Consider the following 144,179-nt stretch of genomic DNA (forward strand, 5'->3'; position numbering starts at 1 on the left):
AAAGTCTTGCTTACTTACATTTATTTCCAGACTCAACTTTTCCTCTGGTTTGAGTCAGAAGATGATTAATTTTAAAGAGCCATTTGCTTGGTTTTGAGTTGCTGCGAGGGTCCTTCTTTTCCTCTTGTTCGCTGTTTGTCTCCTGGAATTTTGCACAGAAACGTGACCATGCATGGAAATGACCGCGTGTCACGGAGCCTGAGACGCAGCACTCTTGCCTGTACGCGGTCAGCTTAAAACCTTGCCGCCCCTCCTTGCAGCTCCTTTGCTGAGCTGCATCTGCCCCTCAAGTTTCCCAAATACACTAAGCAAGCCTGGTGTTTCAGGCTTCTGTGTCCCCCTGGAAAGCTGACACTGGAGGGGAGATGAGATTTCTGGACACATTTCCTTTGCCATATTCAGCTTCCAGTGCACCAGGAACTCATCCCAATAAAGTGGGATCTGGATCCCAAGAAAGACTTAGAACAGGTGTGAAAAGAATCCGTAACACGCAGGGCACCCAAGTGCCTCCCCAGCAGACTAAGAATCGCCCAGTGCAGTGTTCCCTGACAAGATGCCCGCAGCTTGAACAGCTCTTAGCGCTTTAGCATGGTAGCTCTCTCAGAACTCAGCACTTGCCCAATTCAGTGTTAGAGGGTTTTAGTAAAACAATGGTGCTTTTGCATCACAGAAATATCCCTAAGACTTAGAAATGAAAGTCACAGGCAAAAAGCTGCCACCTTCCACCACACCACAGAAATTCTGGTGGCTGGGTAAATTCAGAAGTCAGTGAAGGATACTCTGAAAATTCACAAAGGCTCGCAAACACAGAAAAGAGGAAGGGCAACAGTGTGCCCCGAGCTAGGAGGCAGGCAGGCTGCTGGGGAAGGGGGGTGAGCGCTCCGTGCAGACCTGTGAGAGGAGGGCGGGGGCGTGGGTGGGAGGAGAGGAGGGCCACCTGGCAATGACCGAGTACACTGGCTAAGAAATTGCTCTAATTTTTGAAAAACACAGTTTTCCTCTTCACCTCGGTTATTCAAAAGTCCTAAGACATCACAGGATATCTTCTAAGATTAGCTACCCAATATTAAATACCTTGGAGGATGTAATTATTACCACTCACTGTATTCATTTTTCTATTGTGAAGTTAAGTTTATGAATTGTTTTGTTTTTGCCTCCTGGGGGATTTCAAAGAACTGTTGAATCACCAATTTTCTAAATTTGCTTGCTTTTATGCTGCTCTGTAAATCCAATTTTTCCCCTTAGAAGATCCTACATAATGAAAGGCTGCACGTTAGACGCGATCCATTCAACGCCCCTGCCCGTCCCCAGGGTTTGGCTGCCACCACATGTAACACACTGTGAGAAGGACAGGCTGCCCTGTGACCGGCCTGGAAAGCACGGCGCGCAGAAGGCCCCTGCCGTCTGCCGAGAGCAGAACTTGTCCCTGGGGACATATACAGATTTCAAAGAAATTACTAGTTAAAAGACAAATATTTTAATCTAGTTTTCCCATTTTATACTAAATCATTAATACAGGTCAGAAATTGCATTTATTTTCAGACATCTAGAAAACAATCAAAATTGTATATATCTCTCTATACAGATCTTATTAATAAATTTCATTTGGACAAGAGAACTTGTGCCACAACAGTTTCAACAGCATGATTAAAGACTGCGACACTCTCGGGAGTGGTCACAGCTATGTACAGTATGTGAAGAAAAAGTTGCACCTCAGAGCTGATCATGATCAAGTTAAAAACACCCGACACACAGTATACGTGCTAATAAATTTCATTCAGGTCATGACCAGCATGAAAAAAATTCAGGACATAGATACTCAGCAAACGTTCTGTAAATGTGTACAGCAATATGCTGCATTGAAGAGTTAAAATCAGACTCTACTTTAGTGTTATCATCAAGCCCTTAGGAGAAATCCAAAAAAATCTCCTTTCCCATTAACACGTCAAAAACTATTCACACTTAGGGCTGGACTGGGCAACTGGCCACAACCGCACAGGCCCTTGCCTGCGTGGAAACAGTGAGGCCTAATACTGAAGGTCTCTCTCACATCCTGGCTCGCAGCCAACTTCTGGCTATAATTCCATCTATCAGTCATTAAATAAAACCAGGAGAAAGCAACGCAGATCTCTGGGAATGTCATCCCTTCCAAGAGGAAAATGCTCTGCCAATTCAAGTTTCACTCGGTCAGGAAGACAGAAGGATTTAAGGCTTCGGTGTCATTATAATCCTCTGAGAATTATTTTCCCTTAAAGTCAAGATAAGATAATAGTGTTTACTGTACTTTCTCTTGACTCTTAAAATCCCTGGTGTCGGTGTAGGCAACTTGCACCTGCGATTACATCTGCAGAGAGGAGGTCTCCCCTCCCCACGGCTGTCCCAGCTCACACGTGTGCAGCACGTGTCGAACCTCGGCTTCCTAGGAAGCAGGAAAGACACCAAGGTCTAAGCTCTCTAGTAGGTCGAGGAAGCGGTGCTCATGGCATCTTCAGAGACTCTGGTACTGGCAGGGTGGCTACTTGCAAAGTACTTGACGTCACTGTCACAATCCATCTGAAGAGCCATGACCGTTTGTTCTACAGCTTCCTGATGACAGCTGGCAGATGTTAAGAAATATTCTGGAAAAGAGAAGCGCAGTTACAAATGATTACTCTAACATTTCAGTTTTGTCAAGTGCAGCATACAAAGTTTGAAGTCATAAAACATGATTTTTCTACAAGTATAAATACAAGCTATGTTGAATTATAAATAGTAATCCAAACTGATTTGTTATATGAAAAAGATTCCCCAAACATAAGAGAATTATCAGATTTATCTTGACTTTTTTATAACAGACCAAATCTCACGATGTTCAATAGCAGCAAAGCCGTTAACTTGTAGCTATTAATTAACTCCATAAAAGGAAACACTTTCAAATACCAACCACACACTAAAAACCAGTCTTTTCTAGCTATTTTATTGTAATTGTTATTAAAAAAATTAAATGAATTTAAATGGAGAAAAAAGAAGCGATATATATTTACTCATATTCTTTGAAGTCTATTATATAAACTCCTGTGTTTCATTCATGAGTTCATATATTCAAATGGTATTAGGCATTTTGAGGGGATTACAATAAATAAAACAACCTGAATCTCAAAGAGCTTGTAATTTGCATCAAAGCAAATAACATGGGGCATTTGTCTTTTGCCTAATAAATGTAAGGGAGGAGGAAACACAAACATGCCTCCTGGCCCTCAAACAACATAACAGATGTGAAGGGGAGTGTACCAAAGGCAGTGATTTTTCACAGTCATAAGTGAATGTCCAATCTTTCAAACTACTTTTTAAATTATAAAAAGAAATTCAACTAGAACAGAAGGGCAATAATTAAAAGTCCCTTTCCTGACCCTTTAATCTGTGTTCCTCTCAAAGAGGGAACCACTACTAACAATTTACAATATATTCTTCTATCGGATTATTTCTGTGAACATATTCTATTTCAGTTTAGATACTTATCTATTCATGTAGGCTATGAACCTCCTCCCCACCACAGACACTTTTCCTAAGAGTCACCCACCTACCTTTTTCTAGTAGAGTTTGCCTTAATGTCTTTGCAAGTAGCACTCTAACATTTGGAACCCTATCATTTGCTAAGGTCAACAAATGTGGCATCAGATGCGCAGCAAACTGCTCCATGGGAAGGCAATCATCTTCAATGACAGTCTGTGGAAAAGAAGTAACTGCTTTAGATTCGCCAGTTTACTCTATCCAACCCATACTATCTAACAGTTCTTTAGTAATAATGTCACTGCTACAGATTTTAGTTACTGCTTTTTAAACCAATATTCTAGTAACCTGGGAACTCAAAACCAAAAATGATATAATTAAGTCCCCACTGAGACAGTTTTTAAAATGCTCCAGAGACCTGGAGTACTCACCGTCATATTCATTTTCACACCTGTGCTATGGGCCTCAGATCCTGAGCGCCCTCTAGGGACCACTGTGAACGTGCCAGCTTTATAAAGAGCTCAGTGGACTTGGGAGAGAAAGGGTGAGCCTGACAGATACCCAACTGAGGAACAGGGGATCCTATAAACAGCCAGGTGGCAAAGTTCTGTTCCTTAAGGATAAGAAAGAGGGTGTTGAGAGAGGCAAGGAATAAAGAATAAAAACAGTTCTAGATGGGAAAATGTGTCACAAATGGGTAAGTTCTCACTTACCTGGCAGACAAAGACAAAAGCTTGCCGACCAGACCATTTGGGACATCTACCAAAATTTTCTACAAGCTCCTGGATGAGGTCCACTCCAAATGTTGGTGGTGTTGCCGTGTGCAGCTTCTTCACCATCTCACTGACCTAGGAAGGCAAACACAGAGAAGTAAAAGAATATCTTATTTTATGATCGTATTGAATACTCTGCTGATCTAAAATTGTAAAAATTTTAACACATACCAACTTGTAGGAAATCCAACGAACAGAAGAAACTTTATCTGCACATAGATTCAGAGCAATGGGGCGTAAATAGTCATAAACATCTCTGGGACTATATAATTCTAGAAGTAAAATCAGTTGTCTACAAAAATGAATTACAAAAATATAATTAAAATTTTAAAATAAGACAAAATGAAAGGTTAATCATCTGAATAATTTGTAATGCTGGATACTATTTGTAAGATGAACACTTGCAAAAACTAGTGATTAACCTGGCCTCTCAGAGAATTACCTCGTCTCTGTATATCTGGAAATGCATTTAAACACTATTCAAGTTCAGTAAGTATCTCTTCCCTTTAGAATGTAAAGAAAACAAATCCTGTGGAATGCTGTGTCCACAGGGACCGAGACAGAGCAAAACATTTCCTACTTATGTTCAATAGGAACATGGAACACATTTTCCCCCCATAATTAACTGTTTAGAATGTGCTGAGAAACCTCCATCTACAAATCAGTTATCTAAATAAGCAAGTTCTAGCAGTTTAGAGTAGCCTGATGTGTATTTGTCAAGGCTCTACGCTGCTTCTAAGGGAATGATACATTCACTAGGGAGAACATAGTAAGTGGTCCTCGACCAACTGTTCCTATTATGTCTGACGAGAACTGAAGACTCACAGCAGCCAGCAGGCTAATCTGAGTAGATGCAACAATGTTCATGGAGAAATACCTTGAATATGAATGAGACTTTGGCCTGTCAGACTTTATGTTCAAGATTATTTACATTTGTAATCAACAGGAAGTGAACTGTGGCAGTCTCCCTTTATCCACAGTTTCCATGGTTTCCATTACCAGTGTTCAACCACAGTCCAAAAATATTAAATGGAAATTCCGGAAATAAACAATAAGTTTTAAATTGCACGCTATTCTGAGCAGTGTGGTGAGATCTCGAGGCATCCTGTTCCTTCCTGCCTGGGACATGAATCATCCCCCTGTCCAGCAGCTCCACACGGTACATGCTCCCTGCTCATTAGTCACTCAGTAGCTGGTTGTAAGATTGACTGTCATGGTATCACAGTGCTTGTGTCCAAGTAACACTTATTTTCCTTAATAATGGCTCCAAAGTGCAAGAGTAGTGATGCTGGCAATTTGGATATGCCAAAGAGAAGCTGTACAGTGCTTCCTTTAAGTGAAAAGGTGGAAGTTCTTGACTTAACAAGGAAAGAAAAAAAGTCGTATGCTAAGGTTGCTAAGATCTACAGTAAGAATAAATCATCTATGAAACTGCTTAATTTATAAATTAAACTTTATCACAGGTATGTATATAGAGAAAAAAAAACAGTACAGATAGGATTTGGTACTATCTGCGGTTTCAGGCATCCACTGGGGGTCTAGAATGTATCCGTTGTAGATAAGGCGGAACTTCGGTATAACCATAAATACAGACAATGTAGTGATGACATGCACCTATATATATATATATATACACATAAACACAAATCCTCAAAGAGAAATGTGCACTTTTTGACTATTTTCTGACACTGCAAACTTTCTCACTGGCCTCCTCTTAGTGTGCAAGAGAAAGGGGTCAGGAAATGAAACAAGAAAGTAACTGACAGATGTTGGGGGACAGGTGTGAAACCCCATGTACTCCCCTGGGCCCTTTTCTCACACAAAAGCAAAAGCCTTAAGCTACAGACATACTGAAGTGGCAGAGAGGGAAAAACTCTCTATCCCAGGGAGAGGGGCACCAAATCTTCTTGAGCTAAGACTGTATACTGATACCAAGCTTTGCCTGCTGAGGAGGGGCAGGAAATCTCTGCCCAAGACTGCCTACAGATTATAAGGCAGAGACTGGATGCCACAGGGAGGGGACAGAGATTCTGAGCAAGTCCAGGCACCCAGAGCCTCCCAGAGACTGAAGCGGAAGCAAAACAACAGAGATTCTGCCCCTTTCCCAGCACAAGTCTACCACCTTGTAACAGTAGTCTACAGTTAGGGGAGGGGCAAGAGACCCACCTGTTTCCAAAAGGTGCAGGAGCAGCTGAAAGCTGAGGTCGGAATATTATCACATGAAAAGGTCCACCAGCACTCCAGCTCCCAACCTCAGCAAGAGGCAACACCGCCCACAGATATAATTAAAGCTTTTGGTGCACTGAAGGTAATCACAGCAACAAATAAACCCAAACCCAGCCTTTCCTGGCTACCTGGATTCAACCCTCCACACTAATGGCAGAAGGGTGTGCTCATTTCCAGTCAGAAGCCAGGCAAACTAGAACTCAATGGAATGACATTTTTAATGTACTGAAAGAAAAACAGTCAACCCCAAATTCTACAGCCAGCAAAAGTATCTTTTAAAAATGCAGGAGAGGTCTAAAATTCAGACTATATAAAGAATCCTTACAACTCAACATCCCAATTTAAGACAAACAACCCAATTTAAAAAAGGTCAATAGACATTTCTCCCGAGAATACGTACGAATGGTCAACAAGCACATAAACAGGTGCTAAAGATCACTTTAGGCATTAAGGAAATGCAAATAAAGACCAAAATGAGATGACACTTTATACCCACTATAATAATGGCTGCAATTTTTAAAAAGGAAAATAGCAAGTGTTAGAGAAGATGGGGAGAAACTGGAACCCCCGTGCATTGCTGGTGGGAACGGGAAATGGTACAGCCACTACGAAAAAGTCTGGTGGTTCCACAAATTCAACAAAGAATTACCAATGACCCAGTTAATACACCCCAAACAAACTGAAGAGGTGTTCAAATGCCAATTTGTACATGAATATTCAGAGCACCATACTCACATCAGCTAAAAGGTAGAAACACCCAAATGCCCATTGGCAGATGAATGGATTTTAAAAAGTGGTATATTCATACAATGGAGTATTATACAATCACAGAAAGTAACAAAGTTCTGATACATACTACAACATGAATAAATCTTGAAAACATTATGCTAAGTGAAGAAGACAGACACAAAAAGCCGCATGTTATGTAATTCCATTTATATAAAATGTTCAGAAGAGGCAAATCCAGACACAAAAAGTAGACTGAAGACGCCAGGGATGGGAGCAGGAAGGGATGTGGAACGACTGCTTACAGGGCCTGGGGCCTCCTTCTGAGATGATGAAATGTTCTACAACTAGACAGTGGCAATGGTTGTATAATACTGTGAACGTGTACCAAATGTAACCAACGGTATCTTTGGTTATGTGTATCATTCCACTTTTTTTTTTTAAAGGAGAAATAGATTCTTAAAAAGCTGAGAAAATTGACTGCTGACAAGACCTCTATCACAAGGAATGTTATAGGAACAGGACACCAGACAGAAACTTGGATTTATACAAAGTAATGGACAAATCCAGAAAAGAAAGATGAAGTAAATATATACCCATCCAAAACATAGTCTAAAAAATTGTTAGAACTTACTCAGCCAGTTCAGCTCGAAAGCGCCAATTTCTACTATTATCTGTCACCAAAAACTCCTGAAGTTGATAAAGATATTCTCTTCTTTTGTCAATATGAAGAAGCTGACATAACAAAATAAAAATATTCACTAAGACAAGGTATAGACATTACTTCTTTTACTAGACTGCTTAAAAAAGACTATAAATAATATGGTTAATGCTTCTGAAGGAGTACACATGTAGTAGGTACATTTAATTATTTTCAAAATTGGTGTTAAGTTCATTTTCCCTGATAATGCCATTAGCCTTTAAGAGTCATTATCCTCTTTCGAAAGATTTGTTTCTTGAGCCAGTGAGTGACCTGCACTGAACTCTATAGTACTTCAGCATAGCTTTATTATAACACTCCTCCACTTCATTCATATGACACCCTCAAACCACGAATTCTTCGAATACAGTAACTGTGCTTTTTCATGTATGTGAGCCCAGCAGGTGGCACTATGATGGCACATAGAAGGTGCTCAATAAATATTTGTTGCATGAAAAAAAAAGGAAATTTATCCCAATATGTGCTCTACAAATATTTAAAAGTAGGTTTATAATAAACATAAGAAAAAACCCTAAAATTTGATATAAACAGAAACAAATCAACATAATCACACATCAAATAGATAAGAATCACACAGAAAAAAAAGTCTAAGTTTGAACTTAGTACTCTGATCATACACATCTTCATGGGATATGTTCTAAGGACAGAAAGTGCTGAAGGAAATCTTGAACATTTCTTAGTTGATTCGATGTTGAAATAATAATTGGTAGTATAATCCCAAAACTATTTCATGTATGTAGTAGAGTTGAACAAGTGACTAAATGTATTAATGTTGTTAACAGTTTTTACTATGAGAGAAAAGAAAAAATTAGAAGTGAATAAAAGTATTGGATTGGAAGAAGAGGTATGAATACGAATTCAATAATTAAAAAAAACACACCCCTAAACAAAAATTCCCTCCTAGCCCCTCTGCCCTGAAAAGGCCTAAAAGAAATGCCACCCTTGGGGCAATGTGTACAGCTAATGCTGGATCTTGGCTTCTAAATAACACTCTTTCCTCAAAAACACCAGGGCTCATTGGGGAAAAAGCTGACTCCAGGCTGAGGCAGAGAAAGAAGGTAGGTCTGAAAGTAATGATGTTTAAAAATGAGAAAAAAATACAAAAAACACAGGAGGTAGCTTTTAGGTTTCTATTAGCCAAATTGGATGCTTAAAACAAATGATAAAAATGGATTACATTACAATGAATAAAAAAATAATTCTAGAGACCACACTGATATTAAAAAAATTTCCAAAAAGGGGGAGGGAGAAAAAGGGAAACGTTATCTTTACATGAGAAAGGCAACTAATAAATGTAGAAGGAATTACAAAAACAGAAAATCAGTGCTTTACAACCAGCACAACATAGTAACAACTGATTCAGGGAAGAACTGCAGTGGATGCATGGATGAAAAAGCACTGGGTAAAGACTTGGGGGGAAAAGATGTTCACAGAGTTTCAAAGCATCACCCCACCAGTAAAATGAATCACACAGGAGAAAGGTCATTTGAGCCCAAACCACCATAACCAAGTGACCAGCATCACCAGTGATCATAAGAGCCAAAATCACATTAGCCCTAATGGGATACCTTTAGAAAACACCTGGCGACCTATATAGATTGGTAATATTCCTGAAAAAACAAAATAAACAACAACAAAAAAATACCTGTTTAACCTGAATCTAATTGTGTAACAGCACTCAGAAAATTTCAAATTGAAGGGCATTCTGTAAAACAACTGGCTTGGCTTCTTCAAAACTGTCAACAACATTAAAGACAAAAAGTCCCAGAAATGGTTCTAGGTTTAAGAGGACTAAAGATACATTTAGTATCTTTAAATTCAACATGTAGTTCCGGACTGCATTCTGAACTGAGGAAAGAAAAGGCTATAAAGGACATTGGGACAATCAGAGAAATTTCAGAATGATCTGTATAAAATATAACAACATGGTATCAATGTTTTATAAAAGTAGGATTACAAGGTAATCCTTTTGAGGTACTTCTGTACCTCATACCTTAGAACGACAAGAGAGCCAATATCAAGGCAGAACACTAAAGGCGTGAGGACTAAGGTTAAATTCTTAAGACTACTGAAACACCACATAAAACCTCTAAATTTAATGTTCATGAAATTTCTTTATATTTAATTCAATTCTGGAAAAAGTACAAATATTTGTAAACATTTCTAACATCATTTAAAAATGAGATTTAATATAATTATTTTTAAATTAAAAATTTAAATGACACCAGCAAAACTGATCAGAATAGGACTATTTTTTTTTTACGTCACAGCTCACCATCAACTTGTGGCTACATTTTCTTACACAGAACGTACAGAACCAATCTTGGTAGTAGCAGAAAACCAAAATTTTAGATCTACAGTGGTATTTTAGTATGTTTTTATGCAAAAGGATTTAATAAATTACCTTCAGAAAATCATGCAAGTGTTTAAGAACACCTATCCTGACTTCATCGAGGTCTTTTAAAAATCCATTAAAAATTGGAACCAGATCTGCAGCTGTCAACTGATCGCCAAGAATAACAGCAAGCTCATGGATGGAAAAAGCTAAAGTTCTTCGAACTTTCCACTGCAGAAATGAAAACTGCATTAGTAAGTTAAACACAAAGTACTTAAGACTTCAACTTTTAGACAATATATTAGGTTGATGCAAAAGTAATCACAGTTTTTGCAATTACTTCTAAACTTTTAAACCACAGTTACTTTTGCACCAACATAATAGTAGTTCCTCCTTATTTGCAGTTTCGTTTTCTGAGGTCTGAGTTCCTCCAGTGAACCACGGTCCAAAAATATTAAGTGGAAAATCCCAGAAATAAATGATACATAAGTATTGAGTACCATTCTGAGTAGCATGATGAAATCTCACGCCGTCCCGCTCCATCCCACCTTGGACATGAATCATCCCTTTGTCCAGTGTCCCCACTGTAGATGCTCCCCATCAATTAGTCACTCAGCCTTCTTCGTTATCATATTGATGACTATCAGGGTATCATAGTGCTTGTGTTCAAATAACCTTTATTGTACTTAATAATAGCACCGAAGCACAAGAGAAGTGACGCTGGAAATTCAGATATGCCAAAGAGCTTCCTTTAGTGAAAACATGAAAGTTCTTGACTTAATAAGGACAGCAAAAAAAAAATCATATGCCGAGGTTGCTAAAAATCTATGGTAACGATGAAGAAAGAAATCTGTGCTGGTTTGTTCAGAGAAACCACATTCACATAACTTTTATTACAGTATACTTAAAATTGTTCTATTTTATTATTAGTTATTACTGTTTATAAATTAAACTTAATCCTAGATATGTTTGTATAAGAAGAAACAGTATATATAGGTTTCGGCACCATCAGCACTTTTGGCATCCAATGGAAGTCTTGGAATGTAGCCTCCAAAGATAAAGGGGGACGAATTACTGTATATCAAGGCTAATTTACATCTGAATGTTATTAATCACAAAAAATTAAATCAGAATAAAATAGTAATAATAAATACTGTTTTAAGTGCCTACTATGTATCAAAAACTGGAAGAAAAAATTGAAATCCCTGCACAGCATGTATTCTCTCTCATTTATGAAGAAAAAAATTGTTTGGAAATTATTAATGGCATAGTTTTTGTAGTTTTCTGAACACTGGATGCCCAACTTACTGATGTCCCACATTGACCAAAAGGCTGGCTAGGATCATCCTTGCTTTACTGCTCCCCTTCTGATTCCTCTACAGCCTATTTTTGATTAAAACAAAACAAAACTAGCTTTTAATGACTTGGCAATTAAAGTAATACAAAAATATTAAAGTATTTTGTGAACAGCCCTGGAAAAGAACTCCTATTAAAAAATGCCTTGCGTGAGGGGATTAGAAAACAGTCGGTAACCACAAAATGGCCTCAGAGTTTTTGAAAAATAATTTGGAGAACGTAATCAATAATGTTGTAAAGATTTTGTAGGGTATCTGATGGACACAGGTCCCATCTGGGAGACCACCTCAGGGAAGATGTAGATGCTTGATCAATGTACTGTACACCTGAAGCTGAACAATAATGAATGCCAACTCTAATTTTATATACATAATGTGATGGCTCGGTGCGATGTCGGAGGGATAGTGGAAGGGGGGATGGGGGAGGGGGGTCCACAGTGTGAGGGATATAAATGATGAACGTCTAAGTATTACCTTGTCTTGTGCACCTGAAACTAAAAAAAAAAAAAAAAAGAAAAGAAAAATGCATTTTGAACAGATGGTGATACGTAGGTCTGTCTTAGAATGCCTAAATAAAATGTATTGAATTCTGTAAATATAAAAAAATAAAAAATAAAATAAAATAAAATAAAAATACTATAAAAAAAATGCCTTGCATTTACAGGAAACTTTACATTAAAAGCATCTTTTTCTTCATGCTGTCTTAATTTTAAAATTTTTACTGTTAGTTTAGAACTTTACCTGCTAAGAAAATATTTAGAGCAAAGGTTTTTATCCCCATCGCAAACATTAGAACAGATCTTGAAATAAAATTTTACACCCATGTTCCATGTTCATCATAGCAAACAGATGAAGGCAGAGATGTTTTGATGGGGGGAGGGGACAAGAGGCATGAAGCCCTGCCCATCCACAGCCTTCCTAGTCATGAGGAGTCCTGGGGTACCTGTCCCACAGGAACCCGTAGAGTTCTGCGAGATGAGATGGAAAACCACTAACATAGATGAAGCATGCTGTGGGAACTGGGCCTTTTGTCCCACACCCAGCTTCACCACTGAAGTGTGTGAATTCACTCTGCCCAGACTCTGGTTTCCTAACCTCACAGGTCAGAGGAGAAATGTAAACTATGGTTTTTCAAGATTACTTTCAACATTTAATTTGCTGAGTTGATTGCACTGATTCCTTGAAAAATGCAATAATTATTAAGGCACGTTAAAGGAAAATCATTCATACCCCAGTATAAATTAGTCTAACCAGGATGATTTCTTAAAAACTGATATTAATTTCACTGAAGAAATACGTTTCGTGGAAGGCAGGCAAAATTTTGGTGTGTGGAAATCAGAACTAACAGCAGGGGAAGTTAAAGGTAAGTCAACAAAGCCTAAGAAAAAAGCCACAAAAAAGTCAGATACCCAGAAAAAAGACCTATGGTCAATGTCCTACATATTGTGCTCTCTCAGAGGGCGTGGTGGTGGTGTGTGGTACAGGGGAGCGCGCGCGCATGCGCGCGCACACACACACACACACACACACACACACCTGCCCCCATTAGCCTTCTGCCACCTGCACAGCAACACTCACTGCACTCTGGGCCCAGAACTCAGCAGTACTAATATTACTACAATTCTATTAAGGTTTTAAAATATTGAGTAGCATTTATAGCACAGTTTCTAGGGAGAAAACTAAATCCTATATTCTTAAGAATTAATCTATACATAAACTTTAGACAACACATTAGTAAATTAGGAACTGAGACATATCAGATGTGATAATTTGTAATACTTTAGATTTAAAAAAAAGCCACCAAACCGTGGTACATGGACCATGCAAAAAGCAAGCTCTTTCGTATTACTTTCAAGCTCTTCTGCATATAATTTTCTGTAATGCCAAGAGCTTGTTAGAACATGAATAGAAATTCTATTAGGTTTTGAAAGGCAAAACATTGTGCCTTCCATGAGCATGTTCTGTTAATTCCCTGGCTGCTTTACTCACCTGCATGTCTGATGCCAGAGTCTCATAAGTCTCTCTTAGGCAGTGCCAGTTCTGCCTGCCGAGTGTCAGGGCCACACCTGGAAGGCTATATGCACAGTGCTTAGCAATTTCAGTGTCGACCGTCTGTGCACGAGAGGGATCAGTCATAGATAAATACTGATCTAACAGAGCCTGAGGCACAACATCCTAATGAAGAGAGAGAGACAACAGTGATGCACTTTGGGCAGTTTAGCTATAAAATCAGATAAACTTATTTTATTTTATTTTTTTTAAAGATTTTATTGGGGAAGGGGAACAGGACTTTATTGGTGTACAGTGTGTACTTCCAGGACGTTTTTTTCCAAGTCAAGTTGTTGTCTTTTCAATCTTAGTTGTGGAGGGCGCAGCTCAGCTCCAGGTCCAGTTGCCGTTGTTAGTTGCAGGGGGCACAGCCCCCATCCCTTGCGGGAGTCGAACCTGCAACCTTGTGGTTGAGAGAACACTCTCCAACCGAGCCATCTGGGAGGCAGCTCAGCTCAAGGTGCCGTGTTCAATCTTAGTTGCAGGGGGCGCTGCCCACCATCCCTTGTGGGACTCGAGGAATTGAACTGGCAACCTTGTGGCTGAGAGCCCACTGGCCCATGTGGGAATCGAACCGGCAGCCTTCGGAGTTAGGAGCACGGAGCTCCAACCACCTGAGCTACTGGGCCGGCCCAGGTAAACTTATTTTTAAATGTATGAATTTAATATAGCTTCTCAAATAGCAGAGAAACACCAATCTCAAAATTTCACTTATCTAATAACTGAAAAGAGGTAAGAAAAACACTCTAAGAGGAATGCATATGAGTGTATTAAATAAAATCAACTCCAGGAGAAAAACAATAAAATCTTAAAACAGAAAGCCGCTTAAAGGACAATTAGAACTGATTATTAAATTTAAAAGACACATTAAAAATAAAGCCAGCACCTTTCAATGTTGGCAAAGATCATAAAAGTTTGATGTAACCTAGTTAATCAGGCACTTTGAAAAATTCTAACCAATATGTATTTTAAGAAAAACAACACTACCATACACCTTCATATGGAAATTCAGCAATTACCTATAAAAATTTAAAGTGTATATACACCTAACCGTTTGTATAAATATGAGAAAAAGAATGTATATAATCTTGGTTATGCGTGTATAGCTTTGGAAGATATACAAAAGAAAGGTAAAATTGATTGCTCTGGGGGAAGCAAACAGAGGTAGAGGAGAAAAATTGAGTAGGAAATATCACTAAATGCCTTTGCACTTTTTGAATTTTGAACTATGTGTACTTATCTATTTTTTAAAATAAATTAAAATTGAAATAAATTCCTTAAAAGAACGAGACAATCCATACTCGTCAATCCATTGACTTGAAAATATATCTACAATGTAAATGGTGAAAGCATGTTTTAAAACAATATAAATACTGACTCCATTTTTAATAAATAGAACAAAAATAAAGAACATACACCGTTTCACGTCAGAAATCTACTTATAATAATATATATATAGTTCTAGAAGAAACAACATACATAATTATGATGAACATAACACTGCTTGTAATATGGTAACAAACTAAACCTGGAGCATATAAGGAACTACTACAGTTATTACACCTTCTTCTAATGGGCATGACACCAGGCTGTTCGCATGCTGTGCTGCTGTGGGGAGGAGGGAGTCCTATGTGCTCATATGCAAAGATCTCCAAGACACAATTTTTTTAAAGAAAGAGAAAAAAGGCAAAGCACAAAGCATCATATTCCGATTACATGAACATATTTTCCCACATTAAAATCCCTAAAATAGGGCAGCCCAGTGGCTCAGATGGTTGGAGCGCTGTTCTCCTAACACAGAGGTCACTGGTTCGACTCTCACATGGGTTAGTGAACTGCGCCCTCTACAGCTAGATTAGTGAACAATGGCTCCACCTGGAGCTGGGCCACAGTGAGCTGCCCAGAGCTGCCCTGAGGGGCCGGCAGCTGGTGTGAGCGGCGGGCAGCTGGTGTGAGGCCGGCGACCAACCAATTGGCTCAGCCAGGTAGAGCGCAATGCTCGTACTACCAACATGGGCCAAGAGAGCTGCATTCTCCACAACTAGACTGAAGACAACAATGGCTTGACTCAAGAGTTGGGGGGAAAAGGGGAAGGTGAAAAAAAAACCCTCTAAAATTGGAGTGCAACTTGTCACTGAAGGCACTTTATAATGGCTTTGAGCCATTTCTTTTTTCATGTTTTTATCTCTGAAATCGAGCTGCATCTTAGAGTTCTTGGCAACTTAGGTATTTTGCATAACTTGGTATGATGGTATGATTCTATTTGTCTTTGAAAGACAAAAAGGGGTACATACATGTTTATATACTCACAATAAATTTATGAAGAAGTACAGAAGGAACTGTGATCTGTGGTAACTCTAAATGAAAAATGGGATTACAGGTGGGAAGAGGAAGGTTTTTACTTATATTTTACTCCATTATTTGAATTTTTGTATTGAAAGTGTGACATGTGCTGCTGTGTGCTGCCGTGGGCTGCTGTGGGCTACCATGTGCTTCCATGAGTGGCCGGTGGCCAGCGTGAGTGGCCAGCAGCCATTGTAAACAGCCGGCAGCCGGCGAGAGCTGCCGTGAGCTGCTGTGAGCGGCCGACCAGCGACTGGCGACCGACTGCCTCAGCCCGGAGGAGCGCAAGGCTCGTAATACCAGCACGGGCCAGGGAGCTGTGTCCTACACAAACAGACTGAGAAACAACAGCTTGAACCGGAGTGGGAGGTGGGGGGAAGTGGAAAAAGGGGGGAAAAAAGAAAGGGTAAAAAAAAAAGAAAGGGTGACACTAAATTATTTTTTAAAATATCATAAAATAGAACAAATTCAGTGAGAAATGAGTTTAAAACAGGAATTAATTAACACCCACACCAAATAAAAGCATTTTTTGTCACTTACTTGTACTTTAGATCTCCTTTCCTCATCAGGGCTAAAACTACTATTGGTGCTCAAGTCTGAATCATTATGAATATAGCGAAGAGTCGAGTCCATATTCTGTTAGGAAAAAAATATTTACTTAAAGAACTGTCCTGTCTTGTAAGTTTCCTTTATTTAAGCGATCTCACTAAGTTACTTACCTTTCAAGACTGCCAAAGACAGACATTCTTCATGCTTTTAAAAGTTTATAAACATACATAAGGCCTCATAAGAACTTCACCTACCTTAAATCACGCTTGCTAAATATATGAAAATGAATTTTTGAATGAAATTAAAAATTTAGAAGTTTGAAATTACCCAAATATCTAAAATTAGCTTATTTATAAAAATAGTATTTAAAGGGTTCTTTCAGTCAACTGTTTTAGAAGCCTTGGGATGTCATATGTAGTTTTTCTTCTACTATTTCTATTCTTGCCTATTTTTAATCTCACAAATGTACGTTTTTTAACAGCTACATCCCCAAACAAAATACCTTCCCACATAAAGAGATATCACAGTTTTCAAATCTCCAAATAAGTGGTCAGGGTTTCATTCTCAACCACTGATATTATTATACAAGATTTCTAACTATTCTAGGTATCATTGAACAAAAAACAAAAACAGAAAGGTCTGTGAACCTTTAAGACCCACTAAAGGTCTGAGAAACCTCTTGCTCTCCCCAGTGTATGTATGTAGGCACTCTTTCCTGAGCTTTTCATTCAAGCCACTGTGATTAATAACCATTTCATTCTGGCATTCAGTGGCATATTCCTTTTCCCTGTTTATATAAACAAGGGATCAGAAATACTGAGACTAGGGGCCGGCCCAGTGGCGCAGGCGGTTAGAGCTCCATGCTCCTAACTCCGAAGGCTGCCGGTTCGATTCCCACATGGGCCAGTGGGCTCTCAACAACCAAAAAAAAAAAAAAAAAAAAAGAAATACTGAGACTAAACGATGCTGGCTTGGTGGGATGTAGCAGGAAACTAAGGAAGGATCACAGAGAACAGCTCCAAGGACACCGCGAAGATGAGGCTAGTAACAGTACCCACCCTCACACTGCACAGTCCAGATAATGTCACTGGCCCTCCGCAACATGGCCTCAAGTCCCGATCTTCTGCTCAGAATACTGTGTTGCTTGCTGCAGTGAAATGGTCCGATCAGAAACAAAGCACCTCTCCAAAAAGAAAATGAAGAGTTAATTATTCTTGATAAAGGGCTTTGTTTCCAGTAAGACTATTTCACTGCAGTGAGCCACATTAACATTGAGGCTACTAAAATGACCATGTAGACAGCACCTTTTACCAAGCATTGAACATGACACTAATGTCACAAAGACAGGATGTGGTGACAGTTACTTTCATCACTATGCAAATGGCAGAGCTGAGAAAATCAACACCAGAATATACTAACCAGAAAGTGATTAGTTACAACTATTTCCCAATGAAACAAATCTAATTCAAACTGCTCTCACTTGATAAACACTTTATGAGTTTGTTACCTCAACAGCATTGCTGATTAAAGGCACGGAGGCATCATGATTTATTTTACAGTTTGGTAGCTCACTGACACCCAGCTCATCTTGCACATCACTTTTCTTCCCTGCATCGCTGGCTTCTTCGCGAGCGTCCAGACTGGAAGCACGCAGCGCTGCGGACAGTACGTCCACTTGCGCTATAGGCAGAACAGGGAAAGGCAAATAAGCAGAATTACAATATGCTTGCAAGTTTTTTCCTCCATTTGTATTATATGTTAACAATGAAATGTATACTTTTTTGACACTGCCACCAAAAAGCTGAAAAAAACCTCTACCATGGTAAATCATTAGTCCTCCAAGAGAAAAAGTAGAACACTAATATGCTTTCATGGGATTAAAAATGTTTATCCACTACTGAACATTATTCTGCGTTAGTATGAAAAGAGAAAGGCTATCTAGTTTTGGAGGTACCTCCAGTTTATTAAAAGGAGTCAATTTCAGTGTAAGTTAACTACATTTTGGTAGTGCATGAATCAAACTTACAAGGCTTACTTACTAAGCTATTTTAGCAGAAGAGCAGTCACACAAACCCTGCCAACATAAAACAATGGTAATTACAAAGATTTTTGTTGCAGTTACATTTAAGCATCTCATATCTTATTCCAGTTTATTTTATTATTCTCTATTTTTGAAAATGAAATCAGTGCCTTGTCCCAAACACAGGGATCCCAAATGAGCACTGTCTTATTTGCAGCAAATCAAAATGACTTACCAAAAAGTGGTTCTTAAATCTGGCAAATAGCACTGCCTATGTTTGAGTTAAACCTTCTTTATAAAAGTGTTTCAGAAGAGAGAGAAAAAAATGGCGGCGTGAGGTGAGCCTCTGTAACGCTCCCCTGGAATTTACAACGAATCGGACAACAATAACTCCACAAAGGACTCCTTGCACAGCAGACAGGCAAGACGAAGAGGCCGACTACTGAATTCACCTCCAGGTGGGTGAATCGCGCGAGCGGGGGAGGAGGGAGAGGAGAAGTGCGGAGACGGAGCCGCGCGGGCGCAGGACACAGACCTAGCTCAGTGCTCTGAGCTCGCTGCTCCCGGAACTACCGCCGTTGCGGGAGAGGGAAGGACTCGGACTGCTAGGGCTCCGCTTACGGCCCGCAGGGCTGAGGGGGCAGCATATAACACGGCTGAACCCAACGCTCGCTCACGGCAGACCTCGGAGCAAAGACTGAGGGAAGAGGGCTGAAATCAGTGGTTTAAGCCCTCACTGTCGAGCGGAGAACGGAAGCCCTAGGCACGGAGACTAGCCGCCCCCTCCCTACCCTCCCAGAGCTCGCCCCGCCCCCACCTGCCCGGTGCTAGAAGCGATAAAGTAGCAGTGTCGGATCAAAGGACAGAATATTTGCTGCTCTGAGAACTGTGGACCGCAGACACAGATTCGCAGCTCAACTAGTTCCGGCAAAGGGGAGGGAGCTGTGGAAGCAGGACTGGCTGTGGTGGTGGTCGCCGCCATTGCTCTGGGCCACCTCTCACAACTCACCCCGCCCCTGGCCCCACCTATCTGGGCGGATCCCTGCAGGAGTAAACAGAACTGCTGAAACAAACGGGCTCTGAATCTGGTGCAGAAAGAGCTTTGGAACTCCAAAAGCTCTTCGCATACCTATCAACCTGTTGCAGAAGACACTCCTGTAGATGTCTAGGAAGAGAAATAGTAAATCAGTGATTGCCATGAATAACCAAGGCAACAAGATAGCTCAGAAAGAAAGTGAAAAGTCTCCAGAAAAGGAACTTAGAGATATGGACCTTTGTGATTTAAATGACAGAGAATTCAAGATCGCAATTCTGAAAAAACTGAACGAGATGCAAGAAAACACAGAAAGGCAGTTTAATGAACTCAGAAACACAATCAAAGAACACCATGAGCATTTTACAAAAGAGATTGAAATCTTGAAAAAGAACCAAATAGAATTTCTGGAGATTAAGAACTCAATAGAAGAAATTAACAATAAAATATCCAGCTTAGGTAGTAGAGTTGACCAGATGGAGGAAAGAATCAGTGACATCGAAGATAGGAACCTGGAATTTACACAGAGGGAAGAAGAAAGAGACTTGAGACTTAAAAGAAATGAAAGAACTCTACAAGAACTTTCTGACTCCATCAGAAAGAGCAATATAAGAATAATGGGCATACCAGAAGGAGAAGAAAGAGGGAAGGGAACAGAGAATATATTCAAACAAATCGTCGATGAGAACTTCCCAAACTTGTGGACAGAACTGGATCCTCGAATCCAAGAAGCAAATAGAACACCTAATTACCTCAATCCCAACAGGCCTTCACCAAGGCACATTGTATTGAAGCTGTCTAAAATCAATGATAAAGAAAGAATCCTCAAGGCAGCCAGGGAAAAGAAGACGGTAACTTACAAAGGAAAGCCCATTAGATTATCATCAGATTTTTCAGCAGAAACTCTACAAGCTAGGAGGGAATGGAACCAAATATTCAAACTATTGAAAGAGAGAAATCATGAGCCAAGAATAATATATCCAGCAAAGATCTCCTTTAGATATGAAGGAGGAATAAAGACCTTTCCAGACATCCAGAAGCTGAGGGAATTTTCTAATACACGACCTGCACTACAAGAAATACTAAAGGAGGCTATTAGACCACCATCAACAGGGACAACTTGTGGCAACCAAAACATAAAAAGGGGGAGCGTAAAGGCCTGAACTGGAATATGGGAATAGAGAAAGTAAGCGGACTGAAGAAACTGGAATACTCTAAATATCAAACTTTCTTTTACATAAACTCAAGGGTAACCACTCAAAAAACATCCAAATCTGAAATATATACTGTAATAAAAGAAGAAACAGAGGGAAACATCATAGAATACTACCACACAGAAATAACAGACAACAACAAAAAGGCAAAGAAACAATGGAGACACAGCCTTACCAGAAAACTAAAGACAGAATGACAGGAAATCCTCACATATCAATAATCACCCTAAATGTAAATGGACTGAACTCACCAATAAAGAGACACAGAGTAGCAGATTGGATCAAAAAACTAAACCCAACCATATGCTGCCTACAAGAGACACATCTCAGCTACAAGGACAAGCATAGACTCAAAGTGAAAGGGTGGAAATTGACACTTCAAGCAAATGGTACCCAGAAAAAATCAGGTGTAGCCATAATGATTTCCGATGAAACAGACTTCAGGGTGAAAAAGATAACAAGAGACAAAGATGGACATTTCATAATGGTAAAGGGGACTATACAACAAGAAGACATAACAGTCATCAATATTTATGCCCCCAATCAGGGAGCACCGAAATATACCAAGCAACTACTAACAGAATTAAAGGGAGAAATTGACCAAAACACAATTATACTAGGGGACTTAAATACATCATTGACAGCTATGGATAGATCATCCAAACAGAAGATAAATAACGAAATCGCAGCCCTAAATGACACATTAGATGAATTGGACATAATTGACATATATAGAGCACTTCATCCTAAAACATCAGACTATACATTCTTTTCTAGTGTACATGGAACATTCTCAAGGATAGACCATATATTGGGACACAAAATCAGCCTCAGCAAATTTAAGAAGATTGAAATCATACCAAGCATATTCTCTGATCACAAAGCTTTGAAATTGGATATCAACTGCAAAAAGAAAGCAGGAAAAAACACAAATACATGGAGATTAAACAACATACTTTTAAAGAAGGACTGGGTCAAAGAAGAAATTAGAGGAGAGCTCAAAAGATACATAGAAACAAATGACAATGAAAATACATCCTACCAAAATTTTTGGGATGCCGCGAAAGCAGTTTTAAGAGGGAAATTTATATCATTACAGGCCTATCTCAAGAAACAAGAAAAATCCCAAATAAATAACCTCATGTTACACCTTAAAAAACTAGAAAAAGAAGAACAAGCGAAACCCAAGGTCACAGAAGAAAGGAAATAACAAAAATCAGAGCAGAACTAAATGAAATAGAGAACAAAAAGACAATAGAAAAAATTAATGTGACAAAAAGCTGGTTCTTTGAAAAGATTAACAAAATCGACAAACCCTTGGCTAGACTCACTAAGATAAAAAGAGAGAAGACACTAATTAACAAAATCAGAAATGAAAAAGGGGAAGTTATCACGGACACCACAGAAATACAAAGGATTATCCAAGAATACTATGAAGGACTATATGCCACCAAATTTAATAACTTAGAAGAAATGGACAAGTTCTTAGAAACATATAGCCTTCCAAGGCTGAATCATGAAGAACTGGAAAATCTTAACAGGCCGATCACCAGTAACGAAATTGAATCAGTCATCAAAAACCTTCCCAAAATCAAAAGTCCTGGACCAGATGGCTTCACCAGTGAATTCTACCAAACCTTCAAAGAGGATCTAATACCAATCCTGCTCAAACTCTTCCAAAAAATTGAAGAAGAGTCAGTACTCCCTAACTCATTTTATGAGGCCAACATTACCCTGATACCAAAACCTGGTAAGGACAACACAAAAAAAGAAAACTACAGACCTATATCTCTGATGAATACAGATGCTAAAATCCTAAACAAAATTCTAGCAAATCGAATACAACAATGCATTAAAAAGATTATTCATCACGACCAAGTGGGGTTCATCCCCGGGGCACAAGGATGGTTCAACATTCGCAAATCCATCAATGTGATACATCACATAAACAAAATAAAGGACAAAAACCATATGATTCTATCAATTGATGCAGAAAAAGCATTTGATAAGATACAACATCCATTTATGATTAAAACACTTACTAAAATTGGTATAGAAGGAAAATACCTCAACATAATAAAGGCCATATACGACAAGCCCTCAGCTAACCTCATAATTAATGGTGAAAAGCTGAAGCCCTTTGCTCTACGTTCAGGAACACAACAAGGTTGTCCCCTATCACCTCTGCTTTTCAACATAGTGTTGGAAGTCCTCGCCAGAGCTATCAGGCAAGAGAAAGAAATAAAAGGCATCCAAATTGGGAATGAAGAAGTTAAATTGTCACTCTTTGCAGATGACATGATGCTATACATAGAAAACCCTAAAGACTCCACCAAAAAGCTATTAGAAACAATCAATGAATATAGTAAAGTTGCTGGCTACAAAATCAACGTACAAAAGTCCATTGCTTTCCTATATACCAACAATGAAATCTCAGAAAAAGAGATAGAAAAAACAATTCCTTTTGCAATTGCAGCAAAAAGAATAAAATACCTAGGAATAAACTTAACCAAGGATGTGAAGGATTTATATGCTGAAAACTATAAGACATTTTTGAAAGAAATTGAAGAAGACACAAAGAAATGGAAAGACATTCCTTGCTCATGGATTGGAAGAATCAACATCGTTAAAATGGCCATATTACCCAAAGCCATATACAGATTTAATGCAATCCCCATTAAAATCCCAATGGCATTTTTTAAAGAAATAGAACAAAAAATCATCAGATTTGTTTGGAACCACAAAAGACCCCGAATAGCCAAAGCAATATTAAAAAAAAAGAACAATACTGGAGGTATCACACTCCCTGATTTTTCCTTGTACTACAGGGCTACAATAATCAAAACAGCTTGGTATTGGCGGAAAAACAGACTCATAGACCAATGGAATAGAATTGAGAACCCAGAAATAAAACCACATAAATATGGACAGATAATTTTTGACAAAGAAGCTAAAAACATACAATGGAGAAAAGACAGCCTCTTCAATAAATGGTGCTGGCAGAATTGGATAGCCACGTGCAAAAGAATGAAACTGGACTGCTATCTGTCACCATGTACCAAAATTAATTCAAAATGGATCAAAGACTTAAGCATAAGACCTGACACAATAAACTGCATTGAAGAAAACATAGGTACTAAACTTATGGACCTTGGGTTCAAAGAGCATTTTATGAATTTGACTCCAAAGGCAATGGAAGTAAAAACTAAAATAAATAAATGGGATTATATGAAACTGAAAAGCTTCTGCACAGCAAAAGAAACTATTGACAAAATAATGAGGCAACCAACTGAATGGGAGAAGATTTTCACAAACAGTTCCTCTGATAAGGGGCTAATATCCAAAATATACAAGGAACTCATGAAACTCAACAACAAAAATACAAACAACCCAATTGAAAAATGGACAGAGGACCTGAAGAGACATTTCTCCAAAGAGGATATACAAATGGCAAATAGACATATGAAAAAATGCTCAACATCGCTAATCATCAGAGAAATGCAAATGAAAACCACAATGAGATATCACCTCACCCCAGTCAGAATGGCTTTCATCAACAAAACAAATAGTAACAAGTGTTGGAGAGGCTGTGGAGAAAAAGGAACTCTCATACACTGTTGGTGGGAATGCAGACTGGTGCAGCCGCTATGGAAGGCAGTGTGGAGGTTCCTCAAGAAATTACGAATAGAATTACCATATGACCCAGCAATCGCTCTCCTGGGTATCTACCCCAAAAATATAAAAGCATTTCTCTACAGAGACACGTGTACTCCAATGTTCATTGCAGCTTTGTTTACGGTGGCCAAGACATGGAAACAACCAAAATGTCCTTCGATAGATGAATGGATAAAGAAGTTGTGGTACATATACACAATGGAATACTATTCGGCGTTAAGGAAAGATGATATAGGAGCATTTGTGACAACATGGATGGATCTCGAGAGAATAATGCTAAGTGAAATAAGTCAGACAGAAAAAGCAGAGAACCCTATGATTTCACTGATATGTGGTATATAAACCAAAAAGAACAAGACAAACAAATGAGAAACAAAAACTCATAGACACAGACAATAATTTAGTGGTTACCAGAGGGTAAGGGGGTGGAGGGTGGGTGATGAGGGTAAAGGGGATCAAATATATGGTGATGGAAGGAGAACTGACTCTGGGTGGTGAACACACAATGGGATTTATAGACGATGTAATACAGAATTGTACACCTGAAATCTATGTAAATTTACTAACAATTGTCACCCCAATAAAATTAATTAAAAAAAAATAAATAAAAAAAAAAAAATAAATAAAAGTGTTTCAAACTCAAATAAGGCATTCTTCCTTCCCCCAAAATGAGAACTTTAGCAAAAAGTATTGTTTAATATTACTTCAAGTAACAATCTACCTGAATGCTCAAAAATATAAAAATTTATAAAATTTTAACTTCAAATTTATTTAGTACAAAACTGACAAGGTGTGCACCTACTTAAAGATTGTAAGAAAAGCAATCAGATAACGATTTTATTAAGATAACCTACTACTATACTGACACATTTATAAAATTCTAGTCTAAGTATATCAGGTACCTGGCAATAGAGATACAGTAAACATACAGAATGAGGTTTCTATTCTATAATATTAGGTCATTATTTGCTAAATTAAGTAAATTGAAGGTATTTAATCATGGAAAGTTACTCATGAAAAGTATCCTCATTCTTTTGAGCATTTCAACTGCAATGTGTACTAACCCTTTTAATCACTTTGGCTGTTTAATCACTTAGAATCTTTTAAGTTTCCAAAGTGAAATCAAAATAGTACTAAAGGAGACCACACAATACATAAAAGTTAAAATGTTTTGTCCTGCATAAAACGCATGGATGTGTTGGGGGAGTGATCCCTAATGCATCTCAATTCTGTTCCCTGGGAAGTAATTAAGAAATCAGAGCCATTCACAGAAAATGCTTTACAGAGAACATTTGTCTCTAAATGGACTACATACTTCTATTTGTCTATGTTAATTTTCATCTTTAGGTTTGTATGTTCATGAAAGTTTAAATAAGCTACACTTTGAATTTAGTTTCGTCAAAAAATTGATATAAAAGATCATTAAGGTAGAGACTAACGCTTCCTCAGGAAACCTGATGCTTCTATTCCCCATCAGAGAATGCGGTGATATCTATTTAATGCTTAGCTAATGAGTAAATTTTGGTAGGATATACCACTGTGACGAATTTAAGAAAACTTAACACATAGCTCTTTATTAAGATCTCCATTTTCTTACAATCTTGACTGAAATCTCAGGAACCAGCGATAATTTAACCACAGATTTCTGAAGAAAGTCTATAGTGGTTTATGTTCAGAAACAGGGACCACCTGGAAACTTTTAATTTTACTCCTTCCCTGAAGAAGCTGGTACAGCTGAGTTACACACCTTTATAATCCCTAACTCTTCCACAAATTATATCGGTGATTAGTCATAAATTCCTAACAATTTATTGCTTTCAGTCAGTGACAATATGATTTTTCTGACTGCCAAAAGGTCCCAATTCTTCCACTGGGCCCAAATTGGAAAGAAATGTGTATATTGTGAGCGTAGGCAGTTTTTTTTTTTGTAGTCCATGAACCTAGCTACGGTAAATCAATAATTCTACTCGGTCACTGTTCAAATTCAATCCTGAATCAGTTTGGCAATCCCAAATGTCAGGGATGTGAAACTGTCCTGAACAAAGACAGAAAAACACCAAATCCCGTAGGTAAGTAATTTGGAAAAAAGGATCTCTTACACCTTCCTCGTATTTTACCACTTCTCTATTTGGCCTTTCATGGAGGATCTATTCTGTCCTAAAACTGAGAAAGGACTTTTCTTTTCTTGACAGGAGTATTTCATTTTAGTTTGTGGAAACAGTTAAATTTTTTGGCCAAAAATTCACAAAGGAAAAAAACATCGATGCTTTGAGGAAGGTAAGAGTTAAACTAGCAAGACTATGAAGCAAAGTCTGCCTTAAAAGAAAAAAACCCCAAGTTTTGCTATTTTTTCCCATGATATTTCCCACCCAAAAGTAATAAGGGTAAAGAACAAGTGGCACAGAGGCTTGCAAAAGCTGAAATTCGACTTCTGAAGAGACGCCCTAAGATGGTTTCTCTGGGCAGAGCCTCCCGAGCTTTTACGGCCCGACAAAAATAAATAAATAAATAAAAATAAATTACACATACAACATAACTAGTTTACTCCCTGGTAAAAACTTAGTTTCCAATTTTGGATTAAAGTTCTGCCTTTCAAAAAAGTAGACATTTTCTAACAGTTTGAAAGAAATGACTGCCCGCAATGGAGAATTAGAAAAACAAAAGTATCCAAAACTAAGGTATACCGTTTTAAAAATTCAAAACACCTTCTTATACAGTGGAAAATTAAGGCATACAAAATTAATTTTCAACTATGAAATTAACATGAATTAAACACACCCTCAGATTTCAATAAAATCGAATGATTAAGAATTCTGTAGCCTAAGCATAAAATCCCCAACACTGCCCACCTATGTTTTACTGCAGGCAGTTTATGTACTGTCTCGCCCTTTGTGCTCACTGGGGCTGGGATTTTTGTCTGGTTTGTTGCTGCTATGTATTTAGTGTCTAGAGGAGTATGTGACACACAATAGATGCTCATAAGTAACGCTGAATGAATAAATAAATAAACAAATGGATATGTTATGAAAGTATCATGCTTATGGACAGAAAGAACATGACAAATTTATTTATTTATTTATTTATTTTATTAATTAATTTATTTATTAGTTTCAGGTGTACAAAACAAGGTAATACTTAGACGTTCATCATTTATATCCCTCATACTGTGAACCCCCCTCCCCCCATCCACTATCCCTCCGACCTCACACTGAACCATCACATTATATATATAAAATTATAGTTGGCATTCATTAATGTTTAGCTTCTGATGTACAATGCCATGATCAGGTATCCACAGTATCCCTGAGGTGGTCTCCCAAATAGGACGCATGTCCATCGGATACCCAACAAAATCTTTACAACATTATAGAATACCTTCCCCAAATTAATTTTCAAAAGAAAAACCCTGAGGCCATCTTGTGGTTACCAGCTGCTTCCAAATCCCTTCACCTTTCCCCTTATCCCCAACCCCCTCCCACACACCCATCTAACCACTCTCGGTTTTTTCTCTGCGCATGACAAATTTATAAAACATAGTAGGTTTAGGAGGTAAATTAGAAAGAAAATTGATTAAATCACCATGTAGTATTTGTGTTGAAATCTCTCAATTGAGGCCTGTAAATTTATAATACAATTTTAAGTCAAACATGGTATTAGCCATCTTCTGAAACGCAAAGTCATATGTTGAAACTTATATGTACATGTAGGTCTTTTTAAAAAGCAAACTATACATATTACTTTTAGCTGATTTGTTAAAAAGAATTAAACTAGCTTATTCAACATTTCATATTTGTTAAGTGCCTAATATGTGTCAGAGAACTAGAAGGTGCTATAAAAGAGAGCTCCCAGAACAGGCTTAATTAAAGCCTTTTTCCATAAAAATGAAGTGTAAGAAAAAGTATGAAAGTTATTTAAGTTTGATCAACTGAATAAAACTTAAGTTGATAAATGATATAAAGCTTATTTAAACAAAAAGCTAACCACTGTAAAGACAAACAGTTATCAAGATTTGACTATCCTCAGTTGTGAACATCCTTAGTTTTAGGTATAATTCTCTGCGTCTCAGTTCTCCTCGTCTGGGGATGGAACAGAGTAAGAGGAATGGGGGGAGACTAAAAAGGCAAGATTTTGATGAAGATTCTAATTTGTCAAACAAAACAAAAACCTCGGTACTTGTTTCATCATTAAGCTGTCATAAAATGCAGAATGCTGGTTCAAAGAGGTAAAAATCAGAGAGAGATGCCACAATTGAGGAATAAGCAAAGAAAGTGAAACTGTAGGTTTTCATAAAAAATAATCTACCACAAGAGATTAAAAAATAGGATGTGCTACTGAAAATATTCAGTCCTCTGCTCTTGCCTTTGTTTCAGAATGTAATAAAAAGGAATGAACTACTGATAAAGGACACAAGAATAAATCTCAAATACATTACGCTAAGTGACAGAAGTCATACTCAAAAAGGTTTGCATCAGTTGATCCTATGTATGTGGCATTTTGCAAAAGGTAAAATCATAGGGACAGAAAACAGATCAGAGGTTGCTACAGGCTGGGCATGAAAGAAACGACTGACTAGAAAGGGGGATATGGGAACATTCTGGGGTGTTGGAACTGTTCTGTGTCTTGACTGTGGTGATAGTTACACACAACTGTATGTTTGTCAAGTCTCATAGAACTGTCTGTTCAAAAGGCTAAATTTTACTTATAGAAATTATGCCCCAATAAACCTAAAAAAAAAATTAAAGTTAAAAAAAAAATGAAACTAACCATCTACCAGTTAAATTTCAACAATCAAGGTTATGAATTTGCCTCGAATCAAATCATTTAATTTTTCTCCAAGCGCAAAATTGTAATAGACTATCTTTTTTTTTTTCCTTTAAGGAGGGCGCAGTTCACCGTGGCCCATGCAGGGATTGGTCCAGCAACGTTGGTGCTACCAGCACCACGCTCTAACCTACTGAGCTAACCAGCCACTTCCTATAATAGGCTATCTTTTAAAAAATCGTGGTAAATTAAAGCCAAATAAACTGCCAACTTAACCACCCACCACTGATGTAATTTTCAAAATTTAAATACAAAGTTTTATATGTTTTAGAAGGATACTGAAGGTATCACTTTATTTACTTTAAAAATGGGTATTTACCAGCAATGAGCAAACCAATAGTTTATAATTTTTAGCTTTTGGAACTAACAAGGCCAGAAAAAACCCACAAAGAGATGTTAGTTCTGAAGACCTGTAATTATGGGATTTTTCAAAATTGTTTTTGTTTTAAACAACATCTCAGAGTTCACAGAATAAGGTTTTGAGAGTCATTAGGAAGGCCTTAGTCTTCAAAGAAGCAGAAAGATGACATCTGCATCAGGTTCTAGCCCCATGGACCTTACACCACTTCCCAGCAAGCAGAACAATGGGGACAGCTTCAGGACACCGCATTTCCCACAATTTAGAACACATATTTCACTTCATAAGAGGCAACTTTTTGATTTTAACATAGAACAACTTTCAAGGCCATCATTCACAATGAAAGAATCTAGGTGATACACATGTAACTCAATGGAAAAAAGTCAAAACTGAGGAATTAATCAATTCTTGCAGATGTCTACAGCTCTTAAAACAACATATTCCATAGGAAAATCTGTATCTTTGTCTACAGTTAATAGACTAAAGTCCTTCCTTAAAAAACACCACCATGTCCATTCCTGTTTTATAAAAAAGCTAATGAGACCCAGAGAAGAATAATTAAGGCAGAACAAGATTTAAAATTGTTAAACATTGTTTGAATGATTTCCAAAATTTCAGCTAGAGTGATCCATGTATCAACAATTCTGTGTATACTACAATTAGGAACACAGTGATGAGTTTATCTAAACGAAATCTCCTAAAAATCAGATATTTATCAGGACATGACACGATGATAATGGTCCAGATAAACTTTTTAAAGGCAATTTTTCTGGAAAAAAGGTCAGAAAAGAACATTCTATATCAACTTTAGAATAAAAAACTTGAATCTTCCATACCTTTAACATCTGGATCATCAATATGTGGCTCTAGATTTTCTATCATTTCTTCAAGTTCCTTTCTGGTGGCCATGGTTATGTTTGAAGAACTTGGCATGGTGACTTCAGGTGTTTCTTCTGGTCTCTCTGGGCAGAGTTTACTCCCAGATCCCTGCTCAAGCTCTATATCTATATCTATTTCAGGAAGAGGAGTCCTCCAGAAATGGAAGGAGTTGTACAATTCCTGATCTACGAGAGCTGAATCTTGGGAGTTGGTGCCAACCTCTGGCCATAATGTGGACTTGTAGTTACCAGGCTTTTTATCATTCTCATTACTAGCTGCTTCCTGATGAGAGTCTGAGGACAAAGTACAAAGTAAAGACCTGTCCACTGGAACACTTATTTCACCTGGAGATTTCCTAGATGTTTCAGCACAATCTTCCATCGTGTTTTCCAGTTTGATACTGGAATTACTAATACTGGGATCTGAAGGAACATCCTCTGGCCTGAGTTGTACATCCTCTGGGACTTCTTGATCTCCGATACTTTTATTGTTTCATTTATTGTTTATCATTTCATTTGGGGGGGGGGGAAATGAAAGTATAAAAATAATTACTGAAAAAAATCAATGAAGGATACTATACAAAGCATTTTGACTTGTTAAATATTAAAAATTACAGATTATCCATACAAATTGAGTAGTTTATGTAAATTACTGGTAATGCTTCTTTTTCCATCAGTTGTTCTGTGTTCAGAGATGTAAACATCTGTTAAGCCTAAGTCTAGATATTAAAGCATTAGATGTTAGTTGGAGAAGATAAAAGTTAAGAATCCTGGGATTCTACAATACCACGATAATTTCCTAAATAAATAAATAATAGTAGGAACATAAATTCCTACAATGTATTTTAAGATACATTTAAAAAATTATGATTTTTTTAGAATTATGGTATTGCCACTCTGCTCCAATGACATACTGAAAAGTTGAGAATTAAAACCTATTTGCTTACATAAAAAAACAAAAACAAAAAAAAACCTCTATATAGCATTACAAAGGATCTTATTTTATTTACTATCTCATAAAATATTATTACAACCTACTTACGTATTTTAAGTAAAAAGTTATTTTTAATTTTTCCAGTTTCTAGATCTACTCCAAGGTTTTCCCAAAATGGAGTCATGACCTAATTGCTAAGGACAGATGGTACAAGTTCCTAAATTAAAACCCACTGGTTACCGCCATCCACTATATAAACTAAAGTACTACAACAAGTTTTGATGTTTATCCCCTACATTTATTAAATTCAATTATATTTAACAAATATGTATTGAGCACCTACTAGGAGCCAGGAAATGAAACAGTTTTTGAGGATTCATACTCAAGTGAGATGGCACATCTTGCTCATGAGATTATAATTAGAGGCAAATAGGAAAAGCGAATTTATAAGCAAATAACTGCCAGAGAGAATGGTAAATACAGAAGTATGAACACTGAACACACAAGGTAGAGATGAAAATTGAAATTAAAAGGTTTTAGAAGAAATGATATGAATTGTGTTTAGAAGAACCAATAATGTTTATGAAGCCAGGGGAAGAAAATGTACTGAAAGAAATAGCATATGCAAAGGGTGGTAGAGGAGGTATAACACTTCCAGAAAATAGCAATGAGTTTATTATGGCTAAGAGAAGGAAATGATGGACAACAAGGATGAAAAACTGCAGAAACCACAGCATTCCATACTAAAGACCTCTGGAATTTATCCTACAGGCTATAGGAAATAAAGTAGGAATTAAGAGACTTACATTTGTAGATGTGTTATTTTTGAAAGACCACTCTGGAAGCAGTATAGAAAATTGGTTGGAGGTCAAACAGGAGGCAGAAATATAGAGCAGGTGAGAGATAGTGATGACTTTCTGAATGAAGGCAGTGTTTTAGGGGCTACAGAAGAAATAAACACATTTATATGATGATAAAACCAATCAGATTTGTTCACTTATAGCATGTTGGAGATGAGAAACAAAAAAGGAAATTTGGAAAGATTTTCAGACTTCTGGCTACAGCAACTGATTATATCAGGGGTGTCCAAACTGCAGCCAGCGGGCCAACTGTGGCCCGCAATCCATTGTTAACTGGCCCACAGCAAATTCCAAAAATATATTTAGTTTACTTAAATAACCCAGGTGAGGCAATACGTACTTCACCTTGAGTGAGTGGCCTGGCTGTTTGTGTATTTTACGGCATATGGCCCTTGGTGAAAAACGTTGAAAAAAGTTTGGACACTCCTAGATTAGATGCTGGTACAAAACGCAGTTGAACGAGAGAGCTAATGAGTTCCGGTTTGGATAGGCTGAGTTAGGTATCTATGTTGAAGGTGGTGGTGATATATTCATGCGAAACTGGCCAGACACTGGAGGCAGATTTGGAGGTCATCAACTCAGAAGGATATGTGTAGGGCTCAGATGTGTGTGATGCAAGAAATACGAATGAAGGAAAACACGACAGTCATAGAATAACAGAGTGAAGGCATTTTTCTTGTATAAAAGGGGGGTAAAGATGAGCATATTTTTAGGCTTAGAGAAAGAGGTTATAAGAGATGAAGGAACTGGAGATACAGATTTATGAAATAACTGATAAAGCAGAAAGATGATGGGCTCTAGAATACAGGTGGACAGGTGAAGAGATACCTCTTTCTAAGAAACATGAAATAAAAGGAAGGATGGATATGTAGGTAAATATGTAAGGTGAGTGTGGGGAAAAAAATTAAAGGTGCTCCCTTGAAACATTGTGCCTTTACATATAAACAGCAAAAGATATTAAACAGAAGGCCTGCCAGGACAGTGCAAAAGGAAGGTGACGTTAACACTTATGTAATATCCCAGTTGAATAGCCACCTTAAATGTTCTCATGAAATTATCAACTTCCCTCTGATTAGGCTTTATCTCATAGCAATGTTCACATTATTTTCAGAAATCTGTTTTAAAAACACGCTATGTTGATTTTTAAAAAGTTTTTAAATACAGATAAAAATATTTAATAAGTCATCTGAAAACATACCACAGTGATAGCATTTTCAATTCTGATGTTGCCCTTCCATTCTTATTTCTATAAAATATATAGTACGCATATATAATAAAATTCTGTTACAACTATGAAAATATTTAACTACATGTTCTTAAGGTTTTTATCCCAACACTGGCATTACATTAATATAAAACTCCAAGCTTTTTAAGGACTCAGATTCCACTTTACTACTTATTCATAAAAATGAGGGAATGGCCTAGATGGCCTATAAGATCCTTTCCCTCTCCAAAATAGTTCTTGAACCTAGTGCTATTATGCAAAATAAATGCCTTCTATACGTGTATGAATTACAGCGGTATCTCGATTTTAGAACATGATCCATTCCGGAAGACTGTTCAAGTTCTGAAACGTTCGAAAACAGCCGACAGCTAGGCCTCAGGATTTTGCACTTGGCGGAAGCCGTGTGACATGTTCGACTTCCGAGATGTGTTCGAAAACTGAAGCATATACTTCCGGTTTACGGCATTTTAAATCGAAATGTTCGTCAATGGAGACGTTCGAAAACCGAGGTACTCCTGTATATATTATTTTCCAATCATGTTGTTCTTATTAAAAGATATGTAGTCTCTTGTTTAAAGAACATTAGTGGCATAATTGGTAAAAATTAAATGAAGTCTCTAGATTAGATGACATTATTGTATATATGTAATTTCTTAATTTTGGTAATTAGTCTGTGTGGTTATGTATTACTGTGATTTGAGGAAATACAGTGAAATATTTAAGGAAGATAAAAAGAGTATCATGTCTAAAATTTATTCTCAAAGAAGTCAGAATAAAATAAAGAAAATATGGTGAGATGTTAATATTTGGAGAATCTGGGTAAAAGGTTTATGGGATTCTTTGTGCTATTTTGCAGTTTTTCTGATATCATTCAAACTATATTTAAAAAATTATGAACAGGTATTGTCTGTTGGATATGAGGAATAAATGGGTAAAACCTATAAGACTTCATCTACATTCTAATTTAAGAAAGTTCCATTTAAAATATACAAAAAGAAAACAACTAAAACGCCATTTAGTATATAAAACTATTCTAAGGGCTGAAGTTCCTTGACCACTATTTCACCTTAGCATTCAGATTAAATTGTAATACTAAAATTAATTAAGACTATTACATTTTAATATTCTTAGCAGCAAAACCAAAAAATGACCAAATCATTCTATTTGTCTAATGTAAAATTACTAGTTTGTCCAAACTTCAAATTCTTAGTAGTTAAAAAGACAAAAAATTTCCCTAGAATAAATTCTGGCAAGAATTACTACATGTATGAATAACAGTTGCTTCAAAATATCAAAAATAATAAATTCTCTAAATATTGATTTTTCCTGGAGCTGGATAACAGTCAATGGCAAAATTCTGACATTTTTAATTGTCAGATTTCTATATATAAGCAAACAGTGTTTTGAAAATCGAGGAAACATGATTCTACATAATGAGAGAATGACTAGACTATCCTATCTCCTCTGAGAGTGTAGGTAATGAGCACTAGAGGGTAAAGCAAAATTTCTCTCAAAAAGAAACTTAAATTTTCTTTAGTGTCTACATAGTTCACAATTTATATCCTCAGAGTCACTGACTAGGAACAGAGACCACAGGACTAGAAAAATAAGTACTTATATGTATTTCAAGGAGAAAATGACCTATGGAACATCTGGTTAAAGAAGCAGAAAAATGGAAAGAACACTTTCCAGAAACATCTTTCAAGTACTGTGAATTAACTAAATGAAGTTTTAACAGCAGTGAAATACTTGCGAATTTGTACCAATAATAATCAATTTGACTTTCACATAATTGGCATTAAGCAAAACTGACAAAAACTAGCATACTAGTTTTTTAGTTACTTAAGGCTTTTTCAGTTACGTAAGGCTTTATTTTCAAAATAAATATATTAATAAAATACGTATGTTAATAAAATAAATACATTATTTCCTTATAATTCTTCACTCAAGATTTATTATGTGCAACCTACATGCCAGGCCCCAAGAAGGTGTTAGTATGTATATATAGAGATAAAAAACTAGATAGTTACACCAGATTGACTTGTAGTTTACTGGGTGATATACGCAAATACACAACTGAAAAGATATGATTAAAAATTAGTGCTCTCATTGCAGTCCCACTGACAGCCAAGATGCAAAAGCTGTGAATCTCCTGAAAAACTCATGGAAAGATTCCCAGAGGTATTGAGTTTAGAGACAGCAAACACGTTGACACTGACTTTGTTAAATGAGGTATGAATGGAATAGGAAGGGCTTCCCAAACAGAAGCAGGAAGAACCCAAAGAACATAATGTATTCAAGAAACAGTGTAATTGTTGGTTTGACTTAAAAAGAGAATGCTTATTTTACATAATTTAGAAATTCAAATGTGAATGTTTAATTCTGCTTCTGTAAATAGCCTTTATTAACACCTTCAAAGAACCATTACTAGCGCTCGAGCTCTGAACAACAGGGTTGCCAGTTTCATTCCCACATGGGCCAGTGAGCTGCGCCCTCCACAACTAGACTGAAGACCATGAGCTGCCACGGAGCTTCCAGAGGGGTGGCTGGATGGCTCAATTGGTCAGAGCGTGAGCTCTCAACAAGGCTGCCAGTTTAATTCCTTCATGGGATGGTGGGCTGAGCCCCCTGCAACTAAAGACTGAAAAACGGTGACTGGACTTGGAGCTGAACTGTGCCCTCCACAACTAGATTGAAGGACAACAACTTGGAGCTGATGGACCCTGGAAAAACACTGTTCCCCAATATTCCCCAATAAAAAATTGAAGGAAAAAAAAACAGAACCATTACTAGCCTGATCGAGGGTGAGTGAAACATAAATTTTGTATATAGTCAGATGTTTATAATCAATAAATGCTTCAAATAGTGTTAATCGATATTAAATGATTCCAGGGTCAGATGAAATAATATATAATAAGTAGTAGTGGAAATATATTGCCCAAACCTTCCTCACTCTGAGATATTTGAGAAATCTGAATTCTAAAAAACTAAGAGGACCTTGAGAACATGAACCAAGTTCTCTATTTCTATTAATATTTACAGGAGCTGGTTCTTAGTAGGTGCTCAATTTTCGGACAATCAATCAATCTTAATTAACAAAACAACAATTCTAACAAAGCTTAAACCAAAAGCCAGTGAAGTATTAAAGAGGTTGAACAAACTAATGATTCTAATAATGTGTAAGATAACTCTTCTTGAAGCTAGGAAATAAAACTACACAAAATCTTTTACAAAAGTGTAATACAACTCGTTCCTTAGCCAGAAACTCTGTTCCCTCCCCTACTCCATTAACACAATTCAATAGTCTAATAATATAGTGAAAATCCAATTCCATAAATAGTATTGACTTGACATTAAGACATACCTTATTACAATGGAAGAGAAATTAAGATTTGTAGCTAAAAGACAACTACCTTTAAATAGCTCTTCCAATAATGTCCTATACCAGTAGTCAGCAAACTACTGGCCACGTTATCCACACCAACTACTTTTGTCAACAAAGTTTTATTGGACCAGAGACAAGCCCATCTGTTTATGTGTTGTCTGTCTATGGCTGCTACACAGTGCAAAGGCAGAGATGAACAGTAGTGACAGAGACCGGAAATATTAATTATTTGGCCTTTTACAGAAAGTTTGCTGACCCCTGTCCTATATAATTCTCCGTAAATTTTTGTTTTCACTTACTAAACTCTAACTTTAAAAATAAACAAAAGTTGCATAATAGTCTTTGTACAAATTTGATAGTGAAAAGGTACACTGACTTTAAAAATGAAAAACAGATAACACCCCGCCCCCAATCATTGTTTTTGTCAAACTCCTTATAGCAGCTGTTTTCAAAAGAACTGAAAAACTTTGCTTGCTAGGAAGGTAGGTTTAGTGATTTTTCTTCCTTTACAAAAAACAGTACCTCAGGTTTGTTTGGCTATTCAGCAGGACAGTAGGAGAACGGGCAAAAAGGTAAAACAAGGCAGCAGAGAAGAAAGGAAGAACTGCCAAATCAAAACACCAAGAAAGCAAATATCACAGTATCAAGACCTACAGAAGAAAATGTCCATTAGCATCATGACAAGGGAGGGACAAGACACTATGGTAACTCAAGCATTACACTAGGGACTGTTTCAAAAACAGGTTACTCAATTATTACAAGTGCATGCCTGTAAAAGTTTGTGCTTATTTCTCATGCACTAAATAAGGTTTGAATTGTTTTTTCCATAAGTATATATTATAACAAATTTAAAAGTCTAAAACTCAAAGTTTTGAATGTAAAAAAAATTTAAAATAAAAATCAAGAGATGTCCTCTTTAAGCTTCATTTTAAAATCTGTTGCCCTATTAGATTAATACACTTAAAATTGATATTCTAGTTAATAAGTACACTAATTTGGTGTTAATCATTAAATTACTTTCCCCTTCAATTGGGAGATTACAATTATCATTCTGTAGACAGAGAATCCAAGGTCCACAATTAAATTAATTGACTGGAAGGAAAAATAATAGTAAGAAATGCACTATATACTAAAACATATCCTAAATTTAAAAAAACAAACCCTTTAAATTGAATAACCATTACCTCATATATTCTAAACGTCAACACATGGTTTACTAGGTAAAAAACTTATTAAATAAACTTATTTCAAACTATTATCAACTCTATCATTTATAGTTTTCTGTGTGTCTGGCATCAAGCTCAGCGTCACGTGCATCTTCATCTACTCATCTAATATATAACCAACCCAAATGACATTTAACAGATGTATTTAAAATAAAACTCTGTAAGAATATTTACCAACTTGTACAATCAAGGAAAACAGTACTCTCCAAAAAGAACGCTTATTATAAAATAAGTGAAAATGAAAAAAATGTTCACAAGCAGTAAAACTGGAAAGCAAAATTTTAAAAAATTGTACCTATTTTGGTCTTCTACTGCTGTATCTTCTGAACTTTTGCTCTCTTCTTTAAAATACTGGCCTGAGCTAGATGGATTAGCAAAAGTGGATATGAAAGGTCCCAGAGACTGAAAAGCTGCTTGGCGAACCTAGGAAGAAAAAAAGGACCATAATAAAACATAAAAATACAGGATTATTAATAACCTACTTTCCACACACTGAATAAAGTATGTTTAAGACAGTAATTTTTTTCTTAATGAAACCCAGATTCAGAACTATAAATCATTATTCAGCTAGAATTTAAAATTCTTTATAAAAGATTTTCTCCTTTAATTTTTTTTATCCTGGCTTGAATATTTAAACCATGAAAATATGAATATGAGATCCTATAAAACATTTACATGGAACAAAATTAAAGAAAGTCTTATCATGTTCTCAAGAACAAAAAGAATGAAGTCAAGATTTCAAACAGAAAATATAAAGCAATAAAGTCACAAAATGTGATAAATCCATTTAATGTTTTCCGGAAGGAAATACTGCAATTTGTTCACTACAAGGTAGCAAGCAGGTATACCAGAACTATATACACACTCACCAGAAATATAACATTGACAAAATATGTTTCACTAAAATCTGGAAGCATATATTACTGTTATTAAAGAATGTCTCAAGTAGTAGAGCTAAAAAGTTTAGAGAATTTTATTTCATATCATATTCCTGTCTTATGTTTGTAATCAAAATTTAAAAAACACATTTGGAAAGGAGAGGTTTCATGAGAGGAAGTAGAAGAATAGACATAATCTGACAAAGGCAACTATGATGGTGAAAACTACAAGCCAATTTCTCTGAGATTATGCCTTTTTAGGCATAATAATAATACCTTTTCCAAGTTTTAAAATGAGGATTACATGCTTTGTGTAAATTATACAAAGGGAAAGATATGTCAAGTATGCCTATAATTAGTATTTACTTCCTTAGAGAAGCAGTTACAAAGTTAATTCAATTGGTTAAAAAAAAGGCTTGAATTATGTGATGATAGCAAAAAGAATAGTGTGTATATGTTAACTTACAGATTTTTTTCCCTTTATATTTCCATAAAAGCATAAAGTTAACTTTTAAAATTATATGCACAAGTTTAGTCTACTCTGGATGTTGTTAAAACTCTGAGCTTATCTCAAATAGGCATAGGATTTATATACCTCAAATGACTGAGATTTAAGGAATCCTTCATTTTAACATAAACATATTCCCAAATTAACAGGAAATACTGTATAACTCAGCCAAAACAATGACAAAGTAGTTAAAGTTTTAAAATAAAAACTTCAAATAAGCTACATAGTCTTTTCTAATAATCTTATACAAGATACTATTAAACACATTAAAGTAGTACTAAGGCTTTAACAGTCTTTCCCTCTATGTAGGTTTTGTTTTGAAAACGAATGTGGTGAGATTCTGAGATCAACTTCTCACATGATAGTACATGAAAGCGTGAGGACCTCAAGTGACCCTCTCCCCAGTGAAATAGGAAAGAAATGCCCACCATTCAACACCTCTGGAAATGATTCTAAAGGTAAACAACAAATTAAGGAATATCTATTCAAGAAAATCCACAAAAATTCAGTTAAAAAAGCCGAAAGTCGGAGGTATCTGTAGCAAGACCAGCTCAGGGAGGCAGAGACTCCACTCCAGACTGAGGCAGCCAAGAACAGTGGACTCCCTCTCTCCCAGCCAGAGGCCTTTCAATGTTTCTCACCCTGCCTCTAGTTACTTGTTACTCAGGCCAGCTCCTGGGCAAGTGCAGTGGAATGCTGACGGCTCCCTTCTCCCACTTAACACCCATTCGTGTATTGGAGGCTCTACCTTTGATGTGGCTTACAATACTGAGGCCCCAAGAACCAGGACAGACAAGCTAAGAGAAACTCAAGTTGCTGTCTATTCCACACCCACCAAAATGCTGACAGCCCAGGGGTGACTAAGGACATACCCAAAGCAGTGCTTCCTGGAAGGGGGCAACAAGAGTCCACACTAAAGTATTCTAGCCAGTCACTAAACAAACAAACAAATAACAATTACAAGCCCCTGATAGGGGTGCCAATATCCAAATATGCTACAATATATTATCTAAAATGTCCAGTTTCTAACAAAAAATTACAAGGCATGAAAAGAAACAGAAAAGTATGATCCATATACTGGAAAAAAAAATCAGGTAACAGAAACTGTGTGTGAGAGCAGTAAGATATTGGATTGAACGGAACTGGCAGAAAAAAGAATTAGTGAACTAGAGGTACACTGATGAAGTTATACAAGCTGAAAAACAGAGGAAAAAGGAAATGAGGAAAAATGAATAGAGCCTCAGAAAAATGTGGGACACTATTCAAGCACACCAACATGAGTGTAATGGGAATACCAGGAGAAAAGAGAAAACAATGTATTTGAAAGAAACAGACATTCGGGACAGGCCTAGAATAAGAGATTAAACTGGTAATAAAAAAGACTACCCACAAAGGAAAGTCCAGGCCCAGAAGGCTTCACTGCTGAATTCTACTAAACATTTAAAAGAGAATTACTACCAATTCTTCACAAATTCTCCCAAAACATAGAAGAATAGGAAACACTTCCCAATTTGTTTTATGAGGCCATTATTATCCTGATAACAAAACAATAAAAAAGAAGGAAAAAAACCCATCAAACAACAGGCCACTATCTTTTATAATACGAATATAAAAATCCTTAACAAAATACTAGCAGAATCCAGCAACACATAATTATATGATCAAGTGAGACATCCCAGAGACTAAAGGTTTAACATCTGAAAATCATATATCATATCAATATAATGAAGATGATTTAATTTGTAGAGTAATTTTGACCAGTTTTTAAAAAAGTTAATAGTCGTCCATTGTTTACTCCTAGAAGTATTAACAATAACATACCTTAAATTATAAATTATTTCTTAAATTATGAAATCAAAATCATGTTTGCTGTAAAATGTATTATTTTACAAATGATAATTAAACAAAATCCTACCCAACGTGAAGGATCACTGATCAAATTAATAAACAGTGCTGACAATTTAGTCCGTCTGATTTCTTGACATGTTGCACATGAAACTGCCATGAAGCATTCAGCACAAGCCTTCCGGACTCCCCATACATTATCAGAACAAAGTTGGAAAAACCTGGGCAGCTATACAAGAAGGATAGTGTTTTGTTAGGCAGATGAACAGAATAAGGTTTAATGCAGGCATACCTTCTTTCATTGTACTTTGCTTTATTACACTTCACAAATACTGCATTTTTCACAAACTGAAGGTTTGGCAACCCTGTATCAAGCAAGTCTATCAAGTGCCATTTTTCCAGTAGGCTCAGGTGACGGTTAGCAGTTTTTTAAGCAATAACGTATTTTTTAATTAAGACATGTACACTGTTTTTTTTGACATATTGCTATTGCACACTTAATAGTCTACAATACAGTGTAAACATAACTATTATATGCACTGGGAAACTAAAAAAATCGTATGATTCTCTTCATTGTGCTATTTATTGTGGAAGTCTGGAACCAAATTCTTACTATTAATATCTCTGAGGTATGCCTGCAGTTACTTTTATTTCATTTTCTGCTCTCAGTGTTTTAAAACATCAGATTTTCTTAACAAAGTTTAGAAGACCTGTTCAGTATTAACACTCAGTAATTTAAAATAAACTACACCTAATTTATACTATTGGCTATGGAAAAGTAAAACACTCCCAACAAATACAGCTTAAATGTTATAATCCAAGAGCTTGTACCTAAACTTGTTTTGATAACAGATGGTTTCAGAAATTCTTAAAGTGTGTTAACTTGCACATTAAGCATATATATATACACATATGTATATAAGTATATATATATATATGTGTATATATGTATATATATATCCCATGTACTACCATCTAAAAAATTACCTGCTGCAGATTTAATTTGTCACTAAAAGACTAGAGGTTAGCAATAAAACTAAAGATTCATTTGAATAAGTAAGAATTTATTTGTTTAATAGAAATGGAAAAGGAAAAAATGGATCAATGGTTCTTAAACATATTTGCATTTTTAACAAACTTTCTTTATCAAAACCCAGTTCTGGTTATAGAAATTTAAATTCCTAAACTCCAAATCCTATTATCTGTCTGGTTTACATTCAGGAAGTTGTGTTAATAAAATGTGGGGGTAAAAGTATGCATTTCAAACTTAATGTGCTACTTTGTAATGCACTGCTTCCTCCTTTGTTTCCATTAACACTTACCAACATTTCCTCAGTAGCTTGCTGGCCAACTACACTGCAAATATCTCCAAAATTGGCAGCACAGACCTGATAACAAAAGCATCACTGACATTTCAAAATATTACACATGAAGTTCTTTAAAAATAATCTTTTAAATTTCACATATCAATACAGTAACCACTATAACCATGTGTTCTTAAACAAACAAACAAAAAGACCAAAAAATACCTTTCGAACATGAAACATTCTGCAATCACAGCACATCTCACAAAACCTAGGGAGGATAAGTCGCTCTGTAATGTCCTTCCCAACCATTGGAGCCATTTTGCACATTATCTAAAACAAATAAGAACAAAAATACACTGAAATTATCTTCAAACTAAGACTTTTCCAGTTAAGTTTGCTAACTTATTTATACCATGTACATTACAAAAAAACACTCATCTTAATTATCTGAGTTGATGAAAAATAGATATTAACTACTTCCAATAAAATGAACCAATAATTACTAAATGCATAATAAACAGAGAAAACTGTAAAAATTTCAATTTTGTCTACAATTAAATCTTATTAATCATTTTGCCTGATAACTTTAAAAGTGAAAAAAAAAATCCCTACATTTCTCCAGTAAGAAAATAAATGGTGACTCTTTCAAGGGAAAGATTATCCATAGGAAGGATCTGGGTTCAATACACCTATACTACTAAGAAAAGACTATACAGGGACAGTCCTTACCTTACAAAGTATCTGTTTTAAATGAAACCTGTGCTTATTACAACTGTGCCCTTACTCTGCAAAGCCTAGGTTTCAAGGCAGATCAAGGCAAGGACACAATTCTGATATGCCAGTTTCAGTTAACAGAGTACTAGGCAAAATGAGGATGAACTGTGTGTGAAAACCAACCCAACATTATTTAAATAAACTACCCCCCACAGTTGGTATAGAAAGAAAACGGATGATTTGTCATCATTTATCTATTACATCTACTTCTAGCGTGCAAATATGACAAGTAGTAAAAGGCACACAGATTGAAAAGAAAGAAAGCTCTATCATATGCATATATGACATGATTGTCTACATAGATAATACCAAGCAATCTACAAAGAAGCCACTGGAACAAATAAGTGAGCTTGGGAAATTTGCAGGGCATTATGTCAGAATATAAAAATCAAATGCATTTCTGTAAATTAGCAATGAACAAATGGAAACATTAAAAATAGTTATCATTCACAACTGTGTTTAAAAACATGAAATCTCACAAAATACATGTTATCTACTGAAAACTACAAAACACCGATAAGTAAAAGACCTAAATAAATGGAGAGTTCTATCTACCACGCTCATGGATTGTTAGGGTGGCAATTTTCCCCTAATTAATGTATAGATTCAACACAATTCCTACCAAAACCCTAAATTCTCAGAACTGCGATCTCCCAAATCCCAAAGCCACTTTTATATTTTGACTCCATACTGTTTCTACTGTATTTCCCTGAAAATAAGACCTACCCGGAAAATAAGCCCTAGCATGATTTCTCAGGATGCTTGTAATATAAGCCCTACTCCCAAAATAAGCCCCAGTTAAGATCATCAGCCAGACGAATGCATTTAGTATGCCTGTTGCAACACACGATGGATATGTTGAATTATTAAATAACATGTAATTAAATATAGACATGTAATATTATTGACAGTAATACTTAAATGATAATAAATTATAATTATTTGTAAATACCCAAGCGGGCGCCTATGGATGAGAGGCAAACGCCTATATAAACAGATGAACTCGAGACTTATTGCCAAATGACCAATCAGAGTACAGACACAACGCATGAATAACATGCGCACTTGATAACGAACAGACATGGTTGTGTCTAACACGAATCTTCATAATTCAATACGTCGCGTGTTGTGACAGACTTACTTAATGCATTCGTGTGAAATAAAGAAACGTTTTCTGAATTTTGGTGCCTGCAATTTTTCGTCACTTTTGTGTAGACCATCATTCTTAACTGCCATCATTTTTGTTGCCAATCCTGTCTCGTAAGTCTTCAATTCACACTTGATATAATGGTAGGTTTAAAGGGAATAACAGTTTGACCCCCAGACAAAATGAGTGCAAAAAGAAAGCTATTCCGTCGAGTACAAGAAAGGAATCATGAAGAACTCCCGGGGCAAGAATCTTATGGCTTTCTGTAAAAAGAAGAAACTGGATCTCCGAATGGTCCAAAAATGGCAAGAACAGTACGATAACCTCAGTCAACAGGTGGACAAGGGAAATGCTAAGAAGTGCAAGTGTGGATCCGGTCGGCAGCCATTATTTCCTGAGCTGGAGGACATCATCTATGAATGGATTGCTGACAGGAGAGCAAAGGCTTTGATTGTGCGCAGGGTTGATATTCAAGCATTTGCCCTTGCAATGACACCACAGTTAGAAATATCCCCAGAAGAATTCAAAGCATCACAATACTGGCTGGATGGCTTCCTTCAGCGATATGAACTGTCCCTAAGATCGACAACACTGTTCAAACTGGAAGACACTGAAGTTATTAAATGTGCACTTGCATTCAAGTCCTTTGTTGATGGCATCGACTTTTCCAAATACCAACTCTCCAACATGATTGCTATGGATGAAACTGCAATGTTTATGGGCCAAGGGTCTCAAACAACAACTGATCAGAGAGGTGACTCGTCAATCTACATTCCCTCCACTGGTTACAAAAGTGCGCGTGTTACCTGTATTTTGGCAATTAGTCTCGATGGAAAGAAAGCCCCACCTCTAATCATCACTAAGGGCAAGAAAGATAAGGTTGAACGTGTTTCAGGCATTTATGTTCTTGAAATCAAAAAAGCCTGGTGCACGCAAGCAGTTATAAGGAAGTGGGTCGATTTAATGCTGCCACTTGTTTTGCGAGGTGACCAAAGAGGTTTGCTAGTCTCGGATTCAGCCAGCACTCACCGCGCTAAAGACATGAACTTCCTTGCAGAGAGAAGAATAGATCAAATAATGATTCCTGCAGGAATGACTGCCTGTCTTCAGACTTGATATTGCAATAAACAAGCCATTCAAGGACCATTTGACCATGGAAATCAATGACTACATTGAAAATAGGATGGAGAGAAATCAGTGTGGAAACTTTGTGAAGCCCAGCCTGCAAGGGGTCATGACTTGGGTGAAGAATTCATGGGATAAAATCACTGACAGCTGTGTTGCCAATGCACTGCGAGCAGGCTACATGGGCAAGAGAGAGCTCTATTGCTGGACTGAGAGATGGGAGCCAATGGGTCTAGAGGAAATGGGAGTTGTAAGAAATTCAGGCAGAAATTCGGGGTTTGGAGAATTATGATGAAGTTCCAGAAGAAGATGACATGACTATCTGTATTTGAATAAAGGTAGATTTTTGTACATGAATAAATGTAAATAGTTGTACATGAAAAAGTAAGACATGCCCTGAAAATAAGCCCTAATGCATCTTTTGGCGCTAAAATTAATATAAGACCTGGTCTTATTTTGGGGGAAATATGGTAAGCATTTCCAAGCCCTAGATTAAAGATCCAAAGTTATACTGCATCACTAATCTATCATTAGAATAAATTATTTACCAGATAGAGAACAGCAGTGAAGCCAGGGAATGCAAAACATGACAAAATAAACTAAGTGTAAGAGAATCATGGGTTTCGTACTAGCACTGGATAGTCTTTTTATTATAATTATAATGTTTTACTATTATTAAATCACATCAAAAATTATAATAGAACAAGTTAAACCCTGCTCAATAAAAACCAAAAGTGATGCCCAAACTGGGAACTTGTTAAATTTTTAAAAAAAATTTGTTTTAGAATTTGACAGTGGTGGTTGTAAAACATTGTGAAAATACTAAATGCTACTTAATTGTACACTTTAAAATGGCTAATTTTATATTATGTGGGTTTCACTTCAATAAAAATGGTATTCCTGGGGGAAAAACATTTAAATTATTATGACTGGTACCTGAATAAAAAATAAAATAATGAAACCCAGTAATTTCCAAGGGAAAGGGACTAGAGAGATGATCAAATTCATCCTACTAATGATTCAGAAGCACTATAAAATGTTGTTGCAATATTTTTCGTATCAACCAAGATGCAATTATATTATTTTAGGTTTAAGTAGTAAACTCTCACTATCCAAATAGATTTAAATATATTTTCAGGTGGATTTTTCACTTTTCTAATTTATTAGAGCTCTTACTACGTGAACACAGGAACCATAGATGTGAATTGCAACAGATATTACTATAATTTCTCTCTCTCTTTTTTTTTTAAAGATTTTAACAGGACTTTATTGGGGAACAGTGTGTACTTCAGGACTTTTTTCCAACTCAAGTTGTTGTCCTTTCAATCTTAGTTGTGGAGGGTGCTGTTCAGCTTCAAGTTGTTGTCCTTTCAGTCTTAGTTGAGGAGGGCGCAGCTCAGCTCCAGGTCCAGTTGCCGTTGCTAGTTGCAGGGGGCGCAGCCCACCATCTCTTGGAACCGGCAACCCTGTGGTTGAGAGGACGCGCTCCAACCAACTGAGCAATCCGGGAGCTTAGCTCAAGGTGCCATGTTCAATCTTAGTTGCAGGGGGCAGAGCCCACCATCTCTTGTGGGAGTCGAACTGGCAACCTTGTGGTTGAGAGGACGCACTCCAACCAACTGAGCCATCTGGGAGCTCAGCGGCAGCTCAGCTCAAGGTGCCGTGTTCAATCTTAGTTGCAGGGGGCGCTGCCCACCATCCCTTGCGGGACTCAAGGAGTTGAACCAGCAACCTTGTGGTTGAGAGCCCACTGGCCCATGTGGGAATTGAACCGGCAGCCTTGGGAGTTAGGAGCATGGAGCTCTAACCACCTGAGCCACTGGGCCGGCCCCTATAATTTCTAATTCAGGCCCTATTTTTGATGGCTCTCTATAAGACAAAGTATTTGCCAACCAGGTGATAAAAACCTAGAAAATTTACTATTATACTTGACTTTATTATGTGCATAATCAATCAATCTGTATATTTTTCTGATAATAATTTAATTTACATCATATATCATATTATAGTAAAATTACTTGCCTTCCTATCCTTCTCCCAAATATCATACTGGTAAGGGCAGGAGCTAAGTATTATTTTTTTCTACTGCTCTTACACAATGCCTAGAAAAGTGTTCAATAATAATTAAAGTGGTTCATATGTTTCTTCATTCAATACAGGGTGTGTGTGTGTGTGTGTGTGTGTGTGTGTGTGTGTGTGTGGTTAACTGCACGGGTTTTATCCCATCTTATTCTTCCATTTTGACATAAATTTAGTCACTTCTTTTCTTGCTGTATATCTTGCTTGTCAGAGCCCAGCAACAGAGCTATCTAATTACCAATTGCTTGACATAATAGAGGGCCCACAGAAAATACACCTTTTTCCTTATAAACCTGTGTCGCTTTCTAGCCTGGCATTGTATTTAAAATTCAGTGATTTGTGGCTACTTTGGTATGTAACATGTATAAACCCTATAGCATATAATGCAGCATAATATTTAATGAGCACCTATTAGTCAACATACGTAAACTGAAAAATCACATAGCCAAGACATGGAAACAACCAAAAAGTGTCCTTCAAGAGATGACTGGATAAAGAAGATGTGGTATAAATACACAATGAAATACTATTCTGCCATAAGAAAAGATGAAATAGTGCCATTTGCTACAATGTGGATGGATCTTGAGATTATTATGCTAAGCGAAATAAGTCAGACAGAAAAAGTCGAGAACCATTTCACTGATATATGGGATATAAAACTGAAAGCAACAAAGGAACAAGACAAACAAACAAACAAAAACTGATAGACACAGACAATGGTTTAGTGGTTACCAGAGGGTAAGGGGGGTGGGGGTGGGAGATGAGGGTAAGGGGGATCAAATATATGGTGATGGAAGGAGAATTGACTCTGGGTGGTGAACGCACAATGTTGATAAATAGATGATGTATTACAGAATTGTACACTTGAAATCCATGTAAGTTTACTAACCACTGTCACCCCAATAAACTTTTATTAAAAAGAAAAAGAAAGAAAAGTCATGTTCTACTTACAGCCACAGCTTCTGTTTTCACATCATCGTTGCTATCTGGGGCAGTTAGCTCTATGAGAACTGGGCATACTTTGGTTTCCACATCAAATCGCTCAATTAACTCCTGCTCCAACAGAGCTAGCAAAGCTGCCTGACTTGTTTTCCTTACCTAGGAAAAAATTAACTATAAATGAAGTATATACACGATACAACAAAACTCTATTTACCTGATTTTCAGAAAATTGAAGACTTCAATTTATAACTGGCAAAATCATGCAAATAGAAACCTGTGGCTATTTTCTTCAAGAATTGCAAAGATAGAACCTGGTAGGTTGTGTTATAACAGAAGTGGAACAAAAACGCCATCTTTTAAAATATACTCACAAGGAAACTTTTGAGGGACATCTGTAAGAGCAACCAAATGAGGATGCAGCTAGGAAGCACTGTCTATGACGGCATTAAGGAGACCTAGATTTGCCAGACTCTCAGCACATCTTGTCTAACATGAATAGTAGTTTTGAAAAATAGAACAAAGACAAAGACGAAAAAGTACTTATATGAGACCACCTAAGATAGGCCATTCTACATGTATTATACTACATACATTTCCATTAAGAACATATAAATGGCACTCTTACCTGATTATTCTGATCTGCGAGATATCTAACCACAATAGGCAGTAAGTATTTGGAAAAAGCATATGGGATTGAAGGCCGGTTTTCTTGACAAAACAAAGCAATATGAGGCACCTGTTCCATCAGCTCTGCTCTCACAGTTGGTTCTATTGAAATAATAGAAATGTGAGTAAACATTTTCCCACAGTAACAAAATCTTTGCCTGGGCTTGAGCCTATTTAGGAAAGGTTTGGACTTTCATCCTCAGCATTAAAAGGACTTACAAAATGTTCTCTACTTTGCGATCCTTTTCACAATCATACACAGGTCAACCCCATGAGTTAAAGGAGGACCTCCTCCCCACCCCAAGTTTGTATATTCACAGTATGCACTGAGGATGCATTTGAGGATTTCCTATAATGCACATGAGGATTTCCTATAATGACTGAATTTATTCATCACCTACACTGTGCCACTGCATCAGACCTAATTAGTGCTAGGTGTTAAATATCCAATTTTCACACCAACTATAATATGACACTATGTATAAAGGCAACTATTTAAAAACCTTCTAAGATAAGTCATAAGGACTGGCATCTAATATAAGTTGAGTCAACAAATGGAGGATTTATGATTAGACTTAACTAAGAACTAAAAAGTTAAATGAATATTAAAGGAGACCAAAAGATTTTTTTAAAAAATCTGAAAGGAGCCAAGTATATATGGCATACTTAAATGTGACATACATGGCAATTCAAATTTCTGAGTTTCAAAAGGATGAATTACCCAATAAATAATAGTAGGAAAATCAGCTAGTTATTTGAAGAAAAAAAGATCCCTATACTGCACACCCATACATTAATTCTAGGTGAATTAAAGTTCCAAACTTTTTTTTAAAGATCAAAAGCATTAAAAGATAACATTTAAAAAAATGTTTAAGCCTGAGGTGGGAAGTCCTTTCAAGGCAAACAAATCAAAAAGCCAACTTAAAAAATCGGCAAATTTTACTTTATAAAAACTTCATTATAGTCAACAGGTACCACTCAGTCAAAAGGCAGAACCTCCTGAGAGAAAATACATGTATAATGAAGTATTAATAACTAAATATATAAAGAACCTATTGTTCAAATGAATACAAGAAAGAAAATAAGGATACAAATAGGCAATTCACAGAAGAAATGCCAAGTGACTGGCACACATACAGACATGATGGATTGTCAATAAAAGTCACTACATCAGACCTAATTAGAACTTTGGCACCTATTAAGGATATTATGAAAGTTACATTAAGGTAAATATCTATGAATATGTCCAAAGAACTTTAGATTTCAACAAACAGATATTAATAAATTAGAAACTGCACTATACTAGCATTTTACAAAGCTAAGAGTCTTATCAACAAACCAATATTGGGAATTTCTATTACATGGCTGTACCATGTGAAGTTAGACAGTATTTGAACAAAACAGAGTTGCTGTACATGGTCTCTATTTTTCCTCACTGACTCTAAATATGCTAACATTAATCTAATACATATACTTTGAAGCAAAAGAAAGAGACAAATTATGGTTTTAGTTAAGAATAAAATCAGGAAGTATTCTTCAAAGCCCTGCTTAGGCAAATAAACTGATGGAAGACTACAGAAACAGACCCATGCAAATATATATAACTAATTTATTAGAAGATGAAAAGGGAAATATGGTCTTTTCAATAAAGAATGTTGTGTTAACTGGATGGTCACATTAAAAAAAAATGACACTTGTCCCCTACTTTACATCATATATAAGAATAAATTCTAGGTGGAAAGTAGATCCACATGTCAAAGGCAAAAACAACAAAGCTTCTATATTAGATATGAGAAAATATTCATGAACTTGAGGTAAGGAAAATTTTCTTAGGCAGGACACAAACAGTACTACCGATGAAAGAAAATAACTCTTCTTTAACAGGCACCATTAAGAATGTAAAAAGACAAGTCACAGAGTGAAAAAGATACCTATAATACACATATGACTTAGGGCTAGTATCCAAAATACAGAATTTCTGCAAATATATAATAAAAAGGCTGCCAATTTAAAAAAGGGGGGAGGGGTGGAGAGAGAGACTTGAACAAATATTTCAAAAAAGATGCCCAAATAGTTAATAAGCATATAACCAGGTGCTCAGCTTTTACTGGACACTGAGAAAATGTAATTAAAACTACAATGAGATAAAATTTAAATTACTACCCCTTTGGAAATTTAAAATAAACAAGTTTTGGTTAAGATGTGAAACAATAGAAACTCTCATACACTGCTGATGGGACTACAAATTGTCACACCACTTTGGAAAACTCTATGGCACATCAAAGATGAATATATGTATCCCCTATAACACAGCAACGCCAATTCTAAATTCCAAGTATATACCCAGTGAAATGAGTGCACATGTGCTCCATGTGACTCCTTGGCTCACAGCAGCACTAATAGCCCAAAGCTAGAAGTAATCCATATTAGGTCTACTAACAGAATAAAGGATAAATAAATTGTAGTATATTCATAAAGCACTGCAGTATATTCACACAGTAATCATTGTATTATAATTTTTTAAAAAGCTATACAGTTACATGCAACATGATAAGCTTTAGCGGTATAAAGAAAGCTAGACACAAAATAATATATTCAGTATGATTCCATATAAAGTTTAGACAGGCAAACTAATCTATAGGTTTAATGGTCAAAATGTTGGTTACCTCTGGGGAAGAAGGATGGAACAGAAATTAGGAGGTGAAGTGAGATGTTTTTGGGATGCTACTTCTGTTTCTTGGTTTGAGTACTAATTACATGGGTCTTCATTTTGTGATACTTTATGGAACTACACATTTCTAGTTAATGTATTTTTTATAGTGTTATATTCAATATTAAAAGAACAGGAAAAAATCTGCTTCAAATACGTTATTTCTGAAATGCTGGGAATATACTTGTAACTGGTTTGGGATCCAAATTTATACAACCAAGAATAGTTGGAAAACTGCCTCTCTTCTTCGCCCCCACCCAAACAATTACAAACACATGCACATATGAGAAATTACATATAATTACTCCTAGGTGTTTACAACCCTGAGTCTTGTAGAACAACTCAAAACCACTCGAGGGACACTCCCACAATGAAAGCTGACCCAAACACCAAACAAGTACAGTATGAAGACCCACTAAAGATGAGCTCACAATTCAAAACTATAAAAAAATGACAAGGAATCAATCCTTCAGTAGCAAAAAAATTAAGACACTAAAGGATTATAACACCAAGAACTTCAGCTACTATAAACAACCTTTAGAGGTTATTTTAAACATTCTATTTAAAGATGTAATAAAAGGAAATATACTGAAAAGGAACATAGTAATAGGGAAAGAAAAACAAGAGGATATAAAAACAAAGCATTTGTTAAGGCTCCTGAAAATGGAAAACAGAGTTAATGGCTATGAAATACTCAACAATCAGATGGCAGGCAGATTAGAATTTGGTATCAAATACTTTGCTGGGAGAACTGACCAAAATACAGATGGGAGATAAAGGGTGGGAAAGTAACAGGTAACAGCCATGGAAAATACATTTATCTAACAAGAGTTTTATATTCTGAACCACATACAAAATATATACGAAAACAAAAAAATAAAAATAAAAGGGGCTTGAGATGGGAGAGGTAATATCAAAATGTTAAGAGGCTGAAAATTTCCTCTATCTGATGGAAAGATACAAATCCTCAAATTCAAGAAGTGAGGCAAAGTCCTGGGTAGAATAAAGTAAAGTAAATCTGTACCCAAACACATGGCAATGAAACTGAAAAATGCTAAGGAAAAAAAGTCTTAAAAGCAGTCAGGAACGAAAAACAAGATTACCTGCAAAGACTTCCCAATGGTAACAGTGAAATGAAAATGGAATAATATTAAAATTGTCAACTAGATTTTTATACTTAGTTAAACGATAATTTAAGAGTAATGGTGAAATAAAAACATTTTCAGAAAAGGGATGTCACTGTCAGACCCTCATCAATACATGTCCTTACAGAAAGGGGAAACGGAACCAGAAAACAGTCAAAGATGTACTGAGGAGAAAAAAAATTTAGTAGTAAATTTAAACAAACATTTACTGTATAAAATCATAAAAATATGAATGTTAAATTTAAGGGAATAAAAAAAGCAAGATAAAAGTTGATAAAAATAGGGCAGAACAAAGATTTAAAGGTTCTAAGCTCCTTATTTGCTTAGGAGGATGGATTATATGAATAACTTTAGAGTTGTATATTTTTCAACTGTCTTTATCTTACTTGACCATCACAATCAACCCAACCTACCAAGTTAGAAACCTTAGGGTCAACTCCCTTCAACCATCACAGTAGCTTTGAAATTGGTCCCTAGCAATTCAAGTTCTCTCAAACAACTCCTATTAGTAGTCTCCCACTGGTCTTCTTGTCACCTATCTTTTTCATCAAGTCAATCCATACCGCTACTTACTGTTCTAAACCACAAAAAATCCAAACTCTCTAGTAGGGTACAGTACAAATCCTTACATTCTAGCCTTCAATTATCTTATTTAACAGTCTCATTTAACTGTAGACTCAGCAAACTCACTGTTGACCAAATTGGCCAACATCTTGAACTTTTCAAGCCTCTATACCTATCTTTTCCTCTCCTGAGTATGTTCTTTCCCCTTTCTGTACCTCACCATTCCATCAAATTCAACGCAAATGCCAGCCCAAACCCTCCCCATTATAATTTATTGTTTATATGTTTTATTCATTAAACTGTTAATTTGATGACAGGAATTTTATTCATTTTAGTAATTGCTCTAATACTTAATCTAGAACCTGGCATAGAATATGCAGTGTTTTATGTTTACTAAGTGAATGCAAAGTGTAAAAATCAAGAGATATTTACCATCAACTCAACAACTTGAAAACATATTTTTTAAATTAATATACATGTATGTTTATAAAAACCAGCACTATGATTGGTAAATAGGTAAAATAAAATACAAATTCCTCCTTAAGAAATACCTATGTCTCTACTGAGAAAGTAGTAACCACAATGGGATGCAACACTGACAAAAGTTTAAGTTAAATGCATCTCTACCAAGTCAAAAACTAAAGTACAAATTACATTTCATGAGACTACTAAAATCATTCTGAACCCGCATATGCATGAGCAATTATGTACACAGAAAGTCATAATGGAAAAGATTATTAGTAAAGTTACAAACGTGTTTTTCTACAAGTAAAAATTATTTAAGGCTTATGTAAATAGCAAACATATTCCCATAAAATGAATTGCTTACCAAAAGATGAGCACATCTAAAAATGAAAAACTTGTTGAAATGCCAAAAAGTTTGTTAGAAATTGAAAGATAATGTGTTTTTTTTTAATTTATTGGGGTGACAATTGTTAATGAAATTACATAATTTCAGGTGTACAATTCTGTATTACATCATCTATAAATCCCATTGTGTGAAGATAATGTATTTTAATAAAGATAATGGGTTTAAGAAAAAAATATTTTAATTTATTTTTGATTTGTTTCTAAAATCAAATAATAAAATACACTTAAAATTTAGTATTAAGTTAAAATGATAAATTTTCTTATATCTATTTTACCATACCAAAAAACATTTTTTCAAAAAACTTAATATAAGTGTATTCCAAGCCTCAAATCAAGTTTACCTCTTAAGCAAACCCTCCTATCTTCACTTTGGAGACAAACAGCGTTAGTTTTACAATGGGTGATTAACATTTTTTGCAATTGAGAAAGCATACAAAAAAATGACTAAAAAAATTTACAGCCTACTCCATCCCTTTTAATTTATTCAAAATTATTTTTTAAAGTTTTTATTAATCCTAAAATATTAACATCGATGATGCAAAGCGATGTTGTTAACATTTTTCTATTGACAAATTTACAAAGTTAAACTAAATGGGCCTATTATAAAATGTCTGAATCTTAGTAACAAATTATTTTCTTGTTACTAATTGGTTTGATAATTGGGAAAAATTTTAAAGAAATTTCTTATCACACGCAGTTTTTCGTTAGTTTCAAATAAAGAAATTTGATAAAACTTTCTCTGCATAAACACATACCTGAATCATCAGCTAATCTGCTAATTCTTTCCAAAACAGCAATACAATCTCTTTCATCATCGCAGACTTCCCTCAATGTATCCAGCAAACTCCGGGCCACCATTTGTCTACACAAAAAAAGAAAATTATATAGTGTTCAGTGGCATCAATAGTTAATATTCAGAATTTCAAAAAGTAGAATCCATACAGTTTAAAAATTTTTTTCTTATACATTTTACAACATATATAAGTCCCTAATTTCCTAAGTGACAAATGTCAGCATGGATTTTATTTTAACAAGATGAAATTGAATATTTACTAATAATTTTCATCTCTATCTAACTGATTTAACAAATTTCTAAGGAGGCTGAAAGTTGATTTCAGTTATTTTCAATTATAATAATGGGAAAATTTACTCATTCTTCATTATATAAAATATCATCTTTATATATTTTTACTAAATGAGTTTTATACAAATCTATACTCAAAAAATTTAGGCACTTTCAGACTTCGTCTTGGGACCACAGTTAGAAAAACAATGTATTAGGAAGAGTGCTAGGTCTTGGTCACTGCCATGTCCCAATCCCATTGAACATTACCTGACACACAGTAGGTATACAACATCATCTGCTGAAAGAATATACTCCGCAATAATCACTATACATGAATATCAAAATTATGCCTAACAGCAAAAAAAGCAATGGTATATGGGGGCAGTGTTAGCTCAGTTGGTTAGAGCACCGTGTCTTCACAAGGTTGGGGGTTCCCCACATGAGCCACTGTGAGCTGCACCCGCCACAACTGGATTAAAATAACTACTTGACTTGGAGCTGATGGGTCCTGGGAAAACACACTTAAAATACATTTTTAAAAAGAGTTAAAAAAGGCAATGGTATCTTTTTTTTTCCCTTGCTGAAAAGCAAAGTAAGAGTGCTGTATAGGTTACTAGGATCAAGGAGTAAACAACTATAAACTAGGCCGTGGCTGTGATTATTAAGAGAACTCGGAGACTCAGACTGCACATGTTAATAATACCAACTTTGAACTGGATAATTTCATTTTCCCTACTGAAATTAATGTAATAAAAATCGTCTTAACACTTCCATTTTAACAAAAAAAATACACACGTACCTATTAAATACGTTCTCACTTGCAGCATACTTGTCCAATCTCCCCAGTGGTGTCAACATTTCATCTTGTGAGACAAAGTCCAGGGCTGAAGGTATAATAATCACATCAGACTCTGAGCTGTAGTCATCCACACCAACTATCAGAGACATCAGAAATACTCCTTATAACACTTTGAAACTAAAAAGTACCCTTTGCTTGTCTGAAGCATCGTAAGTGAAACTGCCCTGAATGAGTCTGGAGTGGTACACATCATGGGAGAGCCTTAGACGCCAACCAGAAGCTATGACTAAGGAAGGATGCTCCCTCTTTGCAGATATGCTCTAACTGCCTCTGGAAACACCAGGGTCAGAGGCTGTAGAAACTAAGTATGGGGTGATTACAGAACAGTGTTCAAAAACGGGACCACAGAGACCTGAGAACTTACACATTCAATCAGAACACTAAAAACTTGTAAATAAATAAAACGTCAAACTGATAGTTAATTCTGTAATGCAGAGAGAAACACATTACATACAGAAGAGCAAAGATAAGAATGACAGCAAACTTCTCATTAGAAACAATACAAGCCAGAGAAGACAGCAGAGCAACATCTTTACAGCAGTGAAAGAAACAACAATGTCAACCCACAACTCTAACTCAGTAAAGAGAAATCTTTCACATATCTTTGAAGTTCGTACCTTTCAAATGCAAAGGTGAAACAGACTCTCAGATACGCAACAGCTGGCAGACATCACCAGCCGACCTGCACTGTAAGATTAAAGGACGTTTTCAAGCAAAAAGAAAACTATATACCAGATGGAAATCTGGATTTATAACAAAGAAATGAAGAGTATCAGAAATGGTAAATATGTGGGTAAATACAAAGCCTTCTTATTTTAAAAATCTCCTTAAAAGATAATTGACTAAAGCAAAAATATGTACTGTAAAATGAAAAGTTAAAAAATGTACCCTGGACTTTGTAACATACACAGAAAAAAAACCCACGTATGACTACAATAGCACAAAGGCAGGAAAAGAGTAACGTATACTGTCCTAAAGCTCTTATACTGAATGTGAAAAGATACATATTACTTGAAAGTGGACTGTAATAAATTAAAAGATGTATACCAATTATAAACTGTAGCAACCATTAAAAATTAACCAGACATACAGCTAGTAAGCCAATAAAGGCCATAAAATGAATCATAAAAAATACTCAATCCAAAGAAAGGCAAAAAAGGAGGATAAAAGAAAGAGGACAAATAGATGGAAACAGTAAGATGAGAGACTTATACCCAACCATATCAATAATAACACTAAGTGCAAATGGTCTAAATAGCCCAATTAAAAGGCATATTGCCAAGCTGGATTAAAAACAACACCTGACACAAAATAATTTCTTCCGAAGTGCAGAAAAGTTTTATACAGGTTATTCTGATCTACAATTCACAGCAAAGTACCTTAATTACAAACCAGAGTTGTAAAAACCACTCAGACACTCTCATTTGGCCTCAGTTTTCTCCTCTGTGACCTAAGACTGTTGAACGAGCATGACTTTGAAGGTACTTTAGGCTCTAGAATTCTATGATTATGACCAAACCTGTTTTTGTTAGACTTACACTTGTTAATCTTAAAGATTAACATTAATAACATTGATTCTGGTCCATAGAAAGCCAGGGGCAGTGGGGAAGACTTCTAGAGCAGTGACTGTCAAACATAGCTGTGTTCAAGATAAGCTTGGAGCACTTACCTCTAAATGCAGATACCCAAATCTCATATGCAGACACTGATGATATAAGTTTGGAGTAAGGCCCAGAAACATTCGTTTTTAATAAATACCCCCACTAATTCAAATGCAGATTGTTGAACAACCATATTTGAGAAACATACTCCTAGGAGAGGGTAACAAAATCATATTTTGCTTCAACTTTTGTGACCACTCTATCAGGGTTGATAATTACTTTGATACAAAAGGAGATGTTCCACTCTAGCAGGAGCACTGGTGACAAAAGTTAATTTCCATTTCCCAGTACTGCCGTCCCCTGTCACTCTGGCCTAGATCATCCTCTCCAGATTCACAGTTTCCTCCTCAACTCTTGATTGGACTAGTAAGGGTCTGGATTTCATCTTTATGGAGGCCACAAAAATACTCCACACTTAAATCTTACCCTCATCCTACAAATGTCTGCCACAGGTTACAAGGAAAAACACAAATATAACCAATAATTTTAAAAAACTATCATCAGTAATAAAAAAAAAATCCTACAGCATGTACCCTAAGTGATGGTACAATCAATAATATCCTCAGATAAAACCTATAGCACAGCGGGAGTACATTTAGCTATACTGCTACAAGAATCCTATAGCTTATGCAACGTTGTACATTAACTTTAAATAGATTATGATAAATTAAAGATGCAAATACAATCCTTAGGAGTAATCTCTAAAACATACAAGAAAGGATACTAAAAAGTCAACCAAAGAATTAAAATGGAATACCAAAAAAGTTACAATGGAATGAGCAGCAGGATGGAATCCTGAATTGTCCCGCTCCATCCTGCCTGCCGGGGATGTCATACCTTTGTCCAGTGCATCCGTGCTGCACACACTTTCCAACCACTTAGGAGACTTATTATCAAGTCAATAAATAGCCTAACACTACCTCACGATTCATCTCACTTCATTTCATCACGTAGGCCTTGTATCATCTCACATCATCACGAGAAGAAAAAGGGTGAGTACAGTACAATAAGATGTTTTGAGAGACCACCCCCATGTTCTCATAACTTTTATTTCAGTATATTGTCAGAATTGTTGTATTTTATTACTAGTTATTGTAGTTAATCTCTTACTGTGCCAATTCCTGGAAGATACAGGAGTTTGCCAAGGCAGGACAGAGGTCAGGAAGAAGATCTAAGCATAGAAATCGAAAGACAGGGAGAGTCAAGGGAAACCATGTCATGTTTAGAAAATGACAAGTAATTTAGTGGGGCATAAGGGTTCACACAGACTTGATTGAAGAGGAATAGGGAAAGGTGACAAACCAAAATCAATTTAGCCTTCTAATTTTTAAAGAGTAATATTATTACATTGTACAAAATCCTCTTACCTGACTAGAGAAATCACATTATCACCCTGTAATTTGGAATTGCATTTGAAATTTGTCTAAGTAACAACTTAGTTAAATTCAAGTTACCTCTTTTAAGCAACAGACAACTCCGGGCAGCATATATTCTTATTTTACTATGCTATAATAAAATTTGATTTAAATTATCAATTATTAATTAAAACCATCATTTATTTTTTTAAAATTAAGAAAGAAGCAAAGATCATGATAGCCTTTCCAAGCCGAGCAACCTGTCTTTACACAGCATTCGAAGAGGACTCAAGCCTCATTTCACTCCTCTCCCAGTTATCCTACACTACTAGTTGTCAAAGAACAAAGGAAGGAAGGAGTACATAGAAGCCCCAGTCTCCTCAAAAGTACAACATTCTAACTCAATGGCGACAGAGTTCTCTACCTGCATCAATACTACCATGTTTCCCCGAAAATAAGACCTAGCTGGACAATGCGCTCTGATGCATCTTTTGGAGCAAAAATTAATGACACACATATGTATTCCTAAAAGGACCAGGAGGAGATAAAAAGAGCTTCAGCTGCTCTCACATGCTTCTCAAAATGGAACATCTCACAACCACTGTTTGAAGATGTATTTTTCCAACAACATGGCCTTTAAATACCAACCACCTCATCTAGGACTCAAGTACAGAAACAATAATGTTACAATGATGGAGGGAAAATTTGGCTGTTTAGATTTGTAAATATGGCCATGTATACCGTACTTTACGAGTAAAGGTGATTAAGAGCAATTCTGACTACATGGTGTTTTTTCCTGACACAATAAATATAGAACATAAGCTTGCTATTCTCTAAAACAACTTTTTCATCAAACTTCTTAAAGGTGTAGTTCCTTCTCAGCTTTCACCTCCCCACCTATTTCTCTTTCACTTCTGCGAGTCTCTTCTCAAAGATTAGCAATAATTTGCCAAAATTAGGGGGCCCTTCTTAGATCTACTGTCTTACTTCCCTACAGCATTTGATAAGGCTGACTCCTCCTATCCCAGCAGCCTCCTTTTAAATTCTCTTTTCATGAGTTCTCTGGAGGTACAAAATCCTGAGTATTTCTCTACCTTTCTGGACTATTCTTGCCTCTTATTTTTATGTAAATAATTTCCTTCTATTTTTGTCCTCATACACGCCTCTCTCTCTCTCTCTCTCTCTCTCTCTCTCTCTCTCTCTCTCTCTCTCACTGTCACCACACACACACACACACACACACACACACACCCCTCTCCCTTTCATAATCCACAGCTTCAACAGTCACAATGCAGATGACCCTCAAAATTCTCCTGCCCTGATCCCGATCCACACTTGCAAGTACTTCATAGAATCTCCACCTCAATGTTGCATTTGTTCTGAAAAATTAAACTGTCCAAACTGATCTTATAAAATCAGCTCTTATAAAAATCAGCTCTTTCTCATGACTTTTCAATTACCATCATTCTTCCCAATAACCTTGAGTTCTCAAACATGAAGTTTACAGTTACTTTTTTTACCATATCTTTTCTTGCCCCAATATCTAAATCAGTTGTTAAGAACTATAAATTCTACTTTTATAAAGTATTCTGTGTTCCCACCTCTCAGTTCCCAAAACCTAATTCAGAGGCTCTGGTATCTTTTGCTTAGAGCAAACTAGGGCATTCAAACTACATGGTGAGGTAGACAAAGATTTTCCTGAGAATAAATAAGATGAATAACTTTAAAGGATATTCCGGACCCCAACTTACAGTACTCTACCCCAAAAATGTGCCTGGGGGTTTTGGATCACAATCTCTTTCCCCCCCCTTAGACAAAGAAAGGCATCTCTCTCAACTATCTCAATGCCCTTGATGCACAAGGATCCACTCCATGCACAGCCAAGGCAGAAACCTGCACTGCCAAACAAAGGGACCCTTTGAAGTACTTAGGAAAGTGTTATGACATCAACTCTCTAAAGACTGTAATAAATACTTTTACGAGCAAGGTATTTTTCAATCCTTTGTTTTCAAAAAAATTTGAAAGACTGATAGATAGCTCATTAAAATAATTTTTGTAGGGGTGATTAGTTAGCTCAGTTGGTTAGAGCGTGGTGCTAAAAATGCCAAGGTTGCCGGTTGGATCCCCGCATGGGCCACTGTGAGCTGTGCTCTCCTTAAAAAAAAAAAAAATAATAATAATAATAATAATAATAATAATTTTTGTAATTTTCAGCACATATGTTGGAAGAAGTTCAAGGAAATTAGTGGCACTGCTAACCCTTTCCATCAACTTATGTCAACAAAATTTCTCAGTGTTTATAGCTCTTAAAATGTAGAAATTGACGCTAAATATGTCTCATTCTGGCAATAAATTATATTCATCCATGAATACATAATTATTTTTAATAAAGCCTCATCCATTTCATTGAGATGTCTAATCAATAAAATTTTGTTTACGAAGTGTTTATCATCATTTGTAATGCATTCTGATTAATCAACTAAGTATTAATTAATGGAAACAAAAACTTAAGTTTTATGGCCACAGGAAATTAAAATTTTAAATTTCTCTTCACATACACATTTTGGTACGAAAAATTGTAACAAGGTAATCAATAAAACTTTCAAGCATAAAAGTATATTTTAAATTCTGTGCAGGAAATGAAAAGAGATCAAGAAGAAAAAAGAACAACGTAAAACTCCCAATTGAAAGAGCACATTCTTGAATTTTTGAAAATGGATGATAGTGGGTATCAAAGTGCTGTGGTATTTAGACTCCATTTTTAAAATGCTATAACAGTATTATTTTAAAAATAACTTGAACTTTAAAAGGTATGATACAGAGTATACAAAAATACTTTAGTAGGTATAATTAAGTCTTCAAACTTAATTATACTGCCCTATACTATTACAACTGCCTCAAACCATCTGCTTCCAGTCTACCCTCATTCTAATCTGGTTTGTGTATCAGAACCACTTCAATTTTCCTGAAGTACTACTTTGCAATATCCCCCCCCCCACCCGCTTCCTTTCTTCCCTCCCCCTTCCCCACTCCCACCTCCCAGGCAATATGAATCAAGGTACAACTTTGTCATGCTGTAATTCAAGAGTCTTCAAGATCCGGCTGCGACCTATTTTCCTCCATTGCACATAGTCCATGCTAGGGTCCGAGTGACCCCCTACTTTCCTGTCATGTGATTCCATCTGTCCTATTTCTGCCCTCTTTATCATCTGAGATCTCAGTTTAAATTTACCTATTTACAAAACCATCAAAGAAGAGTTTTCTATTTTTCAAATTAAGATCTCGTCCTTCTGCAAGGAACCAAAGTTTTGCCAACCCAAAGATGCCTTTTTGGGATATTGATTTTAAGCTGTTTATTAAGAAAAGGACTCAAAAAGAAACTCTGAACCTCCCCCTTTCCTGCCCAAGGGATTCAGACAGAAAAACCTGCTTCAGGAAGGAAATCTTAGGACGTTCGACTTAGCCTCATTTGAATTAAATATGGGAAATAGCAGGGGCCTGCCAGCTAATACCTTGTGTCCCATTGTTTCTGAGTTGCCCAGCAAGAATTTTCCTGGCCTGTATGTTCCATTCTTCCTCAACTACCTGTTAAATTGCCCATTCTCACTTCTGAAATCTAATACCCCGCCCCACCTGTCTCCTTTGTCGAAAAATGTGAAATGCCTCACTGTCTGGAATTCTCATGCTTATGTGAATTCCACATGTGTATGTATTAAACATTTTATTTTCTCATGTTAATCTATCTCTGTTAATTTAATTATTAGCCAGCTAGAACCACTTAGATGGCAGGAAAAGTATTAAATTTTCAGCTCTTACACTTTGAATTCCCTAGTCTTGGGGCCCATGCTTTTACTCTGCCAGCAACTGCAATGTCTGAGTTAGTTTTTTCTTTCTCATTTTCTTCTACCTTCCCTCACCCCAAAGCAGATAAATTTCCTGAAGACAAAGACTGTCTTGCTAATCTTTTTATTACCTAAAAAAGCAACGTCTAAGGCTTCTTCTGAAGAATGCACATTCATTAATATTTGTTAATGAAAAAGAAGTCCCTAGAGATACTTGAGGGTACAAGGGTCTTTAAACTATGCTTTATCCTCCAAGATATGTATTCACAAGCCATCAGCATATTAATTATAAATGCCTTTGAGAAGCACCACACCAAAAAGAACTGATTAATTTATACAACCTAACTTTTCACCAAGCTTGATCAACACAACATTCTATTCCATACACTGCCTCTAACAATACCCCCTAAAACAAGAAAAGCTGAAGGTCTGTCCTCCCCTTCAATTTTTCCCTTGATACTGCTTAGGCCACAATAAACTTGCCAAATTTTCTTTTCTGTTTCCCAAGTCTTTATGTTTTAGAAAATGAAAGATAACGAGATACCCCACAGAGAGGCAATCATTTTTATTAGAGCTACCTAAGATTTGGAGCTTCAAAATAATATTTTATTAATAACAAATAAATAAACCAATAAACAAATAGAGAGGAGGGTAAGCTCTTCTGTAAAGCAGAATGCCAGTCAGTAAATTTTATTGCTTCAGGTAAGAACCATCAACACATTCTAACAGTACTCCATAAAAGTTTGATTGGGAATGGGCTATTTCCCCAGCCAAATTATTTCCCTTCCTAATTACAAAAGGAAAAAACAGAATCTTTAAGTGGAGAAATCTGGAAGACATCACTTTAACCAAGTGGTTAAAATTACCACCACCAATAATGGACAACTGACATCAAGTGCTTTTTGAGATGAGTCACTGAGAAAAATCAGTCTTACATAGCATTCCTGCCCATCCCCCAAATGCATAACCTGAATCAAATCATGAGAAACAGATAAAACCAAATTGACTCTTCAAAAATATCAATATCATGAAAGACAAAAAGCTGAGAAATTATTCCAAATTAATTAAAGAGACATGACAAATGAAAGCTATGCAGGAGCCTGGATTGACGAGATAGTTGCTATAAAGAACACTACTGGATAATTGCTGAAATGTGAAAACGAACTACATGTTAGATAATTCAATTGTGTCAATGCTACCTTTTCTGCATTTGGTTGCTGACTGAGAAAATGGCCTTGCTCTTAGGAGATGACAGGCTAAAGGTCATAATCTCTACAATTTAAAAGACGAAAAGAAGTTAAGATTAAGAGTAATATATATTTGGAGTGGCCGGTTAGCTCAGTAGGTTAGAGCGTGGTGCTGGTAGCACTAAGATTGCCAGTTCGATCCCCGCATGGGCCACTGTGAGCTGCACCCTCCTTTAAAAATAAATAAAAAATAAATAAATTTTTAAAATAATAATGTATATATTCCATTGTGTATGTATACATAAAAAATTGTATAGAGAAAAATATAGCAAATTGGCAAAATGCTAATGCCTGAAAGTGAGTTTTGGGAATTAACTCTAACACCTGTGCAACTCTGTATAGGTCTGAAAGTTTTCAAAGAATCAAGTTTAATTTAAAAATAAATTATTTCATTATTTGATTGCAAGTTAGGTTTATGGCCTTATTTAGCTTGGTCAGAAAAAACAAGATTCATCTCAGCAAGTATGTGAAGGCCTATTATGTGCTGGGCACTCAGCTATGGGTAAGAAGAAAAATGTTACAGACCTTGGACTTACATTAATTATAGTGCAGGGTCAGCAAACTATGGCCAGCAGATTAAACTAGCCCCTGTCTGTTTTTGTACATAAAAAGTTTTATTGGAAGACAGCTATGCTCATTCATTTATGTATTGTCGATGGCTGCTTTCATCCTAAAAGGGCATATCTGAGTAGTTTAAACAGAGAGCACCTGACCCACAAAACCTAAAATATTTACTATTTGGCCCTTTACAGAAATTTTCCAATCCCTAGTCTACTGGTATAGCAGAAATGCAATTAAGTCATTGCTTAGGGGAAAAAAATCTAATAGAAAAAGATAAATAACAAATTTAAAGGATCTGATAGCCTCAAGCAACATGTCTATCAAGTTTCAATTTGTACTGTGACGTTTATCAGAAATCTTTCCTTCAAAAACAGTCTTCTCTTAAAATATAAATATTAAAAAAGTTTACTAAATCGTTAGAAATGACCTTTACTAATTGGGTACAAAGTTGTCCTATAGCATGTTTAATCTCACAATTGAGTTTAAGCAAGAATTTGCTAAAGTTCTCTATGAATATTTCAAAAAAGATTTCCCTACAGTATACATGTAAATAAATAAGGCAGCTGTATGTTTATCTACTTTCAAATTAGTTACCAAGATCATGCTTTCTGAACAGTATTTGACACAAATACGCAGCATGTCAAAGCACTTGCAGGTGTGGCTCTCCCATACATTACTTCAGTGAGTAAATATTTTCTTTATAGTCTACTAACCCAATTATTTTGGTTAGTAATCCTTTTTTACATAGGTTAATATTAGGTTGGTGCAAACGTAATTGCAGTTTTTGCAATTATTTTTAACCTTTTAAACTGCAATTACGTTTGCACCACCTAATACAAATATAAAATCTGAGCTAATTCAGGTCCAAATTACCGCCAATCCCCAATAAATGAACTTATTTGAAGTCTTGATGGTCTTAATTCTTCCAAAAACTAAGTTGATAGATTTCAATGTAAAAATTATTTATACCAAATCTGACTTTGAATCTGAATTCAAAGCAGTTTATAAATTTAAATATAAATTCAGCAGTAAGATATTGGAATGACCACTTCAAGTCATTCCTAATGATAGGATTAAGACACATCAGATGGAGGCGATGTTCTCACCCACTTTTACTCCAATGACGGGCTCCCTCATACACTAGTGCTTTAAACAAAGAAAAGGGTATATTTTGCTTCTAACATTCCCATGACAGACCTACCTAGGCCAAAAATTATTTTATCCACCAAATACTTAAAGCATGCCATTACCTTTATTTTATATCCTCTAGAAACTTTAGTAGGAGGTTAAATGATCTAAATAAGTGATAAATTAAGGGAAGCCAAAATTGAAGGCAGTAAGAGCACAATAATAAAAAGTAATAAAGTAATAAATATTATGTCAGGTTTAAATTTAACAGACCACTTTCAAGTTAGGTAACTGAGTAAATTACTTAACCGGTAGATAAGCCTCATCAGGTACCACTATTGTGGGACTACGTACATCACGAGAATGTTATAAGGTTACAGCACATTGTCCAACATACAGTATGACAATAAACGGTAACTTAAAAATTTGTTTAAATCCAGAAATTTCTCCCATCTCCCTTTTGCAGCAAGTTAAAGAACTATGTTAGATGATACTTAGGAAAATATTAAAACCTACAAGGTCTCAATTGTGTTCTAGCCTCTGCCACCACACCACCTTTATCTGTGAGACCTTGAGCCTAAACTTCCTTGTGTTTAAAATGAAAAAGACGAATATATTACCTGTTCTCTAGCTCTTAATTTCGGTAATTCTGGGATCACTGGCTTGCCAGAGGCATAGCACAACTCAAATTTTAAAAGTTTATATGATCCTCCAGATAAAATTTTAAAAGTTTATTGATCCTCTAGATATAGCAAACCAATTTAAAATATAAAAAAGTCAACTTTTGTTTACCAATATTCCTTTACCACAATTTAAGGTTGACCTAAAGGGGTGAAATGTGCTTTTAGCAAGATAAAAATAAACAAGATGTTGCTTCTCTTAATCTGGTGATCAATATGATTAAAATGTAAGTGGGTTTAGTAATTATACAGACATAGTAGTAGAATCAACAAAGCAAATGTCTAAAGAATTTAATCATTTAAACTTTCATAAATTACCACGCCTTACCATAACCTTAGGTGTCCTTCTGTTCACCGACTAAAACATCACACTTCAAGAATATCCATTGTGACATATTTAGTTAAAATAAAATGACACCTGGGATAAAGTACTCTGACTACCTCTTCCTTACCCCCATAAAAGTACAGATATTAAAGGGGGATAAATGCAAGTTGAAGCTAAGTGGCGGGTATATATGATGGCTCATTAGCTTTTGTATATATTTGAAATTCCCACTAAAAAAATTAACAATATTTACTTTTTAAAAAAATCAGTGTTAGTCATCATATTAAAAAACTGAAAAAGAATAAATATCATAGATGCAGAAAAAGCATTTGACAAAATCCAACATCCATTCCTAATTTTAAAAAAGCTTTCGGGATCAAATACATGGTGATGGAAGGAGAACCGACTCTGGGTGGTGAACACACAATGGGATTTATAGACGATGTAAGACAGAATTGTACACCTGAAATGTATGTAAATTTACTAACAATTGTCACCCCAATAAATTTAATTTAAAAAAAAAAAAGCTTTCGGGAAATTCAGGGAATTTTCTCAATCTGATGTAGGTCATCTGTGAAAAATAATAAGTTGAACATCAAAATCCAAAACTTCTGCTCTTTGAAATACAGTTAAGACAATGAAAAGATGGCAAATAATATCTGCAAAATGATAGAGTTGTAGCTGAAATATATAAAGATCTCTGAAAACTTAATAAATAAAACTTAATAAAGAACCCGATAAAAAATGGGCAAAAGGTTTGGACACTTAACCAAAGAAGACATATAAATGGTAAATGAGCACATGAAAAGATGAGCAGTATTAGTCATTAAGGAAATGCAAATTCAAACTACAAAGAAAAACCACTACCATTTAATAGAATGGCTAAAATGAAGACAGCCCACACCAAGTGTTGGCAAGGGGATGAAGTACACACTGCCAGTGGGAGTGTAAAATGGTATGGCCACTTTGGAAAACACTTTCGCAGTTTCTTAAAAAAAATACCCTGGGGTGGCCAGTTAGCTCAGTTGGTTAGAGTATGGTACTAACAACAAACACCAAGGTTGCCGGTTCGATTATCACGTGAGCCACTATATAAGCTGTGCGCTCTTTAAAAAGAAAGAAAGAAAATAATAAATTTAAAAAAACAAAAAAGATAACCAGCTATTCCACTCCTAGGCGTATATCCAAGAACATATATATCCACACAGACTTTGTACATGGATGCTCATGCAGCTTTATTTGTAATAGTAAAAAGCTAGAAACAATCCAAAACCCCATCAACAATTTAAAGACAGAACAGCTGAGAAAAGTAACTTGTTCAAGATTATACAATAAATAAATAGCAAGAGTTATAATTTGAACACAGGTCTAAAGATTTACAAAGCCCAGTGCTCTTTCCCCTACACAAAACTATACTGGCATATTATTTCAGAATTATAGCACGATAAAGGCTCAAATACCAACCAAAGTGACATCAATTAGGCCAGAAAACAAGTCAGCTCCTAAGTCTGGGGGATAAGGAGCTATGAAGACTTGACATAGGAGAGTCAGGGGATGGATTTGGAGAGGGGGATATAAATGGAAGAAAAGTTAACATAAAGACTAAATAAGCTATATTACACGCAAGCGCCATTCTAATTATCTTTCTCTAGGTTAATTAAACCGTACGCAGCATACTAGATTAATCTTCAAGGGTATTTTAAGCATGGCTCGAACAAATTGCCTATGCAACAAGCTTGGACTGCTCAATGTTGTAAACTGGGCAATTTAAGAAGAGATAATATTTAAAATATAATATTTACAATCAGGAGCCCTAGCTTAAAATTCTGGCTGGTACTTAGGAATGTTGTTCCTCGGAAAACAATTTAGTCCCTTTATGTATTAGTTGACTTTTTATTAATATAAGACTACCACAGCCTATACATCACAGGGCTGCTATGAAGAATACTGTTTATAAAAGCTATAAACTATCAAGTGTTATATAATCATTCTTTTACAATATTCTTCTTCAATGTTTTCTCAAAAATGTAAATTTTAATCAAACTCCTTCAATGAAATTATTTTTACAATCATTAATTAAGTCATCAAATCACACTGTATCTTAAGTCCTATCTCACCTATTTTAAAAATCCGGCAACTTAAATGTAAATCAAAATCGCATCTCTGGAAAACTGACAATATAAATTTGAAATAACTTTCTCTGAAAGTCTGTCATTTTGCATTGCCTCCCATTATTTAAGGAACAGAAGGGTTTACCCAACTCTGAAGTCACTCTGCTGAGACACCTATTCAAATGGAGTCACTGTCTTGCTTTCTCTTTGAAATTCAAAGTATGTTTCATGATACAGGATTTCAAGTATCATTTTTAAATTAAAACAAGCATACTTTCTCATTGCATTATTTTTCTAAATATAATTTTAATATTACTTAATAATAATTTTATTTATTAACCTTTATGACCTTTTAACATGGACATACAACACACCATTTTTTACATACTAGGATTTTGTTTCTTTTTCTCCCAGGGTATCAGTCAAGTCAGTCCTTCACCAACCCTTTCCCCTATTCTACCCACTTTCTACTCACTCTATACACAGACTTTGGGGCTTAAAAACAATCAAAAGACCTGAGATACTTATCAAGATCTGGCAATGCTCCCCTTTCAAGATCTAGAACCGGTAGGGTCCTCTTGTATTCTCCACAGCTCCAGATTACCTGTACAATAGTATTTACCCTCTCTTCTGCCTTAGTCTAGGGTCTACGTTTAGGAAAGGCAATTAGGATTCTAGAGTTTGGCTAGAAAATAATTTCTTCCCATCTCCAGGGCTGACTTAGACCTCGCTTGGTGGAAGTGGCAGGACCTGGTGTATAACTACTCCAGAGGCGGGCCTCCATACAGTGTTCCCTGAGACAGAAAATAAGATTCATAAGACACAACCTAGTTGTAAAGGCAGCCCAAGCACCATTCCCGCTGACATCTCTGGTCCTCTACCTTCTTCAGCTTCTCTAGGATGTGACAAGCCTTTTCACTCCATTCCCGTACCAAACATCTTGTTCTCAACCTGGGCACCATCAGAAAATTTCTCATTCTTTCTCCCTTTGCAACAGAAGGCAACTGGTCCTTCAATTGGCCATGTTCAAAGATCCCTCATTTCTGAATTTCTAGGTAAAGGCATTATATCAGGGCAGGGAGCTCTCCCAGGTATGTGCCATCCTGGCAAGCAGATTATTTCAAGTGTAAATAATTAATGCCCAACAAATTCAGGGAAAGTTTTTTGTTTTTGTTTGTTTGTTTTACCTCCCCCTTTCCTTCTTAAAGAGATTCAAATAGAAAAACCTGTTTCAGGAAGGGAACCTTCGCATAATCACCTTAGCATATTCACTTCAGTACACGTGAATTGTGGTACACAGGAAGGATCCATGCAAAAATCTGTTCCCTAGATTCCCCTCTGTCCCACTGTTTCTGAGTAGCCTAGTAAGAATTTGTTGGGACTTTCTCTGCTACCTGTGAATTACCTATGTCTCCTTTGAACTCCCAAACAGCCCCTCCTTTTTCTTTTGTCCAAAATGACATCTATATCTCCATTCTGCCTCACTGTCTTTGGAATTTTCATGCTTATGTGAATTTCCCGTGCACAGGTAACAAAATGTGATTTTCTCCTGTTAATCTGCTGTATGTCCTTTGACTTATTTGACCGGCCACAAGAACTAAAAAGGTTAAGGGGAAAGATTCCTCCATCACAACAGCACCACCTATATAAAAACTAACAACTGAGAAAAGTAAGCAATTATTCTAACAAAGTCTTCAAGGAAATTATAAATATGCAAATAAACTATTTGTGCCTCCAAATGTCTAACGTTTTATCCTAAATTAAAACACACTGAGAACAGAACTTTAAAGTTAACTGCAAGCATGAGCAACATCTATATTAATTCTGTAATATAATGTACAATCAGTATTTCCTTCTCTGCTCTTTCCTTCCATCTTCCCTTACACTTTAGTCACAGCAACACATAATATTTACTATTTATATAATAAGTAATATTTATTCACTACTTACCGGGTGCTGTTCTAAGGGCTTTATATGCATTAATTTATGTAAGGCTCTGAACAACTCTGTAAGGTATGTATTATTATGTCTATTTACAAATAACAAAACTTAAGCATAGACAGGTTGAGTGAGTTACAAGAGTCTGTCCAAACTGACAATGCCAAGATTGGAACAAAGCAGTCTGGCTCTTTTCTATTAACTACTCTGCTATATACTGGCTCTAATACCTTCATTATCACACTTACATTCAAATTGCTTATAAACCACTAGAGGGCATGGATTGTGACCATCCTCAGAACGGAGCAGAGAAGTCTTGAGGCTCATGAATAAATCATTGTTGAGTTCTTCACAGGTATGCCTTCCCCTCCAGACTATGTTCCTTAAGGGTCAATGACATAAGTGACACTGCAGCTCATCCTTTAAGAGTGCATGGCACCTAAGTGAAAATAAATGAATATGCAGAAGTTCTTGCTCCAGACATTCCTAAACACATGCTGAATGAATGTACCTTTTATTTACAAAGTCTTGAATCAAAATACAACAATGAGAAGCCCGTTTGGAGGTGAAAGCCAGAGCCATCTCTCTAATCCTAACTTTGCAATAAATCAATAGCTGCTTTAAATAACAGTTTAAATTTACTTGTAGGCAGCTAAGCGGTCTAAGGAAAAACAGTAAATGAAATGTAAAAGCTGTCCTTTGCTATATGAGTACTGCTACGTTTAAGAGAGCTTTCTACTTAAAAAATAAACCCAGACTTAGCAAAAGGTAAGCATGCATATGGTTCAATTACTTTAAAAATAATCCCTCTTTTTATTTTCTAAATAGTAAATTCCCTCTACTTCACTCAAAACATGCAGGAACTTAAAAATTAAGCTTAATTTGGGCAAGGAAAACCATATTGGACAATGCTAAGGATTAATCACACAGTATTTAAAAGAGCTATTTCAAACTGTAGCTATTTCTGAATTACTTATACAGATGTTAGTCACAGTAAAACTCAGTATCAGACAGGCTTTCCACTAACTACACCACACATTCTACCACGGTTATCATTTCAACTCAGAATAATTTCCAAATTACCTTCTGTTGTTCAAAAAGCACATAGGAAATGAACATTCCTTTCTAACACTATTCTGGAAACAACATCAACTTAAAAAAAAAAAAACAAAAGAATCAACTCTTGTAAAACTTCACGATCTCAAAGGAAAGCTGACATTTTAATATTTAAGGAGGTCTGGATAACTCGTGAACACTTGCATTAAAGAAATACGCTTTCTAAACCTAACGATTCCTGCCAAGGCCACACCTTCTAAGCTTCCCGTAAATCACAAATCAGATGATATGGAGCAACGTAAACACGTCGAAGAGCTACAGGGAAATTACAGGTAAGTCATCTCCGTACAACCAGAACGGGGACAGGTGCCCCCAGGACGCCGACGGGGCCCACCGGGCGTCCCCGCAGCTGGCCGCTAACTTGCGAGCAACTCGCAGGAAACACACCTTCCTTCCTCTTAGCCTTCGCCTTCCTCGGGAGGCGCGAGGGGAAAGCGGCGGCCCCAGGAAGGCGCTCAGAGAGGGGAAAACACACCCCAAATTCCCATTTCAAATTTCTGTCTACCACTTTCTTCACAAACAGACGGCCAGGCAGCTCCCAGGGCCACAAGGGAGTCGGAGGGGATGAGAGGGGTGGGCGATGGCACAGGACCCGAGCTGGAGCATTACGCGGGGCATCCCTCTTCACCAGGGGGGCCGGGGCACACCGCGTCCTCCACAAAGCGCGACTTTCTCTCAAAATCGGGACCCCCGGCGGGCCAGGACCACGCCTCGCCGGGCGGGCCCCCCTCCGGGCCGGGCCCAGGCCGCCGCCACCCGCCCTTCCTTCCCGGCCGCTCCCCGCGGGCCGCCGGCGACGGCAGCGGCAGGGCGGGCGCACTCACATCCGTCCGCGTCCTCCTGCAGGTCCTCCTGGAGCAGCGAGAGGTCTGCGCCGGGGGAGAGAAGAAAGGCCCGGTCAGCACCTCAGGGACACTGCGCGCCGCCGCCGCCGCCCGCCACCCTCCCTCCCGGCCCCGCGGCGGCTCCCCGCGCCGGCGGCTCCGGCCCGGCAGCCACTCGGGGCGGCGGCAGACGAGCGGGCGCGGGGAGGCGCGGCCGCCGCGCCACCCAGAGAACAGGGGGCCACGTACCCGCCATCTTGTGGTCGCCCCCTCCTCCTCGGTCTCCCGGGTATCCGGGGCTACATGGAGCGGCGCGAGCCGGGGAGCCGGTGGACGCGCGCGGGAGGGGCGGCGAGGAGGAGGGACGGGCCGGCGGGGGCGCGCGCGCGGGGCGGGCCGAGGGCCCGGGGCTGGGGCGCGGGCGGAGCGGCGGCCGGACGCCGGGGGCGGGCGGGCCCGGGCCTCGCCCCGCCCTGCCTGGCCGCACCGAGCGGCCCCCGGGGGGCGGCTGATCCCTCCTCCCTCCTCCCTCGGTCCGGGCCCGGCCCGGCGGCGCGCGCTCACAGGCTCGGCCGGAGGCACCCTCAAGCCGAGCGCTTGGGTCGCAGGCGCGCAAGCTGTGCCGCCGGCCCGGGACCGGGCGGGGCCTCCCGCGGCCCGGCCCGCTTTATTGGGTCACCAGCCTCGCCCGCGACCTCGTCGGCCGCGACCTTTCGCCGACGCGCCCTTCGCGGCCCCGCGCCCCCTCCCCAGGGCTGCACGGACGTCGGCGGCGAGTGGGGCCGGCGGAGGCCGCGAGTCCCACCCTGCGGATGCGGGAGGCGCCGCCTCCCAGCGCGCCGGGGACACTGGCGAAGTGGCTGGTAACAAAGCCTCGGGCCCGGTTTCCTGGTCGTGGAGTGACAGAGTCAGCCTTGTTCACCCGGCTTTCACACCCAGCACGTTTAATTCTTAGCCACTGACTGTTACCTCCATGTCCTGCTAATCCTGAGCTGACAAAGCGCAGATCCTCCAGCAAGAGGGTTGGAAGGCCTCAGTTCTGATCTCGATTCTGCCATTTACTTAGTAAGCGTGTGACTCATTTGTAACATGAAGGATGATAACAGTCTCTTGGGATTATTGGGATTGATGAACAATGTAAGCAGCCTAGCACAGTACTTGATATCTAGGAGGTGCTCGACGAAGGGTGCCTATGATTAGCTTTCTTTTCTTTGAATAGTTTAAATTTTGGCAGCACTTGCACTCAACTGAAATCTGTATTATTCTGTTTTTGCATGTGTTAAGTGAGTAGCTCAAGCTCTCAAGAGCAAAGTGGGGGCTAAACCTAAGTTTTCTGATTCCATTTCACACTCCTATCTCCATGACTAATCTTATCTCCAGTTCTATCCAAGGCCTCCAAAATGGCAATCTCTTGAAGTGGAGAACACAGTTTGGGGATCTGGACTCTTGGGGAAGAGAGGGAATTATAAATAGTTAATCAGCTTTTGTCTGCTGTGTGTATCAGATCCTCTGAAATTCATGTCTCTGTAATAAAATGGGCTCTGCATAGCGATTCCAAAAACTTCCCTTTCAGATATTACAACATAGAACACATTGTATAGTATGTATTAAATTTCTGAGAGTAATAAAAATTGGAATGCAATCTGTGACTCCAGGTATTTGTCTAATTTTTTCAAATACAGAGTAATTAAAACTGAATTGTCGTATTTCTCTCCTGACCTTGCAGAATGCCTTATGTGAATTCACTGTGACACTTAACTCTCAAAAATGACAGGGCATTAGAAATTACAAACTAGCAACAGAAACCAATCCCAGCTGACTCAATCTGCAAGGGTTTTGCTCTGCTGTGGTACTTGTCTTGTTGACACCTACCACTTTAGTAATTCTGGGTAGAAGGAGGAAGGAAGAGGATTTGGCTGTTTACACTAACTGGTGATCTCACAACACAAAGTTTCCAGAGTGTCAACTATTCTTCAGCCACTGTACATACAAAGACAAAACTATCTGGACGATCTACCCAGTATAATTCTCCGTGATCATGATAAAATAGAGGTTATGTACCAAATGATAGCCTAGGTAGGATATGGAGTGACTAAACTGCCTTTGGTAGCTAGGCCTCAATAAATTTGATCTCAGTATTCTCTGGGAAGGCAGCAAAGAAGGAGGGTCTTTGTAACTTTGTCCGTATTGCTCAAGACCTATGAATTTGGTTATCTTACCTGCATTACACGTTACAGCATGTCCCTTTAGGGAGTATGGTGTTTAGACATTTCAGTGAGAATATCTTCATTCACAGTTCAGCACAAGTACATGCTTTTTACATTTGATTTTCTCTCATTACTCCTTTCTCAAAGATAAGATCAACGGTTTCAAAACCAGTATTTATAAAATGCACTCTGTTCCCTCCTTATAAAAAAAAAGATATCTAAAAATATAGCAATCATTATTCTATGTACCCTTACCCCATTTTCACTTACAGTGTAGCCTGTGGATACCAGAAGCTGTGTATTGTCTAGTAGTCAGAACACAACATGAAGTCTTAATCCTTAACTTGCTCTGCCATTCAAATCTGTAAAATAGAGGAAATGTCACAAGTTACCTTTTGAAAAAGTATTATTCCCACTATGTAGCTACTAAGGCCAGAATGTTTCAGAATAAGTCCTCTTCCAAATGATAGTGAAAACTTTCATTAGCAGCCAAGGAAACTTAGAAATTGATAATTTTGCTCTTCAAACAAAAACATAATAAACATAATGGGGAAAGTATTACAAATGAAAAAAACCTGCCTGGTATTGCTTGATGCTATCCCTTTGTTTAAAATTTTTATTATATATATGTATATACATATATTAATTTATTTTTATATATATATATATTTTTTTTTTTTTATTTTTTATTGGGTAACTGTGTTTTTTCCAGGACCCAACAGCTCCAAGTCAAGTCGTTGTCCTTCAGTCTAGTTATGGAGGGAGCAGCTCACCTCCAAGTGCAGTTGCTGTTTCAATCTAGTTGCCCCCCACCCCAGCCTACAATTCCATGGGGGAATTGAACCAGCAACCTTGTTGTTAAGAGCTCGCACTCTAACCCTCTGAGCCACCCTACCGCCCTCTGTCCCATTTATTAACTTTTATATTAATAATTGAACCCTTTACTTTTTTTTAACTTTTATTTATTTTAAGTGTGTTTTTCCAGGACCCATGAGCTCCAAGTCAAGGAGTTGTTTCAATCTAGTTGTGGAGGGCGCAGCTCACGGTGTGCCCATACGTGATTGAATCGCCAACCTTGTTGTTAAGAACACCGAGCTCTAACAAACTGAGCTAACCCGCCACCCCTTGGACTCTTTACTTTTTTTCTTTAGCTTGATCGTTCCTAAAGCTGAACATACATAAAAGGCAGATTATTAATTGTTGTTTTGAATAATACAAAAATTAATCAATCTGAAAATGGAGAAATACTTTTTTGTTTTTTTGCATGGCTCTTTTCAGTTTATTGCATGAAGGAGTTACCCTAGTCCAAGTTAAAAGCAGACCCCAAATGGTTACATTATACAAGCTGTGAGGTTTTTAAACTTGTGACAAGGAACAGAAAGGAAATTCTACTCATTGCAAGGAAATCCTCACTTAAGCTTCAGTGAGCCAAAAGCACTTAAAACCCATGAACCTTCAGCTGGTCCTCCTTAGCCAGTCCAATCTCTATGAGGAACTGGCATATGTTCTTGCGCTGGTCACCCTGAAGCTGAATTATTTCTCCATATTCTGGATGCTCAATTATAGTACCATTGCAGGCAAATTTCTTCTTAAAGGCCTTCACTAGTTTCTTTTTATTGTGATCATCAGTGATCCTTTGGACAGTAGTAAGGGTCTTCCTGCCATTTCTCTGTTGAATTCTTCTATGGATATAATCCTCAGTGCCAGCAGGAAGCAGATCATCACCCTTATTTACCTCAGCAAAGGGGTCGAAAGAGTGGAGGTTCTGGATAGCGGACAAACATAAGATTCCTTTTCCTCGGTGGAAAAGGCCTGAGGAAGGCGACTGCAGGAGAAGGCGGGCAGGACTGAGGGGCCTCAAGCAGGAGATTGCTGAGTCCTGGGCTCAGTGACTGGGGCCGAGAAATACTTATATGATAAAAATACTTTTTAAACCAATTTTTTAACCTTTATTTTCATTCATCTCAGTGTTTTCTTTTTTTGAGCCAGATTGATGAGACATCACTCACAGACTGCCATTCCCAAGTAAAAAGAACAAATATTTTCCTTTTTTTTTTTTTTTCTGACTTATTGCTTTAGGTAATCTCTTTCCTAAAGCTTCCCATACATACTTTGGTAAATGGTATACAGGTAAATATTTGTGTGAAATTTTTCTTATCTTTTCTTCTACGCTTCTTCTGTCTCCTTTTAAAGCTCCATTTCAAGATGACATTCCAAAAAGTGAAATCTTAGCCTTTCCTATAGCTTTCATAATTTAGTATTGTTTTTCGAAACACTGGATCTCTTTTTATTCATATCAGCTACAGATACATTTTCTCACACAATCCTAAAAAAAGAAAGAAAAAGAGGGCCCGACTGGTGGCTCAGGCGGTTAGAGCTCTATGCTCCTAACTCCAAAGGCTGCCGGTTCGATTCCCACGTGGGCCAGTGGGTTCTCAACCACAAGGTTGCCAGTTTGATTCCTCCACTCCTGCAAAGGATGGTGGGCTGCGCCCCCTGCAACTGACAACAGGCAACTGGACCTGGAGTTGAGCTGCGCCCTCCACAACTAAGACTGAAAGGACAACAACTTGAAGCTGAATGGCACCCTCCACAACTAAGATTGAAAGGACAACAACTTGACTTGGAAAAAAGAAAGAGAAAAGAGAGAAAGAGAGAAAGAAGAAAAGAGAGAAAGGAGAAAGAAAAAAGGAAAGAAGGAAGAAAAGGGATGGAAGGAAAGAAAGGAAGAAGGAAAAAAAATAGCTACAGAACTGAGCCCTATCCAGAGGTATCTCTATTCAGGCTGCGCTTCCCAATTTATAGAAGTTGACGGTGACCCATAGAATGCAATAGAACATAAGCTCTGTCCCACGGTTAGCCATGACTGCAAGTTTCTTAGCATAGGCTTGTTCTGACCAGAATAGTGCATCCTGTTACTAGAATCACCACTGTAAATCGAATATAAAGGAAAATAAATCCTTTGTTTCTTATCCACCTTGTTAAGTACTCCAGTGCTTTTCACTGTGCTCCAGATGAGCAGAGCCAAAAGGATTCTCCACTGAGCAATTTTGTAGTTATCCCAGCAGAGGTGAGGCATCCTATAAAATGTGTTCCACATATTTTGATTTCATTAGAAAAACTAAATTGTGAAAATAGCATTAAATTAATAAAAATGGCAGTGTTGATTTTCATTAAATACCTTTCTCTTCAAATACAGAAAACATTAATTGCAATCACATTCCAAGAAATGTGGAAGAGCCTATCCCAACTTTGTCCAGCAGAGTGGGTGCTGAAGAAATGCTTATTATTCTGAATCTGAATGGATGAGTCAAATTGAACTTTCTCAATTTTTTTTGAGGAAAAAATCATAAGTAAACCACACATTAAAACCTAGAAAAGCTTGGTGGTTAAACTATGTCTTGATTCTAAGGTTCTTTCTCACTAATGGCTAATGGCTGCCCTATGGTTCTATAACTCAGAAGAAATTGTTTCCAGTCTAATTTTATATTTCTGTGTATCTCTTTGTAACAAAATTGTTGTGTTCTTGGTCCTTGAGCCTTTGTTCGGTAAGAAAAATACTAGCACAATGACACAATACAATTTATATACAAGATAACTAATACATTTTTTAACTTTTTATTTTGAAATAAAGATTCACAGGAAATTAAAAAAAATTACGGGGAGTGTCTGTGTACCTTCTTCACCTAGTTTCTCCCAATAGGTAATGTGGTACATTTTGAAACATTTCGAGACCTATGTACCAGGCATTAAGCTATTAGGTTGGTGCAAATGTAATTGCGGTTTCCTACTGTGAATTTTAAATCATTATAACGAGGCTCAAACACATCTTTATCAATCAAAATAGGAACCATTACAATCAACACATTTTGCCAACGACAAATAGGATTGTTTATTCCTACAGCATAAAAATCCATGCTTCAGGATTCAACAAACTCTTGGAAAGCATTTTCTGTATCCTGCTGGTTGTGGAAGCGTTTTCCCTGCAAAAAGTTGTCGATATGCTTAAAGATGTGGTAATTCATTGGCGAAAGGTCAGGTGAATATGGCAAATGAGGCAAAACTTCGTAGCCCAATTCATTCAACTTTTGAAGCGTTGGTTGTGTGACCTGTGGTTGGGAGTTGCCACGGAGAAGAATCGAGCCCTTTCTGTTGACCAATGCCAGCTGCAGGTGTTGCAGTTTTTGGTGCATCTGATCAATTTGCTGAGCAGACTTCTCAGATGTAATGGTTGTGCCGGGATGCAGAAAGCTGTAGTGGATCAGACTGGCAGCAGATTACCAAACAGTGACCATGAACTTTTTTTGGTACAAGTATGGTTTGGGGAAGTGCTTTGGAGCTTCTTCTTGGTCCAACCACTGAGCTGGTCATCGCCGGTTGTCATATAAAATCCACTTTTTGTTGCACATCACAATCCGATCGAGAAATGGTTCATTGTTGTTGCATAGAATAAGAGAAGACAACACTTTAAAGTGACGATTGTTTTGATTTTCGGTCAGCTCATGAGGCACCCACATATTGAGCTTTTTCACCTTTCTAGTTAGCTTCGAATGCCAAACAACCGTAGAATGGTCGACGTTGAGTCCTTCGGCAACTTCTTGTGTAAGAGGATCAGTTTCAATGATTGCTCTCAGCGGATCGTTGTCAATTTCCAATGGCCTGCCACCACGCTCCTCATCTTCAAGACTCTCCTCTCCTTTGCAAAACTTCTTGAACCACCACTGCACTGTATGTTTGTTAGCAATTCCTGGGCCAAACGCATTGTCTCTGCTGTTTTACGACCCATTTTGAGCTCGAATAAGAAAATCACTCGAATTTGCTTTTTGCCTACCATCATTTCCATAGTCTAAAATAAATATAAAATAAACCACAAGTAATAAGTCATTAGCAAAAAAGCATAAACCGAGAAATGCACATTAAAATGATGTATAACAGGGATTGCCAGTTAGCTCAGTTGGTTAGAGTGTGGTGCCGATAACACCAAGGTTACTGGTTCAATCCCCACATGGGCCACTGTGAGCTGCACCCTCCTTAAAAAAAAAAAAAAAAAAAAAAAGTGATGTATAACATAACCACATTTATTTAAGAATGTATTCCAATATCAAACAGCAAATTTCAACAATGCAAAAACCGCAATTACCAATGATTTTTTGTACTTTCTGAGAAGGAGGAGGAGAAGGAGGAGGGGGGGAAAAGGAAAAGAATCTGTTTACCTTACTTAATTAGATTATTTAATAATTATTTTGCATTTGAAACAGTGTTTTTCTATAGTCGAGGTAAACTTTGCCTTTCCCAAAGAAAATTAGAGAAGCCTGTGCACATCCTTTCTTTTATTCCTATCTATTGTTTTTCTCTTAGCTTTAATTTCTACGCTCTCCTTTACGTCTTCAACCCTACTTCCCTCAGCTGCAAGTTTAAGAATCTCAGTCTTTCACTGCACCTCCAAGCTTTTTAGGCAGAAACCACTGGTGAAGGTTCCCAAGAATGAAACTACAAAGAAAATCCTAATGCCAATCATGAGACAATCCCTAGACTCACACATACCCCGGCCCTGTAGTGGCATCAGCGGGACCTGGGCTCTGCATCCTGGCTTTGCCACTATATGTCCGTGGATTTTGAGCATTGCCTCACTTCTTTCTAATTTGGTTTTCATGTTTATGAAATGGAAATAAAAGAATAAAAGTGCCTTTCTCACGCATTGCTCTGAGGATTGAAGTACTTAATACCTGTAAAGTACTGACGCAGTGGCTGGCACATGGTAAAAACTCAGTAAGTAAATTCAACAGAGAACATATTAAATAATCATTCATTCTGAGCATCCAAAATTATTGGTGTAAATAGCAACGTTACTAGATCTAGTGGACCTCCAATTAACTTTGCCTTTGATTACTTTCTATTTTTGGCTGTCACTGCTCTTCAGGAAATGGGAATGACAGTCTCCCAAATTTAATGACACTTCAGGTTGACTGGTATCCCCATGCTCACAGAGCTCTCATTTTTATATTTCTGCTGTTTTAGAAATAAATACTGCGTATATTAGGGATGTGATGGCACTTGACTTCAGCCTTGGTGCTCATCCCAAATCTGCCATTTAATTTCAGCTTTGAGTTCAGCCTTCAGTAGACCAAAAGCCCAATGTTTGCCTCAATGTCATATGTAACATCCCTGAGATAATGCTGCTCAGTGATCATATGTGTGCACAGGTTCCCATCACATCTAATAAGTGTGACAATCTCAATAATTGAAAAAAATTGTGACGTGGATTTGTTATTATTATCTGAAGATACTCTTTCAAATATAATTAAACATTCGAAATGTAACATAAAGGAAAATCTCCTTATGTGTTTCCTATGTTGAAATTCTATCAACTAAAAAGTTCTACATAAATTTATAATTGCCAGAGTAAATGCTTGCAATATTCATGAATATTATTAAAGCCGAGTACTTTATATAGTTAATTTTAGAAGAACATTATATACTTTTGGAGCCAATAAGTTTTTATAAAAACTTAATTACTAATATAAGGAAATAGAATAGTGACTATACTATGATTCCATTCTTTTCAGAATTGTTTATTATACAGTACTTGCGATTCTATCATTAAAAAAAATTATCTAGTCCTAGCCACAGCAATCAGACAAGGAAAAGAAACACAAGGCATCCAAAATGGAAAGGAAGAAGTAAAACTGTCATTATTTACAGATGACATGATATTATCTGGAGAGAACCCTAAAGAGTCCACTAAAAAACTATTAGAACTGATAAATAATTCAGTAAAGTAGCAGAATATAAAATTAATATTCAGAATTTGGTTGCATTTTTCTGCACTAATAATAAACAATCAGAAAGAGAAGTTAAAAAAAATCCTATTTACAATTGCATTAAAAAAATACCAAGGGGATGCAGCCGGATGGCTCAGTTGGTTAGAGCACGAGCTCTGAACAACAGGGATGCCGGTTCAATTCCCGCATGGGATGGTGGGCTGCACCCCTTGCAACTAGATTGAAGAACAACGTTTGGAGCTGATGGGCCCTGGAGAAACACACTGTTTCCCAATAAAAAATTAAAAAAAAACAAAACACAAAACCTAGGAATAAATTTAACCAAAGAGGTAAAAGACCTGTGCTCAGAAAATTATAAGATTTGAGGAAAGAAACTGAAGATACAAATAAATGGAAGCACATACCATGCTCATGGATAAGAAGAATTAACATCATTAAGATGTCCATACTACCTAAAGCAATATGTAGATTCAATGCAATCCATATTAAAATATCAATGGCATTTTTCACAGAACTAGAACAAATAATCCTAAAATTTATATAGACCTGTGAAAGACCCTGAATACCCAAAGCAATATTGAGAAAGAAGAACAAAGTTGAAGGTATTGTGATACCTGATATCAAACTATATAAGGCTATACTAATCAAAATGGCATAGTACTGGCATAAAAACAGACACACAGATCAATGGAACATAATAGAGAGCCCAGAAATAAACCCATATCTATATGGTTATTTAATCTATGACAAAGGAGCTAAAAGTATACAATGAGGTAAGGACAGTCTCATCAATAAATGGCATTGAGAAAACTGGACAGATATAGGCAAGAAAATGAAACTAGACCACCTTCTTATACTATATACAGGAATAAACTTGAAATGGATTAAAGACTAAAATGTAAGACTTGAAATCATAAAACTCCTGGAATCATAAAACATAGGCAGTAAACTCTTTCACATTGCTCTTAGTAACATTTTTTTTCTTTTTTTTGGATACGTCTCATAGGGCAAGAGAAACAAAAGAAAAAAACAAATAGGACTATATCAAACTAAAAAGTTTTTGTACTGCAAAAGAAACCAAAAATACAAAAAGACAACCTACTGAATGGGAGAAGATATTTGCCAATGATACATTCAATAAGGGGTTAATATACAAAATATATAAGGAACTCATACAACTGAACACCAAAAAAACAAACAATATGATTTAAAAAATGGGCAGAAAGGATCTGAATAGACATTTCTCCAAAGAGGACATACAGATGGCCAATAGACATATGGAGAGATACTCAACATCACTAATTATCAGAGAAATACAAATTAAAAGCACAATGAGATACCACCTCACACCGGTCAGAATGGCCGTCATCAGTAAATCAACAAACAGCAAGTGTTGGTGAGGATGTAGAGAAAAGGGAAACCTTGTACATTATTGGTGGGATTGCAATTGGTGCAGTCACTATGGAAAATAGTAAGGTTCCCCAAAAAATTAAAAATAGAACTATATGATCCAAGAATTTTACTACTGGGTATGTGTCCAAAGAAATCCAAAACACTAATTCTAAAAGATATATGCACCCTATATTCATTGCAGCATTATTTACAATAGCCAAGATATGGAAGTAACTTAAGTGCCCATCTATAGATGAATGGATAAAGAAGAGGTGATACATATGAATAATGGAATATTACTTGGCCATAAAAAATGAAATCTTACCATATGTGATAGCATAAATAGAGCTAAAGGATATTATGCTAAGTGAAATAAATCAGACAAAGACAAATACCATATTATTTCACCTATATGTGGACTCTAAAAACCAAATAAACAAACAAAACAGAAACAAACTCAGACACAGCGAACAAACTAATGGTTGCCAGGTGGGGTTGGGGGGCTGGGTGAAGAAAGTAAAGGGACTAAGAAGTACAAATTGGGGGTGGACAGGTGGCTCAGTTGGTTAGAGTGCTAGCTCTGGGGAACGTGGCAGCTGGTTCGATTCCCACATGGGACAGCGAGCTGCACCCTCTGCAACTAGAATGAAGTCAATGAGCTGCCGCTGAGCTCCCGGGTGGCCAGTTGGCTCAGTTGGTTGGAGCGCGCGCTCTCAACCACAAGGTTGCCGGTTCAGCTCCTCGACTCCCTCAAGGGACGGTGGGCTGCACCCCCTGCAGCTAACAATGGCTACTGGACCTGGAACTGAGCTGCACCCTCCACAACTAAGATTGAAAGGACAACAACTTGACTTGGATGGAGCTGATTGATGAGTCCTGGGAAAAACACACTACTGTTCCCCAAGAAAAAGTCCTGAAAATACACACTGTTCCCCAATATAAAAAAAAAGGTACAAATTGGAAGCAATAAAATAGTCACAGGGATGCAAAGTGGAGCATAGGGAATATAGTCAATAATATTGTAATAACTATGTATGGTGTCAGGGGGGTACTAGACTAATCAAGGGGATCACTTTGCAAGTTATATGAATGTCTAAGTACTACTATGCTGTACACCTGAAATTAATATAATATTGAATGTTGACTGTAATTTAAAATTAAAAAAAACAAGAAGAAAAATATCAAAATCTCAAAAAAGAATTACTGTCAGGTTTTTGTATTGAGCTATTGGGTGTTTCTTATTGAGATGTTATTTATTGAGATGAAAAAGGCTGGGGGGAAGGCAAAAGGGGGCGTAATAGAATGAGTTCAATTCTGTGTATGTTAAATCTGATGTACCTGTGAGACAGCCAACTAGAGATATTAAATGGGAAGTTTTTTGGGCCAAAGAAAGGTCTAAGGAGGAGGTGGAAACATGAAGTTAAGTAAGGTGTGCAGTGACCACAGAGTATGGAACTCTTATAGCACCACAGAAGTCTCCTGATTCCCCAGTCCTCTGTCCTTGCAACCTCATGCAAATGCCTAGTCAATGACTGTGGTTCAGGGTCTCCTGCGGGGTCTCTGCAACCGCTCCCCACCTAAGAACACAGGATATGGTGAGGCCAAAAAGGAACACCCACGGAGCCATAGATAGGGGAGTCATATCACTATATTCTCACTGGCGGCACTCGCCTCTCTGCAATCCGCTCTTGATAGCTCAGCCACCATTTTCTTGCTAGCCCCCATTTTCTGCTAGCGTAGCCACAGCAGTTATATTAGTGCCCAATGGCTCACTGGTTACAGCTGACAGCCAACTAGCCACAGCGGATGGCCATTTAATCACAGTTGATGGCCATTTACTACCTGAGCCAGCACCTTTCTATGTGAGGCTGAGAGCCTGGAAACTGCTCTCTGGGGCTCTGTCCCCACACTCCACCCCTACAGGGTCTCGCCTCACAATCTATGCCACAAGCATCTTCCGCAAGGGACCCTGTGCGAGGAGCCTGGAGGTGAATGCAATATCCTGGACACAGCCAGGCTCTCTGGGCACAGCCAGGGTTTCTCAGGGCACCACCAGTACTTCTGGGCACAGCCATACTTCCTGGGCTTCTTAGGGTACCACCAGTCTCCCCGGTCACAGCCAGGGCCTCTCAGGGCACTGCCACTCTCTCTGGGCTCAGCCAGACTTCCTGGACTGAGCCAGGGCTCTCAGGGCATCGCCACTGTCTCTGGTCGTCTCAGGGTACCATGCTGGAACAACAGCGACTCACAGTCAAGGTGCTGACATATTATCAATGGCGGCCAGTCAAGACACAAAAGCAAACATCTGCCAGTTCCACTACATGGTGGTATGTTCCCAAACAAAAAGTCAAGCTGTCCATTAAATCAGGGATAGAAGGCAATTCCCCATAGTCCATAGTCATTCGCCAGGGCTGTCCTGGGGGTGAGGGACGACCTTGACCTCACCCTCATCTCCCACAGAAGACTCAGCAAGCGTTTCCTCCTGGGACTACAAGTCCTGCATCTGGGCTGCCTCAGCAAGCACTTCCCAGCCCACAGGGCTGCAATGTCCTTTGCTTTCTCCGGCCTTTGCTGGTTGGGGAACTGTCCACGTCTTTCCACACCTTCACGGGGATGGAGCTCTCCAGCAGCTGCTCCTCCTGGTCTTCCTGACACTGAGTGTTCATACACACAAACTGTTCCACCGCCTTTCGGAGAGCTTTGGCGGGCACCGTACCCTGCTCGCTGTGCCATGTGTCATGCGGAGTGTCATGCGGGGTCTCTGCTCCCGCTCCCCACATAAGAACGCAGGATATGGTAAGGCCAAAAAGGAACACCCACGGAGCCATAAGTAGGGGAGTCATATCACTATACTCTCGCTGGCGGCATCTGCCTCTCTGCAATTCTGTCTTGCTAGTTCAGCCACCATCTTCTTGCTAGCCCCCATTTGCTGCTAATGTAGCCACGGCAGTTATATTAATGGCCAATGGCTCACTTGTTACAGCTGACGGCCAACTAGCCACAGCTGATGGCCAGCCAATCACAGTTGATGACCATCTACTATCTGAGCCAGCACCTTTCTATGTGAGGCAGAGAGCCTGGAAACTGCTCTCTGGGGCTCTGTCCCCACAATGACATTATAGTATCATGTAATTAGATAAAAGGGGTGCTTTCATGGGTCTAATTGAAAATAAATGCACAAGCATCTCTGTAGCAAATAAAAAGACATAGCTGGATTAAAAGTAGTGACACAGTCTCAAGGGCACAGATAAGATCCAGAAGGCTTGAAATTTACTTTTAGCTATGCTTCTTACTGGTTTAATTGTGCCTCAGAAAAGTGAATTCATAATATCAGATGACCTCTGAGATACCTATTTAAAAATTAGACAACTCCCTAGCAATTGATTTTCTGGGTACGTAGCCTAATAATATTCTTGTACATGTGCATAAGGAAATGTGTATATGGGCCTCACTTAAAACATTGTTTAAAATAGCAAAAATAAAGGAACTGAAACATCCACCAAAAGAAAAAAAAAATATACTATATGTGACAGAATGCTGTTTAACTGTTTTAAAAAAAATGAACTAGATCTATGTGTATATATAAATACCACAAATATAGAATGTTGAATGCAAAAAAAAGTAGGTTTTAGTATTATACTTGAAATAACTTTTTTTTATACTTGAAATAATTTACCTTTCGTGGAGGTACATGTATGTAAAAACATTAGCAATAGCTAGGAAGGATGCATTCTGGTTTATTATTGGAATGGGGAAAGAAATAAGACTAGGGATGGGCTATAAAGACAGTTTCAAGTTAATGTTTTATATAAAATTATATTTGAACTACATATAACAGTGTTAAAAGGAATTTGTTATATTATTCTTTGCATATTTATGTTAACTTTATGACTCAAAAAAGAAAATAATATGTAAGAACTGCATTTACTTTTTGTTCTTTTAATTTTTATTGGGGAATGTTGGGGAACATTCAGGATGTTATCCTGAAAAATCATGCTAGGGCTTATTTTCGGGGAAACACGGTATTAGTCCAGCTAGAAGAATGTAGAAGATGGGAGGAAAAATATTTTTTTAGGCCCTACAAAATAAAAACCTTGTCAAATATTTGCTATGGTCTGCAACCATTTTTTTTGGTAATCGAAGACATATTTTTGAGATTTTTCTAGGTATACAATTCTTTCGAGGAAATACGGTACTGAAAACCATTTTCTCAAATTGCATTCTGTTATGCATAAAAAATTAGTGCCATTCGCTGTTCAATGTACTGGTGACAATCTAATCTCAGGAATGTGCAGCAGAGGAACTACAAAAGTGATTTCACAGATGACAACATTGACAAATTTTGTTCCTACACAATAATGTCAAACTTTAAAATATTGTTTACTAAAATATTTAAGGCTAAAATTATAATCCTAATTAAATTTTGACAAAATGCCATTTATTGCTGTACTCCAGAAGGTTAATCTGTGATATTATTCAGCGTCTGCTTCAGCTTTGAGTGAATTTGGAACTCTCCCAGCTTTGGCTAAATATTCTTTTTATGTTTTGGTAACATGGAGTTTGGCCATGATATGTATTCAGTGCACTGCTTGAACATACATCATGAGTAAATATGGTATGTATATGCATACTATTTACATGCATGCCGCACAAGTTATCTACTGTATTTTTCCTCAAAATCTCCCAAATCAATGTGGGCTGATAAAGAACACTAGCCTGTGATAAGATGAAAATATTTTGATAAATATTAAAGAACTATAAGAAATGAGTTCCCTTGAATGACAGTAAAAATTATTTTGTATATTTAATGGGCAGAAGCCATGAACAGATATTTCTCTGAAGAAGTCATATAAATGGCCAACAAACACTTGAAAAGTTCTCAATATCACTAATTATTAGGGAAGTGCCAATCAAAACCATAATGAGATACCACTTCACACTAGTTAGGGTGGCTATGATTAAAAAAGAAAGAAAGTAATAAGCATTGGCAAGATGTGGAGAAATTGGAACTTATTTTGTTCAAAAGGGGGGAAACACGTGATTCCCTGTGTTTTGGCTGTTGAAAGACAGGGCTTCCCGTCTTTCTTAGGCTATCTCTGGGAATGAACTGTTGGATCTGTGAGGCTGTTCCTTTGCACATTTTATGGAAGCATTTTGCTTCTCTAGTTAGGCCATAAAAGGTGTATTGGTTTGAATCACTATTAAAATTCTACTGTTACTGTACAGATGATGGATACTTTGAATTGGAAAAACTTCTAAATTGAAAAATTTCAGAGAGCTTTAATATTGGTATCATAACTAGCCATTGAAACACCCTTAATAAGACGGATGGACAGAAATTAGAACAGAAACCAAAGTCCACTCAGACCCCTTTCTATTTACCTTCAAACATTTGCAGATACTGTGAGAAATTAGGACATTGGAAGTACAATTGTCCTGCACTTAAAAAAAAAAAAGTACAAAGAAAAATAACTTGTCTTAAGACTTTTGAATTTGCTTTTAGCTTCTTTGGTCTTACAGGTGCTAATAAACATTAGGTTAATTAACAAAAGAACTTTTTAAAAAGGCAGAAGGGAAAATCAAGAGATTTCCTAACAAGATGAAAAATTTTAAAAGGTTATTGAGATATAAAATTATGAGAAGTGGTATATTTCAACAGGTGTTAAAGGAATTAATAACTTTTTGATTAAAAATTTGGCCACATTGGAAACTAATGCCAGACAGAGCCTGATAGGAATTTTTTTTTTTTTTAATTTTGAACCCCCTTCCTATTTTACTCCCTCTGAGTGTAAAATAAAATGATATACCCAGAGGGAAAGAAGCAAATTAGACATTATGTGGTTAGACAGGTTGGTCAATCTATGATGTCTCTTAAGTTTCAACCCAAATTCTGAGAGGAATTATTATCTTACAAGTCTTTGTGAAACCAGAAATGCAGCTCTAGAGGCAGTTTAAGTCCACATGTATCTTTATCATCCCCAATTCCTAAGACTGAAGGGAAAAAAAAGGGAGATTAGGGTGTTTTTAAAAGTAAAAACTGCTTCTATAGTTCCAAGGCATCTTTGCCAAGGACAAATACAAATCTTAAGCATTTTCTCCATGAATACTAGTAAGAAAAAGCTACACAGGTTACCTTAATTTATTCTACCAGAAACAGTTTGGATCCAACTCTTCGTTTATATGATCTTATCCATCCTATGACAGTAACTTTATAACAAAGACTAGGAGGTTTCTTTTCACTTCTGTTTGTATGTTCATGCGTGTTGTGTGGTATTTTCTACCTCCAGATGGTATTGTTAATTTATAAAAAAAAAGGACTTTTATTAAATTGGCTTAAACAAACAATTGCTTATATGAATGTACTCAAAAATACAATGGAAAGTAACCCTGATGCTTTTCAAGATTATATGATATGAGAAAATATTCGACACTAAAACTAGTTTAAGTTTGGTTTCATTAAATAGACATTGTTTTTTATAGTTACTAACAGTAAATAATATATTTTTGTTTTACCTGTGTTTACAAAAATAAGTTCATGTTATCTTTGTTACAAAATTTGTCAAGAGAATAGCTTTGGTAATAATTAACTTAGAAAGCTTATAGAGTTAAGAACTGATAAATCCATGTAACTTTCAAAGGTTTTTGATAAAACTTCAGTAATAATTATGTTACATGATACATATGAGCTCTGACAATTAAGTTTGCGAATTTTGTTGCAATGATGTTGTTAACTTTTTTCTATATTGGAGGGATTATTGTTGCTCACTTTTTTTTATATCGGAGGGATTATTCATTATGAATTTGTACCAACTGGACAAACAGTTAACCAAGCTTATTACTTGGAAGTACTGAAAAAGTTGTGTGAAAAAGTTAGACAACCTGAACTTTTTACCAACAATTCATGGCTCTTGCATGATCACAATGCACCACTTCACACAGCACTGTCTGTGAGGGAATTTTTAGCCAGCAAACAAATAACTGTATTGGATCACCCTCCCTACTCACCTGATCTGGCCCCCAATGACTTCTTTCTTTACCTGAAGATAAAGGAAATGTTGAAAGGAAGACATTTTGATGACATTCAGGACATCAAGGGTAATACCATGTTTTCCTGAAAATAAGACCTAACCGGAAAATAAGCCCTAGTATGATTTTTCAGGAGAACATTTCTTGAACATAAGGCCTAATGCGTCTTTTGGAGAAAACTTAATATAAGACCCGGCCTTATTTTCGGGGAAACACAGTACGATGACAGCTCTCATGGCCATTCCAGAAAGAGCTCCAAAATTGCTTTGAAGGGTGGGCTAAGCGCTGGTGTTGTTGCATAGCTTCCCAAGGGGAGTACTTTAAAGGTGACCGTAGTGGTATTCATCAATGAGGTATGTAGCACTTTTTCTAGGATGAGTTCGCGAACTTAATTGGCAGACCTCATATATGCTTAAACATAGTTTCCCAAATTCTTTTGATAACCTGAAACTTTAGAGTTTTACTAAGTTAAAGATAAAAATGATTGACTTTCGGGCGCCTGGATAGCGCAGTTGGTTAGAGCATGAGCTCTTAACAACAAGGTTGCTGGTTCGATTCCCAAATGGGCCAATGAATAGCGCCCTCCACAACTAGATTGAAAGCAATGGTTTGAGCTTGGAGTTGAGACTCCAGTGGGCGGCTGGTTGACTCAGTGGTTGGAGCACGGTGCTTATAACACCACAGCTGTGGTTCCCACATGGGCCAATGAGCTGCGCCCTCCACAACTAGACTGAAAACAACGACTTGCTGGCAGATTAGTCGCACTTTCTTTTTATTCTCATAAATGGATTCTCAAGCCTTATTCCTTTATTACATAAAGTGATTAGAACATAAGTAGTCTTCAGATTGTCACTAGGTTATCAAGCCTTGTGGATAATGCAGCAAGAGGGAGAGAACCATTCTGACGTGACTCTATATAAGCACTACGGCCTGTCATAGCATGACCAGTCTTCGTTAACAATGTCTTTCCTGGTTTCTCAACTTCCCAAACGTAAAAGTCACTGACAAATCTAAATGGATAACTATTATGGGTACGATTTATCTGCAGAGAAATCAGGGTGATATAGTAGAGTGAGAACATGTTTCACTTGAATATAATCAAGTTTTAACATTTAACTTCCCCGTTACTGGAAATACGGGGCAGAGAGGAGCAAGTTAAACAACATGTTTAGACGACAGAGTTTTTGAGAAAGTGGGAGATTAAACAGAATAGCAGGTCACTTCAACAAGTCATTGTCAAGATAAAAAGCAGAGGAAAGGCTGTTCTAGATTAAAAGAAAAAAACTTTAAAACAGCCAAATGTTAGGCATAAGCTCAATTGGAGTTTGGTTTGAATAAACCAGCTACCAAAGACAATTTTGGTGCAATTGGTGAAATTTGAACATAGGCTGAGTATCTACTATGAGAGGGGTATTGCTGCTAGTTAAGTTTGGTGTGATAATGCTACTAAGTTATATAAGAAAATGTCCTTATTTTTCAAAGGTACATTCAAAGTATTTAAAGATAAGATGGTATGTCAATAATAGAAAACTTTGCAGAAAAAGAAAATAAAAAGAAGCAAAGGTGTTGAATATTGTTAAAACTAGGTAAGGGGTAGCTTGCATTATATTCTTCTTTGTACTTTTCTGATGTTTGAAAAATAAAAGGTTAAAAATATATGAGATTTCAAATTTATGTTTAAAGATTTTCCTGGCTTTTTCATCTATTAGCTGTATGAAATTGGACATCATTTAAATTCTCTGAGCCTCTGATTCTTATTTGTAAATTGGTGATGATACCAATAAATTCAAAGTTTCATGAAGATTTAATAATAGGCATGTGAAAATGCTTCATAAATGGGCAAAGCTCACAAGTTTCCCCTTCTTGTTTATACACACCGTTTTTTAAAGTCTTGAAATAAACTCTGGATTGAAAGGAGAGTGATCATCTTTCAAAGTGAGGTAGGTGCTTATGTATTAATCAGGGTTCTCCAGAGAAACAGAACCAATAGGGTGCTTACACATGAGGCCTGCCAATTAAGTTCACAAACTCGTCCTAGAAAATGTGCTACCGCATTGCTGAGTATCACTACAGTCACCTTCAAACTGCTCCCCTTGGGAAGCTATGCAATGACTCCAACACCTTGTCCACCCTTCAAAGCAATTTCGGAACTCTTTGTGGAATGGCCATCAGAGCTGTCATCGTATTATCCTTGATGTCTTGAATGTCATCAAAATGTCTTCCTTTCAATATTTCTTTTATCTTTGGGTAAAGAAAGAAGTCACTGGGAGCCAGATCAGGTGAGTAGGGAGGGTGTTCCAATACAGTTATTTGTTTACTGGCTAAAAACTCCCTCACAGACAGTGCCGTGTGAGCTGGTGCATTGTCGTGATGCAAGAGCCATGAGTTGTTGGTGAAAAGTTCAGGTTGTCCAACATTTTCACGCAGCCTTTTCAGCACTTCCAAATAGTGAAACTTGGTTAACTGTTAATCCAGTTGGTATAAATTCATAATGAATAATCCCTCTGATATAAAAAAAAGGTTAGTAACATCGTTGCAACAAAGTTCACAAACTTAATTGTCAGACTGGCGTGTGTGTGTGTGTGTGTGTGTGTGTGTGTATCTTGATATATGCCATATTTATATGTATATGGAGAGAGGGAGAGAGAGAGAGAGAGAGAGAAAGAGAGAGAGAGAGAGATTTATTTTAAGGAATTGGTGATTGTGGAGCCTGGCAAGTCCAAAATCTGCAGGACTGGCAGGCTAAAGACCCAGGGAAGAGATGATGCTGTAGTTCAAGTTCAAAGTCAGAATTCCCTTCTCTCTAGCAGACCTCGGTCTTTGTGTTATTAAGACCTTCTACTGATTAGATGAGGCCCACACAAATTTTAGAAGGTAATCTGCTTCGCACATCTATTGATTTAAATGTTAATCTCATCTTAAAAATACCTTCACGGCAACATCTAGAATAATGTTTGACCAAATATCTGGGTATTATGGCCTAGCCAAGTTGACACATAAAATTAACCAACACAGTGTTTAATAAATAATTGGTTAGTGAGGTATCTAGTGTTTTGTTTTGTAGAAATCTGTGCAGTTGCACAAAAGCAACCTGCTGTTGGTGCCATTCTGAGTCATTCAATGTCATAACCTTCCAACTAGCAAGAAATATTTAGTGGTTTAAAAAAAATACACCTAAATTTAATTGGTGTCTTTCCTATAACTTCCTATCTAAAATTTACCCTCAAACAGAACATAGTAAATTTCTTATTTTCCATAATAATAAGAACGTAAGATCCATGAGAACAAGGGTCTTCCTTTTCCATTACTACTATAGGCTTGGTAACTAGGGCAGTGCCTGGCATAGGCTGGGCACTCAGGAAATATAAATGAATGAATCTATGATGATGAAACTGAGGAGATATCAAAAGTGCAATTAGTAAAGTGTGATCAAGATATCGCCTGCATACGTTCTATGATATGCATCAGTCCACATGCACAGAGGAAATTTCATTTCAGTTTAATCTGAAACATTTTACTTCTTGCCTGGACGTTTGGAGACCTGGTTTATTGACGTAACAATTGTTAAGTAAAATATGAAGATCATGCTTAAATACATTATGCATAAAATCTTTCATATGGATGGAATGACATGCCAGACATTGAAATCATTTAACGGTTTCTAGTGAGAATTCTCAGTGGAGCCAGCCCTGGGGCTTACTAGTGGGCAACCCTACTGGGTGTGGGACTGCCTTTCCCCAAATATCTCCCTGACCACATGTGCTCTCAGGGCATAAAATACCTGAAGTGTCACCGTTTGGAGTGTATTCCTTTGAATCTTTAGGGGATTTTGACTTTCCAGCAGTCTCAATCAAAACGCAAATATTAATAGCTTACAAAAGATAATATGTTAAATCATCTTAGTGCTTTAGAAATCAACTCAATCTAACAGCCAACTCATCAGTTAGTAAATGTCCCATGTTTCTTTTCCATAGTGGTGACTTTTTCTAATTTTTTCATCATCAATTCTGCCCTTATAACAGTAGAGGATTCAAACCCCATAAAGCCATAGAGTTTATATTTAGTATATTTCTCTTTTCCCTCTTATACATTTAGTTAGATTTACATTAGAAATCACTTAATTGTTTCCACATTTATAAAAGGAAGAGCAATGTTCTGAGCTCCTGATGCTCAGGAGTCATGACTGTGGAATGCTGTTGGATGACTTTTTGCTGACATGCTCTCTGTGGTTGCTAGGGTACTCACCCATATGTTTATACTCTATATAAAAAATGACCTAAGGGATGAAGAAAGAGTACAAGTGCTTCAGGGATTTGGTGACCATTTTCACAAACCTACTAGATTTTTCTTTCATCAGTCCTTCCAAAGCCAAAACCATATATTTAACAGAAAACATGACCAAGAAATGTTTATATAAATTCACAGTTGTACTGTTGGATTCTGATAGGATATTATCGTTTGAGCAAATAACACACTGGGAAACATAATTTTAAAAATAAATAAACCAAAACTCTACAGGAATAGTTTAATGTTCCCTATTTGAATGTTAAGAACTATTATGAATATATTTAATATCCATCATTCAAGTTACATACCAGATATTACACAAAATATATCAAGATTTGCACAAAGATGATATACATAAACTTGCATTTTGACTAGCAAAACTCCCGTTTGGTTCCCTTTCACAGATAAAATGTTGCAATATTGTATTAGTTTTAAAGTCACTCAAGGTACAAAAAAAATGGTTTAATAGTGATAAAGTCATATTCTCTGAAAAAAGTATTTCCATGCCCTAATTCATTTTTTTGGGGTAACAGAGACATTGGAAATTGATAGATAGAAATGAGTGCCTTACCTTTGATATACCCAGAAGCACGTTCTCTGGGGAAGCTCCCAACCACACGTCTCCTAGAGTTGTGGTAAAAATTAGGTGGAAAAATGCATTGAAGTTCCCCCCAAAATGCCTGGCATATTTTAAACATTCTCCAAGTATTAGTTTCTGTTGCTTATCTTAAGGAATCTTAAATTTGTATACGGAAGATTTGAAAAGTAAAATGATTATATAGATGGGAATTTTTATGAATCAGAGAAAATTCTGTTAGAGGTCAAGTAGTTTTCTTGTGTTTATATTTTAAATCAAATCAAATCTATTAAAATGTTTTCTATGAAAAGACTGCAACGCTTTCCCCTCCCCTCAGAAGGTCAACCTTCTTGTAGTGTTAAGATGCTGCCCTTTTTTTCAAGATAAAGAACGCTTTATATGCTTCATGTTCAAGGGTGCATCTATAATGCAAATGTGCCTATAATTAGTACGACAAACATTATTTTCTAGGCACAAATACAACTATTTTGGGAAGTGATGCCTTTAGAAGGTTAATAAACCACTCACAGAATTATGTACCCATTGTAAGTCAACAAGATTTTCTTTAACAATTTAAAATAACTTTACAGTAGAATACCAGACTTCTTTATTATATATTCATACTTACACAAAGCCATGGTATTTGAGGAATCTCTTGACCTTTGCTGTTCTCTTCTCACACTTCCTTTTATGCTAAATTTTTGTTGTGGCTCTGTTCTGATGGATGTATACTCTCTTAAAAACCTACTCTGTGTTTCCTAACAATTCATTTCACTAAATAAAGGTTTTAAACCTTATTGGTCAACATGGTTTTGCCTCCTGTTATAAAGATACCGAGCTAGCTACCAGTGCCCTCTCTTTCACAAACGACCATTGTTTCTCACTGACCAGCCCCCAACCTCTGCTTCCAGAATTCAGGCCCAAGAATGTCAGAACTGAACGAGATAATTTCAAGATGCCCATCTTTTAGAATGTTAAAAAATGGAAGTTCCTAAGACGTATGAGATTCTCTCAAATAACAGATAAAAAAAAGTAGGCAAGATACCACCATCTTAATTTCTGTAAAGTAAAACTTAGGCACTATCACAGATGATAGACTGGCACCAACATGCTGTAACTTGGGACACCAAAAACCAGCCATTTATATCATCCATAAAAGAAAATTGACTTTTGTCCCTTTAAAATGTGTGATACTATTTAGTATTCACAGTTATCTTATCTGATTTGTCCCCTGTATTAAATTTTTCCTTTGACCTATTGCACTTGCTTGTGCATCTTTGTCTCTTTTAAACCCTGGTTGGTAATGGTTCTTTGCACAACTGTATCAGTTTTTTGCTGTTCCAATTGCGTCAGTAACTGAAGAATTCAAAAGTCCAGTGAACTTGGGCAGCAAGGACAATTAAATTGCTGGGTGTCTCTTGTGCCATATTTACTCCTTCCCAGCCAGAACGTAAATGCTTGGCACTAGTGTGCTCCAGCAAATTCCAGTCTGGAGCAGTACTGAAGGCCACCGGGCTGTGCCATATGTTGCTGTCTTGTGAAATCTCAAAGTCTAGGGCAAATAATACGAATGAGCAACACTGTTGCTTCTCCATCATCTCTTAACAGAAAGTCAAATTTGAAGTTACTCAGAATTGGCAGTGAATAGTAAGTGGGCTGGAGAAGCTGAAGGGGCTGCTGGAAATGAAAGGGAAGCCACTGCAGTCATTTTCAGTCTCCTCCTGGCTCCTACAAATGGCAACTTGTGCTAATGCAAAGAAAGAAGTGATTCTGGGGCTCTCCACTACTTCTTGATACCCTAGGACCCCAAATCCTTCCAGGCTAAAAACTCAACAAAAATACATGAAGCTGGATGTTGTGGGATATACAATTCCAAATCTGAAATACCATTTTGGATATGAAGAGATAGAAATATCATTTACCGAGTGTCTGTTGTAACTCAGACTCTATGCACATTACATTTAGTGCTCACAATAATACTATGAAGAAGTACTATCTCTAATTATAGAAAATTAATGAGAAAATTGAAGCTTGCCCAAAGTTACAGAAGTAAGCAAGAGTCAGAAGTAAGATTCTCACCCAAATCTGTCTGATTATGAAGCTTTAACAGCTTTAATCACTAGAAGCATGACTAGGGGAATGGAAAACATAGACCTCAAATGGACAGAGTTTAGGTGAAGCTCCAGTTCCCTTACCCATCATCTTTCTTTCATCTTCATTTCCTCTTTCCTCTCTCTAGCATTTGTAGTGTTCAGGCAGGATCTTTAGCTATCCACTCAAGTTTTCTGCACCTGACTTTCCTCATCTATAAACTGAGGTGACAAAATGGTGGCACTGACCCAAATGTAAGCCAGGCGTAGTGAGGCCTACCCACAGCTTTGATATGGACAAGCTACATGCTAACAGTCTCTCTGTGGCACTGATTCAGGGTTTTTTTTCTTTTCCTTGGTGCCATCAACACCATGCTCCAACTGAGATAACCAGCCACTCCCAGGGTTTTCTGTTCTTGTTGGACTTCATAGAGACACTCCCATGGGTCACTAATTGAAACCCCTGGAACATTGTATTATAGAACTTGAACTGGGTAGTTGTTTATCCAACTCTTATCTTGTTCTTAGAAATGTATGGAATTTCTCTCTTTAACAAGTGCCATTTTGTTTCAGACCACTTTAAAGCAAAGGAAGTTTCTGGTCATGGCTTAGAGACAGTGATTCAGGCCTGTGGTCATGAGCCCTGTGGTGCCCTCATTTTGGCATTATAACTATCCCCACGTGTCCTTGTTCAAATAGTAGTGGGAGGGGCCTCAGGCAAAGATCAGGAGGACTCCCTGTGTTTAAAATTAACAAGGCATGAAAAGGAAATTAATTTGGCCAACACCTTACTGTGCCTGTGGGGATGAAAACTCAGGTATCCATTCCCTACAAGAAATGTACCAAATCCTTATTAGAAAAAAATTCAATCTAAGATAATGACATAGACCAACGTAAGAACCTTTTTTTTAAACATTTTTTGATAATGGATTTTTATCTTTTCACTTTCAATTTCATTTTGAAAGTTAAAGGAGTTACTCTTTTATTCTTAGCAGTTCAAGGGGTTCCAGGACAACCTTGCTCCAGACCTATCAGTAAAGATATTTAAATAGAATGGGGATACTCTCAGTTATGCTGATCAGTATTGAATTTCTAGTAGCTCATTTTTCCTGAAAGTGAATGAATGACTGATACGTCAATGCCTATTTATGTTTAATAATTGTGTGATCCTACATACTTTTAAGTACTAATCAATATTTACTAAGCTCCTACACTGCACAAGCCCCAGTGCTCATTACTGTGGAGTATACAAAAAAAAATGGAGGTCATGATTCCTTTTTAAAGAACCTTAATTTCTTGGGGAGGGGCGGGAAGTGAATAAACCAAGAGCTGTCATGTGGCATATGTAATGTAATTAACTGATAGAGGAGAAATGTAATTTAGAAGTTTAGAAGAGAGATGGACCCCTAACAAATTTCATTCACTCAATCACCAATTCATTCATTCACTCAGTGAGTGAGTATTCAGATGCTAAGAGGATTTCAAGATGAATAAGAAAGGGGCCTTTCCCTGGGACTTGTAGTAGAGAGCTAAGTCATACACACTAACAACTATAATGCAAGGAAGAAGGTGATATGTGCCACAAGCGAGGTAGAGATAAATCTGTTGGAATTTCAGGACACAAAGGGATAACTCAGCCTGGAGCCAATCTAGGACGGCTAATAAAGCAGATATTTAGACTGAGCCTTGAAGAGTGGGCAGGATCCGTATCTGTGGAGTTGATTAAAATCGCTTCCATCAGTGGTGCATAGACAATTTTTTTCAAGTTGACCATTGGTATTTGGAATATATTTTGCATAGAAACAATATTCTATCTGGTATTTTGTCTCCCTGGTCTGTCCACAAAAGCTCAGTTAACCTACAACGTTACCTGAGGAATATTATAAATAAATTCTTTCAACAACCCATAGATATTATGTTAAGGTTCCCATGGGAAAATTCAGGTTGTTCAAATGTTGAAGCTAGGCACACCACTTCCTGCTGCCCAATCTTGGGATCAGGGCTCCCTCCTCGACTTCCCACCTGGCTGGAGCGCCCTCAGGTCTAAGCTAATACATAAGGATAGTGAAGGCTTCTGTGATGGTGGAGATTTGCAACAGAGGATCCAGGTTATAGGGAGCTTACATAACTTTGGGGGCTTCATTTAAGAAAAAGAATTTTAAAGTCACTTCCTTTTGCCAATTTTACAAAAACGTAAGTCTGTGTGAACATATTGATAGGGTGCCTCCCAGACTTGCAAGAGTCTCAGCACGTGAGATAGATACCCTGTAGTTTAAGCTTCATTAACTTTCTGAAAAATCAGACTCTGAGATTTGAAGTGCTTGGAGACCAGGAACGTGTCTATCCTCTGCGCTTCACTAAAATATGATGAAGTGTTTCGTATTAGGGGGGAAAGGGACTACAGTTCCAGCAGCCAACTGCTTTGCTGACACTGGGGTAGAGGGAAAGAATGATGAGGGAGGGTGAGGGAAGGAAGGCTGGGAGGTGGGAGGAGGCCGGGTATAGTCAACGAGAGCCCAGGTGTATCAGCCAGACAGACCTGGCTGGTAATCCAGAATGTTCCAGAGTTGATCCTGGACAAGTGATTCTACGTTTTTGATCTTGAGGTTTCTCATTTGTAAAAAGGGGGGAAATGTCATTATCATTTGTAACAGTGCCAACTTCAGAGGACAGTTTCATTGAAAGAACATGCCTAAAATACCTAGCTCAATCCCTGGCTCACCACAACTGTTTAACAACGTGAAGGGATGAGTCATCTGGAAATTGTGATGTACCTATTTCAAATAGCTTTGCAAAACTCCACTTTCCTGCCTATAAGTCTAGTTTACTTGTCTCTACACCTGAAATGAAGAAAGGACTGCAAGAAGTGTTGGCTGGAATGTAAAGCATTCTGGAAATGGTGAATGTACATATGCCTAAGTTCTTTGTAAATTATAAAATCCAGTGCTCATGTGAGTTGGGCTGTCAGAGACGGTTCACAGATTTCCCAGCCACTAGATAATTACAGTGTTTTCAAAGGATGAAGTTAAGTCAGACAAACTGCTGGGAGAGCAGTGACTAGAGAAGCGGGTTGAACAAGACAGTTGAAACCATTTAGCATGAGTATTTATATTAAAAACTGGCCAGGTAGATCCCTTACCTTTTATAGACAAATACTGAAATATTTACAGATAAAGTGATATGATGTCTGTGTTCAGACTGAGTCCGAGTTGTTCCAAGATTTGTGCCTGAAAAGCCACAAGCCCAAAGAACACTTCAGCTGGCTGAATGTGAGACATAGGTCTATTGAGACTTACTGACCGGGGAGTCTCCCGCGGCTGCGGGCCACAGGCATAGTGACGTGCATCCAGATGGAAAAGAAGCAAGGTTGTGTAGGTACAGCAAAATAAAGAGCATTCCATGGGAGAAATCATCTGGCAGGCCCTGCAGGCCTGCTGTCATGCACACAGCGTCCCAGGAAGCTGGGAGACCTTGACTGCTGGCCAGCGTGCAGAACCGGCTGTCTGATAAGCAGTGTTCCCATGGAGCCAGGAGGCCTTGACTACTAGCTTATCTGCCTGAGGACCAGGTTCCTATAGTCTGGGACTTACTTCCCCGGGTGCAAATGAAATCGGCTATCTCTCCTTTTTGTTATATGTCTAAAAATGTTCACAGTAAAAAGTTTAAAGAAATGACCAAACAAATAAAATCACTTGTTCTATAATTGGGCAAATATCAAAACGTGTTCTTTGCTGTGGCCCCACACTCCCTGTCAGCAAGGCTAACCTGACTGGTGTCTCCCCAACACTTCTTACCTGGTCCCACCTCTGTGCTCCCAGAATGGCTGTTGACCCAGCAGGAAGTATGTCAGAGGCACCTTGGCTGACAAAGACAGCCCCTTACTTTACAGATTTCCCTGTGGGGGTGCCCTGTGTCTGCTGTCATTATCTTCTTCCAAGTTTCTGGCCCTGCATTGAGCTTCAGGATTCCTGTATGATCAGGTTCATGGTTTCACCTGCTTAGCCAGCTGCCTTGCTGAGATCTCTGGTACCCATATATCTCCTACCTTCTGAGTTCTCCTTTAACTTTGGAGCCAGGTTCAGTCATACCTGGTGCTTATTTTTCTCCCCTTTCTCTCACCTCACCCTGCTTCCGTGATCAATTGGTGCTCATAGCTCATAGTGATCATGAAAGGTGAAACAACTCAATTTTTTCAATTCAAAAGAATAAGGAGCATTTCATTTCCTTGTAGTTTTATTCTGGAATTTTAAATTTAGTATTTCTTTTGCTTTAAATGTATCAATTTTCAGCCATCTTAATGAAATCACTATAGTAAATCTTTGGAGCATTAGAACATATACCATCTATTAAGTTCTTAGTGCTGCCACAAAATTGCCACAAAATTAGTGGCAGTTGTATAACAACATACATTTATTCTCTTATACAAATGTATAACAACATACATTTATTCTCTTATACAAATGTATAACAACATACATTTATTCTCTTATAGTTCTGGAGGTCAGAAGTCTGAAATGGGTCTGAGTTTAAAATTAAGGTGTCAATAGGGCCGTGTTCATTTGGAGGCTTTGGGGAGAATCTGTTACTTTGCCTTTTCCAGCTTTTAGAGGCCACCTGCATTCGTTGGCTCATGTCCTCTCCCTCCACTTTCAAAGCCAGGAGTGTAGCATCTTCAAGCATCTCTCTGATTCTGATCACTTCTGCCTCCCTCTTCCTCTTTAAAAGACTCTTTTGATTACATTGGGCCCACCTGGATAATCCAGAATAATCTCTTTAAGGTCAGCTAATTAATCATCTTAATTCCATCTGTAACTTTAATTCCCCCTTTTCCACATAACCTAAAGTATACTGTTTCCAGGGATTAGGATGTGGACATCTTTTCTGGGGGTGGTGGTGGGAGGCATTATTCTGCCTACGAGATACCATATTAGAGATTAAATGTCAATTTAAATGTCAGGGAAAAAGTTATCCCAAGAATGAAGTGCTTGCTTTAATAAATACCATACAGATCACCAAGATACCGTTCAGTTAAATTTGTCTAAACAAATTGTTGATTGAACCATTCATGCTCCCAACACCATTGATTTCCAACTCAGCTTTCCCATAGGCTCCAGATTTTCAAGAAGAGCACCTTGTGATTCCACGTGAACTCCTTCCTGAGCCTTATGATGCTGCCTTTTAGATAATAGAATAAATGACATACACTTATCATTAATTGCTGTTGGCCCACCACAACCCTGGATTTGTTCTCTGCTCAGCCCTAGACCACCAGCTGTGCTGCATGAGGGCTTATGTCCCAGGGACATGGCCTCAGTGTCCAATGCAGTCCAACCTCAGTGACTTCAGTGTCCAACATTGTGACGGGTATAGGAAACCCACACGCAGATAATTCTGAAGCTGGACGGCAATCTAGAGATGATCTTTTTTTTCCTCTCATCTTATAGATGAAGAAAATGAGGCTTCAGGATGCAGGTGACTTTAAAATGACATATATGTGGTGGCAGAGATCAGAACCAGAATCAGATCTTTGAGGGGCCAGAGAGAGCCTATCCTCTTGTTTCCCCTCAAATCACCACTGGTAACACCTAGAACTCTTTTAGAAGAATACTTGTTTTCAACAAGAAGATTAATGTCATTTATGTGTTACAAGACTACAGCCCCATGATAACATAAGGATGAAAACCCTTTGTTCCAAAAGTATAAGCAAGATAAGATGTGGTAAAATAAAGCAAAGTAACACAGTGAAGATAATGATTAAGCCTGTATTCAGAATAAACTACTTCCAGAGGCTCAGGCCAAGCTTAGGGAGGTGGTACATCCTCCTAAGAGTTCTCCTCCTAAGAGATGTGGCAGTGGGGCCAAAAAGGGATGCCTCCCTCCCCCTGGATATTGTTATGAGGTGGGGACTCATAAGGCCAGCTGTACCCCAGTACTGGTGGTCCAAACAGCTGGCCCAAGGAAATAATGACACACAGACTATCCAAATACTTCTCCCCAGGTCCTGGCTCATGCTGTCTATATTCATTCATTCATTCATTCATTCTCAGTCAACAAACATGTAATAAATACCTGCTTTGAGAGTCAGTGCAGTAGTCCAGTAGGGACTGAAGATAATTAGAAGATGAATAATCCTGTGGGTTTACCGAGCCTTACTGTCCAGTCCAGCCGTTCACAGTATTAAACTTTCACACAACTGAATTTTATCAAATAATCCACAGAGGTAAACACAGCCTCGGAAATGTGTGAGTGTGCATAAGGCAGAACATCCTCCCCAGGGCAATCCCTAAAGAAGGCAGATGCTGGGACAAATACCCTGAGAGGATGGATCTAGATGGGAATGTTGGTCAGATTTTTAGAGTAAAGTACGAGTTTGTCATGCTGCTCAGGGCTATTTCATCATCTCCTGGAAACTGTTGTTACAACTCAATGAATCACTTATACTCTGTGCATTTTGGTCTTTTGAGTGAGTAGATCCTACTAATCCTCAGGCAAGCAATAAATAAATACGTGTTTATTGGTGTATTGGGGCCTGAGGTTGAAATATGCTGGGTGCTTCCTTATTTAACAATTCCATTTGTAAATTAACCCAAATCTCAACCAAAGGGAAAAAATGGTACTCTTACTTTGTGACATTTTTGAAGTAACAATTCATGGTACAACTTCTCGTTTTAAATCCTGTACTTCATTGTGAGGCGTTCTCCCTATCAGGACTGGCATTTTAATTCAACAGCATTTTTTCAGTTGGTTCTTCCATGATCAGACATCTGAGTAAGATGTGTGTTATACAAAGAGAAATCTGTTTCTTGCATAAAGGATATTAAAATGATTTATATGTTTTTAATGCATGAAAGTGATGTCTAGTTGAACAATTAATCATTTTATATGTTAAATAATATAAAGTGAATTTTGACAAACAGGTGTCAGATTAAAAATATATGTAGGCTATGTAATTCAGTTTTACATCATTTGACCTTGATATTCTAATTCATTGCCACATAAAATAAGCTATCATGAGAGGAATTGATTTATTACTATTACTTTTCTTTCTATTTCCTTTTTTGCCTTTTCTTTTTCATAGAACTGAACAAGGTGTAGAGAGTTATTTTGTGTGTCTGATCAACAGAAAAATAATTTAGAATTTTAAATAAAGTAAATTTGAGGGTCCTTATAAACCTCACCATGGAGACCAGAGAGTAAATTATTGCCATGCAGACATTTGTAAATCCACCATGCCTGGATTTATGATTACCACACATTCAGATGTTAGCATAAATTAGATATCATATGCAAAGCATTTTAAGTTCTTCATTGAAAGCATGGTGATGAATGAAATGAATATTAAATAGACTTCAATGCCCTAAATGTTTCCTCATCCTTGGTACATGAAAAGGAAGTCTACAGCTCTCAGACTTCACCCCAATTCCTGATTCAGTTTGGAGTGGAGGCTGAGCAATCCGTATATTAAAAAAGCTTTCTAGGAGACGTTGAGAACCAGCCCTGTGCAAGAATCACAAACAGGAATTTTTGGGCAACAAATCATTAGTCATCACGAATGGTGTCTGGATTTGGTCTTAGTTAAACAAGAGTTTTTACTGATCTTTCAGGGGTTTACTCTGATGTTAAAAATTAATTGTAATTAACTAAAATTTGTAAATACCTAGCTCTCAAGCATTTACATTCTGTTCACATATCGTACTCTATGTGTTAATTTACTACATTTTAGCCATTGCCTTTAGAGGGGCTACTACAAATTAAATTTCCTTAGATATTTCAAACTGTGTAATGATAAGATACTTGATTTTAAAAAGTACCTCAAACTTTAATGGAAGAAAATATTCTCAAGTTCTTAAATAGCTAAGAAAACTCTAAAAATTAAACTTACATTCTCTTCAACATTCTAATAGTATAAAAGTATAGTGAGATTTTAACTAAATAATGACAAATCAAATAGTTATATATTTTAAATTTCAATCACTGTGTGTGTGTGTGTGTGTGTGTGTGTGTGTGTTTAAACTTTTACCTAGAGCTCTTAGGTGACAATCCTTGTTGGGTCAATGATAATCACCATTGCTACAGGTAGTGATATGGAGACAGAACCAAGGGTTTGGATACACTATCTAATAGTGGGGCTGTATGTCTGAGCCACCTGATCTAGGCACCAAAAGGTAATATGGGGGATTATAATTTTTCAAATTACATATATTTTATCTTTTCATTTTGAAATAATTTTAGACATTCAGAGGTGGTATTGTAATTTTAAGCCAGAGCTCTTTAACAGGGTCTTACATCTGAAGCCATGCGTAGGGATTGAGATGGGGAGAAAACATAAAAAGGGGAGGAATGGCACAGACACTAGGGGTCTCACCTGGTAAAGCATTCTCTCAGAGCGAAGATACATTTATATGTATAGGGCATTTATATTCATCAGTACTTTGAAATTATGGTAATTGCAAAACTGCTGCTACTTATTAATATTTGATGCATCATTAAAGAAGCATATATATTACTATATCACAAATTAGTTTTTTAAATGTTTATAATATTTCTAACTGTTTATTTCAATATAATTTCTTTATACTTTAAGAATTTTATTTTCTATTTATTTATTTGTGTATTCTACTTTTTCTGAGTTATATACATGGTAAGGTGAACAAAATACACACAAATGTTAAGGGTATGGCTAGGTGAAATTATAACATTTTCATGATACCAAAATATAGAACTTTTTCATCACTTCAGAAAGTTCCTTGTGTTTCTTCCCAATTCTTTTGTGGTGCCTCTCTTACAAAGGTAACTATTATTTGGATTTCTTTACCATTAATTAGTGTTATCTATTCTTAACATTTATATAAATGAAATCATATAGTGTGTATACCTTTTGAAAAGAGTTTATTTTTAGAGCAGTTTTAGGTTTACAACAAAATAAGAGGGAGGTACAGAGATTTCCCATGTATTTCCCCTTCCCATACATGCATAGCCTCCCCCATTATCAATATCTCTCTCCAGAATGACACATTTTTTACTAAGGATGAACCTACATTGACACATAATCACCCAAAGTCCATAGTTTTACCGAAGGGTTCTCTCTTGGTGATGTACATCCTAGGACTTGGACAAATGTATAGTGACATGTATCAATCATTATAATATCATACAAAGCACTTTCACTGCCCTAAAAATCCTCTGTGCTCTGTCTATTCATCTCTCCTTTGACCTCAGAATAATTTTTATTGAGATATAATTGACATGTAACATTATATTAGTTTCAGGTGTACAATAGAGTGATTCAATATTTGTACGTAATGTGAAATGATCACTACAATAAAGCTAGCTAACATGTGTACACTTTTGTGTTGCTTCTTTCACTCGACATAATATCTGAGATTTTAATATCATTCAAGTTTTGTGTATTGGTAATCTTTTTCCTTAATTATTGCGTAGTATTGCATTTTATGAATGGAAAAAATTGACTTATCTATTCTCCTATTGATGAATATATGAATTACTTCCTGTTTTGCCCATTATAAATAAAGCTGCTATGAACATTCTTAAATATATCTTTGGTATACATATGCACTCATTTCTCTTGGGTATAAATGTATGGGTGGAATTGCTAGGTCATAGGATAAACATATGGTTAGCTTTAGTACATACTGCCAAACTATTTTTCAAAGTGGTTGAATGAAATTATACTCTTACTAGCAAGCAATGTATAAAAGTTCCAGTTGCTCCACATTGTTGCAAATATTAGGGATTATTAGTCTTTTAAACTTTAGCTACTCTAGTGGCTCTTTTGTGGTGTATTATGTTTTGTGCACTTGAAAATACTTTTTTGATTAGGGATTCATATGTGTCACCAAACTTTCGAAGAAGAGGTTCTAAGACTCCTGAATTAGATCACATTCCCTAGTCAAACTATGACCCGGTCAAAAGCCCAGTCAGGGCTAGGAACTTTGGTTTTCCAACTCAAGGTTAGTACAAAAAAGCAGAAGTTCAAGACAAGCAACTTCCTTTCAAGGAATAAGGAGGAAGTTGCTCATTGCTTAGTCACTTAGTAACTTAGTCACTTGGCCATACCTAGCCTTCTGGGTATCTGGGAAATGTGCTCAGCCTAAACTCTATTAATATGGAAGTAAGGGCGATTGAGTACTAGCAGTCTCCACCACAAGATGGTAATGACAGTCCTGGCAATTTTTTCGTGGAGTAAATTTTCACAGCTGCATAAATTGACTTCCACCCAGGGTGACAAGCTGCTCAATTACCTAGCTGTTCTGTCCTGTCTTTCAGCAGTATGTTGCTGGGGTCTGAGGCACTCTCCTGGAGAAATTAAGCACTGGTTTTAGGCCCTTAACGTGAGCTCGCAAACACAGAAGGAGATCAGGTCCATGAGGTTCTCCAACAATGGATATATAAGACATGATATTTTAGATGTGTCAATACGTCACTTCATGATCCAAGGGTGTGTAGAGTAGTTTTACTGGGTCTTAGAGAAGAATGCTGAAGGTGTTGGTGTACTGGTGGCTGAGTTTTGCCTTTGTCAAATACCTCACGTGGCACTTGACTCTTCGACAGGATTGCCAAAAGCATGTTGAAACGTTTTCAGGAAGTTGTCATACTAGTGTCTCAACCAAGGCCTCTTGCTTGGCTCATCCATGAATATGGCTTTTACCCACTTCTTGGGCAGGGTACAGTGGCTACCCACAGATACCTGTGAGCGAAAGTCAGCTGCCCCAATTTCTTCAGTCCACACACTTAAACAATAGTTATAGAGGGGAGCAAATGATGAGGTGGGAAGAAGTGAGAATGTCTTTCAGTGGAAATACTGGGGGTGCCAAAAAATGGACACATTTTAAGAGATGTTATCTAGGTATGCATTACTTTTTTTTTATTTGTTTGTTTGTTTATTTATTTATTTCCAGAATAAAGAATGATGTGAAAAGCAGATACTATATATATATATATGTATATATGTAACATATATACATATATGTAACTTTTTTTTTTTTTACTTTCCAATTTTTATTCTCTCCTCCCTCCCCCTTGATTTTTTTATTTTTTATTATTAGTTTCAGGTGCACAAGACAAGGTAACATACTTCAACGTTCATCATTTATATCCCTCACACTGTGAACCCCCCTCCCCCATCCCCCCTTCCACTATCCCTCCGACATCGCACCGAGCCATCACATTATGTATATAAAATTATAGTTGGCATTCATTATTGTCCAGCTTCAGGTGTACAGTACATTGATCAAGCATCTACATCTTCCCTGAGGTGGTCTCCCAGATGGGACCTGTGTCCATCAGATACCCTACAAAATCTTTACAACATTATTGATTACGTTCCCGAAATTATTTTTCAAAAACCCTGAGGCCATTTTGTGGTTACCGACTGTTTTCTAATCCCCTCACCTTTCCTCTTATCCCTACCCTCCCGCCCATCTAACAACCCTCAGTTTTTCCTCTTTGTCCCCAGAACTGTTTCTGATTAGTTCATTCACTTATTCTTTTCTTTAGATTCCGCATATAAGTGAGATCATATGGTACTTGTCTTTCTCTTTCTGGCTTATTTCGCTTAACATAATGTTCTCTAGATCCATCCATGTTGTTGCAAATAGTAAGATTTCTTTTTTCTTTATGGCTGCGTAATACTCCATTGTATAAATGTACCACAGTTTCTTAATCCAGTCATCTACCAATGGGCATTTCGGTTGTTTCCATGTCTTGGCTATTGTGTAAAGTGCTGCAATAAACATAGGAGTGCATTAGGTATGCATTACTTTTTGAAGATGAATTGAATTATGGTAACAATGTGTAGTATGACGTTTGCTCAAAAGACAGCATTAACCAAATGAATACTAGTGTCATTCATTGTATTGTAATTTTAATACAGTTTATTCCTTTCTTAAAATGTGTATACTTTTTTTTGGCACCCTCTGTATACAGATGGCATCAAAATTACATGGTTGGATTACTCAGGAATCAGGATAGGGTAATTTGGCCTGGCTCCTATCAATGACAAATTGGTAGAAGTGGCTTTATCACGTAATTCAAGGGATGGAGATTTGAGTCCATATGAAAACTGAAAGAGGGCAATGATAAAGAGATTAAATCTTGCAGTGTAAGTTATGTGTAATTTTAAAATATATGTACTTGGAAATAACCAAAGAAGAGCAAAAAGCTAGACTATATCTGGGAAGTGGAGAATCACTCCAAACCCCTTACTCGCCCTACCCCATCTAATCTCAGGCTCTGTGCTTGTCCCTTCCCTCTACTCAGCAGCAGATGTAGGCAGGGATGAGAATAGCTGTGATTTACAACTCAAGGAGGGACCTGGGAAAATTTCTAAGACATCAAAGAAGGTTTGGGATCTGCTAACATCTGTTGGAGAGGGGAAATATAGTGCTACCAAGAAATGAGGAAGGCAGAATTTTGGGAGAAGAAAAGGAATTGAAAGGACAAATGGCACTGAGAAGGAATAAGTGGGGCTCATGGGAAGAAAATGTGTTTACCTGGTGAATTTCTATTAAGGGAAATCTGGGCAGTGAGACATGGCTTTCTAAAGTAAGAACAGCTTCACCACCCTCTCCCTAATGCCTCCAAACTGTGTACATGTGGGTTTTAATGCTGGAGATGTTGAGTTGCCTGAGTTCTGTGTGATGGTGTCACATGGGGTGTCGGGCAGGGTCTCAGCTCCTGCTCCCCACATAAGAATGCAGGACATGGTGAGGCCAACAAGGAACACCCACGGAGCCATAGGTAGGGGAGTCACACCACTATAGTCTCACTGGAGGCTGGGTTGGAGACACAGGAGGCAGGAGCCACACGATCCGCTGCCTGCTGTCCACTTCTCTGCCAACCAACCTCATTCACTAGCTGCAATCCGCGCTTGCTAGCTCAGCCACCATCTTCTTGCTAGCCCCCCTATTTTCTGCTAGCATAGCCACGGCAGTTATATTAGTGGCCAATGGCTCACTGGCTACAGCTGACGGCCAACTAGCCACCCGGATGGCCATCCAATCACAGTTGATGGCCATTTACTACCTGAGCCGGCACCTTTCCACGTGAGGCCGAGAGCCTGGAAACTGCACTCCTGGCTCTGTCCCCACAGATGGGTATGAATGCACTACACATCCCCTTACCAAATCTTCCATTCCTGGAGCACTTAGGACACAGTCTGTGGGTTACACAGGTGTGCACAGTTCATCAAGGGGGCTTTGTGGAAAACCAAACTCCCTGAATGTTATGGCTTCTTACTTGGTTACAGGGATTGTTTAGACCACACCTAAGCTTTGAAAATGTGAATTCCATTCAGGTCTGTTCTGAAATCTTAGTTTGGGAAAAGTTATAAATAGGTTCTCATGAACACTTATGAGAAAGAAACACACAAGTGAAAACATACTTACTGGCTAAAGCTCTGCAGACAAATGTGAATAAAAACTTCTTGGTTGGCACAAAATAACAAGGATCTTTTGAAATAAGCCTCATGCCCGGCTGGCAAAACATGAATGCTGACTGTGTAATAAAAGGGCCTATTATCTTCACTTGGCAATACACACAAAAAGTACACTTACTGGACAATAAAATTCTGACCTTAATACTCTGTTTTCCCCTCATTTACAATATTTGGTTTAATTAAGAAGTGAAATTATGAATGTTTTCTTGGCAATTTGTCAATAAACATGGACATCTGTATTGAATTTAAAGTTCCATCCAGTTCATTAATGTATGGGTAAGTTTCCTGGAAGGTAAAGGAGGGTCAGTGTTGGGATTCAGCCTTTTTTTTTTTAAACATGGTAACGTGCTGGGCTGTGCTGAAGGGAGCAGAGGGGTTACTTGGCCAAAACTCTTCATCAACTGGGCAGGAACACTTGAGAAGCCCATGCATGAGGAGGAAATTGTTGATAGCACAAGAAATCATTTCCAAGAGGTGGTTCATCAGCAGTCTTCTTACAGCTGCAAATATGGTAAGAACACAGCCTCCATTTAAAATATAGTGGAGGCATTGCAAGTGAAGGGAGGGAGAAAGGCCTAGTCAACAAATGGCATTTACTCATTTGCTTTAAATCCTTCACTAAAATTAAGTTCATTAGAATTAGAAGTTAAGACTAAAATGGGAACCACAGGAAGACTTGAAGAAAATAGAAGTGAATGTCAATCAAACCTTTGGTGTGTGTGTGTGAGGAGGTCTTTAAAGTTTAGAAGAAATTACATAGAAAAAAGATGTGATTGTATGGTATTTTGAAATCCAGCATCTGCAAATTACAAAAAAGTCCAAGAAAAGAAGAAAAAGATTGGGAAATAATATTATAGGTCAATGAGAAACAAATCAGGTTTCTTGGCAACAGGCTCAAATGAAGCTTTGTGCACAAGAAACATTTTGGCTCTAAGTCAATGGATGACTGGATCAAGGAAATATTAAATATATATATATACATATATATGTATATATATATAATAGAATATTGTTCAGCATTAAAAGAAGGAAATCCTGTCACTTGCAACAACATGGATGAAATTGGAGGACATAATCAAGTGAAGTCAGACGGAGAAAGACAAACACTATATGGTATCACTTGTATGTGGAATCTGAAAAAAAAAAAAGAAAGAAAGAAAAGAAGTGTCAAACTCACAGAAACAGAGAGTAGAAAAGTGGTTGCCACAGTCTGGGGGGTGGGGGAAATAGAAGAGGTTGGTAAAAACGTACAAACTTTCAGATATAAGATGAATAAGGTCTGAGGATATAATGTATATCATGGTGACTATAGTTGATAATACTGCATTTGTATAATTGATATTTGCTAAGAAAGTAGAACTTAATGTTCTTACCAAAAAAAAAAAAGGTAAATACCGAAGGTGCCAAAATAATGTATACAAGTGGACACTTGGGTCAACGTTGCTCAAGTAGTAGTTCGCCATAATCAGACATGTCTAGACGCTGATGGTAACCACTTTGAGAACCTCTTGTAATTGCAGAAGTCAAACGCGACTTGTATCCATCTTTTGTTATTGGTATGTATTGAGTATTACAAATTTTAATAGTTTTTTCCTTTCTTAAAATGTGTATACATTTTTTTGGCACACTCTGTAGGTGAGGTTATGGCTATGTTAATTAACTTGATAAGGAAATCCTTTCATAATGTATACATTTATCAAATCATCATGTATCTTACAATTTTATGTGCCAATTATACCTCAATAAAGCTGAGGGAAAAAGGTTTATTAGGGAAGGTTCTAGAAACAGTACCTATGGAGGAGTGAGGGCGGCAGGACTGGACAGAGCGGGGAGATGAGCAGGGATGCAGCAGCAGCTGAGGCCTCAGATGGCCCTTCAGAATTGTCTCAAATTAAGGCAAGGGAGCCGGTCTCCGCTGATTAATCTTTGGGTGCCCCCATAGAGGGAGCTTAACCTCAGGTGAAGAGCTCTCTTCCTGGAAAATCAGAGGGGGAAGCAGTTGCAAATTGTCAGCAGCTAGACAGCCTTCCTTGCAGTGGGGGAATGAGAGCTCCCATCTTCCTGGGGTTCTAGGTAGCGCACCATAGCATTCACTATAAAGAGCTAAACACTAAAGGAAAAAAAAAGAGCTAAACACTCAAGGACTCACAAAATTAGTGGAAAAAAGATCCCAATGAATAAATTAATAAAGGATGTGAATAGACAATCCATAATTCACAGATGAGAAAATATCCAACATCAAAGAAGTACAAGTCAAACAAAAATATAAAATAATTTTTTTTGCTATTTGAAATATACAAACTATAACAGGCAGTTTTAGAGGAACTATGGTGCTATCTGTACACATTATTAGTGGGGAGTATAAATTATTATGACCTTTTTGGACAACAACAGGGAATTCTGTACCAAACCCTGAAAAATACTCCTACTTCTTTGACCCAGTAATTTCCACTTCAGAAAAATTACTCTAAAGAGATAACCACTATTTGAAAAGATTGTATGAATGAAGTTATTTGTTATAGAATTATTTAAATTGTGAAAAAGATCGTGTAACTTAAATGTCCAATAATATAGAATTTAATTAAGTAAAATTATGAAGCTATGTAGCTATAGAAAAAATTTTTCAATGTACTATTTAAAAAGATAATAAAATTCTATATAGACATGGTTACAACTATAATAATGGATTCCAAGAAGAGAAACTAGAAAGAAGTAGGAATGTGATAAAATAATTCTAAAATTCATGGAAAGAATAAATAGATGTAAACAGTAATGACAATTTAAAAAATGCCAGAAATGCTTTAAAACATATTATAAAATGTTCTGGTGATCTATTGCTGTATAGTAAATCATCCCAAATTTAACAGCTTAAATAACAATAATCATTTTATTATCATCTCTTGTGAATCTGGAAGTTGACTGGGCTTAGGGTAAGTGGTTCTTACTTGGGTTTCTGCACGGCTTTGCAGTCAGATGATGGCTGGGCTGCAGTATCTGAAGAATTGCTCACTGCCAGGTCTGGTAGGTACTTGGGCTGGGAAGACTGAAATTACTGAGGCTGGAACTGTGGAGCTGTTGGGCATTTCTCTCTGTTTCCATTTGGTCTCTCCAACATGGTGGTTTCGGGATAGCTGCGCTTCTTATGTATGGCTCAGGACTCCCAAGACCATTGTCTCTATAGAGTTTAAGAAGCTTCATGGCCTTCTCTAACCTATTCTCAAAAGTCACTAAGGGTCACTTCCATTGCATAGTATTCTTTGAGGCATTCACAAGAGTCTGCCCAGTTTTAAGTGGAAGGAACATAGCTCTTAAAGGAAGAATGCTAAGGTTCTAGAAGACCATGTGGGGTGGGAAATATTACTGTAATCATTTTTTGCAAAATATAATCTGCCACATAAAAGTACAATAATTAAAAAGGATTGTAGTGATGTTAAAACAAAACATCCTATCAATAGCACAAAATAGGAAGCTAAACAACTGAATTTATTATAAACTTTATTTTAATTTATTATTTATTTTAATATATGATTAAAGAATCATCTCAAATCAATAGGAAAGGAAAGTTATTTAATTAATTATGTTGTGACAATTGATGAATTAAACAATTAAGTGTAAAAAAATAAATAAACAGAAAAATCTGAAAATAATATCAAAACACTGAGAGTGTGGGGCACTTCAGAAGCTTAAAGTGGTAGGAGAAATCCTAAAGGAAAAGATTTTCAAACAGCTACATAATTATGAAAAGCTTCTAAGTTTCAAAAAAATCAAATTTTCCAAATAAAAAAGGAAATAAATTATAAATTTAGAGATATACTCTAAATAAATATGAAAGAGAAAAACCTTAATATCCTCTCATATATAATGAGTTCATTCAAATGAATGGACTAATGAGAAAGGACAAGATGACACAATTCACTATAGAGGTAATACAAAAAAAGTTATTGTTTAAAAAAGCTTGATAAAATACATAACACATATGCTACATAACATGAAATTTACCATTTTAACCATTTTTAAGTGTATAGTTCAATAGCATTAAATACATTCGCATTGTTGTGTAACCATCACCACCACCCATCTCCAGAACTTCCTCATCTTCCCAAATTGAAACTCTGTACCCATTAACAATAATTCCCCATTTCAGCCCTGACAACCACTATTCTAATTCCTGCCTATGAATTTGACTACTGTAGGTATGTCATTAAGTGGAATCATTCAGCGTTTCTTTCTTTGTGACTGGCTTATTTCACTTAGCATAATGTCTTCAAGGTTCATCCATATTGTTAGCATGGGTTGGAATGTCATTCATTTATAAGACTGACCAATATTCCATTGTATCAATATATCACATTTTGTTTATCCATTCATCTATTAATGGAGAAACCCTTTTGTAAGATTATAAAACTAATACATATTTATTTTTAGAAGTTCAAACAGTTGAAAAAAGCATAAAAGTCTTCTGTTCCACTTTATACTTTATATTCACTACCGTAACTCCTCTTAGCACTCAATTCTGCATCCTTCCAGAAAGTTCGTTTGTTTGTAGAAGCATACACAGATGCTTATCTCATCTGTTTTTCTTTGGTCTATCCTCTAAGATGTTGAATCCTGAAGTCCTTTGATATAAAACTGGCTTATAAAACTGGCTTTGATATAAAACTGGAATATAGTACAACCTGGTTATAGTACAATGTTAGGCTTTGACACTGTGTTTGCAATGTATTTTTTAAATGTTTGTGCTGTATTTGTCCTGATCAATATAGACTTCTGAATGCCAGCCTACTTTTTAAAAAAATAGTATCAGAACATTTAATTAACACAATGATTATGAATATTCTTTCTTAGATTTAAATCACTATATATGTGTACATTTTTATTATTGCTGTTATAAATATGAAAGCTTTATTTGAAAAAATACATCAATGATCATAATTTAAACATTGTTTCATATGTATTACTTCCACAATATGTTTGTTAATGTTTTTTGGTTCTCTGAATAAAACATCTTATATACGAGGTCTTACAATTACATTTGCTAACTTGCCACCGTGCGCTTACATTGGCAGCACTGTACAAACAGCTTAATAAGGTTTCATGAACTCGGTATATCAGTGTCTCACAGCTGTGTTCGGGTCGACATGTGGCAGTCTCTTGCTGAGTGGCATTCATTATTATTGTTACGTGTTTTTGTATGCCGTTGTGAGAATGTCTGAGCTTGAATTAGAGCAATGAACAAACGTTAAATTTCGTGTTAAACTTGGAAAGAGTGGAAGTGAAATCACGGACAAGCTAGTCCAAGTTTATAGGAGTAATGCCATGAGGAAAACGGCAGTACACACATGGATTAAATATTTTTCTGAGGGTAGAGAATGCGTCACTGATGAAGAGAGGTCAGGGCAGCCAGTAACGAGCAGAACTGATGAAAACATTGCTGTTGAAAAATTCATCGAATTGTGCATCAAAATCGTTGGCTGACTGTGAGAAGCATAGCAGACCAAGTAAACTTCGATAGAGAAACAGTTAGGAAAGTCTTAACTAAAAATCTTGGCATGAGAAAGGTGTGCGCAAAAATGGTCCCTAAAGAGCTCACTGATGAACAAAAGCAAAGGAGAGTTGAAGTTTACCAAGACCTTTTGGAGAGGCAAGTTGAGGTTTTGGGTCATGTTATCACTGGTGATGAAACATGGGTGTACCAATATGACCCTGAAACAAAACGTCGAAGTGCACAATGGAAGTCAGTCAATTCTCCACAATCCCAAAAGTTCCATCAGTCCAAATCAAGAGTCAAAGTGACATTGCTAAACTTTTTTGATATGAGAGGGATTATTCATTATGAATTTGTACAAATGGACAAATAGTTAACCAAGTTTACTATTTGGAAGTGCTGGAAAGGGTGCATGAAAAAGACGAAAACAACCTGAACTTTTCCCCAACAACTCATAGCTCTTGCATCACGACAATGCACCAGCTCACATGGCACTCCCTCACATGGTCTGTGAGGGAGTTTTTAGCCAGTAAACAAATAACTGTATTGGAACACCCTCCCTACTCACCTGATCTAGCCCCCGGTGACTACCTTCTTTACCCAAAGATAAAGGAAATATTGAAAGGAAGACATTTTGATGACACGTAGGACATCAAGGGTAATACAACAACAGCTCTGATGGCCATTCCATAAAGAGTTCCGAAATTGCTTTGCAGGCTGGACAAGGTGTTGGAGTCCGTACATAGCTTCCCAAGGGGAGTACTTTGAAGGTGACCGTAGTGATATTCAGCAATGAGGTACGTAGCACTTTTTCTAGGATGAGTTCGCGAACTTAATTGTCCGACCTTGTTTTTCCAAATCAGGTTGCATTCTGAGGTACTGGGGATTAGGACTTTAATATCTTTTTGAGGGGATACAGTTCAACCTATGACACCATCTGTATTTCATTGTTTATTGCCAAACTGAACTACCGTTTTCCCTTTTTAAAAGTGATCACAATTTGTCCTCCTTTTAAATTTTATTTTTCTTCTACTTGATATTGGATGTGATATTGTTGCCTGAATGTACAAGTGTCTCCAAGGTGCAGAACACTAAAATAGGATCTCAGCAGAACTAAAGAAGCATGAGCCTGGCCTGTGCTGCTGACACTGGGGAAGGTGGCTCCATGAAATGACTTTTGCAGGCAGCTGCTGAGTTTAACTTGGGGTCATGTCTTCTTGGGTAAGAGGAGTGGAGGTTAGTTCAGCTGTGTTAGACAGAAGTATCTCTAAAAGGATGGAGGGAAAGAGTGTGTATATAAGATATAGAAGGCTCTTTCTCATGGTCTCTTCCAGTGGCAAAGTCTGAACGAAGTGATTTTGTATAAACTGGGCCAATCAGTTTCTGTTTCTTATGTAATGTTAAGTTTGGAATGGAGAGACCTAATGTGCAGTGAAGACTTAACCCAAAGAGAGCTCTGATCTTTGCATTTTGCTACTGGGAGGTGATCTCTAGGCCCCCAGAATGGTCTGCATGATGGGAGTGTCTTTGTTTTCCTGAAAGCTTTGGCCACAGACAGCCTAACAATATGATTTATGATGGGGGCCTTGGGTTTTATGGTATCAGTTCTGCCTTTGGAAGGGATGGAAATGAAAGATATGAGCCTGACCTCCAGGAGGGGCTAGAGACTAACGGCTAGCCATGTGGAAAGTATGTGATCAGCTCCAACAAAGATGCTGGACACAAAGGCTTTGGTCAGCTTCCCCTGGTTAACAGTACTCCATGCATATTGTCGCATCATGGCTGCAAGGAGTTAATGCCATCCATAAAAAACTTGAAGAGGATGACCAGACAGAAGTTCCGTGTTTGGACTCTACTGGATTCTGCTCCAATGTGTTGCTGCTGTGGCTGATTTTAATGTGTTTCTTTTCTCTGTACCATAACCATCAGTATTATAAAAACTGAGGGTGGTTTTTGGGACCCCCATCAAACTTGCAATTGGCGTCAGAAGTAAGAGCGATCTCTTGTGGTGACTGTTCCCTCTAACTACTCAGCTAAACTCTTGAACCCAGTTTCTGGGAATCAATGTTGCTGTGTCACATAAGGAGAAAGTCCACAAAAGCCCTCTGCTGAGGTGCTCAGAGCTTTCTTCATTCCTTCTCTTTTTGGGTTAGTTCTTCCTTTGATTCTGCAATAACCAGTATCTCTAATAAAGTACATGTTTTTTTCTTAGGCTTTCCCTAATTGAGTTATTTTATTTGCAATCAAAAGAATTTTCTTAACTACCACAGAAGAAGCAGTGGGTACTATGAAACCAAATGGTGGGGGATTTGACCAGCAGACTTCCCCAAGCAATCCCTTTAAAGGATAAATAAGGGTCAACTTAGGTGAAGAGGGAACAGGAAACAGGAAACAGGAAGTGAAATAGCCCTAAGTTTGATACAGGCACCAATTCATTATTTCTAAAATTGAGACATAAGGGAAAAGGTCAAGCATTTATCACAACTCATTTAACACATAGTAAACTAATAGTTCATGGGAATTGGAGTTCTTTGTAGAAGGATCAAAGCTAATGATTGAGATGTAAGGGTGGAGATAGAATTAGACAGTCACCATGTGCCTCCTCTAATGAAATAATAGAGACAGGGAATGAAGAATGGCCTTAAAGCCAGTAGTTGGACAGTAGTGGGGAATGTTCTACTGGATGGTCAGGTTGCCCAAACTTGAAGCACTGATTGACCAATCTTGATGTGTCTAAGAGTCAGGTAACCAGACCTGAGGGTGCTTCCTCATGAGATACAATATGAAATGTACAGTCCCACCTTTGAAGTATTTTTGATCCCATCCTTATCAGCCTGAATGACAACAAACTTCTGGATATAACCATCAGTTTACAGGAAATTTGGGGCATATTTAATGACCAATAAGGATTTAATCAATCAAAATCAGATTGTGAGAAATTCTACAGGAAAATTGTCTCAACATCTTCAACAAATAAATGGTAGTATTAAAAAGGAGAGGAGAAGTAAATTATTAAAGACTAAGGGGGGGCTGGCCCGGTGGCTCAGGCGGTTAGAGCTCCATGCTCCTAACTCCAAAGGCTGCCGGTTCGATTCCCACATAGACCAGTGGGCTCTCAACCACAAGGTTGCCGGTTCAACTCCTGGACTCCCTCAAGGGATGGTGGGCTCCACCCCCTGCAACTAAGATTGAGCATGGCACCTTGAGCTGAGCTGCCACTGAGCTCCCAGATGGCTCCGTTGGTTGGAGCGCGGGCTCTCTACCACAAGGTTGCCGGTTTGATTCCTGGACTCCCACAAGGGATGGTGGGCTGCGCCCCCGGCAACTAGCAACAGCAACTGGACCTGGAGCTGAGCTGCGCTCTCCACAACTAAGACTGAAAGGACAACAACTTGACTTGGGAAAAAGTCCTGGAAGTACACACTGTTCCCCAATAAAGTCTTGTTCCCCTTCCCCAATAAAAAAAAGGAAAAAAAAAAAGACTAAGGGAGACTTGGAACTTATCAAATGCATCTCCAATAGATTTCTGACTAGCACATGTGTGCATACATCATACATATGAATACATGTATATGTTTTTATGCATAAATGCATGTACATATGAGTGTATACAATTGTATATATATCCTACTATGAATATGAAATAATTTCAAAATAATAACACTAACATTATTACTATCAATATAAATTTAGTTTAAGATTTCTTTGGGATTATTTTTGTCCCCCACATTATGTATTAGATAAAAAAAATCTTTCCTTCATGAATTGAAATTCCACTTGTCTCATACTAAATTTTCACACTTCTTTGATTCTAGTCTGGACTTCACAATGTTCCAGTCCTTTGATCTCTCTGTTCATGGGTCAGTACCACACAATTTTAATATTTGATAGGCCACTCATATATATACATTTTTTTCTTTACTTTTTGTCTTTTACTGGTTATTATTGTTTGTTTATCTTTCCTATGAAATTTAGAATCAGGTAGTTTCCTTTTAAATAATCCTGTTAATATTTTTATTGGTTGTATTAATTTTGATCATTTATGAAGTTTAGGTACTTTTATCTCATGGAAACCATGGGCTTGCTGCAGCATTTTTTGCCTAAGAAATTTTTAGAGGTAGCAATCTGGCTGAAATCATAGTAGTATTTAATAGTAAACCCACAGGTTTTAATTAAATTACCTGCCTGCACATCATTTAAGACAGTATAGCATTATTCAATTTATACAAGTAAGGTAAAGCTCCATTTTCCATTCAAAAAAAATCACTTTGTGGGTTAACCACTGGTAAAATGCTATGAAGATTCTGGGGTACCTGAAGCCCTCCTTGTGTGCCTCTTTGCTTCCACCACTGAACAGCATTTTTGTGATTTTTCTTAAAAGAATTAAAAGCATCAAACTCATTTTTAACCAAAGTTTTAAATAATAAGCTCTGGTCCATTATTTGATTTCCTATACTGCCCCATTCCTCCAACATCAGGTCAGCGAGAGAATTTCAATATCAAGGTGATAGGATTTTTACCTTAGGGTAGTTACTAGTGACTTTTCAATATTCATTTGACAGATAGCATTTGAAATCCCCGGATTGGATCAAAATCAGGGGGATTGTTTGGCCCCAGTGAGTTAGTTTTCCCTCTTTAAAAATAATAGGTAAGGCCAAGATCTATCGAAAATATGTGGGAAAAATGAATTCCAGCTGAAAAAGGGAATGTTCAATGCTAGAAAGGGATATAGGTCCTCTCCTGAAATGGTACAAAGTGGAAGACTTGAAATAGCTTCTGAAATGCTATTTAAACCAGTTATTCAGCATGCCTCACTCTGATGATGTTTGAATATTCTCTTTTTCCACATAAATGAAAGTCCACAAGAGTTTGTAACTGATTTATGGCATGAACGAATAGTGCCTGTGCCTCCATGTTTATTATCAGATGGATAATCAATATTGGTTGCTTGTATTTGGGGTGGGAGGGAGCAGGAGTGGGCAGTATATTTGGCATATACGACACTAAATAGGAAAATCTCAACTTTGTCTCCTCACAATTCTACTCACAGCCTACTTCTACACTCTCAATACTACTTCACTTCTGACACTGCTGGTCACCAAATGGATGTTTTTCCCACACCAGGTAATTCGCTGACACCAACTGTTTGCCCTACAATTTAACTCACTTTTGACACTACCTATATGGAGATCAGATTACATAGGTGTAGGCCCACAAGATTCCTTCCACTTCAGATTCCAATCACAGGTTGTTACCTGTGCTTCTCACTCATCAGTTTTGCTCACAAAATTCAGGGAAACATTTTACTTACTATTGGCAATTTATTGGAATATTTCAAAGGATACAGATGAATATTCACATGGAATCATAAAGCAATGAATGGGGAAGGGGCACAGAGCTTCCATGCACTCTCCAGGCACACCACCCTCCCAGCACTTCCATGTGTCTTTGCACTTCCATGTGTTATTCAATCCAGAAGCTCTGAGGAACCCTGTCTTTTTGGGTTTTTATGGAAGCTTCATTACATAGGTTTGATTGATTGAATCATTGGTCATTGGTGACCTTCCATCCCCATCTTCTTTCCCAGGAAGTCAGGGGGTAGAGGGGCTGAAAGTTCCAACCCTCTAATCACATGGTTGGTTCCTCTGGCAACCAGCCCCATTCCCTCCTTAGTTATCTAGGGGCTTTCCATCACCTCACTAACAAACTCAAGTGTATTTGAAAGGGGCTTGTTATTAAAATAGAAGACTCTCCTTTCACCTTTATGGCTCTTATCACTTAGGAAATTAGAAAAGTTTTAGAGACTCTGTGCCAGGAAGAAGGATAAAGATCAAATATATATATTTCTTATTATAAACTACAACATGACAACCTCAATTTGTTTATCCAGTCACCTCTTGATGAACTTTGGGTTGTTTCTAGTTATAAAATGAACTTTTTTCATCCCTGGTAACATTCTTTGCACTGAAATCTACCTTATCTGATATTAACATAGCTACTCCATCTTTCTTTTGACTAGCATGGCATATCTTTTTTCATTGTTTTACTTTTAACTCTCTATTTTTATATTTAAAGTGTGTTTGCTATAGGCATGCTATAGTTTTTTTATGCAATCTGAAAATCTCTGTATTTGAATTAGAGTATTTAGACTATTTATATTTAATGTGATTATTGAGATGATTGATTACTAATTTGCTATTAGTTTTCTATTTGACTCATGTAGGGACAATAAAGTTCGTCACGTTTCCTCCTTGGCCATCTGGTGGCCCTGACCCGGCGACCTGCTGCGCACATGAGATAAAATATTGTGCAAGCTCCATCCATCTTAAAGATGTTGTTGTTTGTATACACTTATGTAAGCACCTTGGCTGTGTGTCACTTTTGTCTCTGGATGGTATAAAATGGTCCAGTCATTTGATGAAGCTGGCTATGTGGGCCATGCCCAAAGTTTGTGAGGGCGGCTGAAAAATGGGGCTGTGGGAGCCGTGCCCAAGGACTGCTGCTGTGGGCTGCTGAGACAAAGGCTGCTGCTGGCTGAGGGCTGTAACCCGAAATGTCTAGCTGTGCCCAGCAATGAGACAGAAACCCTGGCTGTGCCTAGGAAGCCTGTGAATAAAACATGTCTGCACTGCCTTTGGTTCCATGCATCTTCTTCCAGCTCTTAGAGTCATAGACACCTTACCCCGGGGATACCCCCCACTCAGATATCGACATGACACCTCATTGCCCTTTGCTCCTTTTTCCCACTCTTCTGTCTTCTTTCGGAATGATTGAGTATTTCCATGATTCCATTTTATTCCTTTTGTTGGATTATTACATACAATTCTGTCATTTAGGTAACTTTGTTTTAGAGTTTATAGTATTCATCTTTAACTTATCACAATCTGCTTCAAGTGATATTATACCACTGCATGTATAGTACTGTAATAGTATATTTCTATTTCTCCCCTCTCAACCTTTGTGCCATTGTTGTGATATATTTTGCTTTTATACATGTTATATCCTGCATTGTTCTTTTTCTTAATTAAAGTTTATTGAGGTGACAATTGTTAGTAAAGTTACATAGATTTCAGGTGTACAATTCTGTAATACATCATCTATATATCACATGTGTGTTCACCACCCAGAGTCAGTTCTCTTTCCATCACCAAATATTTGATCTCCTTTATGCTCATCTACTACCTCCCTCCCCTCTTACCCTCTGGTAACCACTAAACTATTGCCTGTGTCTATGAGTTTTTGTTTGTTCATTTGTTTGTCTTGTTCTTTTGCTGTTTTCGATTTTATATACCACATTATCAGTGAAATCATATGGTTCTCGACTTTTCCTGTCTGACTTATTTTGCTCAACATAATAATCTCAAGATCCATCCATGTTGGCACAAATGGTGCTATTGCATCTTTTGTTATGGCAGAATAGTATTCCATTGTGTATATATACTACAACTTCTTTTTTTTTTTTAATATTTTTTTGGGGAAGGGGAACAGGACTTTATTGGGGAACAGTGTGTACTTCTTGGCCTTTTTTCCAAGTCAAGTTGTTGTCCTTTCAGTCTTAGTTGTGGAGGGCATAGCTCAGCTCCAGGTCCAGTTGCCATTTTCTAGTTGCAGGGGGAACAGCCTACATCCCTTGTGGGAGTTGAACTGGCAACCTTGTGGTTGAGAGGACGCATTCCAACCAACTGAGCCATCCGGGAGCTCAGCGGCGGCTCATCTCAAGGTGTCATGTTCAATCTTAGTTGCAGGGAGCACTGCCCACCATCTCTTGCGGGAGTCGAGGAATCGAACTGACAACCTTGTGGTTGAGAAGATGCGCTCTAACCAACTGAGCCACCTGGGAGCTCAGCGGCAGCTCAGCTCAAGGTGCCATGTTCAATCTTAGTTGCAGGGGGCGCTGCCCACCATCCCTTGTGGGACTCGAGGAATCAAACTGGCAACCTTGTGACTGAGAGCCCACTGGCCCATGTAGGAATCGAACCAGCAGCCTTCGGAGTTAGGAGCATGGAGCTCTAACTGCCTGAGCCACTGGGCCGGGCCACAACTTCTTTATCCAATCATCCATCGAAGGACATTTTGGTTGTTTCCATGACTTGGCCACCGTAAATAAAGCTGCAATGAACATTGGACACATCTTTATGGATAAATGTTTTCAGATTTTTTTGGTAGATACCAGGAGAGGGATTGCTGGGTCATATGGTAACTATTCTCAATTTTTTGAGGCACCTCCACACTGCCTTCCGTAGTGGCTACACCAATTTGCATTCCCACTAACAGTGTATGAGGGTTCATTTTTCTCCACAGCCTCTCCAATACTTGTTATTATTAATCTTGTTGATGATAGTCATTCTGACTGGGGTGAGATGATATCTCATTGTGGTTTTTATTTGCATTTCTCTCATGATTAGTGATGTTGAACATTTTTTCATATGTCTATTGGCCATTTACATGTCTTTTTTGGAGAAATATCTATTCATGTTCTCTGCTCATTTTTTAATTGGATTGTTTGTTTTGTTATTGTTGTTGAGTTGTATGAGTTTCTTATATATTTTGGATATTAGCCCTTAATTGGAGGTGTTTGCAAAAATTTTCTACCATTCAGTTGGTTGCCTCTTTATTTTGTCGATGGTTTCTTTTGCTGTGCAGAAGCTTTTTAGTTTGATATAGTCCAATTCATTTATTTTAGCTTTTACTTCCCTAGATTTTGAGGTCAAATTCATAAAATGCGATCAAAATGGCGGCGTGAGGTGAGCCTCTGTAAAGCTTCCCTGGAATTTACAACTAATCAAACAACAATAACTCCACAAAGGACTCCCTGCACAGAGACAGGCAAGACGAAGAAGCCCACTACTGAATTCACCTCCAGGTGGGCGAATTGCGCGAGCGGGGGAGGGGGGAAGGGAGAAGTTTGGGGACGGAGCTGCGTGGGCGCAAGATGCAGACCTCGCTCAGTGCTCCAAGCTCTCTGCATCCCGGAACTACCGCAGCTGCGGGAGAGGGAAGAACTCGGACTGCTAGGGCTCCGCTTACGGCCCACAGGGCTGAGGGGGCAGCAGATAACAGGGCTAAACCCAACGATCACGGCAGAGACCTCGGAGCAAAGACTGAGGGAAGAAGGCTGAAAACGGTGGTTTAAGCCCTCACTGCCGAGCAGAGAAAGGAAGCCTCAGGCACTGAGACTAGCCGCCCCCTGCCTACCCTCCCAGAGCTCGCCCCACCCCCAACTGCCCGGTGCTAGAAGCGATAAAATTGCAGTGTCAGATCAAAAGGACAGGATATTTGCTGTTCTGAGAACTGTGGACTACAGACACAGATTCGCAGCCCAACTAGTTCCGGCAAAGGGGTGGGAGCTGTGGAAGCAGGACTGGCTGTGGTGGTGGTCGCCGCCATTGCTCTGGGCCACCTCTCACAACTCACCCCGCCCCTGGCCCCACCTATCTGGGTGGATCCCTGCAGGAGTAAACAGAACTGCCGAAACATACGGGTTCTGGATCTGGTGCAGAAAGAGCTTTGGAACTTCAAAAGCTCTCCGCAACCCCATAGGGACGTGGCATCCTATGACCCAGGTGAGCTGTTAACAGAGCAGAGGCCCGTCTCCCAGGGAATCCCCCCATTCCCGGAATAATGCAGAAGCCGGAATAATGCAGAGAAAACATAGCACTACTGTGTCAGAGAGAAAAAAAAAAGCTGCAGTCGGAGAGAAAATAAAACATTCTACCAACAAGTATTGGAAAACAAAAGAAAGACCTCTTCCTATCAACCTGTTGCAGAAGCCACTCCTGTAGATGTCTAGGAAGAGAAATACTAAATCAGTAATTGCCATGAATAACCAAGGCAACAACACAGCTCCGAAAGAAAGTGAAAAGTCTCCAGAAAAGGAATTTAAAGATATGGAAATATGTGACTTAGATAGAGAATTCAAGATTGCAGTTCTGAAAAACCTCAAAGAGATGCAAGAAAACACAGAAAGGCAATTTAATGAACTCAGAAACACAATCAAAGAACAACATGAGCATTTTACGAAAGAGATTGAAATTTAAAAAAAGAACCAAATGGAATTTCTGGAGATTAAGAACTCAATAGAAGAAATTAAGAATGAAATAACCAACTTAGGTAGTAGAGTTGACCAGATGGAGGAAAGAATCAGTGACATCGAAGATAGAAACCTGGAAATTACACAGATGGAAGAAGAAAGAGACTTGAGACTTAAAAGAAATGAAAGAACTCTACAAGAACTTTCTGACTCCATCAGAAAGAGCAATATAAGAATAATGGGCATACCAGAAGGAGAAGAAAGAGAGAAGGGAACAGAGAATATACTCAAAGAAATTGTTAATGAGAACTTCCCAAATTTGTGGACAGAACTGGATCCTCGAATCCAAGAAGCAAATAGAACACCTAATTACCTCAATCCCAACAGGCCTTTTCCAAGGCACATTGTATTGAAGCTGTCTAAAATCAACGACAAAGAAAGAATCCTCAAGGCAGCCAGTGAAAAGAAGATGGTAACCTACAAAGGCAAGCCCATTAGATTATCATCAGATTTTTCAGCAGAAACTCTACAAGCCAGGAGGGAGTGCAACCAAATATTCAAACTATTGAAAGAGAGAAATCATGAGCCAAGAATAATATATCCAGCAAAGATATCCTTTAGATATGAAGGAGGAATAAAGACCTTTCCAGACATATAGAAGGTGAGGGAATTTTCTAATACACGACCTGCACTACAAGAAATACTAAAGGAGGCTATTCGACCACCATCAACAGGGACAATTTGTGGCAACCGAAACATAAAAAGGGGGAGTGTAAAGGCCTGAACCGGAATATGGGAATGGAGAAAGTAAGCGTGCTGAAGAAAATGGAATACTCTAAATATCAAACTTTCTTTTACATAATCTTAAGGGTAACCACCCCCAAAAAAATCCAGAACTAAAATATATACTGTAGTAAAAGAAGAAACAGAAGGAAACATCATAGAATACCACCACACAGAAATAATAGACAACAACAAAAAGGCAAAGAAACAATGGAGTCACAGCCTTACCAGAAAACTCAAGATAGAATGACAGGAAATCCTCACCTATCAATAATCACCCTAAATGTAAATGGACTGAACTCACCAATAAAAAGGCACAGAGTAGCAGATTGGATCAAAAAACTAGACCCAACCATTTGCTGACTCCAAGAGACACATCTCAGCTACAAGGACAAGCATAGACTCAAAGTGAAAGGATGGAAATTGACACTCCAAGCAAATGGTACCCAGAGAAAATCAGGTGTAGCCATAATGATATCAGATGAAACAGACTTCAGGGTGAAAAAGATAATAAGAGACAAAGATGGACATTTCATAATGGTAAAGGGGACTATACAACAAAAAGACATAATAGTCATCAATATTTATGGCCCCAATCAGGGAGCACCAAAATATACCAAGCAACTACTAACAGAACTAAAGGGAGAAGTTGACCAAAATACAATTATACTAGGGGCCTTAAATACATAATTGACAGTTATGGATAGATCATCCAAACAGAAAATAAATAACGAAAAGCAGCCCTAAATGACACATTAGATGAAATGGACATGATTGACATATATAGAGCACTTCATCCTAAAACATCAGACTACACATTCTTTTCGAGTGTACATGGAACATTCTCAAGGATAGACCATATATTGGGGCATAAAAGCAACCTCAGCAAATTTAAGAAGATTGAAATCATACCAAGCATATTCTCTGATCACAAGGCTTTGAAATTGTATATCAACTGCGAAAAGAAAGCAGAAAGAAACACAAATACATGGAGATTAAACCACATACTTTTAAAGAACGACTGGGTCAAAGAAGAAATTAGAGGAGAGATCAAAAGAAACATAGAAACAAATGACAATGAAAATACATCCTACCAAAATTTGTGGGATGCAGGGAAAGCCGTTTCAAGAAGGAAATTTATATCATTAAAGGCCTATCTCTAGAAACAAGAAAAATCCCAAATAAATAACCTCGTGTTACACCTCAAAGAACTAGAAAAAGAAGAAAAAGTGAAACCCAAGGTCAGCAGAAGAAGGGAAATAACAAAAATCAGGGCAGAGCTCAATGAAATAGAGAACAAAAAGGCAATAGAAAAAATTAATGTGACAAAGAGCTGGTTCTTTGAAAAAATTAATAAAATCGACAAACCCTTGGCTTGACTCACTAAGATAAAAAGAGAGAAGACACTAATTAGCAAAATCAGAAATGAGAAAGGGGAAGTTATCACGGACACCACAGAAATACAAAGGATCATCCAAGAATACTATGAAGGACTATATGCCACCAAATTCAATAACCTAGAAGAAATGTACAAGTTCTTAGAAACATATAGCCTTCCAAGGCTGAACCATGAAGAACTGGAAAATCCAAACAGACCAATCACCACTGAAGAAATTGAATCAGTCATCCAAAACCTTCCCAAAAGCAAAAGTCCGGGACCAGATAGCTTCACTAGTGAATTCTACCAAACCTTCAAACAGGATCTAATACCAATCCTGCTCAAACTCTTCCAAAAAATTGAAGAAGAGTCAGTACTCCCTAACTCATTTTATGAGGCCAACATTACCCTGATACCAAAACCTGGTAAGGACAACACAAAAAAAGAAAACTACAGACCTATATCTCTGGTGAATACTGATGCAAAAATCCTAAACAAAATTTTTGCAAATCGAATACAACAATGCATTAAAAAGATTATTCATTATGACCAAGTGGGGTTCATCCCTGGGTCACAAGGATGGTTCAACATCCACAAATCCATCATTGTGGTACATCACACAAACAAAATAAAGGACAAAAATCATATGATTATATCAATTGATGCAGAAAAAGCATTTGACAAGATACAACATCCATTTATGATTAAAACACTTAATAAAATCGGTATAGAAGGAAAATACCTTAGCATAATAAAGGCCATCTATGACAAGCCCTCAGCTAATCTCATAATTAATGGTGAAAAACTGAAGCCCATTGCTCTACGTTCAGGAACACGACAGAGCTGTCCCCTATCACCTCTGCTTTTCAACATAGTGTTGGAAGTCCTTGCCAGAGCAATCAGGCAAGAGAAAGAAATAAAAGGCATCCAAATTGGGAATGAAGAAGTTAAATTATCACTCTTTGCAGATGACATGATGCTATATATAGAAAACACTAGACTCCACCAAAAAGCTATTAGAAACAATCAATGAATACAGTAAAGTTGCTGGCTATAATATCAATGTACAAAAGTCCATTGCATTCCTATATACTAACAATGAAATCTCAGAAAAAGAAATACAAAAAACAATTATCTTTGCAATTGCAGCAAAAAGAATAAAATACCTAGGAATAAACTTAATCAAGGATGTGAAGGATCTATATGCTGAAAACTGTAAGACATTTTTGAAAGAAATTGAAGAAGACACAAAGAAATGGAAAGACATTCCGTGCTCATGGATTGGAAGAATCAACATAGTTAACATGGCTATATTACCCAAAGCGATATACAGATTTAATGCAATCCCCATCACAATCCCAATGGCATTTTTTAAAGAAACAGAAGAAAAAAATCATCAGATTTGTTTGGAACCACAAAAGACCCCGAATAGCCAAAGCCATCGTAAGTAAAAAGAACAATACTGGAGGTATCATACTCCCTGACTTTAGCTTGTACTACAGGGCTACAATAATCAAAACAGCATGATATTGGTAGAAAAACAGACACATAGACCAATGGAATAGAATTGAGAATGCAGAAATAAAATCACATAAATATGGACAGATAATTTTTGACAAAGAAGCTAAAAACATACAATGGAGGAAAGACAGCCTCTTCAATAAATGGTGCTGGGAGAATTGGATAGCCACGTGCAAAAGAATGAAACTGGACTGCTGTCTGTCACCACGTACCAAAATTAATTCAAAATGGATCAAAGACTTAAACATAAGACCTGACACAATAAACTGCATAGAAGAAAACATAAGTACTAAACTTATGGACCTTAGGTTCAAAGAGCATTTTATGAATTTGACTCCAAAGGCAAAGGAAGTAAAAGCTAAAATAAACGAATGGGACTATATGAAACTTAAAAGCTTCTGCACAGCAACAGAAACCACCGACAAAATAATGAGGCAACCAACTGAATGGGAGAAGATTTTTGGAAACAGTGCCTCCGATAAGGGACTAATATCCAAAATATACAAGGAACTCATGAAGCTCAACAACAAAAAAACAACCCAATTGAAAAATGGGCAGAGCACCTGAAGAGACATTTCTCCAAAGAGGACATACAAATGGCAAATAGACATATGAAAAAATGCTCAACATCACTAATCATCAGAGAAATGCAAATAAAAACCACAATGAGATATCACCTCACCCCAGTCAGAATGGCTATCATCAACAAGACAAATAGTAACAAGTGTTGGAGAGGCTGTGGAGAAAAAGGAACACTCATACACTGTTGGTGGGAATACAGACTGGTGTAGCCGTTATGGAAGGCAGTGTGGAGGTTCCTCAAAGAATTACGAATAGAATTACCATATGACCCAGCAATCCCTCCCTGGGTATCTACCCAAAAAATGTGAAAACGTTTATCCATAAAGACACGTGTGCTCCAATGTTCATTGCAGCTTTGTTTACGGTGGGCAAGACATGGAAACAACCAAAATGTCCTTCGATAGATGAATGGATAAAGAAGTTGTGGTATATATACACAATGGAATACTATTCGGCTGTAAGAAAAGATGATATAGGACCATTTGTGACAACATGGATGGATCTTGAGAGTATAATGCTAAGCGAAATAAGTCAGATAGAAAAAGCAGAGAACCCTGTGATTTCACTGATATGTGGTATATAAACCAAAAACAACAAAACAACAAGACAAACAAATGAGAAACAAAATCTCATAGACACAGACAATAGTTTAGTGGTTACCAGAGTGTAAGGGGTGTGGGGGGTGGGAGATGAGGGTAAGGGGGATCAAATATATTGTGATGGAAGGAGAACTGACTCTGGGTGGTGAACACACAATGGGATTTATAGATGATGTAATACAGAATTGTACACCTGAAAGCTATGTAATTTAACTAACAATTGTCACCCCAATAAATTAAGAAAAAAAAAATATATATTTTGAACACACACACACAAAAGAAAATCAATTAATCATAAATATGATAGTTTATTTCTTGACTCCGAATTCTAGTTCATTGATTTTTATGTCTATCCTGTGATAGTGTACACAATCTTAATCTGTAGCATTGTAGTAAGTTTTGAAATTGGGAAATGAGATCACTCCTAAATTTTTTTTTCAAGATTGGGGTCGTTTGATTTTCCATATGAAGTTTAGAATCACTATGTTAATTTCTGGAAAAAAGTCAGTTGGGATTTTGACAGAGATTGTTTTGAATCTATAAATCAAATTTAACAAATGAGACAGTGTCATCATACCTTCCTTTATTTTTTTAGCATGGTTTCCTTTAGTTCTTTAAACACCAGGAGTGCCAAAAAAATGTATACACATTTTAAGAGATGTTAAAACTTTAGTCAACGTTGCTGAAGCAGTTCTCCATAATCCCAAGTGTCTGGACTCTGGACTTTGAGCACCTCTTGTAATTGCAGAAGTCAAACGTGACTTGCATTCATCTTTTGTTATCGAAATATATCGATATTTCAATTTCAGATATTTCAGAGTATTACAATTTTAATATAGCTTTCCTTTCTTAAAATGTGTATACATTTTTTGGGCACCCTGTGTATATTTAGACTTTCAACAGGCAAGAGTTATCCCTTCTCAAGTATGGTCAGTTTTTGTCTGTTAAGTCTGACATCTGGGCCTTTTCATAGATAGTTCCTGTTGTCTGCTTTTTTTTTTCTTGTGTATGATTCATACTTCACTGTTGCTTTGCATGCACTGTAATTTTTTATTGAAAAAATGGAATTTTTAGACATTGCAACAACTCTGGATACTGAATCCTTACTTCACCTCTCCACTTCCAGGTTTATTGCTGTTTGCTTATTTATTTGTCAGTGGCTTGGTTGTACTGTTTTAGTGAAGTCTATTTCTCCCACAATATGAAGTTTCTGATGTCATTCTTCAGAGCGTGCACAGCAACCTCGGGATGACAGTGGTTTTAACAGAGTTCACTTGATTGTCTCTTTCCTCGATCTTTCTGTTAAGCTGTCTGCCTCTGTTGGAATCACAACTAGTGCTTAGGCCCTACTGATTGCCAGTTGATAGCTCTATTGTTTTAAGTACGATGTTGAAAAAACAGGTTAATTGCTCCACTGTCTGAGCAAATTAAATTTAGGCCCCCATCTCTCTCTACACAACTCAGGGAATCTATCAGGCTTTGTCTGTGTTTCCTGCTCTGCACCTCAGACTGGAAACTGTCTCAAGGCAACCAAATGGGGCAATCATAGGGCTCACTCACTTTGTTTCTCATCTTAGAGGGATTACTGACTTTTGCTGACTAAATCTAGTGTTTTGAAACCTTTTTTATCCTTTTGGTGGGGAGGCATTTCAGGGTGGGACATAAATCTGGTCCTTGTTATTCCATCTTGGCTAGACACAGAAGTCTAGAACCCCCTTTTTAATTTCTATATTTCTCTCTGAATCCAGTAAGTAAAAAAATATTAGATGTACATGCTAAGAAGAAAATTTAAAAGCATACATAGGAGAGATCTTTTATGTACAAATAAGAAAAACATATGGACACCTACATTATTTAAAGATATTAAAAATCAAATACAAATAGCTGCTCCAGATAAATTCTAACCTCTCCCAGTTTTGTTGCCCTTTGTGGAAAGATCTCCACAGCCGAAGGAAGGAAAGGGATTTTGTGATGACTTAGAACATTCAGGAGAAGGACATATGTAGCTGTCTCAAATTTCCTCTTCATTGGTGGTATGTTCTCTCTCACTTTCACTCTTCTTCCTTTGTTCCCTTCCTTCCTCTCTGCCTCTAAAATTGCAATATCTTGAACTGGTTTTTGAGCAAAAAGGAAGACTAAAATGTTTATGTTAGTGGCAACATTTTTGGTATCTTTAAGAGATACTCTTTAAGTAAAATAATGGTGTGAAAGAATAACATAATCAATATTTCAAAATGTACCTCTTTCAAAACCCAAACAAAAGTCTTTGACTGCTCAACTTTCAGAGTTCTGTTTTTACCAGACACTGGAAAACATTGAAACCATACCAATTCCTCAGAAATGTGTTCTTAACCACAACTCCATGTAGGCAGACAAACAGAATTTGTGTCAGTTCCTGGAAAAGAAAGGCTTAGGAGGCACATTTAACTATTTCACCTTCATAGTTCATTAGTTCTTGGTCCATTACTCTTCTTCAAAAGTAGTGAAGGCCAAGTGTCAGACATATCAGTTCTCTTCCCACCTCTATTCTGATTGTGTGGCTGGATTCTCAGTGGTCTGCTCTTGATTTCCTGGAGGCCATTTTTTGGCGACTGGACAGCACAGTCCTGGTGGCTTTAACTATCAGGAATGACTTCACTGTAGTTGTGGAGGGTGCAGCACGCTGGCCCATGTGGGAATCAAAGCAGCAGCCCTGTCGCCCAAAGCTCACACTCTAACCAACTGAGCCACAGGTCTGCCCCTTCACATGTAATTTTAAATTATCTACCATATTTCTCCAAAAATGAGACCTGGTCTTATATTAATTTTTGCTCCAAAAGATGCATTCGAGCTTATTTTCAGGGAATGTCTTATTTTTTCATGTACAACAATCTACATTTATTCATGTACAACAATCTACATTTATTCATTTACAAAAATCTACCTTTATCCAAATACAGTCATGTCATCTTCTTCTGGAACATCATCATAACTCTCCAAATCCTGACTTGTGGCTTGAATTTCTTGCAACTCCATTTCCTGTAGAACCATTGGTCCCAATCTCTCATATCCAGCAATAGAGCTCTCCTTAAATGAGCACTTCCTGTCCATGTAGCCTGCTCGTAGTGCATTGGCAACACAGCTGTCAGTGATTTTATCCCATGAATTCTTCACCCAAGTCATGACCCCTTGCAGGCTGGGCTTCACAAAGTTTCCATGCTGTTTTCTCTCCATTCTATTTTTAACATAGTCATTGATTTCCATGGTGAAATGGTCCTTGAATGGCTTGTTTATTGCAATATCAAGAGTCTGAAGACGGGCAGTCATTCCTGCGGGAATCATTTTTTGATCTATTCTTCTCTCTGCAAGGAAGTTCTTCATGTCTTTAGTGCAAGTGCACGCTTAATAAGTTCAGTATCTTCCAGCTTGAACAGTGTTGTCGATCTTAGAGACGGTTCATATCACTGAAGGAAGCCATCCAGCCAGTATTGTGATGCTTTGAATTCTTCTGGGGATATTTCTAACTGTGGTGCCATTGCGAGGGCGAATGCTTGAATATCAGCCCTGCGCACAACCAAAGCCTTCGCTTTCCTGTCAGCAATCCATTCACAGATGATGTCCTCCTGCTCAGGAAATAATGGTTGCCGACCTGATCCACACTTGTGCTTCTTAGCACTTCCCTCGTCCACCTGTTGACTGAGGTTATCATATTGTGCTCGTCATTTTCGGACCATTCGGAGATCCAGCTTCTTTTATTTGCAGAAAGCCATAAGATTCTTGCCCCGGGAGTCCTGCACGATTTCTTTCTCGTACTCGACGGAATAACTCTTTCTTTTTGCACTCATCTTGTCTGGGGGTTAAAATATTATTCCTTTTAAATCTACCATTAAATCAAGTGTGAAATGAAGACTTACAAGACAGGAGAGGCAACAAAAATGATGACAGTTAAGAATGATGGTCCACACAAAAGCGACGAAAAATGACAGGCACCAAAATTCAGAAAACGTTTCTTTATTTCACACGAGTACATTAAGTACATCCATTACAACACACAACGTGTTGAATTATAAAGATTCATGTTAGACACAACCACGTTTGTTCGTTATCAAGGTCGCACGTTATTCATGCGTCGTGTCTGTACTCTGGTCATTCGGCAATAAGTCTCGAGTTCATCTGTTCACATAAGCGTTTACCTCTCATCCAAAGGCCCCCACTTGGGTATTTACAAACACTTGATTATAATTTGTATTATAATTTATTTTAAGTATTAATGTCAATAATATTATTTATTTATATTTAATTATATATTAATATTATTATTTTATAATTCAATATATCTGTCATGTGTTGCAACAGACATACTAAATACGTCTGGCTGACGATCTTAACTGGGCTTATTTTTTGGGTAGGGCTTATATTACAAGCATCCTGAAAAATCATGCTAGGGCTTATTTTCTGGTTAGGTCTTATTTTCGGAGAAATACAGTAGTACTAGCTACATTTGAAAACTGAAAAAGGAAAAGGTTAAATTCATTTTAACAACACATTTCATTTAACCCACTATATCCAGTGTATTATTTTTCCAACATATAATCAACAAAAAATTAATGAGATATTTAAAATTCTTTTTTCACATACTAAATCTTGAGAATCTTATGTATTTCACACTTATAGCATATGTCAGGGTGGACCAGCTACATTTCACAAGCTCTTATAGCCACACATGATTAGTGGCTGTTGGACAGCACAGTTCTGGTGGCTTTATCTAATGGGAATGACTTTAATAGTGGGCATCTAAAAATGCCATAGCAAACTGGTAGACATCGTTTCAGGGGAAGTGGGGCCCTATGGTAACCTTCATATGATACCATACTGCAAAGGAAAGCACCTCTACTCCTTCATATGGTGGCACCTCAAATGAGAGGGGGCTTATCCAAAACTAAGAAGATAACACGATATCAATGAAGGTATTCATTATTGGTTCAAAAAATATGAATTATATGTCTATTAGGAGCTGAAGTTATAAAATTTAAAACATTTTCCACATTCATGGAGATTACTATCTTTTGAGGGGGAGAACTATTTATCAGAATCACACAAATAAATATGCTAAGTGTTACGGAGAAAAGGTAGCCAGAGTGATGAGAGCAGATCCAGGAACTTGATCTACTCTGGAGTTTGGCAAACAATTCTGGGTGTGAGGATGTTGGAGCCAAGATTTGAAAGATGTGTAAGTACATACAGGAGAAAAGGGGGGAAACATCCCAGGAGAAGAAAGAGCACGTGCAAAAGTGGCAGGAAGCATGGCACATTCAGGGATCAGAAAGAAGCCCTGTGGGACTGAAGTACAGAATGAGAGAGAGCAGTGCAATATGGGGGCAGAGTATGTAGGCAAGGGCCAGACCAGGACTAGCATGTTAGACCAGGTTATACATGTTGGTCTTTATGCCAAGACCAATGAAAAACCATTGTTGGATTTTAAGAAAGGGAGATGATGTAATAAGGTTTTAGTTTTGAGAAACCATTCTGACTACAATGTAGAAAGTGTCCTGAGGAGGAGAAGAAATACCTGTGGGGAGACCAATCAGGTTGCTAGTGCAGTAATCTCAATAGGAGAAAATGGTGGTCCACATGACAGTGGTGGCAGTAGAAATGGAAGCAGTTGATTTTGAGAAAATTCAGAAAGGTCAGAGAGTCATAACTTTGTCAAGGGGGCTTAAAGGATGGTTACCATGATTGCAAGATAACAAGAATAAAGAAGACCAGAGTTGGAGAGGAGTTCATGTAGAATTTTAGGGGCCCAAGAGACATTCAAGGTGGGAATGTCAGGTAAGTAGTTACTCATAGATATGAGAACCTGGAGCTCCGAGGAAAGGTCAAAACTGAAGGTGATTTTGAGGTCATCTGTGGCCATTCGTTGGCCACTCTGACCTTTTACTTCATCAGGGATGTTATTCTCGAGTGCCTTTGGATATGTTGTTCCATCTGTCCAAATCCTTCTCCCTCTCCTCTTTGCTTAATGACCCTCTACTTTTCCTTTAGATTCCAGATCAATTGTCACCTCCTTGGGGCTACATTTCCTGATGCCATGCCTATAATAAACACTCACAGCACCACATATGTGCACTTCACTTTTGTAGCACTTGAAGCAATTGCCAATTGCAGTTTTACATTTATTTGCATTCTGATTTGATTAACAACTGTCTTTGTCACCAGAGTATAAGAACAGAACCAAGTCTTTTCTTTTTTCATAGACTGTATTATTTTTAGAGTAGTTTTATGTTCATAGAAAAAATAAGTGGGAAGTGCAAAGAGTTCTCATGTACCCCTCCACCCCCCACCACAAACACAACCTTCCCCACATCAACATTTTACACCTGAGTGGTACATTTGTTACAACTGATGAATTAATACCCAATGTTCATAGTTTACATTAGGGTTTACTCTTGGTGTATATTTTTTGGGTTTTGACAAATGTATAATGACATATATCTACAATTATAGTAACATTCAGAATAGTTTCACTGCCTTAAAAATCCCATGTGTTCCACCTGTTCATCCCTCCCACTCCCCAACCCCAGCAACCACTGATCTTTTACTGTCTCCACAGTTTTGCCTTTTCCAGAATGTCATATAGTTGGACTCATACAATATGTAGCCTTTTCATATTGGCTTCTTTTAGTAATATGCATTTAAGTTTCCTCCATGTCTTTTTATGGTTTAATACATCATTTATTTTTACTGCTGAATAATATTCCATTGTATAGATGTACCAGAGTTTATTTATGTATTTGCCTACTGAAGGACATCTTGGTTGCTTCCACGTTTTGACAATTATGAATAAAGCTACATTCATGTTCAGGCTTTTGTGTGTACATAAGTTTTCAACACTTTTGGGTAAATACCAAGCAGCACAACTGCTGGATCATAGGGTAAGAGTATGTCTAGTTTTATAAGAAACTGTCTTCCAAATTGACTATGCCATTTTGCATTTCTACCAGCACTGAGTGAGAGTTCCTGTTGCTCCACATCCTCATCTGCATTTGGTGTTGACAGTGTTTTGGATTTTAGCTGTACTAATGGGTGCACCCTGGTATCTCATTGTTGTTTTAATTTGCAATTCCCTGGTAATGTATGCTGTTGAGAATCTTTTCACATATCTATCTGCCATCTGTACATCTCTGGTGACGTGTCTGTTCAGGTCTTTTCCCCAGTTTTAAATTGGGTTGTTCATATTCTTATTGTCAAGTGTTAACGGTTCTTTGTATATTCCAACTTTGTTTTTGTTCATCATTGTGTACCCAGTGCCTTCGATTATACTCAGTAGGAGTTGAGTAAATGTACACTAAGTGAATGATGAAGAGAAAGCAAAATGGCAGATAATTCAAGCTGTGTATAAACTTTAGTTTTTTAAATACAGAATATAAGAGTGAGATGAGAAGAGAATATCTAGATTTTGAGGATTTCCCTCAATTAATGGCTGAATAGAAGAGACTATCTAAATGGACACAGAACATAAGGAAAGAGGCTCGACTTCATTAGCTATCAGAGAAATGTAGATTAAAACCATGGTAAAACAGTACTACACACCCATCAGAATGGCTAACATTCCTGAAAAGGATGGAAATACCAAGTGTGGGTAAGGGTGTGGAGCAACTGGATGCTCATACTCTACTTCATACAACCAACTTGGAAAACTGTTTGGTGGCAGCAACTAAAGCTGAATATTTTATGACCTAGCAATTCCACTATTAGGTATAGTGGACTGATACATAGACTGATACATAGAACTTTATGATTCTATTTATATAAAATTCAAAAGCAGGCAAAAAGAATCTATTGCATTAAAAGCCAGGATAGTGATTACCTTTGGAGAGAGGTAGTACCTTTGAGGAGGACCAACGTAGGAATGATTCTAAGGTTCTGGTGTTTCGTGATCTGGGTGTTGGTTATATGAGTATGCTTAATTTGGTGATGATTCATTGAATTACTCACTTTATGATTTGTGAATTTTTCTGCATGCATCATTATACCTTAGTTAAAATTTTATTTAAAAAGAAAAAGATAAATCTGATTGGAGTCCTCAAAAGGAAGTAGCAAAGCTCCTTTTCTATCACTTCAGACTCCAAAAAAATGTGAGTCTATGGGCTATTATAAGAGCAAAGGAATTTGTTTATAAAAACTTGTGACACATTTAAAATGTTTATGCTTTAAGTTGGAACCTAGCACTGTTGTCAAAAATAAATTTAATTAATGGTCATGGAATGATAAAAATATTGTAGAAATGGTCTAAGATATTTAATGGGCAATGAGAGAAAACACTTTGGCTTCCAAACTATGTTCCACTATTGGTTCTTATCAAGGTAAACTTTTTTAGTCAAGACAATTATAATAGGGGCAGCTGGATGGCTCAGTTGGTTAGAGTGTGAGGTCTCAACAACAAGGTTGCCAGTTTAATTCCCACATGGGATGGTGGGCTGTGCCCCCTGCAACTAAGATTGAAAACGGCGACTGGACTTGGAGCTGAGCTGCGCCCTCCACAACTGGATTAAAGGACAATGACTTGGAGCTGATGGGCCCTGGAGAAACACACTGTTCCCCAATATTTCCCAATTAAAAAAAGACAATTATAACATATAAATGAAATTATTCATTTGCCTGGATGCTTACTCTGGTCTTTGTAAATCTATTGCTGATGAATATTAAAGTCATGAGTAGCTCTTAGCTGAGCTTCAGGTACTTGCTTAGAAATGCCGTGACAGTTTCCACCACTGAAACAGCTGAACATGGAAAGTTGTCCATAAGGATGGTTAGTTTCTCATAAGCTCTGTCTTCATTCCCTGCACAGAAGAGACCAAATGACTATTAATGTCTTGATTTGTAGAATTAGGGTCAAACAATCAAATTCTATACTAGGAAGAAGTAACTTAGTAGAGTACAAAGAACACCAGAATTCTAGTCAGAAAAAATTGTCTGTATCCTAGTCCTGCTACTTACTGTGTGACTGTGGACAATTACTAGTTAGACTCTCTGAACCTCAGTATCTTCATCTATAACATGGGGATGTTTACCTGGCTTGTTGGGAGGGATAGTGACCTCAGATGTTGGAAAGCATTTAGCCTGTGGCATGAGCTCAATAAACATCCTCTTTGTTCCTTTCATGATAACTGAGAAGTGAGAAAAGAAACACGTGTTATAATCTATCTTTTTTCAGTAAGCGTAAACTTTTTGTTCATAGAGTTGTTGAATATATAACATATTTAATGATGTAACCTAGTGAAAAGTGCTTCAGCCTCAGAGGACCTTAGTTCAAATCCTGCCTGCCATTTGCTAAAAATTTGATCTTACATAAATTACTTAAGATATCTGAAATTTAGGTTTCTCATTACAAAACAGCTAAATGTTCCTAGTTACCCCATGGGCTAGTGTGAGGGTTAAGAATGATGTGTACTAGCCAGTGTTTTTTTTTGCAAGTGAGACTCAACCGCACCTAGACTAAACCATGAGGGGGACATCATTGGCTCTTGATACCAAATTTAGGCAAGGACAGAGATGATCTGGTCTTGGGGATAACTGCAACGGTGGACTGTGACACTTTAAGTCCCTCGTTTTTTGGATCAATGTTGGTATTTCTATTTTTTTAAAACAGATACCATGAAAGGGGTTCAACCTAGGCTCTCCAGGCTTAACATCTTAATTATAAATGCTGTCTCCTTTGAGAGTTTTCATGGCTACCTGACCATGTTCCCTAAAAGTAAAGTTTGTGACCCTGTGCCATCTCTCTTTTTTCCCACTGTGGGTATTTACATGGTCATCACAATGCTTTCCCACCTCTCTGAAATGGGGGAAATTGAAGCAACCTTAAGCTTTCTTGGACTGACTTGGATACAGCAATTCCTTGTCACCTAAGGGTGAGTTCTTTCTCTGAAGATGCAGTGCTGAGGGACTAAGATAAGGGGTACCTTTGTGGAGAGGGCTTTTTGTATTTTAGACTGGCCATCAATCCCAATGCATTCAATTAAGCTCTCTCCCTTATGCAGCTAAATCTAAGTCAATCTGTTCATTTTCTTTATGTATATGAAAACAAAATATATACATGCATATATTTATCTATTTTTATAAATGCATAGTGAATAGTTTTTCTACAGGCTCATTAAAATCCATGAAACTCTTATTAATCTTCATTAATTCTTATTATTTCTTGAAGCATATCATGGTATTTAAAAGCACAAGCTTTGGGTCTAGAAAAAATGTGACTTTCATCCTGGTTTCATCACTGAGCAGGTAATATTTCACGTTAACCTCTCACTTAGGCTTGGTTTCCCTAACAAATTATCTCATAATACTGTCTGATTTGCTCTAAAAGTATGATGAAGTATTATTAATAACTATAATTTATGCAGAGACATCTTCTTGCATATATACTTGCTTATTATTTTTATTATTTATTTGTATGTTCATTCTGGTCAGGACCACAGTCTTCCAAAGAAGCAGACATCTCACTGTCTTATAAGAAATCAACATTATGTTAAAGAACAAAGCAAAATTTATTAGTCAAGTCAGACTTCCATAACAAAATACCACAGACTGGATAGCTTAAACAACAGAAATTTATTTCCTCACAGTTCTGGAGGATGAAAGTCAGATCACAGTTCAGCTGGCTCAGTTTCTGCTGAGGGCTCTCTTCCCGGCTTGGAGATCGCCACCTGCTTGCTGCATTCTCATATAGGCTTTCCTCAATGCGTGCTTACAGAGAGAGTGAGTGAGCAAGCTCTCTGGTGTCTCTTCTTATAAGGGCACTAATCCCATCAGATTAGGGCCTCACCTGTATGACTATTTAACCTTAATGACCTCTTTATAGGCTCTGTCTCCAAATAGTCACATTGAGGTTAGTAGGGCTTCAACATGTGAATTTTGGGAAGACAAAATTTAGTCTATAGCACAAAACAAAACAATATTAACCTAAAATTGAATATAAACATAAACTAATAAACCTAACTGTACATCAAATGATTATGTAACCACACAGAAAAACACAATTCAATTTGCTTTTGAATCAAGTGCCCTGATTGTATGCCTTTTGTATATGTGAGGAAAAAGGAACTGTGGAGAAATCTTTAATTTACTTAGTACTAGTTTTGTTGTTGGAAGTTGTATTAATTTAGTGATATTGGAATTATTTTGTGCATATTTTAGGGTAGTTATGCCACATGTTCTTGGGAACCAGGTTTCTTATTGAGGAAAAATGAAATACAAATGAATTATAGGGGGAGGTGAGAAAAAGAGCTGTAATTGCCTAGAGTGAACTCGTGTTTGTTTGCTTAATCTAACCCATTGAAAGGGCCTATATGCCCTTTCTAATCTCTTAAAAACCTAGCACCAAAATCTTGGTGTCTAAACACTAGTCCCTATTTTAAAAAATCAAGGATCCTTAGAAAAATAGTTGACTACAGGCAGGTAAAGTAAAAGGTGAATCTGACACCATTATTGTGTTAAATTACTTATTAAATGCAAAGAGATACACCTTAACTGAGTTAGCATCACGAGTAACGGGATAAACTGACATCTGTGCCCCTGCTATGGTGTAGTGGAAAGGATACATACACATCACTTTTGTAGTATTCTAGCCAAATGTTTAACCTGACTCTAATTAGGAGAAAACAGTTAGGCAAGTTCAGATTGTGGAAGATATTCTAAAAGACAACTGGTTTTTCAAAATTGTCAAAAGCCTTGGAAGATAGGAAACAACCAAGATGGCGCAATAGGTAAACACTGTATTTACCTTCTCTCACAACCACATCAAAATTACAACTAATCTACAAAACAACCATTATTGAGAATCGCCTAAAATCAAGCTGAACTGAAGTCTTGCAACTAAGAACGTGCAGAAGAAGCTACCTCCAGACTGGTAGAAAGGTCAGAGAAATGAAATAGGCTACCCCCCACACCTGCGTGTGACCATTAAAGATTGGGAGGGCTATTTCGGCTATGGGGGTCCCCCCCATCCGCAAGAGGAGCAGGAGATCCCAGCCCCACCTCAGCCCAGGGTTCCAGTGCTGGGGAGAGGAGTCCCCATGATTTTTGGTTGTGACAACCAGTGTTGATTGTGACTGAGTGAGACAGTGAGGCTGCACTCACAGGCGCTCCTCTTAAAGGGATTGCATGTGGCCTTATCCACCAGTGGAATCACTGGCTCTGAGCTCCAGCACTGGGGCAGCAGCTGAAAAGGCAGCAGGGATAAACAATGGGGAATTGAGTTGCCTAGCTTGGGACGGGGGCTGGAGAGGCGGCTTTCTCCTGACAGGGGAGCTGGCGGAAGCCATTGTTTCTTTGTTGAGCCCTCCCCCTTCCCAGTGTATGAACACAGGCGGTTGCCATGTCTGAGTCTCTGCCATTTGTTTGCCACCCCTGGTTATTCGAGACCTGGCCCCTCCCAACTTTCAGGCACACCCAGGCTGTTTCAGTGGCTTTTTCGTGCAGCCTACCTACGGTGGCTCAAATTACAGACTTTCCTAGGGTCTCTCAAAGGTTCACAGA

The 144,179-nt window shown here is 37.5% G+C and overlaps 1 protein-coding gene and 2 pseudogenes across 5 annotated transcripts; all 3 read right to left on the reverse strand.

Annotated features, from left to right (window-relative positions):
* Window positions 1-1,513: 1,513 nt before the first annotated feature.
* PPP4R1 (protein phosphatase 4 regulatory subunit 1) lies at window positions 1,514-73,860 on the reverse strand. Of its 3 annotated transcripts, XM_081079038.1 has the most exons (21): window positions 73,718-73,821; window positions 73,469-73,513; window positions 71,777-71,967; window positions 56,621-56,756; window positions 55,511-55,617; window positions 49,426-49,568; window positions 48,810-48,956; window positions 42,956-43,063; window positions 42,749-42,814; window positions 41,497-41,655; window positions 38,491-38,618; window positions 30,524-31,047; window positions 18,074-18,246; window positions 16,558-16,653; window positions 13,615-13,800; window positions 10,340-10,501; window positions 7,849-7,949; window positions 4,434-4,554; window positions 4,203-4,337; window positions 3,564-3,705; window positions 1,514-2,618 (listed from the first exon to the last, which is right to left on the reverse strand). In XM_081079038.1, the coding sequence occupies exons 3-21, from the start codon at window positions 71,853-71,855 to the stop codon at window positions 2,455-2,457; spliced, it is 2,877 nt and encodes a 958-aa protein (XP_080935164.1). In that variant the 5' UTR covers window positions 71,856-71,967; window positions 73,469-73,513; window positions 73,718-73,821; the 3' UTR covers window positions 1,514-2,454. The 3 variants fall into 3 exon arrangements, with proteins under 3 accessions (XP_080935164.1, XP_080935165.1, XP_080935166.1); XM_081079039.1 differs by lacking the exon at window positions 71,777-71,967 and having other exon boundaries at window positions 73,718-73,860; XM_081079040.1 differs by lacking the exon at window positions 71,777-71,967 and having other exon boundaries at window positions 56,621-56,705; window positions 73,718-73,809.
* Window positions 73,861-74,014: 154 nt separating this feature from the next.
* Window positions 74,015-75,935, reverse strand: LOC308509865 (annotated as a pseudogene). The gene is made up of 2 exons: window positions 75,931-75,935; window positions 74,015-74,381 (listed from the first exon to the last, which is right to left on the reverse strand). The product of its transcript is annotated as an uncharacterized misc_RNA (transcript).
* A 1,050-nt stretch (window positions 75,936-76,985) lies between these two features.
* Window positions 76,986-79,700, reverse strand: LOC308509866 (eukaryotic translation initiation factor 1-like; annotated as a pseudogene). Its single transcript has 2 exons — window positions 79,612-79,700; window positions 76,986-77,500 (listed from the first exon to the last, which is right to left on the reverse strand). The product of its transcript is annotated as a eukaryotic translation initiation factor 1-like (transcript).
* Between the last annotated feature and the right edge of the window lie 64,479 nt (window positions 79,701-144,179).

This window comes from Rhinolophus hipposideros (assembly GCF_964194185.1).
Source record: "Rhinolophus hipposideros genome assembly, chromosome: 17".
NCBI lineage: Eukaryota > Metazoa > Chordata > Mammalia > Chiroptera > Rhinolophidae > Rhinolophus > Rhinolophus hipposideros.

Excerpts from the sequence above, each read along its gene's own strand:
- PPP4R1 (XM_081079038.1), bottom strand. The coding sequence starts at position 71,855 with ATGAGCCTCAAGACTTCTCTGCTCCGTTCTGAGGATGGTCACAATCCA. Across the intron at positions 4,555-7,848 it reads TTTCGAGCTGAACTGGCTGA|ACAACTGATTTTACTTCTAG; the intron begins GTAAGTTCTAAC and ends TCATTTTTGTAG. Across the intron at positions 2,619-3,563 it reads GCAAACTCTACTAGAAAAAG|AATATTTCTTAACATCTGCC; the intron begins GTAGGTGGGTGA and ends TCTCTTTTCCAG.